This window comes from Pezoporus occidentalis, unplaced genomic scaffold (genome assembly GCF_034315485.1).
Source record: "Pezoporus occidentalis ecotype Australia unplaced genomic scaffold, CSIRO_AGI_Poc_V1 ctg4, whole genome shotgun sequence".
Taxonomy (NCBI): domain Eukaryota; kingdom Metazoa; phylum Chordata; class Aves; order Psittaciformes; family Psittacidae; genus Pezoporus; species Pezoporus occidentalis.
In genome coordinates this window covers 30,278,238-30,394,219 of record NW_026915724.1, presented here as the reverse complement: position 1 = coordinate 30,394,219, position 115,982 = coordinate 30,278,238, and the positions used below count along the sequence as shown (strand labels likewise).

At 38.3% G+C, this 115,982-nt stretch overlaps 2 protein-coding genes and 1 long non-coding RNA gene across 13 annotated transcripts; 2 read left to right on the top strand and 1 right to left on the bottom strand.

The window, feature by feature from the left end:
* Positions 1-15,843: 15,843 nt before the first annotated feature.
* On the top strand, positions 15,844-34,451 carry MBP (myelin basic protein; the record flags this gene model as incomplete). The annotated part of the gene is made up of 6 exons (XM_062633149.1): positions 15,844-16,361; positions 29,030-29,137; positions 29,639-29,674; positions 30,242-30,274; positions 31,245-31,370; positions 32,676-34,451. Coding segments are annotated over 6 exons (878 nt in total), but the record flags the coding sequence as incomplete, so codon positions are not given.
* A 1,912-nt stretch (positions 34,452-36,363) lies between these two features.
* ZNF236 (zinc finger protein 236) lies at positions 36,364-110,919 on the bottom strand. 11 transcript variants are annotated; one of them, XM_062633123.1, is made up of 33 exons: positions 110,898-110,919; positions 97,857-97,999; positions 96,435-96,599; positions 92,015-92,193; positions 88,242-88,366; positions 84,745-84,917; positions 82,345-82,491; positions 79,750-79,821; positions 75,925-76,128; positions 74,453-74,681; positions 72,468-72,740; positions 70,288-70,491; positions 67,047-67,191; positions 65,659-65,919; positions 65,168-65,418; positions 64,606-64,707; positions 59,413-59,564; positions 58,214-58,320; positions 57,968-58,119; positions 57,646-57,858; positions 56,869-57,145; positions 56,319-56,422; positions 53,719-54,084; positions 53,036-53,181; positions 51,843-52,086; positions 51,358-51,537; positions 49,976-50,128; positions 48,496-48,686; positions 46,728-46,859; positions 43,998-44,195; positions 40,846-40,975; positions 38,603-38,779; positions 36,364-38,165 (listed from the first exon to the last, which is right to left on the bottom strand). In XM_062633123.1, exons 2-33 carry the CDS (start codon positions 97,881-97,883, stop codon positions 38,038-38,040), a joined length of 5,607 nt encoding a protein of 1,868 aa, XP_062489107.1. In that variant the 5' UTR covers positions 97,884-97,999; positions 110,898-110,919; the 3' UTR covers positions 36,364-38,037. The 11 variants fall into 11 exon arrangements, 10 of the variants coding, with proteins under 10 accessions (XP_062489107.1, XP_062489101.1, XP_062489100.1 ...); XM_062633117.1 differs by lacking the exon at positions 110,898-110,919 and adding an exon at positions 110,681-110,852 and having other exon boundaries at positions 65,168-65,414; positions 65,655-65,919; XM_062633116.1 differs by lacking the exon at positions 110,898-110,919 and adding an exon at positions 110,681-110,852.
* A 95-nt stretch (positions 110,920-111,014) lies between these two features.
* LOC134171124 (uncharacterized) lies at positions 111,015-112,910 on the top strand. The gene is made up of 2 exons (XR_009967490.1): positions 111,015-111,073; positions 112,657-112,910. It is a non-coding gene; the product is annotated as an uncharacterized LOC134171124 (long non-coding RNA).
* Positions 112,911-115,982: the final 3,072 nt, after the last annotated feature.

Sequence of the window (115,982 nt, the reverse complement as noted above, 5' to 3'; positions counted from 1 at the left end):
AGAATTTCAAGTGTATCAATTACAGCATCCTCAGGTAATTAACAGCTACCAAATACCTAGCCTGCACTGTGTGCTGCTCTCTCTAGGCCTGCAACATTTGTGTAGTTTACTTTTTCCCTGGTCTATCACGGCTATCTTGGAAATCAAACTTTGATGTCCCCAAAGCATTGAATCAGTGCATTATTTTGGCATTCATACAGGCATTCATAGTCTCTCTTAACATAGGAAGGCATATACAGTACTTCAGTCTGTATTCGTTACTCTTAAGTGTTTTGTTAGGTGTAAGTGGTTACCTTGGGGAAAACTTAACACACATGAACAGTATTCTGTGGTCCTAAAATGAAGTTCATATAAATGGGGGTTTGCTGTAATGTAGCTTCCCTGTGGTCACAATATATGTTTCTTAAGGTTAGTGTATTTGGTTAACTGTATTTTACTCTGCAGCTTATACTTTGTAAATAATAAACTACCATCAGCCACTTAAACCCTGGTCAGGAAAAAACGGCACTGCTCTCAAGAACCCTTTTGGAGAGGCTAGTGATGGGTTTTAACAGAAAGTACCTTACAGTTGGGTTTTTTGTGCTCCTTATCATGCTCTTAGCAACTGCCTTTGGTTCAGTGTCGTGGTTTAAACCCAGTCAGGTAGCTTGTTCACTCACTCCCAGTGAGTGGTGCCGAGCTGACAACAATCGAGGTCCGTGTCCGTCTCCCCCCCTGCCTCCCCGCACCGGGGCTCTCCCCTTCCCCGCTCCCGGAGGAACGGGGAGGAGGATCGAGAGAGTGCAACTCCTACGGGTTGAGACAAAAACAGTCCAGCAACAAATCACCACCGCTACTATCAGCTACAACAATGATAAGGGAAAATAACAAGGGAAGAGAATACGATACCACCGGCCAAGAGAAACGAGCTCCACCCGGCAACCCCTGTCCTTCCGGGTCACTCCCAGTTACCCCTCACCCCGGGCATGACGTGCTGTGGTATGGAATACCTCCCCGGCTAGCCCGGGTCAGGCGCCCCGTCTCTGCTTCCTCACAGCCTCCCCTCCTCCCTGGCAGAGCATGAGCCTCACAGAGTCCTTGGTCAGGGTAAACATCACTTAGCAACAACCGAGAACATCGGCTTCACCAACACTGTTCTCAAACTGGAAGTCAAAACACAGCACTGTACCAGTTAACACAAAGGAAAAACATGACTGCTACTGCGGAACCCAGGACATTATCCACCCCTTATTCCATACCATTCACGTCGTGCTCAGATCCCACATTTTTCAATACACCATCGCTCTCCCACATATATACATCCATATACATACAGACCAAGAGGAAAAATCATTTTCTTAGTGCATGGACCAATCCCTATAATGCTGCCGAGTCCATTCGGTCCATGATGTTCAAAGTTCATTCTCTGTTGGGATGATGGCTGGAGGGAAGTCAGGGCCAGTCGCTTGTGACCTGGAGACATCTAGTTGATGGGCTATAAAAGCATTACACAGCAGGCAACAGCATACAATTGAGTTCACTGGCTGTTTTCCCCTAAAATCAAATCCCCTTGAGGTATACATCGGACTTCCCCATCTTCCCGCATTACCCACCAAGTATATCCAGGTCCCTGAGCAAAAGCAATCCCACGAGTGGGTTTGCCTTTACCTGAAGCAGGAATTACCCAGACTGTCTTTCCCAGCAAATTCTTCATATGCACCACGGGAACTTTGTCCCCCTCTACAATATGTAACAGTTCTGACTGGGCTGGGCCAGCCCTGTTGGCAGATCCTCTGGTGTTGACCAACCAGGTGGCCTTTGGTAAGTGTGTATCCCAATGCTTGAAAGTTCCCCCACCCATCGCTCTCAGTGTAGTTTTTAACAGCCCATTGTACCGTTCGATTTTCCCAGAGGCTGGTGCATGGTAGGGGATGTGATATACCCACTCAATGCCATGCTCTTTGGCCCAAATATCTATAAGGTTATTCCGGAAATGAGTCCCATTGTCTGACTCAATTCTCTCTGGGGTGCCGTGTCGCCACAAAATTTGTTTCTCAAGGCCCAGGATGGTGTTCCGGGCAGTGGCATGGGGCACGGCGTATGTTTCCAGCCACCCGGTGGTTGCTTCCACCATGGTAAGCACATGGCGCTTGCCTTGGCGGGTTGGTGGCAGTGTGATATAGTCAATCTGCCAGGCCTCCCCATATTTATACTTCAACCATCGTCCTCCATACCAAAGAGGCTTTAACCGCTTGGCTTGTTTAATTGCAGCACATGTTTCACACTCATGAATAACCTGGGCAATAGTGTCCATTGTTAAGTCCACCCCTCGGTCACGGGCCCATCTATATGTTGCATCTCTGCCCTGATGGCCTGAAGTGTCATGGGCCCACCGGGCCAAAAATAATTCACCTTTACGTTGCCAATCTAAGTCCATCTGAGCCACTTCAATCTTAGCCGCTTTATCCACTTGTTGGTTGTTCTGGTGTTCCTCAGTGGCCCGACTCTTGGGTACATGGGCATCTACATGACGTACCTTCACCACCAGGTTCTGCACCCTGGCAGCAATATCTTTCCACAGTGCAGCAGCCCAGATGGGTTTACCTCTGCGTTGCCAGTTGCTCTGCTTCCACTGCTTCAACCACCCCCACAGGGCATTTGCCACCATCCATGAGTCAGTATAGAGATAAAGTACTGGCCACTTTTCTCGTTCAGCAATGTCCAGGGCCAGCTGGATGGCTTTCACCTCGGCAAACTGACTCGATTCACCCTCTCCGTCAGCAGTTTCTGCAACTTGTCGTCCAGGACTCCATACAGCTGCCTTCCATCTCCGATGTTTTCCCACAATACGGCAAGAGCCATCAGTAAACAAGGCATACTGCTTTTCACTTTCTGACAGTTTATTATATGGTGGGGCCTCTTCAGCGCGCATCACCTCCTCCTCTGGTGACATTCCGAAATCTTTGCCCTCTGGCCAGTCCATGATGACTTCTAGAATGCCTGGACGACTGGGATTTCCTATTCGAGTTCGTTGTGTAATTAGTGCAGCCCATTTACTCCATGTAGCATCGGTTGCATGATGTGTAGAGGAGACCCTGCCTTTGAACATCCAGCCCAGCACGGGCAGCCGGGGTGCCAGAAGGAGCTGTGCTTCAGTGCCAATCACTTCCGAAGCAGCTCGAACCCCTTCATAGGCTGCCAGTATTTCTTTCTCAGTTGGGGTATAGCTGGCCTCAGATCCTTTATATCCCCGACTCCAAAAGCCGAGGGGTCGACCTCGAGTCTCCCCTGGAGCTTTCTGCCAGAGGCTCCAGGTAGGACCGTTCTCCCCAGCTGCAGTGTACAGTACATTTTTTACATCTGGTCCGGTCCGGACTGGTCCAAGGGCTACTGCATGAACTATCTCGCGTTTAATTTGCTCAAAGGCTTGTTGCTGCTCAGGGCCCCATTTAAAATCATTCTTCTTCCGGGTCACATGATAGAGAGGGCTTACAATCGAACTGTAATTTGGGATGTGCATTCTCCAGAACCCCACTGCACCCAAGAAAGCTTGCGTTTCTTTCTTATTAGTTGGCGGAGACATTGCTGTTATCTTGTTGATCACATCTGTGGGGATCTGTCTACGTCCATCTTGCCATTTTATTCCCAAAAATTGAATCTCCTGTGCAGGTCCCTTGACCTTACTCCGTTTTATGGCAAAACCGGCTTTCAGCAGGATTTGGATTATTTTCCTCCCTTTCTCAAAGACTTCTTCCGCTGTATCGCCCCACACAATAATGTCATCAATGTATTGCAGGTGTTCTGGAGCTTGCCCCTGTTCCAGTGCAGTCTGGATCAGTCCATGGCAGATGGTAGGGCTGTGTTTCCACCCCTGGGGCAGTCGGTTCCAAGTGAACTGGACACCCCTCCAAGTAAAAGCAAACTGTGGCCTGCACTCTGCTGCCAAAGGGATTGAGAAAAATGCATTGGCAATATCAATCGTGGCATACCACTTGGCTGCCTTTGACTCTAGTTCATACTGAAGTTCTAGCATGTCCGGTACGGCAGCACTCAATGGTGGTGTGACTTCATTCAGGCCACGATAGTCTACTGTTAGTCTCCATTCTCCATTAGACTTTCGCACTGGCCATATGGGGCTATTGAAGGGTGAGCGGATCCTGCTGATCACCCCCTGACTCTCCAGTCTACGGATCAGCTGATGGATGGGAATCAGGGAGTCTCGGTTGGTGCGATATTGCCGCCGGTGCACTGTTGTGGTCGCAATTGGCACTTGTTGTTCTTCAACTTTCAGCAACCCCACAGCAGAGGGATCTTCTGAGAGACCAGGCAAGGTGGACAGCTGCTCAATTTCCTCAGTCTCCAAAGCAGCAATACCAAAAGCCCACCGGTACCCTTTTGGGTCTTTGAAGTACCCTCTCTTGAGGTAGTCTATGCCGAGAATGCATGGAGCCTCTGGACCAGTCACAATAGGGTGCTTTTGCCATTCCCTCCCAGTCAGGCTGATTTCAGCCTCCAGCACAGTCAACTCTTGGGATCCTCCTGTTACTCCAGAAATATAGATGGGTTCCACCCCTTGACAGCTTGATGGCATCAGGGTACACTGTGCACCGGTATCTACTAGAGCCTTATACTTCTGTGGGACTGATGTGCCAGGCCATCTGATCCACACAGTCCAGTAAATCCGATTGTCCCCTACCTCCACCTGGCTGGAGGCAGGGCCCCTCTAACAGTCGTCACAGCATTGGACACTTAAGTCGTGTTGAAAGGGATTATTCTTCTTTATCACAGGAGCTGGAGTAAAATCAGCTCTTCCACTCCATCTGGGAAACTGATCACCAGAGACTGAAGCCGTAGCTCTCATGGGACGATCAGTCTTGGCCCTTGCTCCCCTCTTCAGTTCACTCACCCGTTCCTCCAAAGCTGAAGTAGGTTTTCCATCCCACTTTGTCATGTCTTCTCCGTGATCCAGCAGGTAAAACCATAGGGTACCCCGTGGCGTATACCTCCTGTATCTCCTCTCTTGAACAATAGGACGCCTTTTGTTAATAGCTGAGACGTGTGTTGGTACACGTGAGGAGCCGGATAAATCAGATAGATTGTCCTTCAATTGTTCGATGTCCTGGGACAGTTTTTTCACAGCTGAGATGATGGAAGGGGTGAGATTGTCTTCGAACTCTCGGAGTTTATGAACCATTTCATCCACTGTTAGTGGTACTATGTCATTCCAGGTTACTGTTGCCAATGAATGGGCATATGATGACGGTGCATTCCGTGTAAGTTTTCGCCACATGGGTCGTGTACATTCAACTTCATCTGGATCTATAGGTGTATCCCCGTTATTCGGCTTGATGTGATAGATCATCTCTACGATGGCCGATTCCCTCAGAGACTGGATGCCTTTGTCTATAGTATTCCACTTGGCCGAACGACTCGTAACATCATCCTTGTACGGAAACCTTTCTTTCACAGCTGCCAAGAGCCTCCTCCAAAGGCTGAGGGACTTTTTCTCTCTTGCAATTGCTTTGTCAATTCCCCCTTCTCTAGCAAGTGATCCCAGCTGCTTGGCTTCTGTACCTTCTAGTTCGTGACCATCAGCCCCATTGTCCCAGCATCGGAGTAACCAGGTGATGATGTGCTCCCCTGGTTGACGGGTAAAATCTTTTCGCATATTCCGTAGCTCGGTTGAGGTCCGAGGTCGAGAAGTTACCTCTTCTTCTTCTTCTTCGTCATGTGATGATGACTCCTGATCAGATTCTGGACCGGGTGGTGAATTCATTGGTTCTTCATCTCGCTTCACCCTTTTTGCCTCCTTTTTGCTTGTTCTCTTGCGTACAGGGGCAACTGATATTGGTACGAATTGGTCCTCTGGTTTGGCTGCAGTGATTATCACTGTGGTTTGAGTAGCAACTGTACTTGTTACTGGGGGTGGTGTAGCTACTGTGCTTGGAGCTGGGGTAACCGCGCTGTCTGTTGCAGTTGAAGTTTGAGCAGCTGCTGTACTTGCCACTGGGACAGCTGTGCTGTTCATTGCAGCCAAAGTTTGAGTAGCGACTGTTGCTTTGCCCTCAGATCCGCCGACATTCTTTTCCTTTTGAAGGTGCTGGATAGTGTTGAACAAGGCCCTGTAAGCATAGGCCAAGCCCCAGCACGTTGCCATGATTTGTCCATCTCTGGTATGGCCAGAATGACCACACACCTCATTTAAGTGTTTTACTAATTCTTCTGGATTTTGCAGTTGTTCAGTAGTGAAATTCCAAAGTACTGGAGGGGCCCACTGACCTAGATACTTGCCCATACTATCCCACACACCCTGCCACTCATGGCTGTCCAGCCTCAGGGAAAATCTCTCGGTCCTCCTACATCGTCGTTTGACCCCAGACAAGACCCAAACCTGAATCTGCTTAACTCTTGAAATCAGTAGTGGGTAAAACACACTCTGTATGCGTGTTAGCATGGTGATTCCCATCACCATCAGCAAACAAGTCTCAACAGCATTAAAAGGCCATTCAAAAAATTCAAAACTCTCAAATGTAAATGGTCTGGGGGGACGACTAGGAGGGTAAAAGGATGTCTCCTTCCCAGGTTGAGCACCTGAGAAGGAGAAAAAAGATGTGTAATTGCTAAGCACCTCCATCATATACCTCCCAAAGTATAAAGGTGGTGACCACACTGGGAACATAAGCCAGATCAATTTCATGATCAATGATTCTATTGTATTACAAGTCATTACCATAAAGTACAATGGGATAAAAACCTTAGCCCAAGCCCCATACTTGAAAAACACTAATACAGCAAGTACCGGATGGACGTAAGATATCATATACTGAAACTGTGAGATCAAGAGGAACAACCTTGAGAGCCAATAAATCAGCATTGTGACGAGTGACTATCAATCCAGTCAGATCTGTTCTTATCTCAACCCTTCGTGCCCCACGTTGGGCGCCAAAAAGAACTGTCGTGGTTTAAACCCAGTCAGGTAGCTTGTTCACTCACTCCCAGTGAGTGGTGCCGAGCTGACAACAATCGAGGTCCGTGTCCGTCTCCCCCCTGCCTCCCCGCACCGGGGCTCTCCCCTTCCCCGCTCCCGGAGGAACGGGGAGGAGGATCGAGAGAGTGCAACTCCTACGGGTTGAGACAAAAACAGTCCAGCAACAAATCACCACCGCTATCACTGTCTTCAGCTCAGTTACTTCACCATCATATTTTTTCTGCTGATTTTAAGGCCCTGTTTCTCTATGGTGTTATGAAAGAAATCTTAACTGTAATATGGCATATTCAGTTGCACTGACAGGAATAGATTATTTTTCAGGAAAACCTAACTGATGTGGAAAATACAAGATGGTGGAAGTAGTGAAAGCTGCTGTAAGTACTAGTCATTCTGTTGTGCCGTTACTTTGTGGGGGGGGGGGGCAGGATATGTACCAGTTTTGCAACCTGATGTAATTTGGGCTTAAATTTGGGAGAAAAGATGAATAATCAGGCACTGTTTGTTTAATAACAGTCAGTTGCGCTATTTTTAAAGGCAAATGGTGATGGATCAACCAGGTGATACAAATTTTCTTCTTTAAGTACATGAAATTGTTCGTTACAAACGATGCCCCAGCTCACTTTGCTGTGGGTGGATCCCTCGTGAGATACTCCAGATTAAAACAAACCTGTATGTTCTAGTCACACAAAAGAACGTTTTTCTTTGAAACTGGTGGGTGGATAAAATTCTTTGGTTGAGTTCTTAAAAAACTCTCTGCGGGCTGTATGGAGAGTTGCCACATGCTTCTCATAGATTCCAAATTTCTGCCATAGCAAGTCCCACTGGTTTTAACCACAGGCTTTTTTGTTTTCTGTACTCTCCTTTGTAACCCTCAGCAAATGGAGGCAATGCCAGAAGTTCTGGAAAACAAGAGGGAGAGGTTGTGAGCCAGGCCTACACTGCTGCATTCCTCTGCAATGGTAGGCCACCGTGTGGGCTCTGTTTCAGCTCTTCATTGTGAATCAGTAGCACGATAACCAAGTGGCCAGCTCTGTAAAACTGTGCAGAATGCAGGGCAGTTTGTGCAATCAGGTGGAATGGTTTCAGTTACAATCTTGAGAGTGAAAATTGTTTTCCCACAGGGGATATTTTTAACTTTTCTGCAGCCTCTTGCATATTTCTTTACCCCAGCATGCTCATAAGCATACAGCACTGTCACACAAACCCATGGAGCAAATAACAAAGTCCAGAGCTGTCTTCTTTTTGCCACGTTTTGGGCCATGTATTCCCAAATAGGTGGCTTTCTTTACATGTAGCTGGACAACGCAAAGGCAGCAGATGGCTCAGTAGAAGACTTTTCTGCAAGAGCTCAGAAGTTAGGAGTAACTGTTAATTTTTTATAAAGATGCATCAGTGAGTTGCAGAAATACATATACAGTCTGTGCTATAAAACCCCATTAGAACAGAGGAAAAGGAGGAAATTTAAACTTGGTGCAGTGACAGACAATGTGTTACTTGGGCCTCCCAGTACATTTCTTGCATGTTGAGTCTGGGGTGTCTTTCAGAGTAGGTTTAAGAAAAAAGTCTGTTGGACCTGTGGTTTTAAGCTGCAGCATCAAGTCTGGTACGCTGAGGGAACAGCAAACAAACTGTTAAGTTGGCTTGGAAGGTTTATTTATCGCAATGTCAGAGGAACAGCACTAGTGTTACAGTCACCTTTGGCAGACAGCAAGTTTTGCATTGACTGGTCCCTTAGCAAGTAGGGTGCTAGTCATTCTGAGAGATTTTACTGCGTCTCTTACCTAGTAAAACAGCTACGTGTAAATTGATGCCAAAGTATGTGAGGGTTTTTTTCCAGCAGATCTGGAATACATTTTAGCTTAGTATCAGAAATTAAGTGAGAAGAGTTGCACTGTAGTAATTAGTATCTGAAGGAATTGTCGTTTTCCTATGCAATTTTCATTTTTTCCTACAGCGTAGTTGTATGCTAAAAAGTACATATTCCTATTCTACCTGAGTGAATGCAGTATTTATTTACTTCAAAATACGAGCGTAAATAATGCAGACATGTGTCACTCCTCCTGCTAAACCTGCAAAGACAGGTATTTCTGTAGTAGGATGCACTTCCCTTCTCTCCATCGAAACCTTCTTGTGTTTTCATGACGGCTCTGCTGCAAGGCCAGGCTCTGCTTCCTCAGTGGGAGAGGGCCACGGAGGACTTGGAGAGATGACATCTTTCATGAGTCTGAATGGAATTGTGCCAAGACTTCGGCATTAGCCAAGGTCTAGTCATTCATAGATACTATTTGACCTGTTGGTTTTCAGTCCAGCAATAGCTCTCGGGAAAATGCTGCCTGCATCTAAGAACTGGTGTTCCACAAGGTATCAGGGGTCGAGGGAAAGCAGCATTTGTTGGGCTGGTTTTTTAAAATTTTAAGTGGAATTTGCATTCACCTGGCCACAGCAATGCAGTCTAAATGTCAGCTCTAAAAACCTGCTGTGGCATTGCCAGCAGTCCGTTTCAGCAGGCTTAACCAGTGATTATTACCAACCCAAGGTGTAGTACAGAACTAAATCTGGTCTTTTATTCAACTTAGTTCAATAGAAATAAATACAGCTCTGTAGTAAAAGGTATTTATGAGACTATACTCGGCCAGGTGGGGTTTTCCAATATTTGGTATTAAGGTTTATTTTAAAGAAAATCGTATTCTTACTGCTTCAGCTCAAAGTAGAAGTGCACTGAGCTCTTCAATGGAATGGAAGCACCCTCACAACCTTTCATTCTTTTCTGGTAAGAGCCACATATGCTCCATAATGTCGAATGTATGCAGTGAGGGAGGGAGAGTCAAAGGAGTGCATGTTATGCTTAGCAGATAGCTTCTCATTTTTGTGCAGGTTTGGTCTACAGCTTGATTAACCCATAGGAAAAAATGAATTTCTTGTACAGACAAATATTTTTCCTTCAGTTACTCTGAGAGCATAAAAAAGATCTGTGTTTGGGTGGATTTTTTTCCCTGAAAGTGATGAGCTTTGGTAAGGAGGGAGGGAGGAGAGTGAGCTGTAATGGAAGTGATCTCTGATAACTGCAGTAGGAGTGTTAAAAATGCACGTGAATCCATGTTATGAGACACAGCGGCCTTTCTCTCTGCATTCATTCTGCTAGCAAATGGGAAAAATGTTTGGGGAAAGGCTAAGTGTACCAGCAGATAGTTCTAGCTGTGTTCAGAGCTATGACCAACTGTTTGTTTCACAATTACGCTGCATGCTATCCATTGCAAACAGAAATATTTGTTCAAAATTGATTTCCAACAGTTTGACAAGCATCAGACAAATCCAGTAATTAGATTTGTGAAGTGAAATGCCTGATGGCATACTGCCTTCTAACCAGATTAGTGAAGTTAGGCTGAGAGCCATTTTTTGTCTGCAGCGTCTTAGCATAATGAGGTAATAACATCAAGCTTTGCAGTTCAGGTTTAACAATGCAAACACAGTTCTTTCCTTCCTCTCCCCAGATATTTCTGTAGCAAAGCCTAATGGCTGTAGACACCCCTTTCTACTGCAAGCTGTGCTGCAGTAAAAGTCCAAACCAGGAGTGTGGGCATACCCTCTCATTGGTGCCCAAGGGAGAGAGTGGAAACCACCTCAAGCATTTTGGTTGATAACCCCTTTACTTTCTAAAGCCACTCAGCAAATGACCAGAAGATCTTTAATCTTGTTTGCGGAATGTTTCTCCATGTCAGTTCACTGGTTTGCACCCATTCTGACCCCCTCTTCTCCTTTCGTTATGATTAGTTAGTGCTTCTGCTGCATGTTGAGCCATGCAGCAGTAGTGCTGCAGCTGGCAGGCTGGACTGGCCTTGCTGCTTCTGGCAGATGACCTGCACTGGTCTGCCAGATGAACAGGTTTTGCCACACTCTCCTTTGATACTCGATACAGCTGAGCACCAAATAGTGAGATCCTTTTTCCAAGGCAATAAAGTGTAAAATTGGCCTGATTTTCATTTGATCCTGGCTCCTGTAAGAGATCACAGTGTGCAATTACTGCTGTGTGTTCAGACTCCCCATCTATGCACATCCAAAGCTCCATTGTTCCTCTCTACTCAAGAATGTTTGTTGGAAGCAAGGTGTGATAGTGCAGGAAAAATTGTGAGTGTGACTTCATGACAGCATCCAAAGACAATTGAATTAGGGCTCCCAGCAGTGCCTCATGATATACTTCATAGACTTACAGAATCAGCTTGGTTGGAAAAGGCCTCTAAGATTGTCAGGTCCAACTGTTATCCCAGAACTGCCAAGTGCACCAATACACTATGTCACTAAAGGCCTCATATACATGTTTTTTTTAACGCTTCGGTTTTTGAATACTTCCTACGAGACAGTTCCTCAAGGTCCTCTTCCTGGAGAACTCTAACTGCATAAAAAAGTAAATCAAAATGTTGGGAAGCAGTTATCACACACTTGGAACCCGGACATCCTCAAGTGCAGCTCATGTGTAATGATGATGGATGTGCTTTTTCTTTTTCATTCTTTCAAATGTCCTGATATTACCACAAATGTTACTGAAAGCCATGCATGGCAGAACAGTGGTTTTCAGCCTCTTAAATAATGCAAGGCAGGCTATTACTAATACATTACACATCTGCCGTTCTGCTGTGGCTTACTGAAGATTTTGAAACCTTAGGTGTTGCAAAGCTGAGAATTTTTTTGGTGTAACCTTTTGTTGTTCGGGTGACGAAAACCAGGTAAGTCAGTACAAAATTCCAGATGTTTTACTTCATATTTTATTACCAACGTTGCAGTAAATACACTGAAATATCGTTGACTCAGAATTAAGAACTGTACTGCATTATATTTAACTACCCGGTTGTTGTCTTACAGAAGAGGTAGGACAAAAAAGTAGCAACGGACAAATACATATTTTATTTCATACACTGAAGGGCACCGCTTTATGAATATACATGACAGCTTTAGGGACCTTTGAATCAACTTTTCATTTTAGCTTAAGTGAGATAATTTTCATCTTCATACCCTGAGAGAAGAAGACTGGGAAAAAGGAAGTTAGTAATCAGCCACAGAAATGTGTAGTTATGATAAAATATATTAAATATTTGGTGTTATAAATGTGATTAATGTACTTTCCGGTGTTTGTAATGAGTAAATAATACTTAATCATTAAGATTTCTTACAAATACTTCAGCTGCTGTCATGTATTATTGCAATCAATATTTGCAATATGCTGTGGCTGTTGAACTAAGTCTCTCTTGGGAAGCCAAAGTAGGGGAATATGGTTCAGCTTTTATCAGCTTCATTTTATTCATTTATTTTACAGCATTTGCAGAGGGAGCAGCAGTAAGAATGTGAAAGGAATTACAAGTATTTGCAAGAAAGCATGACTGGAAAGGAGTGGGAGGAGATGAAAAACTTGTAATTCTTTTTTTAAACTTAACACATTAAAACTGTTTGCTTAACAGCCTCTTTCCAGGTTGTTCTCTATATGGAATAAGGCTACAGACTTCTCTATATACACAAGAAGGGACTGTCATAGAGCAGCTCTACCAAGTGACCCTCGAGAAGGGTATTTGTATCCAATACATCAGAGATTGTTCTTTGCATAGAACAGGTTTCCACGTTCTTGACAGTAGGTGCTGTTTGAACCACAGGGCTGAGAGGCCCCAGCTGATTAAAGGCTTACGCAAAAGTGTTAGTTTGATTCTCAAGAAATGGGCTAAACTGTTAATGTCAAACCAAGCATTACAGCACAGTGGGGTTGAAAATACTTGTATGTGGCCTAACTCCTGTTAAGAGGCAATGGGGGGTTGCATTTAATATTGTTTCATTGAAAGCACCTTTGGAATTTCAATTTTGTTCCATTTACAGATTGTTCCGAATTTTTTTGGTCCATCTGTATCCCTTCATTTTGGGAGTCACTGTGTGTACAAGGAACAAATGGCTTTGTTCACTCTGACCAACATTTAACAGGGAAAATCATGCCAGCAGCAGGCTCCAGAGCAAGGCACAGTAGAAAGGTGGCAACACTTCCCAGAGTGCACCTTGGCTGCTCCTGGAGTGTCAAATCCCTGGCATCTGATTCCCTCCTGCTGCTTTTGGGCTAATGCGAGGATGTGCTTTTCTCGTGCTCACACATGCACAGCTCGCAATGACTTTACTCAATGAAATATAAATAGTCAACACTTTAATAGCCTTCTGGTGATGCCTGTGGCAGTGCATTCTGCTATACTTGGTCTTTAAGCCATTTCACAATGATTTATATCCTGAAGACTTCTTTCTCTCTAGGCAGCTTTCTCTTGTACAAGTGATAGGGCACAGGAAGGGCACTCTGTTTTAATGAGAGCTTCATCTTTATTTTAATACATTTATAATACATTTATAATGTAGTAGAAGAATCATAGAATCACAGAATGGTTTGGGTTGGAAGGGACCTTAAAGATCACCTAGTTCTAACCACTGCCATGGGTAGGGACACCTTCCACTAGACCAGGTTGTTCAATGCCCCAGCCAACCTGGCCTTGAACACTGCCAGTCATGGGGTAGCCACACCTTCTCTGGGCAACCTGTGCCAGTGCCTCACCACCCTTACAGTAGAGAAATCTCTGTGTGTTTATGTGTGTATTTATATACATACATACATATATATATATAAAATACTTGGTTTTAAATGAACAAATAAGCCTATGTTTACATGCTGCATGAATCCTGGATATCCTTAAGACATTATTAAAGTGATCTGTCTTTCCAAATGCACTTGGAGACTTTGATTAGTTAGCTCAAACATTAACAATAGTTCTGTTACACATTTTTAAATATTGGAGAAGACTTAAGCAGGCAGAAAATCTATAGGAAAACTTAAATGTGTGCTTTCACTACTGAAATGAGGGATACAGAAAGATTTATACTTTATAGCTCACTGCGTTATGCATTGGGAGAAGCTACTTTTGTGGCACAAATACCCTTCTTTGTTGCTTACCAATACCCGTATTCAGTTACACAAAGATCAACTGTTGTAAAAAATATTAGTATGCAGATGCTCTGGTGTTTTGTTAATGCATTTAATTAAATACAATAGCTCTTTTGTTTGCTTTTCTTTTTCTGTCCTTGAATGGATTTGTATTATGGTATAGAATCTAGGCTTAGAGCTATTTAAAAGGTTTTGTAGTTTTAGGATGTGTCATGTATCCATGTTAGCTGCTTTCTCTTTCATTCAGTTAAGAAAATCATTTGGGGACTTTCAGTACTTTCTAATAGGTTTGAAAGTATCTCTTCAGGAAAACCCAAATCCCAAAGTTGCCAGCAAATATATTCCTTCCCCCCCCCAATAAGGTCTTCAGTGATAATTAGCATTGCTTAAAAAATTGTATTCCTGATAAATACTCTAAGATGTTTTAACCAGAGAAAATTTTCTTGAAGTTCCCCAGTATTTTCTAGGTAGTTGTCACAGAAGACACAAAAAGTTGCACAGTAAAACTGCCCATTTGTGTATGAAAAACTGTAGCAGAGTGATCACAACTAATTGTGACCTAATTCTAAGTACCGGTATCTCCAGCATTACTGTCTTGTGTCGTTATCCATGAAGTTATTTCAGAATTATTCTCAGCCTGAGAAAAGGTTTCTTTAGTGCCCTGTGGGTGGGTGAAATGCTATGGAATGACTGTGTCAAGTCTAAAATTGCTCTCGTGAATCAGCAAAGTACTTGAGCCCAGAGGACTTTGAAAACCTAACAATATCTGCCAGATCCTGACCCTCCCATGGCAACAAGGACCAAATCAAATGGGGATGAACTGAGGTAATTAGAAGACCCTGAAGGTAACCTCTAACTGTAACTTCCATATCAGATATTGAGCCCCGTTAAGCCCAAAAGCCCTTTTGACAGAGTGAGTGTGTGGGAGGTCTCTGCTGTGAAGGTTGCTTCTCAAGCAGTGACCTACTAATTTTCTGTTGGTGTGCCTTGGAGATCAGACATGCTCCTCAGTGGGCATAGGTCCCTGTAGGAATAATGGCATAGGCTATAAAACCCTCCATCAATCTTTCTGTCACTGATAGAAGCAGCTGCTACAGGTTAAGGGTTAAGTGTGCTGCAGCTGATTCTTTTCAGATGTTTTACTGCGTGCATCAGAACACGGCTGTGGAGGAGGCAGCAGGCATTTCACTCACACCACAGGGGTCTGTCCTGGCACTTCCTTGGCTGAAAGCTCACCAGTTTCTGCTGAATGTTTCTGTCACTTCTCAAGAGCACAGAATGCAAATTGGACAGTTTTGCTCTAGGCCTTCAGCATCAGCACAGGAACATTGTGTGCTGAGTGCCAGGGTCATACATGGAGAAAACCTGGCATGGGAGGCCAAGCAGAAATTGCAGCTTTGTGTTCTCTGCCTTTTTGAAGCGAGGACAATTTAAACAGAGGAAAAAACCTCCCTTCATTACGCTTGTGTCATCAGTATTGAAGTTACAGGGAGGGATTCTAAATGGGGAAAAAACCTTCAGGTACAAAAGCTCTGACATCATGGAGAAGGAATGTGCACTTGAGAAGGCACAGGCCATCCATGTCACTTGAAATTTTATTGTTTCCTGTTTGGAGGAAACCAGCACCTTTTAGAGTTGCAGCCCTCAAGGGAAAGTACGGGAATTCTTATTCACTGAAAGCCTCCTCCTTGGTGAGCTTTCCACATAAAGTCAGTCAGTTTCAGCTGTGCCTTAAATAACCTGTTGATCTATTTAACAGGATGTGTTCCGTTATTAAAAAAAACCCACCTAGAAGTACAGCAAATTTTGTGTGAGAACATCATCCTGATTTCAGTTCCAAGATAGCTTAATGTTCTAAAAGGCTGGTAGAGAACATAGTTTCATTACAACCGCACATATTACGGGTTTTGTATGAAATGAGCATCTCAAGGCAAGGCAAAGAAAGCAGCATTGTTCCAGGGCTGTTTTTCACAGGCCTGTATTCATATCTCATCCTTGTTGTTTGCAGGAGAGGCAGATGTGAACCAGAACAATGGGACCTCCACGAAGAGCCCAGCGGTGACAGACTCCAAAGGCACAGCAGACCCGAAGAATGCCTGGCCTGAGGCCAACCCAGCTGACACGACTGGTCGCCCCCATTTGATCCGCCTCTTTTCCCGAGATGCCCCAGGAAGAGAAGACAACACCTTCAAAGATCGGCCCTCGGAGTCAGACGAGCTACAGACCATCCAAGAGGACAGTGCAGCAGCTTCAGAGAATTCGGATTTGATGGCTTCGCAAAAACGCTCCTCTTTCCGACACGGATCAAAAATGGCATCTGCGAGCTTTACAGACCATGCTAGACATGGATCTCCAAGGCACAGAGACTCGGGTCTACTTGACTCGCTGGGCAGATTCTTTGGAGGTGAAAGACACGTTCCCCGGCGGGGCTCGGGCAAGGTGAGCTCTGAGGAATAGAGAACTCACAGCTACAGCAAAACAAAGTACAGTTAAACAGGAAGGGTGGGACTACAGGAAGGTGTAACTGCTATAATGCAAGAGTTGAGTTAGCCAGCAAGATGATACTTGCACATTTGTAATGTAATGCTTGGCTTTAAATTGAAAACAACAACAAAAAAGCATAGATCTGGGAAACAAGAGAAGATACTCTGTGTAGAACAAGGAGTATTAGAAATCCAGGTGGCTCTAGAAACATTACTGAGGGGCATTTTAATGAACACTTAATGTGGTGCATTGTATGCATTTGTATGCTGTGCCATTTAAAGAAACTTTCAGTCTGCTTTTATGTGTTGTTCTTATATATTTGCTGGGTGAGAGCACTAAATGCAACTAGACAATCTCTAGATAGCTTGGCACTAACTGAGGGACAGACTTGGAAATAGATGTTAGGAAACCAACAAGAACTGTGGCCAGATTCTCAGCCTGCTTGCTCAAGATCATGTTGTAAGGTCAGATGATAGCATTGCTGAGGAGGTGTCTTGGCAGGTAACTATCCTGAATCCTGGGTGTACAAAACAGTCCAGCTATGCTGCTGGACTGTTGAGCAGCTGTTCAGCTCTGTTCTGGTGAGAAGGGAAGGTTTATATTCCAAGCATTTCAGATTAGAAATTGTGCAACAAACCATTCCTTCATTAGGAGTTGATGAAAGGTTAATTCCTGAATTCTTCCCATTTCCAGGATTACATGCCTCCTCTGATCCGTTATGCAGATGTTGTGTTCACTGTTGTTTGAGCGGCAAAGTTTTAAGATAGTTTCACTGCACCCTTTGCCATGTAAATGATAAGTAAGTGGTGTCTCGTGTTTGTGTGCTCACACACTACATAAGCATTTGAATGGAGCTACTGTAGGGCTGTAAAACCTTTATTTTAGATGAATATATTGTTTGATGCAGTTGCTCAAGTTGTGTGTTGCAAAAAGCAATGCTCATAGTTGCTGGCTGGGCCCAATTTGACAACCTTTGCTGTCTGCTCAATAGTTGTAATCTGCGATACTTGCTGGGATGGGCAAGCACATGCAGCTGCGCTGGCTGTCTCAGAGTGTTGCACGGGGACATGGTACATACTACTCCGTGGTTTAAAACTGTCTTGTGATCATACAACAGCTGCAGACTGTCAGTGTTACTTCACAGCTCTGCACTTGGAAGCACCGTGTATAATAGCCGTTCCCCAAAGAGTTGGTGTAATGTATAGACCACTGGATGACAAATACTCTAGAAACTTCAAAACAGAAGCCTCTCGCATGGGCAGCCAGCACTAAGCAAGATGTGTGTTGGTCTTTTTGTTTCCTCACATCTACAAACTCATGACAAAGATTTAGCAGTTGGGCAGCTGTTCCTGTAGGTATGTAATGTTCATACGTGCAGCAAGCAGTTGCTGTGAGAAGGAAGAAAACCACTTTTCTTACTATAGTACAAATACCAGAGACTGTTCCCAGCACTGCTTTTTTCTGAAACCCGGTTGGCTAGCTCAGCTCTTGCTCTTTTATTCATATACTGTGTTACTCGATGAAAAATAGTACATGCAATGTAGAACAAAAGGGGAACAATACCAAAAACTTAGATTCTGCATACAGACTATACAGAGGTGTGTACATCCTTACTTAGCAATAAAACAAACCAACCAACTCCCTTTTTAGTAGTGAGGACTAGGAAACGGCTGCAAGTTGCACAGATTCTGTATTTTATCCTTTGGCATGAACAATTGCTGTGATTCTCTGCAGATCTCTATGTAGTTATGGATGGGAGCACAGGATATCATGTCTCGTATCTCTGTTGCTCTTCAGTAAACTGCTGTTTTGAAGCAGTTAAATGTCTGCAAAACAGTACAGAATTATGGACAGTTCCAACATTTTGTGCCTAGCAGAAGTATTTATAATGCTGGGGGCTTTTTGTAAGGACAGCTGCATGCAGTGTTAAAGTCCTGACTTGCAGATCTCAGCTGGAAGCACAGAGTTCTATTACCTTGGCAAAAGTCAGTCCCCTTCAGACTTCCAGTGCCAAAGCATCTCTGGCACTATTCACACAATGATAATATTGATAAAACCATGCCCAAGAAAGCTCAGTTGTAGGAGGTTTCAGTGCAGAAAATATTGAGCAAGTGGCATGGGCGGTTGTTTAGATGCTTATTTATTCAACCTTTGAATCGATGCCTTTTGGTTTCTTGTATCAAGGAAGGCTCACGGTGTCATTTATTTATGTGTGTGTGTACACAGAGGAAATGTAGATGGCTTACAGTCTTTATTTGTGCTTAAAGCTTAAGTAGTTGTCACTTGCTGAATTTTGTAGTGTCAGAGCACCAGCAAATGATGAAGGTGTGCTTGGATGAGCTGAAATAGAATCAAGTCCCTTGGCAGCTTTTCAGACTCCACTAGGTAAACATGTCTTTGGTAAATAAGATACCATGAAAAGCACCTTAAAGGATGAATTTCAAAGGCTTGAAATTGAAAAGTTGATAGAGCTGCACTGTTTATTTGCTTGCACTTGTTTCTGATTAATTTTTGAAGCTTTTCAAAGCAGTTCTGCAGCTGCCTTTCTTGCAGTCTCCCTTTCCCAGCCAGCCCATGCCCCAGTGGGAGCGTGTAGCTCAACTACCCACACCAGCAAGCACTGGAATGCAAAGACAACACTTGCTCTTTGTACAGATTTAGGGCTGACATTCAAGCAAAACACATTATAAATTCTTTGTGGAGGCATTTCCATCTTGCATCCAAACTGAAAAGCACATTTATGAATAATACTCACTGTTGTGTATAGAAAGGTGGGGTAGGAACAAAGCGGGGACTGTTTCATGGCCTCCTTTTCTCCCGTGGAGCAGGTTCTCCCTTACTCTGGAATTCTGAAGTTGAGTGCATGGGAGCAAATAAAAATAGAAAAACTGGAATGTAGAGAAATACTCCTTCTCCTCCTTTAAGGGGCAGCAGATACATTCACCATTGTTCCCCAACCCCGGCAAGATTTTAGATAACAAACTCAATCAAAAACTGCCTGAATTTTGTACTTGTAAGCAAGTTTTTTAAGGTAGACTATTCCAAACAAAACTTCTGTTGTGCACAGCCTAAATTTATTTGTATTAAGGAACTTAAAACAGGTGACGGAAAGAAACTGTGGTGCAGACATCTCAGCAAGCATGTGAGACAGACAGTCATGTAACTATAAATTATTACCTTTTTAATCCTTACAGAGTATTTATCTAAACGTTTGTAAAGCAAGTTTGTTAAAATGATTGAATCCTTCTTGTGCCTCTTCAATATTAGCCTGTATTCAACTTGAGTATGTAAAGAGCGCTGGTTTGGTTGACACAGTTGTTTATGCTTTTGGAATTATGATTTATTTCTGTTTTCTTTTCCTACTAAAGTTTGGATTGTGAAACAAGAACTTTTCTGTCCTGGTTTAACATTGTGTATTAACATACTAAACTTTAAACTCCATTTGTGGCCCCCTTGCAACAAACCAAAATATTGTGACTGTAAAACAGAGGCTCGGGACGGACTTAGCTGAAAAATTAAATCATTTTTTCTTTTACATTTTGCTTTGGTTTTGTATGCAATCTTGTAATGTTCTCCTGTTGCCTGTATGAAGCCTTGCTCCCATGTTTCCTTCCTGATACATGCATCTTCATCAGGGACTGTAGCGACAGGACAAGGGGTAATGGGTTCCGACTTAAAGAGGGGAGATGAGATCAGATATAAGGAAGAAGTTCTTCACTGTGATGGTGGTGAGGCACTGGAACAGGTTGCCCAAAGTGGTGAATACCCCATCCATAGCAGTGTTCAAGGCCAAGTTGGATGGGGCTTTGAGCAACGTGGTCTAGTGGAAGGTGTCCCTGCCCATGGCAGGGATGTTAGAACTAGATGATCTTAAGGTTGTTTCCGACCCTAGTCCTATATGTGTGGGGAGGCAAGGAATACAGAAGGCAGACATGGGGCTTCCCCTCTGTAAAGACAGATAGGAGGTACAAGGGGTACTGGGCTGATGTTCTTCTTGTGTTGAGCAGAACCAAGGTTTAGGATCAGCATCTGGGAAATGGCAGTTGCAAACCTGCCCCAGAGTTAAGCAGTTGTTGTAACAGGGATCCACAAAAAGGACTGAGATAAACATGCACAGGCAAAGAGCTTAGAACCATGGTTTTATATAATGACATGGACAGACACATTCGTCAGAATATCCAGGCATATTTTATATTTTTGCACTCCCTCTCTATTAACATTTCTTGTGGAGCTCTCATGTCTACTACAGCACCATGGAGACTGCAACATAGTGAAATCAGTGCTAGTCTGACTAGTGTATGATGCGATCCAAGTAAATAACTGTGATTCCTATTTCCAAGTCTTAGTTTCAGGGAATGGCAGTGCTCAAGATCTACTGTTCTGTAAAACCTGCTGTGCAAGCAAATGCTTGTAAAAAGATTTTTATAGAGTTCATGGTGGTTGTAACAATAATTCTGTTTTAATCTTTTGCTTTATGTGCTTCATGTATTCATTAAACTGTTTACATCACAAAACTGGTGTACTAATGATTTAATTTAAGTTTTTTTTTAATCCATTAACAGAACTGGCAACAAACTCTGCAGGTGACTAAAAGGGGCTGTATGTCCTACAAAGATTCATTTAAAACAGTGTGTTGGGCAGAAGTGAAGAAAGCTAAAGCTTGCCTTCCATAAGGAAATGAGTAGGTTCTAAAGAACTGAAGCTGCTAAATCCAGTGTTCTTGCTTTATGATAATGGGAACTGAATCTGGCCTCTTTCTTTTGTGGCAGGTAGTAATGAATGATGAATGACCTAGAAATGAATTTGGGTATCAGAACTGCCACTGTTCAGGCTAAAATAATCAACTGACTAATCAACTGAAGTAATTCAGAGATCATGCTAACCAGTCTAAGCAAAATATTTCCCCTTTTCATTACACTTCTAACAGTATCTATCTTCCAGTTCAGTCTTTGCTAGACTCTTTCTAGATCCTTCTATCTACCAGTAAGATACAGAAATAATAATACTCTGCTTAAGAGGGATCTAATTGTGTGCTGCTCTGAAGGACAGCTCCAAGGATTCTTCCAAGTGCCTGGGGAAGGTCCAGGCTTGCTTCTACACTTTGCTTGGGCCCCAGCATAGCAAGGCAGGGGGGAGTCATAGCTGTGGAAGTAGCCGTGGTGGCAGCTTTGAGGTCTCATGGGGGGAATGGGTCTTGGCCATTCTGCAGTGATTCCTGGTTTCTTTCAAGTGCACAGCCCCACAGCCTGGTTGAGGATAAGGCCTGGATCTGATTTTACTGTGATAGATATTTCAGTTTGTGTACTGATGCAAAAGCTTTCACTTTGTTCCCGAAATGGTCTCCAGTTGAACAGACACGTTCAGTTACTCAGTTCAGTCTAAAGTCACTTGGTTTCATTTCTCAGCTACACAAAACCAGTACCTGCTGCCATTTTCAGGTGCTTTTACTGAATTTCTTACAAAGCAATTTAAAAAGTGTTGGTAAAACACTGAATTACTGCTGCAGACCCAAGATGAGGCTTAGCTCTGTTTCACCTTTTGCCATCACCTTGGTTCATCTCCCCTCAACTTTTACACTGGCTACATTATTTGAAATAATAATTTTACCTTTGAGTATTCATTTCAAAGAAGGAAGCTATTAAACCATGCCATGTCTAAGTTTCGGAATAGTAAACTCTCCTTACTATTACACTTGCCACTTAAGTAAGTTGTGCTGATGTAGGCAATAGTAATTTTAACACCTGTACAAGAGTTTAGCCTGTCATTTTTTTACCTATTAAGGGCAGAAAAGAAACAGAATCGGGCCAGTCCCTTCATAAAATAGTTGTTTGTGCAACCAGAGAGAAGAAATGTGTATTTCAGGAAATTAAGGATGTAGTAACATTCTTCTCCTATTTCTGGTCAGCAGCTGTAAAGCCATAGTGTATCCTCGGTATTTATAGTTCTGTTCTCCAAATAATGATCATCTTGCTTACTCTGTGAGCTTCTTCAGTATACGAAAATACTGGGCAACAGTCCTTGTTAAAATTTCTGCAAGGTTCTGCTTTCTTACCAATAGCCATACCCACAATATTATGTTCTTTTGTTGTAGCAGCACCAACAGATGCATCTCCACCAAATCCAGTCTCACCAGTAGACATTTATCATTGTCAATACTGATCTCTGGTGTTTTCCCTATCTTGGCCACGTGAAGTCCCTAAAGGCTGTGAAGTTTGTTGGTAACAGAAGCAACCCTGGAAACTCCTGTGAAATACCTGCTAGCCAAAATCTCCTTTTTGCAGGAGTGATCATTGGCAAAACAAATTAAAAAAACCAGCCCTCAAAAACCAAAACCTTGCACTGAGTTTCTATGGTGGGATCACTTCAACAAGGTTTAATCCGTGTCACCGATACCAATTTGATAAACCAGCACAGAGGACAATACTGAATATGCATCAAAGACTGTGTCCAAGCGGACAGATAAAGAACATCTTATCATGAAGAATATTTGAATAAAATGACTAATGCTAGGCAAAAAAAAATGCTTCAGAAAAGTAAAGGTAAATAAAAGCATCAGGTTTTGTTTCTGAAACCATTTATCAAGTGTCACAACAGTGGAATAAATTGGACATGGAGAAAAACAGTACGATGGTATGATGCCACTAGTCTCTCACTCAGGACCCATCACAGAACTATTATTCTGAACCACTGTCCTGATTCTTCTTTTTTTCCCCTGTAATTCTTTCCTCCCACCTTGGAATTTGTGAACCATAATCACTGAGGCACTAAGGAGTAAGAGTATGATGGAGGAATGTGGTTCTGGATATCAATTAGCACCTCCCTCTCTTGATGGCCAGTGTTCTCCATTGTTTCCTTCATCAAGCCATCTGTTTGCTCATCTACACTGCATTTCTCACTTCTCAGTCAACTGTAGTCTTTCCCCAGTGCTTTTTATTCCCATCTTTCTGCTAAGATTTCTTCCTCTTCCTGTTCATCGCCTATTTCTAGACAAAGATTATATTAACGATCTCAGCACAACACGGAAAGGCAGAATCTCCTGGACTCTTCATCTCCCAACCAACTCTCTGTAACTGAGCAAGTAATTTAATGTCTGTCTCAATTTTCACATTAGTAAAAATTAATGATGCCATTACAAGGATGCGTGGTTCATCCTTTCTAAAGTGATTGGAAAAGCCTGCTGAATTAGCTAATTGATTGCAATGTCACCATCAGACTGGCATGCGGGCAGGATATCAGCATTCCTATCGCTTTTAATAACAGATCAGGAAGTTGTGGACAGCCTGGAGCAAACACCATCACGAAAAGCAAATCGGTACTTGGGTTGTATGTGAATGAGGATGGAAGCAATGACACCAGGATAATGCAGCCTGGTTTAACAGTGCATGTTCACAGTGGGTATTTTACTGCTAGAATAAGCATGGAAAAATATATCCTCACGTTACACATGCTCTATATTCTATCACCTCCTGATAAAAGACATCGGGTAATGGCACTGGGAGGCTCTAACGCAGCATCAGCTATGCCCGGGAGCACAACCCCCTGCGTACAAAACACCTTTGAAACCCAAGAGGAAGCAATTTCTGTATATAAGCACCTGGCATATTTCCTGCAAGTGCTTTAGGCAAACTGTACAGAGTAAATTTCCTCTTGTTTAACAAAACTAAGCTTAGATATTCACTGAAGGGATGAGTCTTCATTCCTGTTTGGAATACTGCTTTGAAATGGTGCTAACTACAGAAATTCAAAGCCAAGTAGGAATTTCCTTACGTGTAAGAGTTTGGATTCAGAGCCCATTTCAAGGACTAACACAAAATTACCTAAGTAAGTAAGTGGCTTAGAATTGCTTGGTGCTCTTTCATTCCCTCTTCCTACAAACCAGCATGAACAGCATTCATCACTTATTCATTATGCTCAACTAGCATTAAGGCTAATTTTAGTCTACCAGTACGGCTGCAAATTTTTTAGTGGGGGTTAAGCATCACATCCTGTAGGTTGGGGAACAGTTGGGTTTTCTAAGGCCGTATCTAAATATGGATACTGTCCGTATCTATATGAATCTGAAAGTTGTGGGGTTTGTAGGTTTTCTAAATTCACACATAGCGCCTCATTAGGTATCCTGTGACAACAACCCACTGATGAAGGCCATGAAACCCAGTGAGCCCAAGAAAACAGCAGTGGTTTTTGGTCTTACAAATATCAAAACCCCTTAGTTGGTTTGATTGCATTTTAGATCAGTGATTTCCAGATTCCATGTGTATTTGGATTTTGCTGTTACGTAAGAAAGGTCATTAAAAATGTCTATTACTGCTCAACCACCTATTTTTCATCAGAAAACAAAGTCAAGTGGGACATGAAGAATATGTAACCGCAATTGCATTTACATGAATATGAATTTAATCCCCCACATCCTACCACATCTCAAGTCACGTATGTGGATGATCACAAACCTGGATTAGCAAACCTGGTATCCAAATGTCCAACCCAGATGTGCCTGCTCCACTTACGAAAGCCCACGGGATCCTCTTCTCCAGCCTCCTGGGGAGTTGCAGTGCAGACAGTAATGACCCTTTACTGTGGTTCAGGGCCACAGAACCAACCAGGAGACATGGTCAGGCCTGCTGTGGTGGGACACTGGGGAGCACACATTCAGGCATCTTCACCTCGACTGGAGATGTAATAATCATCTTGCACAAACCCTAACATGGAGCACGTATCAAGTCACGTATGGATTCTTGTCACCGTGTTAGAGACGCGGCATCTTATTTTTCCGAACAGTTCTCTCAAGATATTAATACAGGTTGTGCCAGTAAATTGAATTAGTTTGATGTGAGAGTGTGTGGCTAACACAGGGAACGCACTGTCAATTTATAACTATGATAAAATACCTGTGTTTTGTACTACATTGACAGTTACTCTCTTCTTTTTCTTTTGTCTTAATCAATAAGGTAGGCGGCACGGTAAATAATGCAACTTCCCAGGAGCTGCAAAGCATTCCAGTATTGAATCACTCCCCATTACAGGATAACTGTGGGTGCTTTACATCCATTATTAAGAATGTTCTTATTTCCATTATTAATCCTTAAAACTGTAAGTGAAGTTGCAAACTGCACCTGTGTCATCAGATCTCACAGATACTGCTTAAAGTTCCAGCATTGGCAAACATTTTCTAATAATTACAATTATTCAGCTGGAGGGATCTTTCCTTTTTTTGGCTTTTCTGAATGTACAGTAGAGTTGACTTAGTAGGGAACCTCAGACATAGGGAACAGAAGGTGTTCTCTGGTTTTTATTCACTTACTCTAGAACTACTTCTTTAAGGGCACAAACAGGGGCACCACTGCTTTGAACTTCACAAACAGCACCCAAAATTCAGGATTCTACTCCGCAAGTACATTTCATAATACACAGATATTGACAGCAAGGTTGCTTTTTATTGGCAATGCTCTTAGGACTGAAATTCATGACAAGGTTGCAAGAGGTGTAGGAAAAACTCGCTGTAGCTTCTGGGCAGCAGGGACCAGGAACCCAAAGACGCAAGAAGTAAATCTCCCTGTTCCTAAAACATGCCTGCTCTGCTGTATTTCTATTGGGTTTTAATAAGGATATTATTGAAGACCCAGCATTTAAAGCATGTTTAAGGATAAATGGTGAACTTCTGACTGTATTAATGAAGCATGCTATGACAACTGGATGAGCTTAATCAAAAAAGTTCCATTACAAAACACCACCCCAGTAGCCCATCCCAGCAGGATAAATGAGATTTGTTTTCTCTTTCATTCCACAAAGAATTGCCTGACTCAAAGCCTTGGGAGACATGGTTTAGTGTGAGGTGTCCCTGCCCATGGCAGGGGCTTGGAACTAGATGATCTTAAGGTCCTTTCCAACCCTAACTATTCTATGCTTTGACTTATAACACCTACAGATATCAATTATTACCCTTCTGAGGGAAGTGATTCTCAGAAATCATGCATATGAGCACTCTCAGAAGAAACCCAGGGGATTTTGCTCGTTGCCCCTAGGAATCAAAGAATTGAAAGAACAAATTACAGGTGAGAGTGATTCCGACGATAAATTGAAGGAAAGCCTGGCAATGCCACAAATTGAGAATAACACTGAAGAGCTGACCATGGATAAAATTTGCTGATGATAATATGAAAGGAAAATGCTTTATTTGTAACACCAGGAAACACACACTATTGAACTCACACAGCACCTTCATTAAAAATGGCTTCAGACTTGCTGCTGCCTCAAATGCTTCCAGTGGGGACCCACTAAGAGACTATGCTGACATTTGGAAACCAGAGACAGAAGAAACTGTCTTCACTGCATGATAACCTTTTTGATAAGCAAAATCAGTAGCACTGGTAATTGATCAGAATGCTCGATTCAGGAAATCCATACTCACCTAGAGGGTAAAAAACTTACGGCAGCTTTTCCCTGTGCCTGCTGGCAATCCACGGCCCACCATGGAGCTGCAGCCTACCTGCAGTCAAAACTGATTGTGAAGTTTTCTGCTTTGCACCCATTAACAGTTTTACAATTAGATGGTGACCCAGTTCCTGCTGCTAGTAACAGACATTCAGATCTGCAACACCACCGTATTTATCATGTTGTTTATGCTAAAGACAAGGCAGTCCACTGCCTTTTTCAGAGGCAAAGCAATGCTGCATTTGAAGATTAAAAGACAAAGGCATGGCTGAAGTAACTTGCTCTGAATGTGTGCCGATACCTTCCTGGGTCCCTCTTAACAACAGCAGCAGAAACGACTTTGTCAACACTAGAACTAGTGACAAAGCAGAACCTGCTGCAGAGGTATAAGCAGGACTGGCTGCGTGACACTATGGAAATTTCACAGACCCAATAAAATTCATAAACTCCTGCTTTTTAAGTGGTAAATCTTTACGTATCAGCAGAATGCAAAATACTGATGCTGATACGTAGCAGCTGGTTTCAGTTGACAATACTCTACCTTTGAGGTCTGAGCCTCCTCCACCAGTGTAACAATCTGGGACAGAGTTGTATCAGCTCCAATATGGGTTGAACTTAGCTGCATTGGCTCAATTTTTTTCCTAAGGAAACTGATCTTGTAAGCAATATATCTGAACTTCATTTCTCTTCAGAATCATGTAACTTACAAGGCCACTCATGAAGATGGATACTTGTGACTCATTCTGGATTCAATATAATATAAATTCATTTAATTCATATAAAATCACAAGACCTGACTTCACGCACTTGAAAATAAAACTTCTGTGAAGCAGCTTTGAGCAGCTAACACTAGATTGTTTCATACAAGCTTTTATTTGAGAGACTTAAAAGATGTAGATCTCTGTACAGCCATTTTCAGTAGTAAGAGCTGGAGGCCATTGAGGTCATTTTGAAAGCTATTGCTGTCATGAGACTTGAGTGCAAAAAGACTCTTCAAATCTTTGAAAGCCTGTGCTATAGACATTAACTTGTCAAAAATCACCAAACTACTCAGGAGTCCAACAATAAGACCAAGCTTTTTCCCTGGCAAGTTGATCAATGTTTTTCTGTATGTGATGAAAGTGAAGTACGTTTTAGATAACTATTCATCCTGCTCTACAGTCAAACGTTCATTCAGTTTGTACTATTAGGAAAGTGCTTATGTGAGCTCCTGTCTCACTATGGATTTCCATCTCATCTTCAGAGGCCAATTAATTTAGTATCTATATAATGCTGACAACATCATTATACTCTCAGGGAGTTCATTACGCTAAGAGAACCACTGCAGCACTTTTGTTACTGCCATTCTCTTCTACATTCTCTCTTCTGCACTGAGTACTTCAAAAACGTGGCAGTGAACGTGAAGCCTTGTGCCTCTACATTCATAATGATGGGCAGATGTCTGTAACCGGGTCAGTAACACCTAACAGTTTTAAAATGAACTTTGTCAAAAATTCAGTGTAGTTACTGCTCTCTGGACGCTGTATGACACTCTTTTCACTGCAACAGGTACATCATGCTCTAAGTACCAGTCAAGGTATTCACTCCTTATAATTTTTGTTATTTATTTTACCTTCACTTACTGGACTTCTTTCTGTAGTGCTCAGGAAGCCCTACTGAAAACAGTATTGTCAGCCTTATTTAATTCCCTTATTCTAAAAATGACGTTGCTCTTGCAGTTCATCAGTGTTCTGTAGTCTTTGGGAACTGAGAAATGATACACGATCCATTTCTGCCCTTACATGGAGAATGACCCAATGTCATTTTTTCTCCATTTCAGGTTTCATTTCTAAAATTATATTCTATGATCCCACTTATGAAAGGAGGAAAACTACAAGGTTTCTGCTAGCAGAACTTTCCAGTAACAGGTTTCATTCCACACAGGGCTGTAACTTGAAAAACATGGTACACCCTCATACATATACATATACATATATATATACACACAACATATGTCCATATACATACTCTGCATTTACCATTGCATTAAAATACCGAGCACTGCTTCCTTCTGAGCACTGACAACTTTTAAGTTGCAATCTATCTCTGTAGCCTTTTTCTCTTCATTCCTGGTGAAAGTGACTCTTCTTTTTATATAGTCACCGATTATCCCTCCTTCCTAGCTGACCCAGCGATACGCTTATTGTGCTTTTCAGGATATACATGCAGCCAGGGCCAGCCACCATGTAGGGTCCATCCCCCAGAGATCTCAGCATGGCCGGCCTGGTGATGACAACCCTGTAGTCCACTTCTTCAAGAACATTGTAAGTCTTCTCTCTTCTTGTTATGCACTAAAATGAACTATATTCTTTAGGATCCATCACTAACCAAATACTCCCCAGTCATTAACCATTATTTTAGTCTTGTGAATTGTGCCTTTAAGCTCATCAGGCTGTTCTAACACAAAAAAATATTTTTTACCTGGAAACACAAACAATACTGGAAAGCTACAAGGCAGTGGGTGAACGCTCTCCAGCATAATCAAATTTCAACCACCATTACCATTATACAGCTTCACCATTAACAGGTTTTGTCCCTTTGTCTTCAGCGCTGGCTGCATTAAGAAATGCTTTCTGTTTAAAAATAATAGGCAAAAATCCAGTGTATTCTAAGCAAAGCCTAGGACAGCAGAGGAGCTTCTCAGTGCAATTACTTAGACAGCACTTAATCCTGCTAACTCACAGATAATAATTCAAAAGGCTCAATGATTCCCTACAATTATTTTTCCTTGGTTTTACAACATTTCTGTGTTTGTTGGTTTTTAGGTCTCACCCCGTACACCTCCCCCAATGCAAGCAAAGGTAAGCATTTTAAGGGGCTCATGCAATGTCCAAGGTCTTTAGTGGGCTAATGTATACCAATTCAGCTGCTAGCCTAATTAGTTTTCTTTGATGGTACTAAGGAAAAATCTGGAATTATTATTGGGAATATTTAAAGCAAGGGACTAAGACAGAAAAGCCACAGTTCTCTTCCTCATGCACTTCCTGACTTGCTACAAGACGAAGTCACTCTCAGTGAGTTTCATTTTGTTTATACTGTGGTTGCTTTATAATAAACTAGTAATAGGTAATGCTTTCAAACAAGCCTCACCCACCAGGAACTGTCCCTCTATTTACTAAGCTCAGCTGGCCTCTAAAGTACGTAACACTGACAAACCATGGCTAGTCAGTTCTTGTAATTATAACAAAGAATATTACCTTCTGTGTTTCATGGAATGACTGTACAGATTGTTGTTTTCAGCTCTTGCCTTTTTATATGGCCAGTACTTCATTATTTTTACTGCATTTTCATCATCTGTGTATGGTACACCCAGATGGTATGTTCCATAGTGATCATCATGTCATTGTTTCTATTTCTTGCATGTGCAGGGAAGAGGATTATCCCTCACCAGATTTAGCTGGGTAGGTGACAAACATGCTTTCAGTAACAGCCATTTTATTTACCAGGCCAAAGCATATCTTGCTCCATTGCCTCAAGCTGCTGCAGCAACGTGATAATTTTGTTTTGTCTCAATTTCGCTATTTTGCTTCTTCCCGTTCCACTTTCCTTCCTCCTCCCACAGCACTTTTATGATGGTAATTTTGTTGCTTGCTCTTACCCAGCAACTTGACAGCCTTGCAGCGATAATTTCTTTTGCTTTAGCACAAAGGGAGCAAAATCCACTGCATGGCAAAGCTCTCCTCCCTTAAAGACTCCTGGAAGACTCATCTGCTGCATTTTAATTTTCCTGGGAAGGACAAAAATGGGAGGGGAGGCTAGGATGAGATGGGCGCTTATTCCACAGATGGAATTGGCTCTTACACAGTAAAGTCGGCAAATCTAACACTGTCACTAATTCAAGTACTTTGTTCCACCCTTCCTTGCAACCACTTCCAGTAAGAAAGGATCAACCTGAACAGTTATTAGACAAGTTCTTCCCACAGTTATCTCACAACTAATGACATTCTACTTCTCTACCACAGGTTTGATTTCATATGGGATGGACATATAAATTACCTGCATTTTCAGACAAAACATTAAAGCCTTCAAGCCATTAAGCATTCCTTTATCAGAAGTGCACAAATTAGTTGACATGCTTATTACCTTAGAACTTGCAAAACTGAAACATTTTAAGTTTTGTCATGCAGGGTAACCTTCTGAGTATCCTTTTTTGATTATTGTCTTTTACAGATTGGTGCTTCCCTCAGATTTGAGTATATTCAAATAATTTCCTAATATTTTCCTTCAACCTTGCTCATTATATCGAAGATTACTTTGATCTAACATTAGATTTCTTGTTTAATTAATTTCAGTGATCAAAAAATATTACAGTGTACATAGGGTAACTGGAATGCAATAATTTGCAATATACATGAAAATCTTTCTTTGCAGGGCGGTGAAGGACACAAGCCAGGATATGGAGGAAGCGGAAAATTCTATGAGCATAAGTCTGCTCACAAGGGACATAAGGGATCCTATCATGAGGGCCAGGGCACTCTTTCCAGAATCTTTAAACTGGTAAAGTACAATTGAACTTACACTGAAGTACAAAAAATAGAGTCCAGGCCAAACCTTTCCAGAACCTGCCATGTTTGAAACCACCACATTTCCTTAAAGCTTCTGAAAGAACCAGATTTGCTTGGATAAATCTCATGGGTCTAGTAACTATTTACATGATAGGAAAAAAGGTAAAAGTACACAATCAGTTACCATCAGGAAAGAAGGTAAGTCAAGTCCACAAAGTCCCACAAAGACCTGTGCAAGGATCTGCGTTGTTACTCAACTCCCAGATGACCTGGAACACAGATGAATGAAGTGACACAGCTTGCTGCTGCTGTTAGATTATTCAGAATAGTGAAAATGAAAGCAAATTGATAAGCTGCAGAATGGTAGTATGTTGGACACGTGTTTGGTTGAGATGCAGTTTCAACTTGAACAGCCTCTGGTTGTTCCCACCCTAGTTGGGAGAACTCCTGTAATATGGCATTACAATGAGTTTTGACACCACATATGCAAGTCAGAAAACTGTCATGCAAAAAATAAACATTTGGCCAGTTCAGTTCAAGATTTTGAGTCACGGCACAGCCCCACCAGCACAGCTAATAAATCAAGAGATCAGGGAATTCAGTCATTTCAGCTTGGACCATCTTTGCTGTAAAACTGCTCTAGGGCTTTTCTCAGTTGCAGATACATGAATTGTCACAAGTTTGAGGTTTTTTTCTAGTTTGATGCTTTCTTATTGCTTGTAAAAATAGGCCAGGTTTCAGCTCTCTTTTCTAGTTTTTTTTCCTGTATTTGCATCCAAGCTTTCCATACAATACTCACGCTGATATAATCGCATTGACAATTTACCCTAATAAATATTACAGAATAAAATCGTTACATTTCAGTTTTTTCAGATGTGAGACTCTCATAACTCATATGCAGGGTCTGGAGGGTTTGGTTTTGGTGGTTTTTTTTATCAAGTATACACACAGTTCATGGGTACCCTTAAAAAAATAAACTTCCAAGATGCCTAAGCAAGTAAGTTGCTTTCATTAGGAAGGCCTGAATAAAAACATGCACCTACAAATAACTCATGAGAGACTGTCCAGCCCTGTATGAGACATTTAGTAAATTAATCCTAAGTGAAAGTATGCAAAACCCAATTATCTCTTTGAAGTGAAAATCCTAGCAATATTTAGCAATACACCAGAGGCCACTGCAAGCCATTTTCATTAGGTAATATTCAATATTTTTTCCTACTACAGATTCATGGGTGTTTTTAACTTATAGTCCCAAATACACAATACTTTTCAATTAACTCTGTTATTCCCTCCACAGGGAGGCTCTGGGTCCCGACCTGGATCCCGGTCTGGTTCACCAGTTGCTAGGCGCTGAAGCTCTAAGATGCCATCCAAGGATCATGTACTCTGCTTCATAATGTAACTGCCTTAAAATTAATAACTGCAACAATTACCTAGATAGATGCAATCCGTTACTTAATGTCAATTAGGTTCTGCATGCAGTAGATGATTATACAAACTTTTATTGGCAATCCCTGATCAACAGTTGAATGAAAGGAACACAAAGAGTAGCTTTACTAGATGTTTTCCTTATTTTATGTGAAGTAACAAGATCTCTGACTACTCATTCTTCTCCAGGATGCCCTAACTGTATGCTGGACTTCATTTATTTCTCCCAAGCACCTAATTTGAGCTCAAGTCTTCTGATTTCATTTTAGTGAACATCAGAATTACAAATAAAGAGTTAATGTCTTGAATATTGAGCACTGCTGTTAATGAATTTCTGAGACACTGCTGTTACAAAAATCCACCATGTGCAGAAGTTGTAAGGACTGTTTATCCAAACACTTTTTTTGATTTGGTTTTTGTTGTGTTTTAATCTTCCTTCTCTCACTCACAGAATAATTTATTTTTATAACAGGATTAGGCAGTCATGGAAAGGTTTACCAAACATTGGGAGTTCAAGGTATGTGAAGTGTGGGAGGGGGCAGATGTTGCAGAATCAATAAGATGCAGAGCAACAGTAATAAGGAAATTCTTTCCATACCATGAATTGCTCATTGCATCCAAACCATTAGAATTAAGAGCAGATGAGGGAGAGAAAGAGGATTTCAAATTTGAGTTAGACTAATGTTAAGAAATAAGGGATATTCCCAGAGAAGAAACACCTAAGATTGCGCAAGTGACCACTGGACGTCGCTGGTGCTTCAGACAAATGCTGCTGTAACAGCATAAACTTTGCAGCACAATAAATAAGTAAACATATAAACAAGTAGGTCTAATTTCTGAAAGAGAGCCCTTCAGTATTGGTATCTCAGATAGTCCTGCACATCTCATGTTAGAATTTCGTATCTTTCTCAGCAGTGTCATGTTTGCTTGGCTTACCTTTTGGCTGTGAACATCTGGATGCCTGTTAAGGGCAGTGCACCAAAGCAAACTCATAGTAAACTACTGTGAACATTTAACTGTGGTATTGTAGTTGCCTTATAGAAATAAATTATAGCTGAGTTAGATTTAGATATTACTTGTTCACAACTTACTAAAATGAATGTGTGGCAATGGTATTTCCAACCACACTTAGGGAAATAAAAGGCTCTTCTGAATTGCACTGTTTTATTACTTAAACTTATCACTTCTTCAAGCTGTCATCTAAGTGTCTGATTAATTATTTTATTTTTTTTAGTTTTAGCCTATGCATTGTAGACTACAGTTAACGCTTCCCAGGTTGAAACTGCATTCCTAATAGGTGCCCAGTAAAAGTTACCTATGAATGCGTACATTAATTACATTTCACATCTAAATCTATTGTAGGTTTAAATCAGTGTCCATTAATATGAAGCAATGGAAGACAAGAGGATAGAAAATACATAGAGACTAAAGAAAACAAAACCACCAAAATTATTAAGCATACACAGACTTATTACATCTTCTATTACCTACATTGGTTGCTATGTGTATTTTTCTATTGTAGCTTCATCCAGATGTATACTCTACAACGCAATAGTTGATTTAATTTGAATACGTATTGTTCTTATAGGAACACAGCTTTTAAAAATATTCATTATTGAAATAAAGTAATCAACTTGAAATGAAACTTGGACGAGTTCTATCTTTTGTAACGGGGGAGATCACATATATGAAATTCTGCAGTGTTTTGGGGTTTTTTATCCTCCATTGATGAAGTTCTGTAGCTGTTTTTTGTTGTTGGTTTTTTTTTTCCTCAATTTATGAATGATTTTCAGATACTAGAAAAGAACACTTTGGGACCCACAACCCAGTTGCCTGCACACAGGCGGCTAGTGACATTACTGGTGACTTAGCACGGCCCACAAGACAACTGACACAGGATTTATGGGAGGCCAGTGTCTGTGGAGTGGCAGCTAAAAACCAAACAAGGCATAAAATGCCTACGGTATACCAATCCCACCCTTTATAAACAAGTATAGCATGAAGCATCTTCATAGAACAGGGTATGTAAAAATCAAGTTGTTTTTTAAAGCAGCCATCAAAAATAGGAAAGAATACTTAAGATGAAAATATTGAGAAATACATCTTTCTAAATACCACACTGTAGAAGTACAGAACTTATCCAAGGCTTTTCCATGCCTTTATCATTCTGCTTTCCCTCAGTCATCTTTTCCAGAGGCTGGAATCAGCTTTTTAGGATTTACTTCCTATAGAAGAAAAGGTATGGTACTTTAAAGCATGATTTTACCAACATGCGCGTCTTAAAAGAGATTAAAACTTAGACTGAAATTTATTCTTACAATTACTCACCAGTGGTTTCACTGAAAAGCTGCTGAAAAGCAGCAGTTTAAATGGCTACTGGATTTGTAAGCAAAGGATCTTTCCTGAATGCACAACCGTTACTGGGAGTATGTCATTTCTTGTGAAGGAACAGACATAAACCAAAAGAAATGCTTGAGCAGACACAAGCCAAAAAGCCTGAGGCTAGAGTAAGTCTACTACTGCATCAAACCAGAAAGAGCAGAGGCATTCCTATGCATGATTCACTTACCCACTATACCACATGACTCTTCAAACATGCCTTAGCATAGGTCTTTCTGCACCTACTTCAACATTGCTTTTGAAAATATCAACATATTGGTTACAGTGTCTGCATTTGTACTGAACCATCAACAGATTAATACTGCTTTGAAAAACCCTGACTCAATCTTACCAAGATTGAAATCTCTCTGTCAGGATTCTCAAGAGTGAATTACTGATGTTCATGGGGTAGGAGGATGCAGAGAAGCAAACCAAACACCATGTAACAAAGAAGTTTTTAAAAAAGTCTATTTACTGTAACTGACAGGATGCCCAAGTGCTGGAGAATCAAACTGAACGAGAGAAACATGTTAGCTGACTCCATAACTCACACTGCTTACTTAATACTTCCAAGACCTAAACCACACAGTTGTTGCCTCCAACCAAGATATAGTACTTTGAGAAGTGACCATTTGAAAACAGCATCTTTTTACTCATGAGATCTGCTTTTAGCACACAGTCATCCACTACCAGCTTTTACCTGCTGGCAAAACAATTGCTGATAGAACAGACTGAGTGCTTTCAAGGATTCAGGAATCACATTCCCATTACAAAGGAAGACTTCCATCTGCATATGACCAGTTGGAAATAATCTTCTGTCAACCTCCTGAAAGTGTCATCCCCTATGCAGCAAATCAACTGCAACAAACTTTGCTGTGCATTTATACAGTTATATTCTAAAAGAACAGGGAAAAGCTTTTATACATGGTCCATGCAACACATTTACTGTATTATTACAGATAAACAGGGTGCTATGCCATGGGGCCAGTATGTGCTCAAGACAACTGTGAAATATTGCAAAATTTAAAATATTCAATTCTTAAGCTGCTAAAACACTAACAGGCTATCTGGAAGGAAAGGCACTGCTGGAAGTTGAGAGACGCACTTCTGGTGAATGGAATTTTTAGAATTTTGTAGAATCCAGAATCAAATGCTAAAAAACAACACACGAACCAGAATTTGGAAAAAAGTAGTATTATTTATCATGGTTTTGAATTAAATATTACACATAACAAAAGTGTTATTTCCATGTCACCAACTATATTACTTATATACATATGCCAAAAAGTTAACAAAAGAATTAAGAGACGCCTTATCAAAACCAACAGTGATTTCTTGCTTCAGCAATCTGAAATAAGTGGTTTATATCATAGACAAAGTATAGACAATATTTACAGCAAAGGGCTTTTTGGATCTGAGAACAATTATCTTTCATAAGGTAAATTAAAATCCAGCTCCGTATTATAGTACAACAAATCCACCACTGATATAGAAGTACTTGTGGCAAACTGAAAACATGAACTTCCTGCAACTGGGATTAGTATTTACAAAATATACTGATCAGCCACACAGAGGCTCATATAAATTTAAATATATATATACATATACAAGCACACATATATATATATATCTATATATATGTAACATATAAATAAAATTCAAAAGAACAAGGTAAAAATAAGAGAAGAGCTTCTGTCTTTGGAATGTCTAAAAGATGACTATGTTTTTTACTCCAGTGTTTCTTTGTTATGAATATACTTAACAAGTGGCACCTTTCAAAGCATGACTTAAGTCAGCTAGGTAGGTTTACTGAAACAATGACTTAAACAACAACAAAGTAACATATTTCTAAATTTCACAAAGAAATTAATGAGGAATTTACAGATTTAAAATTATAACTGTTTACGGCACCAGGGAATATTGTATAACACAGGTGACCTGGTGTGCATCTAACTTTCTCACTGCTAACACTAAACTGTATGTTTACTTCCCCGATTTAGTATATGGCTGTGTTTTCCACAGATACTGAGATATGTACCTGCTGATGCATTAGAGCAAACAAAAAGAGGCTTTCATTGGAACATCTTCTAGTTTGGATTCTCTTTAAATAAGTATTGCTGAGTTTTATGCCTCAGACTTTTCACATGAACACTAACAACTAACTGCCTTTCTGGTTGGAATGGAAATGAACATGCTCCCTTCTCGAGAGCTGAACTCAAGAAAAGCCGTAAGTTCATGGCATTTTATTTTCTTCAACAAATTCTCAAAACATACTAAAAAAAAAAAAGCCAACAAAAAACTTAAACCAGAAGTACAGCATTTTCTTGTGCCTAAAAAAAAAAAACCCAAAACACAAACCATCCTATTTTATACTGCATGCATTTTCTCTGTAACACTTTGTCTCCAACCTCAATTATTTCTTCAAGCACATAAAAAATAAGAAAGCTGACCAACAGTTTCATGGTTTTCCCACAAAGTTGTTCTTCACCTCCTTTAAAAAAGGGAGTAATTCTATTCTGATATGAAGTTCCAGTTTATTTTTCAAATAGTTATACTGGCTGTGAATTAGAAGATGAAACTGTATACAGTATTACCTGAGTTCACTGATTCACAGACGACTTAGCACAGATTAAATGATGTTTTCCCGGTATTCATCTACAAGCTTAAAAAAAAGAATGATTCTTTAAAGTATTTTTTTTTGTAAATAATTACAAAAACCTAATATATTATTCTATTGTTAACATTTTCAATGTTTGAAGTTTTAACTGTAAAATCCGCCTTTGACTTTTCTGAAAACTTGTTCAGAGAAATTCGAGTCCCAGAAACATTTTTAGCTGTCAAATTTTAAGGTGTCATCGAAAAACATTGCCTATACTCTGCCATTCATTTGAAGATTCTGGTACCACCTCTTCTAAATTCAAAGCATGACTAATATCTTCTCCTTCTTGTTCTGGATGACTAGCAGGCTCTTGTACAGGACCTACCAAAGTACAAGATGAAAAGACAAGTCGGTTTGATTCGATGTATAGTATAAGGATATTACAAATACAGCACTTGGGAACAAAGGAATCATGCTGGGAAAGGTGTTCCACAACTACTTCAGATTCTATAAATTCATTAGAGGCTCTCTGAAAAATAATTTAAAACCCCTTAATATAATTGGCTGTTTTTCTATAATAGTGTCTGAACTTTGTATTTCTGCACTACAGAACTCCACATATAAAACAACAAACCATAAGCAGTAACCAATCTCTATTTCAACCTGCTTTTGGGTTGCATGTGCCACTATCAGCTTACCAATTCTGGTCTCTGGCTATTAATGCCCAGTTCCTCAGTAACTTACAGGAAGTGTTTTGTGCTTTCCTAGGAAAGCACATGGCTTTCTGAATTCACCATTACTATCATTGTGCTACATACCAGTGTAACCATGAGCCCGTTTCATATGTAGTTTCATATTGCTTTTCTGTGTAAATCCCATTGCACAGTAATCACATTTATAAGGCCTCTCTCCTGTGTGCTTTTTCATGTGGACCTGAAGAGCACTCTTCTGGTTAAAAGCCTTTTCACATAGCGTACACTGAAATGGCCGCTCCCCTGATAAGAAAGAAAAACTTCTTTAATGATTTCTCATTTCAACATAAAAATACAGTTCAGAATTCAGTAAAAACTATCAAGATGACCTAGAAATTAAGTAGACATGATCCTTCTCCTTGATACTTTTTCAAAGTACTATGGCTTCATACTGTCAGCAAGACAACCCAAATTAAGTGTCAGAATATTTACGTAAATCCTAAACCACTGATATGGTTATCTTTCCTACCCAATTTATTATCCAAGTCAATTATTTAATAGATGAGAAAAAAAAAAATCAGTTTACCAGTCTGACTTTTCTGTACTCAATGGAACCATCACCTTTTTACATAATTTAGAATAATGTAAATAAAGCCATATTATAGAATTAACAAAGCTGATGCTTGTAAGAAACCAGAAAGTCAAATGTGTTAAAAAAAGTTCCGGTATTTCTATATGGGACCTACTATGCCAATAGCTACTAGTGATTCCCACACCTTACCACAGCAGGTATATTACTCCAAACCTGTCAAGCACACTGTTTTTAAACAGAAATTCAAGAACATATTAATTATAAAAATATTTAAAAGACCTACTTGGCAAAACCAGACCTTTGCTTTAACACTCAACACCACAACCTCTGACATCAACAGAAGACACATTGGTGTATGTCATTAAGGACTTCTAAAAGCACTTTCAGAACTTACAAATACACTGTAGTTCCCATGTTAAATCCAGCTTCTCAGAAAAAGGCCCTTAGAAGCACAAAAGTGTTCTTTCTGTTTTTGTTAACAATGATTTCACAAGTTTGAAGTGAAATCTAATTTTCCTCAGATATTTCTGACTTCAGGTTTTCCTGTTAAGATGAACAGCCCTTCTGCTGTTGTGTAATGGATTACCACGTGTCTTTCCGGTAGAACTGGAAGCACCTACTTCCATCTAATTTTGGCAATACTTCTCCAAACTGCTCTTCACTGATAAACCCAAATGTACAAGATATTTAAAGCTATTCAGAAAAATAACGTGTTTTCCTTCTGGCCGCTGATTCAGTAGGTACTGCCCATTAGAAGTCATTCAAAAGGTTTAATCAAGAAAGAAATCACAAGTACTTTCTCCTACACAAGAATCATACCTTCAGGAAAGCACATCAGCTTAGGTTTACATTAGCCTTTCCAATCATAGTTTATGTAAGAGCACCCCTCCAAAAACATCTGTACACCACATTTTCACTCTTTTGGTCTTAAGAGACTTTTAGAAGAACATTCTCTTCTGGAAGAATAACTATCATGTGGATTGACTTGCTGTTTCAACAACATCAGGCAACAGTAATATAAAACTGGATTTAGCAAGGATTGTAACAGTTTTTGGGCATCTTTCCTTAAGATACAGAAGGTGAACACAGTTGGACCATCCTATGTCCAGCTTTCAGCTTATAGCAGGGCAGAAGCTGCAACGTGAAAAGCACTTCTATCAAAAATGTGTGCTCCCTAGACATCTGTCTATTTTATAGAGTAACAGTTTAAAATAATTAAGCAGAAAAGAACACAACAAATTAAAAGCACTGTCATTAGAAACAGATGAACTAAGTAGTTCAATGACAATGAAGCACTGCCTACAGCAGTCGGCATTGGTAGTCAAGACTGTCACTGATTTAACATCATTGAGCACACCCACTCATTTGCACATTTCACGATGCTTGAAGATGATCATATCCAGAGTCTTTACACCACTTTAAATAATACATTAAAATATGCTTTTATTTATCTGTTTCAAAGATTGACAAACTTTTAGATACAAGCTTATGCATTCACATCACCACTGCAGTACTGCTAGTCCCAGAGTATGAAGAAGCTTAGTGAAGCATAAAGTTCTGGCTCTGAACAAAACATCAGTCTCTGAGATTTCAAATCTGCTGTTCCTTATTTTAGTTTCTAAACTCTTTGGGATAGAAATTCACTTTTTTTTTTTAAGCTTAATCTAAATACTGGTATCTGAATGCAGTTACGTGAAACCAAGTGCAAGGACTCCAAACATAATGCCCACATGTTCATGAGAACATCTTGTGAGATAAAAATAATTTTTGGCATTACCTGTGTGAATGCGACTATGTCTCTCCAGCTGACTTGGCTTAGCAAAAGCTTTTTCACAAGTATCACACTTAAACACTCTAGGCTTCTGGGAACTCAGTGAAGGTCCAGCCTGATGGGTTTGCATGTGTTCCTAAGCCAGTACAGAAAAAAAATACATTTCAGACCGTTTTAGAAAGCTGGAAGAAGATGGAACCCTACTTTTTTTTTATTTTTCTTTTAAGTAAGAGATTGGTTTTTGTGTATCAACTCTTTGTAATGCTGATGCATCAGTATCTTTTCATTTCTGAAAATCCCTGTCAATAACTGTACGCATTGCTTGTTTTGCATACATTAGTCCCTTTCACTAGTTATCTGAAGCAAAAAAAAACCAGCACAACCAACCCAGAGCTCTTGAAATACTTTGTGGATAACCCTTTCCATAAATAATTTTTTCCTAATAGCCAAACTAAACCTCCTCTGGTGCTACTTGAGGCCATTTCCTCTTGTCCTATTGCTTGCTACCTAGGAGAAGAGACCAACACCCATCTCATTACCTCTTTTCAGGTAGCTCTAGAGAGCCATAAGGTCTTCCCTTAGCCTCCTCTCCAGGTAAACAACCCCAGTTTCCTTGCTGGTCCTCATAAGACTTGTACTCTAGACCCTTCAACAGCTTCGTTGCCCTTCTCTGGACCTGCTCTAGCACTTCAGTGTCCTTCTTGTAACAAGGGGCCCAGAACTGAACACAGGATTCAAGGTGTGGCCTCACCAGTGCTGAGTACAGTGGGTGATCACTCCCCTAGTCCTGCTGGCCACACTATTTCTCATACAAGCCAGGATGCTGTTGGCCTTCTTGGCCACCTGGCACACTGCTGCTCATGTTCAGCTGCTGTCGACCAACAGGTTCTTTTCTGTAGGCAGCTTTCCAGCCACTTCTCCCCAAGCCTGTAGCATTGCATGGGGTTGCTGTGGCCCAAGTGCAGAACCCAGCACTGAGCCTTGCTGAACCTCATACAATTGGCCTCCGCCCATGGATTTAGCCTGTTCAAATCCCTCTTAAGAGTCTTCCTATAAGCAAACTCCCACTCAACTTGGTGTCATCTGCAAACTTGCTGAGGGTGGACTCAATCCCCTCACTCCGATCACTGACAAAGATATTAAACAGAACTGGCCCCAATACAGAGCAATGGGGAACACCACTTGTGACTGGCCACCAACTGGACTTAGCTCCATTCACCACATTTTGGACACAACCACACAACCAATTTGTTACCCAGAGAACAGTACCCCCGTCCAAGCCATGAGCAGCCAGTTTCTCCAGGAGAATGTTGTGGGGAACTGTGTCAAAGGCATCATTTTGTTCCCCAATCCTGTCTTCGCAATAGCCTTGCAGTCCTCCTGAGTTGCCTGCCCCTTCATCCAAAGGTCATACGCTCTTTTTTCTTTTCTCCTGAGTTCTAGCCAAAGCTCTCTGTTCCCAAGAATCAAAACTTCTATCATTTCATGCTCACTATGCCCAAGACAGCCTCGAATGATCACATCACCCACAACTCCTTCTCTGTTTGCAAAGAACATGTCCAACGGGCACCTTCCCTAGCTGGCTCACTCACCAGCCATGTCAGGAAGTTATGTTTCACCCACTCCAGGAGCCTCCTTAGACTGTTTTCTCTGCTGTATTGTACCCAGCAGACATCTGGCAAGTTGAAGCCCCCCACGAGAATAAGGGCTAGTGACTGTAAGACTACTCTCAGCCTCTTACAGCATATTTTGTCTGCCTCTTCATCCTGGTTGGGTTGGGAATCTGCATTGTTGGCCTTACCCCTGATTCCTACCAATAAACACTCAACCCTTTCATTACCACCATCAAGCTCTGGAGAATCAAAACTCTCCCTATTAACCCTTGACCAGTCGTCCCAAGGTTTCTTTTGATTGCCCATGGACATCTTATTGCAACTTCACCACTGTCTACATGACAAAACAACAATAATAACCCAAGGGCAATACCAAAGTAGGAATTTACCTTGTCATATCTTTAACCTGGGACCAGTACGTAACAGAAGGTTTAAATATGAAAAAAATATAACACCAGCAAGTTCTAAGGAAACAAATGGAAGAGAGATTGATTTTGGTTTTGTTTTCATTACTTAAGGAAAACAAGTATCAATACTGGATTTTTTTTTAATTTTTATTTTTTGTTGTTTCCATGTTGGTTTGGTATTTTTGTTGTTGTTTTGTGTTTTTTTTTTTTCTGGAAAATTAGCCTAAACCATAGGCTAACAGTTTCACAGCACCACATTTTATGAGTTTCCCCAAAGGACCAACAGTCTGGTTGACACACATAATCACTCCAAGGGGGTGAACTTCACAAAGTATATTTCCTTAAAATATGAGACTAAAGTGAAAGGAAATCTATTGAAAAGCTCTCCTAAGAGCTACTTAATACTAAGACATTACCTCTGTCTCCAGAAATTTCCTGCTATAAATTCTGGGAAGCTGGCAAAATTTTGGGGAAGTTATGTTTCCTCTTTTCGTAAAGCACTTCTTCAAATCACTGCCTTTTAGAATCTCTCAGAGATAGGACACTGGCCTGGACATAGCACTTGTCTAGTAGAGCTGAATATTCCTAACAGGAGCATTCCATAACCTAATTAAAAATTTAAAGACACCACTAATTTTTTTTTTTAAAACTTGCAAGGATCAGGTTGTTCAGAATCTAAAGTAAACTACATATAAAATATCAGCAGACAACAGCAATAACATAAGGATCTTTTAAAACAAATGCTCCCTTTGCAGACATCCAAGAGAGCATCTAAAAATCAAATGATATAGCGCAAAGTGTATAACTTCCTATGATTCCAACAGCTTATCTGGAAATCACGATTAGCATTGATGAGATACATATGCAAATAAAGTAAGTGGAAATTTTTCAGGCACTATTACTTCCACAACAGGCATTCACATTTTTCATTCTGTAATCAATATACGCATTCAAATCCTCTCCGCACTCCAAGAGAGAGTTCTCTGTGTATACGTTACTACTTAAGACTTCCTCTCTCAGATGCACATCTCTCACACGGTAAAAGGAAAGGTAAAGGGAAACAGGTACCTTTCATTAATATCACAAAAAGTCCAAAACAAAGGATTTAACAGAACAATTAACTGTTATTGCCAAATACCTTGAGATGTGTTGCCCGCTTAAAGGCTTTATTGCAGACATGGCAAACATGTATCCTTTCCTTGCCATGAACCTCTTTACTATGCTGCATCAACATGGTGGCTGAAGAAAAAGTTTGACTACACTCAAAACACTGGTGCACACGACCTTCTTTTTCCGTTTGGCTGCTTTTAGTCACATTAGGAGAAACCTCTGTCACCTGTAACAATTCACAAACACACTATCAAATAATTTCATAGGCATACCCACAATAGTGGTTTATTTTTCAAAATCCACCTCAACAAGACCTGTTTTTGTAAAGTACTTAAAGCAACTTAGCAACACAAATTAAATAAAGTGTATGCAAATATGAACTTGTATTTCACTGCTCTTAAGAATGACACATACATATATTAAGAAAACAAAGATTATACCAACTACAGTCAAATTAATTTATGCATTATAAATACAATGTGCTCATATCAGTATTTCCCTATATTGTTTCATTTTCTGGATGATTCCAGATAATTCTCACATCTCTCGCCAAAAAAAAAGCCTAAGACAAAAATATCTCAGGAAAGAAAAAAAAAGAATGTATGTCTGATTTTACAAAGAAGAGTATTTTCTATTCATTTACTTTCTTCATTAGGGACTTAAGAAAGTAAAACTCTGAGTTACCAACCTAAAGCTCCAGAAGTACTGAAACACAACAAAAAGTTGATATAATTTGGATGGGGTTGTGCTGTATTTTTATAAATGAGGTGCATTTGGAGAAATTTCACTTTCTTCAAATAAAATAACAGTAAATTCCTTGAATTTTATAGATACAAAAGAATCCCAGCTTGCCTACAAGAAGATTATGGGAGACAAAATCAAAAGCCTTTTTGAAGTAAAGACAAACCACACTAACTGCTCTCCTTCTCCACCAAGCCAGTCATCTCATCATGGAAGGCTCTCAGGTCAGTTAAACCCAATTTCCCTCCAGAAATCTCTGCTGAATACTCCTAATCACCTTCTTGTTCCTCATGTTTGGAAATGAATTCCAGGATTATTTGCTCTATTGCCTTCCCATGGCCTCTGCCCTGTCCTTACCTCAACCCAGAAACAACTTGCTTTATTTTGTCTCCCCTGTCCAGCTGAAGAGGGGAGTGACAGAGCATTTTGGGCAACTATCTGGTGTTCAGCCAAAGTCAACCCATACCAGCAGCTCCCTGAACACACTGCAGTCTGCTCTCCTGATGCCCAGGGCTGTCATCCTGCTATTTGCCTTATTTCCTTCCCTCAGGATGCTGAACTCCAGAGAGAAAGGACATCTCTGATGTTCACATTTCCAATCAGTTCTTCCTTGCTTGCAATTATCAAGTCCAGAATACTACTTCTATTTCTTGGCTTCTCAGTCATCTGTATCAGGAAGTTATCATCTATACAGTCTAGAAATCTAGATTCCTTGTGCCTTGCTTGTTGCCCTTCCAGCAGATCTTAGGCAGGTTGAAGTAACCCATTAGGACCAGGGACTACAAATCACAGGTTTCTGTAGGTTGGAGGGATCTCCTGAGATCATCTAGTTCAACTCTTCTACTCAAAAACAGTCAGCCAGGGCAGGTTGCCCAAGACCAAGATGAAAGCCTCATCTTTTACTTCCTCCTGATCAGGCAATCTGTAGCAGTTAGTAAGTGTTCAAGGCAGTGTCATCCACACTGGTCTGCTTGCCAATCCTTACCCATAAGGTCTCAGTTGATTCACCATCCAGGCAGAACTCCTGTTATTCCCACTGCCATGTTGCCACTCTGTCCTTCCTAAAGATCTTGAATCTAGCCATGGCAGCACTTCAGTTGTATGAGCTGTAGGACCTTCTCTCTCTGATTCCAATGACATTACAGCCCTGCAGCTGCATGCAGGTATCTAATTCCTCCAGTCTGTTCTCCATGCTGCATGCAGCAGCGTATTAGCACTTCAGAGGCACACACGGCTGTAACAATTTTTCCAAGAGTGTTTCTTCTAGCATGTTCTTGTCTCAGCAGCTTTATTTACATACATACACCTGAGGCATGCTGCCTTCCTTCAGTCCTTATCATTTTTGAGGTTTCTAGTGCCCATATCAGCACAACTTGCCCACATTTTGCCCTCTGCTTGCCAGTCCAGTCCACCACCTCTTCACTTAGTCATGGGTTCACCATGCGCCTCTCGCATTTTTCCGATTTTAGAGCTTGCATTACCAGGTTGGTTGAAAAACACTCATTTTGCCTTCAAGAAGAGAAGTCTGAACTACTTTTTCTAATATTAATACCATATGACATATGTCAAAGTTCCTACTGAAATTCAAATATGTAAGAAGTTGAAAAGACTTTATACTGCACCACTATTAAAACAAATTGGTTACAAAAAAATAGAACGGAAAAGGTGTGGCAATAGGTGCTATTTTTCCTACAGCTCTCAACTTTGTCAATTTTTTGTTACCCAACTACAAACTTACCTGGAAATTTCTGGAGCAGTCTGTGTTGAGAGCATGGTCATATAATTTGTAGGAAGAAACACATTATATGAATTGCATTTCTTTTTGGTATGTGAAAACGTGTTTTCAACTCAAAACTTAGAAACTGGGTGACTAGGAAGTCACAATGAACCTCTTCCTAATACTCCTTCTGGGGAATGATATCAACCTTCCTGCTTCAGAATATAGAGGAATCATTACAATATTTTGATTAAATAATGCCCTTTACCCACAAAATGTACAGAAATATGTTTTATCTACCTGATACGTTATTTCATCAGAGTTTGCAGATGTTGAATGGGATGTATGGCTCACCAGTATGACTTGCTGTGAGCCTGACCCACTTTGGCTAGCGAGACTGGAATCTGTGAGTATAGCAGGGAACTGTTGACCCTGTCAAAGAGGGCAGGGAAAAAAAAAACAAAGAAAGTAGAATAACTATGCTTAAACAGCTAACTGTAGTCATGTAAATTATTTTTATACCTCAAAAGTACTTTATTTTTTTGAACAAGACCATTCCAGAACCCTATCTGAATAAATGCTAGTTTTCTCTCCTTTTCTCCTTTCAAGTCTAGCAATTTAGAGCACAACAACTGCTGCAAGTACATAAGAGCAGACACTCAGCCATGCATAAACGTGCATAAATGTTTCAGCATTCCCTTGTCTTTGTCTCTTCAACTGACACCCTCTTTCCCGAGTGATCTTCCCACAATATTTTCCTTTTAAAAAATCTCTTAATTATACCTACTTCAAAACCACATGAAAGTAAGATAGAAAATTACTACTTTAAATGTACCATACTACTACTTCTATCTCTGCATTACTGTTGAAGACTCTTCAATTTCCACAGTACCTTTATGTGCCACCGAATTTCCTGCAACAGACTGTGTTTGCGTAGTGCCCAAAACGTTTAATTTTTATTTATGCATGCTTTAACATTAGGCATAGTGTCTTATTAATAAACATCAACACTGCCAAATGTAATCGCTTAAATTATTACAAAGTCCAAAATGAAACCACATGTTGCTTTGTTACTTTGTGATGCCAGAAATCACAGATGTGTCATAAGAACATTTAAGAAGTCTTTCCTTCCCTTCCCCAGAGCAAAATTGCAGAAGGAAGCATATAACCATCCTCACTGACTTTGCTTCTCAAGGTTTAATCACACCCTATGCCTGACAAATAGTCCTTTATTTACATACATTTACACATTTTAATTCAGGTCAAAAAGTAAGTAAAAATCAAGCTACATCTAGTTAAGCCAAGAAAGTAGAAGAAACCGCCCAAGTTTTCAGATGTAAAATCTACACCAAAATGCCAAACACACAACGACCTAAATTTTCACTTTCTAGTCTTTAAATATTATTTACTGTTTGGATCTGTTTGGGTTTTTTTCCTCCCCATTCTATACATTCTATTTACCAACATGCCTTTGGCTCTTGATGACACCAAAAACAATCTTTAATTATGGCAAAAATAAAACCAACGCTAAAGCTAGTGGGGAGATGACAGTCCATACAGCACTATTCTCATAAAATTTCCTGCAACACTGCCTTTTTTTAAAGACAGTCGATTCAATTTAGATTCTGTCCTGTTATTTGTTTTGAAAGGAACTGTTGCACCTGCTCTTCAACTATCATGTTCACAAGAAGGAAAACAAAAATTTACCATATTAAACAATAAAAAGATTAGGAATATTTAGCTGTATTTCTGAATAGCAATGATGAAGTACAACACAGTTTAGTTTATCACTAAAACTGATCTCAAACAACGTCTGAAACAGTAGAACCTACCTGATCACTGTAAAAAGAGAAACCTCCTAAATTTACCTGTATTTCTGTTTAAATAGTTTATGCTTGTATACGCCAGTGTGCACACACTGTTGGCAGAAAGAAGGAAAGTTAAACTGAATCTTCAAACAGTATGTGTTTACAACAAAATTATGTTCTAAGCAAAATCTCTGATTCCTGCCCTGTAAGCCAAGCCAGTGACATTAGTTTATCTGTCAAGTCAGAAAAACTTTTCTTACCTGTGAAGTGATATTAAGTGTAACTGCATCAAGACCACCTGACAACATTCCCTGAGTGTCAGCAAGAGTTAAGGTAACACTACCATCTCCTCCAACTCCTGATGAAGACATTACCAAATTCTGAGTAGAAACCGTAGACTGAGATATGGGTGTTGCTGAAGGAAGGTTTGCTCCACCTGTTGTATTAAGCTCTGGAATATATGCAAAGTAGTAAAATAAGAAAAAAAGTAGGATCTATTATGTACCTAAAGTCTTAGCTGCAAGCTTACTTTAATTGAAGTTAATTTCTATTTCTCATTTGCTAGGCCTTTCTTTTTTTAGAAGCAAATCAGTTAAATAGCTAATCATGCATTAAAAATTGTGAGATGATAAAATCAGAAAAATTACATCTAAATGTAGCTTGATGGACATCATACTGCAAAACAGTAACTTTGTAACATGGCACATGGAAAATTGTTCATTGCTGAAAAGACACCCAAAGAAGTCTGAGGTTACAAATTTCTGTAGTCTGAACACTTGCAGAATCCTCACACTTGCAGAAACACACTTTTACTCATGGTAGTAAACCCAAAATTTGGTAACTGTAACCCAACAGTCACACCCCTACCCTTGCAACATGGTTGATAACCCATAAGAGCAAAAAAAGCCAGTTTATTATCAATAGGTATTTCATAACAGTGTGATTATAACAAGTGTATAATAGTTTATTACAGATTCTCCAACACATGACTAGAGGCCTCATGGCTCTCAAATCTAAAATAAGCCTGATAAGAAAATAATACAGAGGCACGATACCACTGTCAGTTTTTACTAATTCATTACACAAGAGCATGCTTTAACCTTCAGATCTTACAGGATACTCTGGCATCGGCTTCCCCCAGTATGACATTAAAGCAGATTTGTTTTATAGAGGTATATGAGCGCTAAAGCAAGCTATGAAAGGAGACAGACTAAGGAAAAGTAAGACAGGGAAAATATATTCCCGTATCAGTAATAAGATCGTATTAGTGCAACCTGCTGCAACCAATCAGTGTAACCAATGCAATCTGCTGCACTGGGTGGAAGTATGAACAATTATGTATGTACACACGTGTCTGTGTGCATATTCAGCAGATATAGGTAGAATTTCATATTTAAAATCTTAAAATTTTATTACCAGAGGAAATTTGATATAAAGGACATTTTATCATCTGTCTGCAACAAATGTATGATTTCTTCATCCTCCGATTTACAGAAATAGTCCTTCAATATTTCTGTAACTGCCTCAAAGTACGGATTTTTAGACACGCCTTCTTATTTTCATCTTCTTCTTATGTGGAGTAAAGTTCATTTAAATTGGCATAACAAGTTAAAACTAGTAAGAAAATACACAAAACCATGCAATTCCTGAACTGTAATATGCAAGATTATACCATGTACTTACCTGGTCTAGTATTTTTTTTTTAGTTATTATTAATTAGAAAAATCACTGTATGCATACCTGGAGTATTTAGTGACGTGCCCTGAGAAAGAAGCTGGTCATTGCTTATAGTTAATGTAGCACCTGTTGTCTGGCTGTTGATGGTTGGCGCTGTCAGCCTTAAGCCACTATTCAGATCACTGCTTCCAGAATTATGCTGAATAAGATCTTGGCCTGAATACAAATTAGTCCTATTATAACTGGAAATGTCTCAATGTTATCCTGCTACTGTACTGAGAATTATAAAGCAAATGATCATAAAATAATAAAAGTACAAAACATGCAGATTTTTATGCAGAGGTTCATATTTTTAATACAGATGTGATTATGCATATCTAGATACTAGCATGTAGAGAAATACCTGAAATTATTAATATTTAGACAAATACTGACCTTACTTATCTAGTTTCAAGGCACCAACTTCATGAAACCATAAAACTCTAGCAAAATAAAAGCTAATGGCTGAAATACAGGAGGGCTTTTTAACTAATATATGGATAATTAATTGCATTGAACATGTCCTGTTTTGTAAAAACATCACTTTACATATGGTGTTAATTTTGTGGGACAGTCAACAAGCACAGAACATACAGAAACTGAAACCTATACTCCATTTTTCTTAGAATAGTGAGCATCTATTAGCAAGCACAAAAACCTAAGTGGGAGACCCTGCACCTTAACACTGACATTATTGTCATTACACTTAAAAACACTAAATGCATTACAGAAAACAGAAAAAGAGAAAAGAGAAGAAAAAAAGGAAAAGAAATTTAAAAAAAGTAAAACACAGATGAAATTGTTAAATATTATACTGGATCTATTAAAGAAGTGTTATGATACAAAATACAAACCGTCTTTAGGAGAAATAGGTATTTATAGTATATAGAGGCTCAGTGTCTTGGAGGCAGGAAGAAAGTCAGAACTCATTCAGAGACACCTGAAATATTAGCTACATATTATAAGGTGTGAACTACACTTCAAAGAAAGATCAGAACATCTGAAAGATCAGAACACGGTTCCACAGCATTTAAAGAAAACTGATTAAACTCATCCCCAGTGCCTGCCTGGTTGTTCGTGCCCTAGTACCACTCAGGAATTGCACTACTCCAGTCGAGCACAGCAGTGAGGTAAGAACTGGTTATATGGGCTTTGCCATTAAGATAAGTATCTGTTGGCACTAAGCCATGAATAAATAGGGAACCAATCAAACATATCCTCAAAGCAAATATATTTGGTTTTCAAGAACAAATTTAAGGAGTACCTTTTAAAGCTGATGAATTTAAAAAAAAAAAATCCCACACCATGAGAAAGCTGTGGACTGTGAAAATATGCTCAAATACTACTGTATAGCTACCTTATAAAATACAGATCTAGTACCATTAAAGATACCTTAAAATACCAACCAGATATTGTAAGAGTGATTTCTTGAGGACTTCCTGATGAGCTTGTAGTAGTAGAACCTGAAGCATGAGCTAGAACTTGACTCAAACTGGAATTATTTATGGTCAACATTATCTCATGCTGTCCATTTGAAGATGATACCATACCCTGTGAAGTCATGACTTGAGAGATGTCTTGTGCACCTAAGTGTAAGTGGGTAGAAGAAAACAAAACAACAAAAACAGACCATGAAGATTCTGTCATCACAATAAACATGATTTTTTAAAGCAATTCATGCATTATTTTCTAAACCACAATGAAACACAAAAGAAGCCAAGGAAAGATGCTAGGACTTGTACTCTAAAGAATAACCTGCAAAGGAACAAATTCGATATGAAAACAATTTAAGATCTTCAGAAAAAAGATTGTGTTGAATTTCTCACTGTGGGTAATACCATAAGTAAAACTAAGAAATCCAAAGCCCAGTACAGTTAGTGACACTGCTTACCACTAGCACTGGTTGTCAGCACAGACTCTTGCTCAGATAGGGATCCTATTGTCATGTTAGCAGATGATGTTACCGTGGGCTGCAAAGACAGGCCTGATAAAGGCTGAATAACCACGTTAGCCGGCACTGTATTCTCTGCTGCCTGGAGAGAGGAATTCTGCGGAGCCATATTGGGATCTCCAGTTAGCTGTTGAGCAAGTAAATTACTCTGCTGTAACGTCTGCTGTAGAATACTTGGATCGATCTGGAAAGCAAGTTTTCAATCTGATCAATCTGAAGTTAAAAGATACTACAGATTAAGGGAATATCCTTAACATAAATCCAGAACTCATATTTATTGCATATAGAGTACCTGTAATATTTAGAGTTTTTATTTAGCTATTTTAAACTTAAATTATTTTTCAAGAGTCCATATATAGCCACTCTCCAAAGTCACTATGTAAGCACCTTAGATTCTTCCCTCCCTTCCCTCAGCAAAATGTTTGGAAAACCATAATCCCAGTTACATGTGAGCATGCTTGGCACCAGGTACACTGCTGACATTCTGTACTTTTTTATTTCTGCACGCAATGCTTATCACTGTCTTCAGGTCTTTGGAAGTGAAAAGACATGGAGCACAACCAACTCACTGAAAATCATTCTTTCATATCATTTCAAATACAAGATTTTAGGTGCAATTATCTCACCTTTTTCTGTCATTCATTTTACAAGCTCAATAGGAATTTAAATTGTAAATCCAAATATTAAAAGCTTATAAGCGCTTGCCAAATAAAGCAGGTGTCTGATGCTAAGAAAAAGAACATTCCATGCAATAATTTGGGTTTGATTGTTTTCAGGGGAGGTTTCTTTTGGGGGCGTGGTGGGGAGCCTAAACTGCTTTTGAAGTGAAAAGACAAAATGCAATTAGAATAAAAAAAATAGATTTTTAAAGCAATCTGCCAAAATCCCAGAGGGGTATGAAAAAAAAAAAAAAAGAACCTGAAAAAATGAAAAAGAAAGAAACCAAACAGAAAAAAAACCCACTTGTGCAGCTATTCTTTAGGTCTTCTAACATGGTACAACTGATATAGCATGGTATTCCTGCACACCCCACTCAAAGAGAGTCTTCCAGAATTATGTATGCTCTTTAAGATTTCCTTCAACCCTCAAGGTGATTCTATAAAATTAAAAGCAAGAAACTGTGAGCAACCTACCTGTAATGTTATGTTGTTAATACTGGTGGCATCTATTCCAGAAATTTGCACATTTTGTCCAACCAGATTAGCAGCAAGTTGTAACTGTATTCCTTCAAGAGTGGCCAAGCTACCATCTGTCAAGGACACAGTTAAGTCACCTCCAGCTACCAAAGAAAACAGTTACATTATAATGTTTTTCTATATCATTACTAACTGCCTCTTTTAACTTGTTTATTTTTACAAGTTAAATCAATATAAAAGCTATACACACACATATTTATTTATGCCAAGAAAAATACTCTGAAGTAGATGATTGCCTATTTTAAAGCTTCATAAATTCTAAGTAATTTAAGAATTACTATTTAAGCGTTTACAAAACAAGAACCACTCCAGAGTAGCTGAATTCCAGAGCAGCGCAACACCAGTACTCCAGCTACTTATTATCTGTATTTTCTTCCCTTCCACAGTGTTAACATTACTGCAGAACTGAAGAGATCTTTTCAAGTGAACTGCACACATTTTTCCTTCATTCTTAAATGAATACATTTCTGTTTGTGTCACCACCATGCATCAAATCATGAATTCAGTGTATATCTTACCTGTTTGACAAGCAGCGTTTGGCATAATTTTCTGAACTCTAATTAAAAGCAACGTTCAGTACTTGATCTCAACACCACCAACAAAAAGTCATCCATTTTTACCTGACACTGAAGCAGGCAAAATAGCCTGGCCCACAAGTCCTTGCTGAAGCAAATTTTGATCAAACTGATTGGTCAAAACGGAGTTATTCATGATGAAAACGTTAGGGTCTGTTGATGATGAATTAAGAAGATTGACTGGTTGTAGTCCCTCAGCTGAAGTACGTGCAACAGGCTTCCTAACTTTCTTTGCCTCTGGTTTATAATGGCACTGTATGTGGGTTTTTCTGCGCCCTGAAGTACGAAACCGTAAATCACAGTGGGGACATTTGAAGGGCTTTGCTCCTGTATGCAGACGCATGTGTACTTTTAGACTCCCTTTTGTAGAAAAAGAATTACTGCATACATGACAACTGAAGAGCTTCTGGCCTGGAAAAGTTTCAAAAACAGAAAGGTAAGTGATAAAATCTCTAAAAATCAATAGCATTGTACCAACAGTTTCAAAAAATACAGATTCTGAACTAATTTGAACGGAAGAAATTTGAAGTAACTTGCCTTTTCCTTAATAATTTAGATTGCCTTTCAAATTAAGGATCTCAATTAAGAGTATCTTAATTTCTTCCTATGTCTAAAAATCAAAATGCTGTTAAAACTTTCATGCAGAATCTTATTTGGTCACCTGCCCTCCTCATCACCTCAGCTTCCTGACTAATCAAGTTGTTCCAAGTACACAGCTCAGGAAACTGGAGAATTAAATTTTTATCTTGACCTCTTCAGCATTTGGTTTCTCCTTAGCTTTTCCTTTTTAATTGTAGCAGCAATGTACTTCTGCTTCAACCTTTACCTCAATACTGACTAGTATTAATGGATTACAGGTAGAAAATGAGTAAAATTTGTAACTGAGATAATTAGTTGTAGGTGTTGCCCACAGATTAAAACACCCTTCTGGAAAGCAATACAGGCTCAAATGGAGAAATTGAAACCAGTTAAACTTCATGTTCATCCGACATAAGATGGCCCAATTATGAAAGAAAATGGGAAAAAAAAACAACCCAAAAAAAAAACAAAACCCCCACACAATCAAATGTAGCTTTGTAGTGAAAATTAACCTTCACAAATGCATGACAGCTCTTTGAAGGAGAGCAGATTTTCACTGACAAGACTTTTTGGAGCTTTATACCGGTTTTATGTGAAAAACTGCTGTTACAGGATGAAACAAACGAGTCCTTTAATGATATAAAGAAAAATAGTTACAAGACTGAAAACAAAAAGTAGGATTATATGGACAATTTTCACAAGGCTGGAAGTCAGCAAGGGAGTTCTTTAAGCACTTGAGTGAAGACCCAACCTAGTCAAAATTGTAATACACAATGTGGAAGAGAGGCTTTACAACAGGTTGGAAAAAAAAATGTTAAAGACATTGAAATATTAATTTACAAAGCTCTGTTTTATATTATTAAAAAGTTTGCAAAATTGTAAAAAGCTTGAAAACCTGGGAACAATTTCCCATTATTTCTCAAACGAACTTAGGAACAAACTCATCAAACGGCACACTGAAAAGTAAATTTGAACCAAGGAATTTGTTACCGCTGGATCTGCTGGAAGCCACTTAGTTTTACTTTGTTTTTCTAGGTTCAGAAAATGACTGGGTAGAAGTAATATAAAATATTCCATTAAAGGTAGTAAGCAAAAATGTACAATTTCTAGTTGAGAGTCCCACAACTTGCAAGCTGCTTGAACGTGGCGGAACATGATCAAATCCCTGCTGTGTTCAATGAATTATCCTTACCATCAACTACTGTTTAAGACAAGATATTAAATTACACAGACAATTGGTATAAATCACAAGAGTAGCATTTCTTACTAAACAACAGTAGAAAGCACAAAACTACTGAATTGGAGAGGAAGCTTCCATGCGCAAAATAATTACAAATTACAGCATTAAAAACTAACACTTTTGCATTTTTTAAAAAACCTTATAATGCACCACAGCAAAACTGTAGGCTGTTCTAGAAACTAATTAGTTCAGGATTGGTTTACTGAAATTTATTACAGAAGTTCAATGGTAAGAAGAAAACAAGTATTAAAGATTTAAAGAGTTTGTTTTCAATTTACAGAAAATTGGGCTTGAAAAATACTACTACTATAATTGGACCTTTCTCAACAATACAAAGAAACTACTGTAAAAACTTAAGTATTACAGAAACTTGGCTTATATTCAGCTTGCATGATTCAAATAGCCAGATACTTTCATTTTTGTACACTCATTTTTCAATTTACTTAGCAGCACAAACAGTAATATTTAAAAATTTTTAAATTCCTCCAACTCCACCCTCTTGTTCAGGAAAATCACCACTGAAGTGCTACAGCAGATCTGAAATTAAAATATTAGATAGATACACAAGCAGTTTTTCCATGACCTAAGACTATGACTGCTTTGTAACCCTACCAATGCAGAAGGCTGTAATAATATGGTTTATTCAATATCGTAAGACAATTCATTTAATGACAACAAAAGTACTGAATTCCACCTAGCATTGCCATTCATAGTGCCATTTCCCAGATCACAGTGAAACATAGCATTCCTTGAAAAACTTCAGTTAAAAACAGCTGGTCAAGAAAGTAACCAGTTCCTAAGCAAAGACATCCAAAATCTTACTGACCTGTGTGCGTCTTAACATGACAATCCAGAGTGGATTTTACAGTGAAACTCTTCCCACATTCTTCACACTTATATGGCTTCTCTCCAGTATGGATACGAACATGCCTAATAATTCCAGAATACATGTATATGTGAATTTCTACTTTTATGTCAGCTTGTAGAAAATTGATTTTGTATCTTACTAATTTTAGAATTGAATACTTATATTACATTACATTCAGCAGAACTAATAAAGATGATAGCTCAGGCATTTGCCTTTTTTCAAACTCATTCTTACATGTTTTTGCATGCAAGTCCTATAGCAAGAAAAAATAATTGATCTTCATAATAATCATTTTAATACTGCACGAAAAGAAACATGAAAAGACTGGTTTAGTCATATCCAGAATATGTAATATTTTGACAATGGTATGACACATTCTGAAAAAGTGTATTTAGATAAAAGTCAAACTTAAGCTTAAGCATAAAAAAGTCACATGAAACTGTTACTGCTAAGTTACTAGTAAACGATTTAGAAAACTGAAAACACACCAAACTTCTCCATTGCTTACCTGACTAAATCACTGGGTTTTTTAAAGCTCTTCGGGCAATAACTACAACAGTTGGCGTATTTGGGCTCGGCTTCCAGTTCTGCTTGCTTATCTTTGATCTCACTAATTCTGTCTTTCTCTGCAGCAGACTGGACAAGAACTTTTTCTGAGACAGTGGCAGTTTCTCGAGGCCTAATCTTCGCCAGTTCTGCTGTTTCTTCTTCTGTGAAAGTTATGACACCAGGACGAGATTTTCTGGACGTTCTTTCAGAGTTTTCATCATCATCTTCACATGCAACTATTGAAAAAAAAAATCAAATCTAAAACAAAACAGCACATGTCCGTTTAGTTTAATCTGTCAGCTGAAATGACAAAAATAGAAGGGTTTAATAATAAACATGTGGCCACAACATTACGTGCTTGGGCTCAAATCTCTTTCAGAGGTCTAACTCCTCATGTCTGCACTTCTTTTAAAAAAAGCTGGATTTATCATTCTTATTAATTACAGTAATTAAACACAGGTGTAAGTAACTGAGGACAAAAAATGCTCTACTTTCATGACACACTAAAATAATAATTTAACGTACAATACCTTGAATACACTGGACAGACTCCTGGAAAACTGATTTCTTTAAACAATTTAGATAACTGAACAATTTCAGTGGCTCTGGATATTAGACATTACCCATGCTGGAAGGCTAATTTTTAACATTACTGTTACAGCATTCACATAATCCACTGAAACATCTGTACTTGTTATGTAGTAAGGACTGTAAAAGTAAAAATGAAATAATTTACCTCCCCCTCCTGTTTCTGTAGCTGCTGCTACAGCTGAGGAGACTGCCTGATGTTTTTTCATATGTTTTTTGCAGTGAACAGTTGTTCGAAAGCTTTCATCACAGAATGGGCACTTGTAAGGCTTCATGCTCATGTGAGTTGCCATGTGCCTGGTAAGGCTGCCATTAGTTGTGAAGGAGGTATTGCAAATGCTACAGCTGAATGCTTTAACTCCTTGAAGTAACAGAAACAAATAAGTAGCATGCCATTTAAGTTTACTTATACAGGACATACACAAAACCCAAATGTGAAAGGCTAATATGGAGCTGGTATACTCTGTTACCTGTATGGGTCTTCTCATGTGACTTAAGAACTCCTGAGGACACAAAGCCACGGCCACAGAGTTGGCATTTATAAGGTTTCTCACCAGTATGTGATCGTACATGTTGTTTCAAATGGCTGGATTTCTTAAAACCCTTGTTGCAATACTCACATCTATTAGAAGAAAATTGTTTTCATTAGTTGCATATAATTACTACCCATAAAATATTCAAGAAATTCTGTGACAGAACCTAAAAGTGTAACAAACCTATATGAACGCTTGCTTTGATCCTCATTATCCTCAAGAAAATGGGGCCTTTGGGTGTGCAAATCGAGTTCTTCTTGTGATGCCTGATCTTGTATCAAGCGGGTAGTCTAGAAAGCAAAGCCTCAAGTAAATTGCAGTAACACAATACTAAAAGTCAAATAAATAAAAATTGTAGCACTTACAGTCAACACAAGTAATCAAATTTATGCTTTAATACTTTTCTGTAAAAAAAATGAAGAGTGTGATACGGTATCTCACTCCTTCACAGTGAGAAGGAAAGCAGCAAAATGTGCATCTGCTGAATTGGAAGACACAGACAAAATGCCACACTTACACCTCACTGTGAATCTAGACAAAATCATGTCTCAAGTCTTGCAGATTTTCTAGTGGTTGAGGGGTTAAATTTAACATCAAAGCAGTCATTTTAAATGGTACAGAGCCCCTTACTATATATAAAAATGCATAGTGTTGCTGACAGACTTCACTATTTTTTTAAGATTCTTCTTTTAAGCAAAAAACATGACAGAACAATCCTTCCAAATGACAGCATGTTTTAAGATTTGAAGAAAACCCCAAAGCCTGTAGGCTCTTCCAGATCCTAAAATCCACCTCAGTTCTCTCACTGACATCTGCCCTTTACAAGCAAGCATGAAGGTAGAGTAATTCATTCAGATCATTACTACAGATGTTCATCATGCTAGGTACTGCTACCATCATAAAAAGTTGTATTTAACCTGTATTTTTAGCAATTAAGCTCTTCTACAAATTTAACCAGGTGAGAATGACAACAGAATACCATAAACTGCAATATGCAAGCTCTATGATTGATCCCTACATGTTTTCATGTTTATTGCATGATCATATCTATATCCATAGGAATTCAATAATTAGGACAGAATATAGTGCAATAATGTAAAATTCTTTTATAACATTAGGTCCTTCTCTTAGTTTTAGACTTCCATTCCAACTTCATAGCGCTATATCCTTTTTTGAGGCTAGAGCATCAAAATATACAGCTCATTTTTTCAGAAACAAGTAGCAAGGTCACTTTTCCTCCACCCACCCTATGATTTTCCAGTTGTTAAGCAACCTAGAAAAGAAATCACAAAACTTTTCTTTTAAGTTTGCCTAATTACTAATGAAATAGTTCAAAGAAACTCATCACTGAACACAGAATTCTGCCTTCTAGCAGTACTTACTACGTTAATAGTGTCTGTATTTGGAACCTGAAGAAGGGCTGGTGGATGATAACTCGTTGAAAGAGCCTGAGATTCAAGTGTGCTTGAATCCTGCAGCTGCTGTACAGCTGGAAATTGAGTCTGTTGATTGTAGCTATCATTCACTGTAAAACCTGCCAGAAATTAAACAGTTAGAAACCTGGAAAACATACTGAATTGGACTTTGAATAGCACCACATATTTTTGAAGACTACCTTAGAAACAGATTTTGTAGTATTACCACACAGTAATACTTATTTTATACTCTTCACTGTTGAGTGTCAAAATATGCAAATGTTTCTGGCATCTACATAATATGCATAATAGGGTTACTTACCATTAGCTGGAATTCTATTGGAAAATCTCCTCCACAGAAAAACACTGTTTGAAGTTTCTTCGGGGTGCCACAATTACCTTAGAGCCATTGAAATTTTGAATTTCTTGTACGTAAGCATGCATGTGTCAAACAGGTTGACCCATCTCCCTTTATCCACGTTGGTACCACGCTCCCTTAACTACACTGAAAGCCGATCACATGGATGCAAAGCTCAGTGGGGAGGATGGCGGGTGAGTGGAGGAGATGACCCAATAGGAGAACTCCAGTTTCTGATAAAGTAACCCCATTTTCTCCTACTTTGGATCTCCTCCACAAATTCCCACTCTTTAGATAACAGTAAAGTAGATCCTCTCAAAGGCAAACTGCAAAGTAAAAAATAATCATATTTTTATTCATATTTCCAGTACTAAGACCTGAAATGTTTATTTGGTTTTGTTCTTCTAAAATATCAGATCTTAATCACCTCTTTTTCTAAATGAATGAATGAATGAAATGATAGTATTAATGATTCAGAGCCACAAAAGTATAGCTCAAATTGCAGGGGTTTTTAATGCTATCAGAGATGCCCTTTTATCAACCCCTCTAAGACCTAATACTTCTATTTAAAAAAAAAAAAATAAAGAAATAAGCCAATGTTATTTAAAAAAAAAAAAAATAACCCATGAGTAATTAAGGTAAGGGCAGCAATTTTACTATTTCTGTGCAGTTTGCCTTTAGTGGACAAAAAGGGTGAAGATTATGAAATCAGGGTAGAAACAAACCCACATCAGATGATCACAGCATCAAAGGCCAAAAAACAATGCTTAAAGAGTATTCTGAATTACAGTATATAAAAAACTGGGATGCGTTAAGTTTAAGCACAAATTTTCCCAAAAGACACTTTCTACAGCAGAAAAATACTGTTACTGATACAGGAAAAACCCTACTTGTATGCTCTTGCTTACACCACAGAATGAAAACCAACAAACGTAAATAAATTTTGAAAGCACTATGAGTCAGGTTGTAATTTACCCTAATGCTGCAACTTATGTATCATTTTGTCTCCTAGAACTACCAAGATTACAAGAAGTTTCAACAAATTAAACCTTGCACCTCAATTACTCTTAGCGAAATGACAAAATCAAAAAAGTAGCCTGAAGAATAGTGATGCAAAGCTTTACTGTGTAAGAGGGCTGCTAATTTCTGTTTCCAAATGTATTTTTAAAGCATCTTTATGGAATAATGGTATTTCCACTACACTTGATGAGAATACAAAAAAACAAGCCTCAAGAAACTAAAGCAGGAAGTGATACTGCTTCTATGCCTTACGTAAAAAAAGGGTCATAACCATTAAATGCACAAAGAAACAGCTATCTAAAAAATAGACATTTTTCAACTCTTAAGGATTTTTTACTAGCTAAGGAGGAAAAACAAAGTTACTGTACCATGACCTGTTTCACTTCACTGTGTTTCAATAAAATCAATTATTGACATCCTGAAAAATTTCCCAGGTTCATGAAACAAAAAGCTTGGAAGAAAAATTCTGAATTTAGAGGTATTTGGGATAAATTGAAAAAAGAAATACTACTTCTAAAAGTAGTTCTGGAATAAATATAAACCAACACTGTCAGAAGCATGTACACAATGCTCCCCCATTTTGCTCAATACCTAGTATGAAGGTCAATTTCCACTCAAATTTTAAAATGATCTGACAATTTTGAGTATGCTAAAAGCATTTAGTACCAGCATGCTATTTCTGCAGTACAGCATTGAAAAAACCCAAACCAAACACCAAAAAACAGACATTTAGTCTGAGAGAGATGAAAATAAATTTCAGTACCTTTATTTTCTGCTTGTTTTCATAGAATCATAGAATAGTTGGGGTTGGAAAGGACCTTTAGATCACCTAGTTCCAATCTCCCTGCCATGGGCAGGGACACTTCACACTAAACTGTATCACCCAAGCCTCTGTCCAACCTGGCCTCGACCACATTATATACTGTTTCTCAGAAGCTCTTGGTTAACTTTCAAAGAACAGAGAGCATCTTAAACTCTGTAGGGGAGTCTTTTACTACAAAGTCCCATAAACTTGGAACTGGATTTTGTGTTATTTCAGTACAGTTATTGCATTGCTTGTTTTTCCTTGCCTTTAGGACAACACCCAACCTATTCTCTTCTACATTAACAAAGCATAATAAAAAAAATTAGATTACTCTGCAGATCAGTTTACTAGTGGAAAGATATGTCTTGGAACATGAGAATGAGAAAACAGTATGGCTGCTCATAGCAAATGCTGTATCATAGTTTGGACAAACTTGGAAGTCTACTGACATATCAATGAATTCTAACATTAGAAACGTATCCACACGCATCCCAGTGAAGGTCAGTCACTAGCAGTTCAACTTTCTGCAGGTTTGCTTCCTAGGTAACTTTTAGACACAGCTGAATCAATGCGTTAATAGTCACTGAAAGAACTGGAATTTCAAGTCCTCAGATTGCAGATCAACTTCTTAGGAGAAAAAAAAACCATCAGTCTGATGGCAAGGGTATATTTGTATGGGCTAGAGAATAACAGTATTTGGATTTCTTACAGTTTTTCAAGATCATTTTCCTATCAATACTAATTATTAACATTCAACCACGCTTTCAGGGAGACTCTAGAAGGAAGACAATCTATATAAAAACATATTTGTTGACAGATGATATTCAATAATCCAAAGACATTTTCTGATAAAAGGCCCATTTGTTCGTTCTGACTTCACTAAAAGGTCTCCAAATGAAGACACCTGAATATGTAAACTACAAAGAACACAAGTTCCCTCTTTCACTTTTCAAATCTAGCTCAAATGAGTAATAGATTATGATACAGCAGCACCTCCACAATATCTGTACTTCTTTACAAGTCTGGACATATTGAGAAGAAAATCTATCTTAACAAACCAGAAATCCTGTAGAAGTACTACAAAAAACCTGAAAGAATAAACAAAATTCTGACAGGTCTGTGCAGATCTAGAGGTCAGCCTCCCCTGTCAGAAATCAAAAGACTTTTTTTTTTCTTCTTAAAAAAAGAAGAAAAATAAAAAAAACCTACTGAAGATTTTTTTAAAACTCCTACATTGTTTTATTAATAAACACTGAGTCAAAATATTTTAACAAGAATACAGCCTAAAAATATCAAGGATAAAAAAGACAGTGTTTTAAGCTTCAATGTTCTGCCTAGCTGATAGGAAAAAGAAATAAGGAGCATGAAGCACAGATGCAGACATAGGGAGAGGGTCGACCAATTTAACGCATGCATCCGCGCAAATGCTTACCTACCTGAAATTCAAAAATTTTGAAGGGCTCCAGGATCTTCAAGGAAACTTCAAAGAGTTGGGAATCTGTGGATGAGATTCCAAGTAGAACAGGAGACATCTTATACAAATGAGACTTTAAAAGACAAAACCACACACCGCAAATGCTCTGATTCTCTGTACCGATTTTAGAATGTATCGACAATCAGCCTAGATTCTGATGATGAAAGAATTGTTTAGTGAGATCTAGAAGAGTCTCCTCCCTTCCCAAGAAATCAACCAGTATTCAATAATTACTTAATGGAGAAATACCCATACATAGAAACTGAAGTCTAAATAAGATAACAAAACAAGGTTTACATACCAGATTTTCAAATTCAAAGGACCATAAAAATCCAACAAAACCCACAACCCACCCTTAAGAGAAACAGAGTGAAAAACTGCACTTCCTTTTTTCCTGTACTCTCTTCTGATTCATTTGGAAAACTGTAAAAGCTAACCAATTAAAGCAATCCATAGGGATTTAACAGGATCAGGTTCAGTCTTGTTTAATATAGGCACAGACTTTTATTTTTTCTAGCTCAGTTACATAAAAAGCAACACAACTTAGAGAATTAGAATCAGCAGCAAATTATACCATTCCTTCAGTGTCTTGCAACTTACCACAGTCAATTATGTTTTTACAAAAAACCCAACACATATAAAAAGGGAATGAAATTAAGAACAGAGAAGTTTAAGTAGATGGAACACCAGTTACTGGTTAATCAGTTACACAAACATGGAGCTATTTGCTTGAGTCAGAAACAAGGAGAAAGCCATTCAACTAGTCAGACAGTGAGAAACAGAAACGCCCTTGAACAAAGCCCCCTTCCTTGCCTTGTTGTCATCCCCAAGCCCCCAGAAACCCAACAACAAACCACACTACTAGCTTCATATCAAACAACTCAAGAAAGCCATCTCTGAAAAGCAAAAGAAACAGTCATTTCTTCATTCTCTGCAAGCTACATAAGCCTTACATGTTTTTCAGTATTTTGCAGGGGAGACAAATTTCCAAATGTTTACAACATCGTAATTCCTTACTCATGTAGCGTTACAAAACACAAAAGGAAACTGCTGCACCTAGGTGAAAGTATGTTTTTTTTTACGTAACTCTACGCGATTATACTTTTTTTTCCATAATGAATCCCAACAGCTACTCAATCAAATCTTGAGACTGTGTTTCTGATCATCTCAGATTATAAGCATGTATACTTAGGTGGAAAGTTGTGCAAACTGCCTACTGCCACAGAAATTTCAAACACAGTTAAGGAAAGAATATGAAATGCCTACATCAGATAACTGTAAACCCTATTTTGTAATGACTAAACAATCTCATAAGAGCAAAATCTATTTAAGTATTCAAGATATTCTACAAAATATAGTTTAAAAACTAATTTAAGGAACAGTTTTTGCAAGTTCTCTGCATTGCAGTTAGACTGTGGATGCCCACTTTCCAAATGTTTTGATAGCTATGCTGTAAAGTCTAATTTACAAAAATCACTTTAAAAACCTTTATTTATTACTAACCTTGTGATAAGCCCTGTTGATCAAATGGCTGCTGTGTTATAGCTTGCTGTTCAAACTGAGTGATGTTTTCCTGTAAAGCATGCTGGGATGTCACAAATCTATCTGAAATGGGGAAACGAAGAGGAGGAAAGAAGAAAAAAAAAGAAGGAAAAATTATCACAAAAAAAAATATGTCATTAACTGCACAATTCAGTTGTTCTCAAAAAAACCTACATTTTAGAGTCATTTGAATTTTACTGCATTAAAAAATAATCTTAAATTAGCTGAATAGGTATTTAAATCTTTGCTTATTGTAGGCTTTATTTCTATTCCTCTGTAGTAATTATTAACTCATTACACGCTAAATGGTGCAAAACTTCAACAGTCTTAACAATTCTTAAGAGTAAACAAACACCAATGAAAGAAATTGTACAATATAGTTTACGTAGGTAGTTTTTACTCATTTTCCCAACTGTTTCCTTGCACTGTATTGAAACTTACGAAGTGAGGTTAATCTGAGAACTTGTTTTTTGAGAACTTGTAAACTACCTCATTATAAACCTTTAGCATTTCAAATACTCACCCTCATCTTGTCCTAAAGGCTGATCAGCCAATTGCTGCTCTAGTGCTGTTTCTTCAGTGCCTACTACTGGCTGTTGGTCTAACTCTAAAATAGCCTGCTGATCTGTTGCAACAGCTTCTGACTGCTGTAGCTCATCACTTTCAATCTCCACTTGCATCTGTGTAGAAACATGAATGCTCTGCTGATCTACTGTAGAATCATCTATAGAGGCAGACTGCTCCTGTTGCTGAAGTTGCTGTGCAAGTTCGTATCTGCAAAAAAAATAAAAGGTCTTTTTATGGCTTCAGTTAAGACAGTTATCCTAACTATTTACATGAATAAATTTCTATTTTACACCATAATTTACTCCACATTCAGAGCTACCTAAGTGTTTGGTACCCATAAACATCCTCACTCAATTATCAGCACTTGCTACAGAGGAATTCCAAGTCTTTTTAAGGAAGGAGTGCTGAAATACACTGAAGGATTTCCCATAAAAATTGTAAACATACCTATGAGTCTTCATGTGTTTTTTACAGTTCAGTGATGTTTTGAATGTTTTTTGACAATATGGACACATGTATGGTCGAAGGTCATTATGGATCCCCATATGTCGCCTGAGGCTACCACCAGTAGTGAAGGCCCCGTTGCATATAAGACACTTAAAAGCTTTCAATCCAGTGTGTGTTCTAATATGTGCTTTCAGAACTCCAGCTGATACAAAACCTCTTCCACACTGAGAGCACTTAAATGGCTTTTCACCAGTATGTGACCTTATTAAGAGAAAGCAGAAGTTAAAGTAGATTTAATGGTTTGAATTATGAAGTTATTAAAAGACTATTTTACTGACTTTAAAATGAGCAAAATAAACCAAATTAAGATGACTGCTGTACAGACAGAAAAATCCTCAGTTAAGAAAATTCAGAAATTAAAGCTTTAATAAATTATAAACAACCTGCATATCACCACTAGCAGGGCTGTGATGCTAGTCAGAAGCATGTTCAAAGCAATGCTGTCTGACAGTTTTAATTATGTTCTGCAGTCCAATCTCCTTTTCTGATCCTACTCTGCCCTAATTAAAACATTTGGGGTGTTTTTTTTCACGCCAGATAATATACTATGTCTTCAGGCTAGTATATTATCATTCACATGTATTTTCTTCAGTTTAGCTAAAAGAATGTCCACAAAATTTTGAGGAAAAAAAAAATACAGTCCTCCTCATATTATCTACTACTACTACTACTACAGTTAGTAGCAAAGTTTTTGGGAAAACATCCTGAACACCCCCTGAACAAGGCACAGTACAACCAGTCTTTCAGACCATGAAAGCAATATTAAAGTGGGTAAACTCTTTATCAACATGTCCCACTCACTATACCCTTCCTTCCAGAGGTGCTAATTTCCTTTTCGGACTATAGAGAGATATAAAACAGACTCAAGGACAGGTCAGAAAATTGTGCACTGTGCAATGAGAATTTTAAGGGTTACAACTGTAGCATCCCAGACATGAGAGCTCAGAGGAAGGCAATGTGAAATGGAAGATAAAGGAAACAAGTTCTAATAAAATTGGGAAAAATTAGGGGTGGTTTACGATTACAGTGGCCTTAGAAGTCTATGACCACCACATCAAACGCCATAATAAAGAAGTATGACAGATATCTGTTTTGCTACCAATATACATCTACGGAAGTAAGCACTTGTACTGCTAGGACTGCACATCAAAATGAATTAATCCAAAGTCTCCTCCAATTTTACCAGAAAAATCAATTATCACTGATTCACTATTTAAACAATGGTAAAAAAAAAAAAAAAAAAGTCTTTTCAGTGGAAACTATACAAATTTCATACATTTCCATAAATCTATTACATACATTTCCTTTGTTCTTTGTATTTATTTTACCTGATGTGTTGTTTAAGATGGCAAGATTTTTTATAGGCTCGTTGGCAATAAAAACATTTGTATGGTCTGTCTCCATCATTCACAAAATTATTGTTAAAATAATTTTGGAAGAACTGGCTATTCCTTGGGATTGGCTGGATAAGACCTGCACACAAAAACACACACAAAAAGGAAAAATTGGTAAATTTATTCCACACACACACGTTTTCAGCACTTAAAATTATGCGTGGACCTATTTAGTATTCTATATATTCTATTGTATTGTACATGGTATCTGTTTTAGTGATAGCTCTTTCATCCGCAGGTCCACCTCATTACATTAAGTCTCACATATGTCCAAAACCGGCATTAACTTTTTTTAACGCTGACAGTTACAAATTCATTGCTAACCAAATAGCTTTTCACGCTATCAACTTCCACCTGAACTAAACAACATTTGGTCAACGTATCATTGATATACATTATAATTTGACAAATATTTAATATACATTTTGTGATAAGTACAAAATACCATGACACATATATCTGCCTTTAAGGCTAAAAAAATAAAATAAAATCAATGAAAATTTATTGTATTTGTACATAATCAACTTTGGCTAATCAGTCAGTCTTGCTAATTCTCTGGGCACCTCCAAAAACTCATTATTATTATATCCTGAAGTCATTCAAGTGTAGATGTGGAAAATCAGTTAAAAGTTCCTGCTACTAAACACTTCACTGCTAATGCAAGAGTATGCTGTCTCAGAAGCAGCAGAAGGGCATCATCTCAAGCACCATGACAGAATGGGAACAGGAACAGATTTCTCAAGTAAACAAACTCATCATTCATACATCTGTGAACTAAAAACTACTCATCTCAATACTAATACACAAGGCTAAAGGAGTGATGCAAAATCTCAACAAACACGCAAAAGATCCCTTATGGCCCTAAGTTTTTCCTTTTATGCTCTCTCTCCCTTTCTCAGGCCACTTCATCTAGCATGCTAGGTTTCATATCCAGAAAGGAATGCCCAAAGCATTTCTACTGACTTCCAAGTGTAACTGAAAAAAGCAGAAGACAAGAAGAGAAAATTCTCTCAATTTTGAGAAGAGATGGCAACAATGAAAAAAGAACAAGTTTATCTGTCCCAGACTTTAAAAGGTTTATGTGTATATATGTACTTTTTACATATATATAAAAACACATATATGCCAAAACTTCCTTCATCTTCCCCAACTTCTGTTGGTCTAGTAAAAATATTTGCTCTTAAAACAAATAAAAAAAAAAAACAAAACAAAACACCCCCCCAAAAAAAAAAACAAAAACACCAACACCAAAAAAAAACCAACAACAACAACAACAAAAAAAAACAAACAACAAACCACTACCAAACCCACAACCCTACTTTCTGAATTCCTTCTGGCACTCTTCTGTGATGATAATTAGTAGAGGCATACAGGAGATGACACAAAGCCTCCAAATCAGAAGACAAGATACTCCATATGACAAATATTTGCTATCAAGTTATTTTTGATCATCTAAAAGCAGAGTAATTCAGTTAACTTTTAGAATACATGACAGCTAACTTGTGAGCATATCCCAGGTTACAGTGGCTCTGGTCTGCAAAAGCACTGCAGAAATCCTGCACAACATACACAATGGAACAGAAATAAAAAAATCCTAATAAAACACTTCCAATTTATTTACTCAACCTGCTCAACTCGGATAAATGAAACATTTTTCCGAACTGTTAGAATAGTTAAAGGTGGCTCTACACTTGATATAGCAAATCGGTAAAACAGTTCCAAGCGGAACATTCAACAAAAAGGTAGTCTTCCTCCTATCAGTTCCATCTTTAGAACCACAGGATGCTAGAAAAATTACAATAAAATTTTGCATTTTCTAGTCAATGAATAACATCAACTAATGCAAATAAAATGAAACAAACATTGTACCATTCTGCAGACTTTTTAATAGGCTTTTAGAATAATTTCAACTTTTTTTTAAAAGCCAAATACGTATCAACTTGTTTTCCTCAAAGCTGACATTCAAAGATTAACACTATAATAGAGCAAAAATGCTAGTTTCTAGCACTAGCCTAAGATAAACAAGATTTCTTTCCTGGGAACCATGGAAATATTGTCTGTGGGTTGGAAAAACATGACACCTTCTAGGCAAATGGTGGAACTTCTTATTTTCACATTGAACATTCCAGTATCAGCAGAGTTCATGTGCTATCAGTACCTGCAGGAAACAACTTTTACAGTATTTCTTTTTAAATTTTTGTTGTTTTTTTTTCCCAAAACCCAGAAATTCACTGCACAGATTTCAATTGTATTGGAACGCCTTTTCTTTAAAATCAGGAAACAGGACTGTTTCCAGGGTTTACTCAAGAAAGAAACATTGTGTGATCCAAATATCTGAAGCTTTTGGCTAAGTTTTGTTGCTATTCTGAAAATTCAAGTTTCATATACCTGATACCAAAATAACCACTTCTCTTGCATACAGTAATTCTTGGAAGCAGTGAAAGAAAAGGGATCTTTAAGGAGTGAAAGCTTTCATCAATATAACATAAAGATATTACCAATATAATATTCTACTATATTAAGATGACTACACAAAACAGAAGGCAGGGTCAAATTATAATGAAGAGGAAATGCCTTGCCCACTACGCTGACCTCTACTGGACAAGAATGCATATTGTCTTGATTAGGCTGTACAACTCACCTTCTTCAAAACATGATTTTATGTAATGTTATAACAATTACTCTACAACAGAATTAAAATAACTGCATGACTTTTCTATAGCATATTCCAGAATTACTCTGCTCTCTTTTGAACTATTACCACTAATCCAGTTGAAGTCAATTGTAACAAATACACTAAAATCATATAATGCACTGACTCATTAATATATGTAATCTGAATAAACGATAATCTTAAGAACAATCTAGGTCATGAACTGGCATCTCTTCTGTAACAACAGTCCAATTCAACTCCTCTCCTAATGGAATGTAAAAATGCACTCTTTTCTTCTGGTAAGGATTATACAATTTCTCTGTAAATAAAAAAAGACTCTTCTCAATAATACTAGTGCAAGCAAACTATAAAATATGGCAGTTTTATGAAGCCTGATTTTTTTTCCAATGACTTATTTCAAAGTGCATCTTTCTGAGTAAGCTCTGATTAAACTGATAATTAACCCTGTATTTTCCAGTTAAATCTAAATTTCAAGAGAGCATGGATTTAATCGCTCTTTACCTAAATCAGTTATGAGTATGGGCTCTTGTAAAGGTATGTCTGGTACTGGAGCATTCGTCTTTCCTACTCGAACTTTTGCCGGTTTACGTTGATGTCGCAGCTTTCTTAGTTCAGTATGTTTAAAATGTGAAGCAATGTGAGTTTTCCGGTGGCCTGATGTTCTAAACTTTTTGTCACAGTGAGGACAAGCAAAAGGCCTAACACCTGCAAAAGATTAAAAAAAAATTAGTTTGTGACTTTATTTCCGCTGTCATAGAAATGTCATTTTGGAATACGTATTATCTAGCCTGCATTTTCTTCGTTTTCTGTCAGGGTGCTTATTGTTAAACAGATTTTCAAAATAGATCTATAAAATCCAACCAAAATTAAGTATGGAATTGCTGAAGTACTAACTGGTTGTAACACATCACTTTAAGCAAGCCTGCTATCAGGAAACTGGATGATGCAAAAGTGACAGCAATTTTCAAAGGGATCCAAAAGCTAACCTAAGAATTGCAGATAGCAGAGCAAATGTCCTTCCAAAACAGACCGTTAAAAAAACTGTGAGAAAAAAGCATCAAACACATAGACAAATGATACATAATAGAAAGCATGCCAATAGGAATTATTTATGAAATACTTTTGCAATGCAAAACCCAGTAGAAATTTCTCCGTGGCAAGGATACTGAAGAACTTGTTACAGAGAGAGGCAAAGCTGACAAACTTTCAGCTTCTGCTGAAGGGGAAATCTTGGACTTATAAGGCTAGGAAACACGACTGAGTGTTATGAAGAAAGTGCTATAAAATCACAGGTGGAAAAAACGCACAAGAAATAAAAATGAACCAGTCTTCACAGTACAGTAGCTAAAACACCATATGATACTTTACTCAACACGTAGCTCAACATTTCAATTCATTATGTCAGGTTCACATGGGTTCAAATCCAATTAGCTATGGTCTTCGGAACAAAAATCTACAACGTGCTGCCTACTGCAGAGGTACAACCTGCTTCACAAAGCCCTCAACCCAAAGATTAGCATACACTGCTAAGAAGCATTACTGTAGGCATCCCCTTTTCCACATGCTGCCATCAGAGAGAGCACAGTGGGCTACATGAATTTCGAATCTGACCCAGTAAATCTAATCTTCCAGACAGAGAAAGAAGCAAACATCTCTGACAGCAAGAACAATTGCGCTGAATGATGCCTAACTACATGGTAGAGTTCTGTAAACACACTGTTTTCAAGGCACCTAGTGCTTTTGCCACTTTGTACGAGTCTGGCTTCTTAAATAGAGTAAGGGTGACTCTGAAGTAACTGAAAAAAAAAAATTGTTTTACAAAAAAAAAAAAAAAGTGAAAAACTTTCTGCAGATGAATCAAATACTATTTCATGGATTAAAGGCATCTGACTTTAAACCATAAAGGCACACAGCCAGTGAATGACACTTCTGCAGAACATATAAATACATAAACAGGAATGAAAGGAAAGAGAAGCACATTTACAAGCTTATCTTGCTGAAAGCTCACTGACCTCCAAGAACAAAGAATGAGAAGTGGAAAACAACTGGGTAGTCCACCAAGAGAGGAAAATTCATTTTTCTCTATGTAGAGGAGAGAAGTTCAGCCACAGAAAGACAGATATGGAAGATATCATATATGATGCAATAAAGGACAAACCAAACAAAGGCGTTTTACAAAATGCAGTGTAAGATACTGAAAACAGGTAAGCTGGCAAAACCATGAAGCAACAGCTTATTATTGAAGGCAAAACAGGAGGTAAACAAATAGTCCCAAGTGCTACAGTGAAATTATCAAAAAGTCTGGGAGAGGGGCAGGAAGAAATGATGCAGAGTAAATACAAAAGATGACTGGGGGTCAGTAAAATCAGAATTCAAATTCTGAGAGTACGACTCTTTAGAAAGCACACTCAGAATAGTGATATTCAAAAGGAGCAACAGCTGACTCATAATCAGAGAACTAAATGTCCATGGCTTTTTTAAGAGCCCAAAGTTCCAAAGCCATGAAAAACTAGAAAGATATAACAAAAATTAAGTTCATTATGTAAGAAATTAAAACAGGTTAATTCCCTGACAGATATGACAGGGTAGACATCTCTACAATTTAAGCACTTCAATTATCTTTTTCCATTCAAGGTTTCACTCACATTACAGAAAATACAAATGCAATTTTGAGGCCTTACCTGTGTGTAGACGAATGTGAACTTTTAAACTCCCTGAGGTGGAAAAGCATTTCATACAAAATTGGCACTTGAAAGCCTTAATGCCAGTATGTGTTTTTATATGTGCTGTGAGAGTACTCTTAACAGCAAAGGCGCGGAAACACTGGGGACACTTGAAAGGCTTCTCATGGGTATGAATGCGAATGTGGCGCACTAGATCACTTGGTTTTTTAAATTCTTTAGAGCAATATGGACAAACATGCCACCTTACTCCATTTTCTTCACGTATAGAACCTAAAATAAGGAACATCAAAATAAATGTGGTTTAAGCATTTCAGCAGTTCCCCAGAAATTCCACCACACTGGTATTATGCAAACCAATCAAATCACAAAAACATTTTGTGAAATAGATGCCATTACAACACACTTTGTCAAAAATTAACTTCTCTATCAGATACTTCACAAAAATAGGGATGGACTGGAATGACAACAATAAAGCCCAAGAGAACACTGTTGAAATTGAAACATTTTCATACTACAGAATAGAAAGAAGGAAAAAAGGAAATAAAGCTAAGAAATGTCTGACTCCACAGAACGTAATTTTTACGCCACTTAGAAATACAGAATGTAGTTGCAATGCAATATACTAGATATCTTATAAATACAGTATTAACACACAATTATGCAACAATGAATCTAAATCCCTAATCATAACCACACTGAATTACTTTAAGTGCTAAACACTTATTTAAATTAGGCAGATAGTTTATATGGGCCTTTCTTCTGCAAATTCAGACTTTAATTACATTTTCTAAATTTTTATAGGAGAAATTTTTTTTCAGAAAGATTTACAATTTAAGGCTACTTTCTCACAGAAGTTATGATCCAAAGGTTTTATTCTGGGCAAAAATGACAAAAGAATCTTCTAAATCCTATCAGGGATTTTTATTTATGTATGTTGGTCAATATCATCTATTCATTCATTTAGATAGGTTCATATAGTGTTTTTTTTCTGTAAACTATATCAATATGCTGATTAAGTTATTTTATCAAAAAATAAAGGTGGTTGTGTTTCACTGTACTGTAGAAATCTTCTATTTTCATTTGCAGTCAGAATTAAACAGTTGTTATTGTTACACACATGGAACAAAGTAGTTACTATTACCAGAGGAAAAAGTTAATGTTGAGTTTTAGCACAGTTATGCTGGATGAGTTTTCAATTTTGGATCAATTTCTGCCTCCCTTGCACAGAAAAAAAGTAACAACAGTGTAGCTATGAAGATACTACCAACAGAGCTCAACGACTGCTTATTTTAGCACTGTCTCCACCAGGCCAGCCATTAAGGTATGATGGCTATGTTTGGAACAAACCTTCTAGCAACCTTAATGCTAACTAAAGTTGCATTTAAGCACATGGAGACAAAATCCAGGCTTGCATACCCACAAGAGAGTATGGAGGTGCAATATTTATACGTAATAAATCAGCACTGTGATTCCCAACGTAGGTGACATGAAGTACTATACATAATGCCAACCTTCATCCTTCCTGACATGGCCTAGTTCAGTGACAATCTGCATGATTGCAGCAGTACTGCACTTCTGCCTCTGTAAAGCCTCACTTCCAAAGAGGAAGAGTAGTGCTTCCAAGAACTCTGCTATGGGACACACCATAAAAACCCAATCCTCAGAGAAGGATGATGGGAAAAAAAGCAAAAAGATTAATATTCTTTTTTGTCCTTTTCCATAAATTCCACTGGTTTAAATCTAGAAGATTTGACAGCATAACTTCACTTAATGCCATTCTGACATGGTTTTGCACCAGTACAGTGAAAATTATAAATACTATTGATCACAACTTCCACAAATACGATGGTTTAGACAAGAGTAAATGAAATTTATAACTCATCCACAATACGTTTTGGGAAATTCCTTTATAAAGCCATCAACACACCCACACATACTACAGACCTTACAGCACAAAGAGCAGCAGGCAGTGGCAACATTACCAGGTAAAAATGATGACTTCTTCTTAATAAACTTTTTCTCTTTTTTATCCAATTTATCTGTACTCTCTTGCTCCTTATCTTGTTCTGCATTATTAGAGTCAGCCTGATGATTTGAAAGTGTCTGGACATCTGGGTTCTGATCCTGTGCCCCAGGAGTCTTAGTTTGGCTGCAGTCAGTAGAATGTGCAGAGACGGGAATTGAAGACAACCCACTGTTTTCTAAAGCTTGCTAAAAGAACAAAATACTTCTAGGTTAAGAAAGAAACATTTCACTATTGTCACAACATTTCTCAAGCAAATATTTATAAGATATATCACAACTATAAATGAAGAATTAAATGTCTCAACCTCTCAAAATATCAGCTGATTTCAAAATTGCAAAAACATTCCTACACAACACTGACTTCCGATTGTGAGATTTTAACTTGGATTTCCTGCACTAGTACATGTTCCAACATCTGCCTTTCAGAAAAATGCCAATTATTTCTATAGAATCAAGAATTTCCCAGGAACATACAGCTATCTCTTATGCCTACTAGATGACAGAACAGTTCTGCACAAATGTCAAATTTGAAGCCCATCCATACGATCAGTGATTAAATGCTTATACAAAAACTTCAAGAACCAACCTCAAAGGCCAATTAAAAAAAAAAAAAAAAAAAAAATCTACCAAGATAATAGTTACATTTCATGTTGCAATTCGCTGCAACCACACATTACTTTCCTGACATTAGAGAACTCATACGCATAGTTACATGTAACTTTCAGGTCTTCCAAAAAGAAATTTAAATGGTACTTAGAAGACCAGAGATGAAGAAATTGCTTAAAGTTAGCTGGCTACCACCAATACTAAAGAAGTTTTTGTTCTATCCTATGCCTCTATGGAGGCTGCCCTACAAGCACAGGCAGTTGCACCTCTTCTGTTACAAAGCATCTCCTACTGCCAGTATCTAGAACAGCATAATGGTTACAAGAACGTTGGTCAAGCCGGGAAGTAATTTTCTTGCACAAATAGGAAATATTCAAATAACCCTTATTAATTAGAACAGGATAAAGGCCCCGTATACATTCTCATTTTTTAACCAGATAAAAATATTTATTTTTCCCCTTTTAAACGTCATCAAGTTTTAAGCATGGCCTAATCTAAGGACAAGCCAGAAAATGCTTCTAGGCAACAAAAAAAGAAAGCCAAAGGAATCAATGAAATGTCCATGTATGGGTATGTACACTTAAAGCTTTCTTCTGGGACATATGATCAGTATTTATAACCTTGCTTCTGTAATATTGTACAAAGATACCTTGGTGTGTTCCATACCCTTTCAGTAGATCTTTACAAGTCTTTCTTGACTGATAAACCATTTAAAAATGTAGAAGGAATGCTATAATTGAACATGCTGAGAACAAATATGACTAAAACAAAAACAAGAAGGAATCCACTGAAATGGAAAGCTGTTCTCACACAGAGCTCTTACCTGCAAAATATCTCTATTGATTCCCACTGCAATGTTGAGCTGCTGACCAGGTTGTTGAGGTTGGTTATTTTCTACAGGACCTGGTTCTGATAACTCAAGGAGCTGCTGGATGACATCAGTTACAGCCTGCTGACCCTGGTGAGCAGTAGCTGAAGAAACCTGGTTTTCTGGCTGTTGAAGAAGTGGAGACCGAAAATGTGTGGCCTGTAATATACAGTGGTACATTTGTAAAGGAAGATGAAAAGGATGTAAGAACTGTTCAGCTTCCTCATCTCAAATGTTTGTTAACTGTCCACTACAAGGATGTCCACTTGACTAAGACATAAGAATTATACAGAGCTGTTTACTTACTTACTCAAGAACTGCTTCTGTATATCCCTTTTCTGGAGTTCTTCCCAAGCTACAAAACTGTAAACTTACAGCTTGAATTACATTTATCGTAACTACTGAACCTTCAATCAGTTTAGAAAATACAGGGAATACTCAATTCCACATGTAGAGGTCACATGAAAAGTAATTACAAAACAAATAAATGGCACTGGCATAGTTGTCCTTTTAAAGTTCACATTTCACTAAAGCAAGTCATTTACGAAAATAACCTTCTATTAGTTGAGATTTTTTTGTATTGTTCTTGTCTTGTTACATCAAAAATTTTCAGAACAAACCATTAACTTTTTCCCATCAACTTTCAGCCCTCTAAATCTCTTAGCTTTGGAAGAATTTCTTTATACTCTAAAACTTTAAATATACATGGAGCTGTGTCAAAATACTAAAACCACCTTGAAGTCTAACAGTCAAATTTCGTAATCTTTGATTTGATAATTTTATCTGAGGCTACCTTAGTAACAATTATGAACAAACGAAAAAGTGACAAAAAACCTTGGTACTTCTTTTTAAAAGCAAACATACAGACTCTTTCTGTTCTCCGTCATTCATAAATTTCTTTTTCTTATAACAAATAGACTGCATAAGTATGCCATTACTGAAACAAATACTTTCAATAATTTATTTTACTGCACAAAACAAAAATATGCAATGGCTAGCCCCATAATTCTTTTCCTTAGAGCACACTGTATATTTGCTTCTAATATTCACTTCTCTCTTCCAAAAATAATCACTTCCCAGCATGCACATATATATATAAAACACTATCTTCTTTCAGATAGTTTTTAACTAGGAATACTCTTAGACTTCATGTACATGATATTTCTTCCAATCTGAAAACTCCCCTGAGATTGTCCTATACTGGTAAATTACACTGGACAGTTAAAAATGACACTGTCACCATATTCGAGATGGTTAAGAAAAATTAGCTTAACTTAGTTAGGTCCTGCAAATTTGATGAAATAGTGTTAATGCCTTCTCCTGAGATGATATAAAACAAACCCTTATCTCATTTCTCTTGCACACACGTGAAATAGCACTTGCTATTTTGCCAATTTAACCATTACTTCATCTTTTTTCACCTCACCAGCATGACAGATGGAAAGACTCCACTTCTTCAGAATCCAATTTTGCAAAAGTGCTATAAACATTTCAATATGTGGTTTACAAAATAAAATACACTATATGGCATTTTCATTGCAGTAAACAGGAAATGAAGCAAAGGGTTTTGCTAAAGAGTGTAACAGCTCTTGATAGAGATCATTCATTTTCCTGATACAGAAGCTCTTTAGTAGAGTGAGAAGCCTACACTAGAAATCTGCAAAATTCTTCCAGCATTTAGCAGGAGGAAAAAACCTGTTAATTAAGGAACTGCTCAACAGACAAACAGCAACTCCACATCAACAAGCAGGCTGTGCATCTGAAGGCATGGAAACAAGCAGACAGTACATCAAAGGAGGAATATCTGAAAACATGTAACAAAATTGCTGCTGATTCACCTTAGCATGGAGGCCTGTCTGCATTAGTTTTGATGTGATGCCATATTTCCTTTTCCACTAGATTCCCATATGGGTTACAGTATATAGTTACTATTGTAAAAATAGAAGGTACCCTAGCAAGTGGAAGGAGAGTTCAGGTTTCTGCTCTAAGTGCTAGACTAGCAAACCATGGTTGGTTTCTTAAATCCACCACACCTAAGCTGACACTGACTCTGTAAAGGGTCAGACTTAAACTGCTTGGTGGCTTAGCAGTTACTAAGTCATGCTCTGGAGAAGAAACATTTTTGAAGACACTACTACTACAGATGGAACTACAGCATTTCTCTCAATTGGTCAGCAAGAATGCAGGAACAGTGGGTAATGGGATCTGTTGCTCCAAATTGGAGCCACACAACATGACACACTGATGCAGGAGACTCATTTCAGTACTCAGATTCAACGAAACAAAACAAAAAAAAACCAAAACAAATAAACAAAACAAAACAAGCACCTACCAACCAACCAACCAACCCCAAAGAAACAAAAAAACCCATCCTCTTGACTCCTGAGAAACAAGTAGGTCATCAGTTCCTCTATGAAACTCGATTTACTGGACAGCTTTTGAATACAAACTACCACACACAAAACAAAGTCAAATGAGAAATGCAAAACTTGAACTTAAATAATATTCAATATACTTAAGTAGTGATTTCTAAGAGATCAATATGAATTGGCAGACTGTATTCTAGGCAAGCTCCTCTCCTTCTAGAACATGAACTTGGCACAAGTATATGAAGATCGTAATTTTCTAAAGCTTCATTATTTAGGAATATATGTTACACTTACTCCAGTATACTTTCAATAAAGTACATCCTAAGTTAATGATTAACTTCTTTTCAGACCTGTGCTTTCACAGACACACACACAGCTCCCCCCCCAAAAGAAATAGGCATCACTTCTCATAGCACTCTTTAGCAACAGAAAACTATTTCAACTTGTTAAAAAAATGAAAAAATGAAAACCTGCTTAAAATAAACTGCTTCTGAAGAACGGCTGGTTTTAGTATTTTTAAAAATTTAATAAGCAACATAGTATAACTATTTATTTATATAATACAGAAAATATTAGCAATTAATTAGGTCATATCAGTTCTGTCTATCTCTAAGTTAACTGGTCCTTGAACAATGAATTCAGAGTCAAGATATAAAGAAAATGGATAGACTGGTTATGGTGACTTTAAGGCAACACTGCCAGATTTCTGAGTCCTTGGTTTTGTGAATTCTAGTACACAAGAAGAGTATCAGTGGCTGATGTTGTGAAAGGTGGAATGCAGGTGAAGTTAGACTGTCACTAATATACCATGCTCCAACCTGCAGCTAACAAACAACATGCTACATAGCTGCAACAAAACACACTACTGCTCTCACTGTGACTGGCACATAAAGACCTGCCTGTACATCAAGACTGCTTGCTACAGGGTCCCAGGAAGTAACCCCTGCATCGTACTTCCCTGGCTCCAGGGTTCTTCCTGAGCCCCACGATTCCAGTGCTGCCTCAATTCCAACCAACTCAAGCAGCATGAAAACAGCTCTTTCACTCTCCACCCAAACTATGCTACCAATGTGAATTGAAGTCAGAGCAGAATAATCCAGTATTTTTAAGAGTGCTACTCTCCTGTGGTCTTTTTACACAGGAAGGCATTTGACTCCACTTTCAAGAGCTAATGAACAGAATTATATGCAAAAGCATGAGTGTATAACAAAAGAGGGAATACAATCTATTCAAGATCTGTTCCATTGCTAAATAACCAGCTGCCTTCACCAAGAAGCTTGCCTTCCATGTACCAGCTGATCAACTTATCACAAAAGACTGTTGCATATACTTTTTCACCATGTTAAATCAAAGTTTAAAAAGTTTCTCCCACTTTAGGCTTGACAAAATATGACAAAACCTCTACACTTACATTCTTCCATTTGTTATCAACAGGTTGCAAAAGATTAGCGGGGGATGTTGCTAAAGATTGGGTGACAGAGTCCTACAAAGAAATGAAAAGAAAGTTTTCTTTTTTCCGCACACACACAAAAAAAAATAAAAAAGAAAATCATGGCTAATATCACACAAAAAAGTAGCACAGTTTATTTTCCCACAGTATGGAGACTAGGGAGAGAAAGATGTATTCATGTATAACAAAAGAATACATTCTTTGGTAGCACAGCACTTCAGGAGACTTCAGCCTTTGCAAAGTATATTTATTAAGGGCATACTCATTGTTTATCCGCAGGTACATAGCAAGGAACAGCAGAGTCTGACCTTAAACTTCAGAAGAGAATTATCATACTGATATTTGTTGTTAAAGCAGATCTGCAAGTTTTGAGCAGAATGAAGAAGTCAGTTCTCATCTGAGAACACCAGTGCTAATCTAAAAATGCACCATCTTTCTATAGCAATAAAAATCACTAAATACCTGCAGTTTCAGGTATAAAATTAAAAATGAAAAGCATAATACCCTTAATAGTCCAACAACTGGGTCGTAGCAATCCCAGGCACAGCTACAGGTTGGGCAGAGAAGAGATTCAGAGCAGCCCTGCGGAGAAGGACCTGGGGGTGCTGGTCGATGAGAAACTGAACATGAGCAGGCAGTGTGCGCTTGCAGCTCAGAAAGCCAACCGTATCCTGGGCTGCATCAAAAGGAGCGTGACCAGCAGGTCGAAGGAGGTGATCCTGCCCCTCTACTCTGCTCTCGTGAGACCTCACTTGGAGTATTGTGTGCAGTTCTGGTGTCCTCAACATAAAAAGGACATGGAACTGTTGGAACAAGTCCAGAGGAGGGCCACGAGGATGATCAGGGACTGGAGCACCTCCCATATGAAGATTGGCTGAGAAAGTTGGGGCTGTTCAGCCTGGAGAAGAGAAGGCTGCGTGGAGACCTCATAGCAGCCTTCCAGTATCTGAAGGGGGCCTATAGGGATGCTGGGGAGGGACTCTTCATTAGGGACTGCAGTGATAGGACAAGGGGTAACGGGTTAAAACTTAAACAGGGGAAGTTTAGATTGGATATAAGGAGGAAATTCTTTACCGTGAGGGTGATGAGGCAGTGGAGTGGGTTGCTCAGGGAAGTTGTGAATGCTCCATCCCTGGTGGTATTCAAGGCCAGGCTGGACAGAGCCTTTGGTGAGATGGTTTAGTGTGAGGTGTTCCTGCCCATGGCAGGGGGGTTGGAACTAGATGATCTTAAGGTCCTTTCCAACCCTAACTATTCTGTGATTCTATGATTCTAACAGGCAATTGGCATGCCAGTTATTATCTTTGTTCTTCCTTGTTCAACTTCTTAGCCTATGTTTTTAGAAAGATTATTTTTTCCTTCCATTTTGCTTATACTAGTATAGGGAGGTATTCTTTACTTTTCCCCTCTGATGCAAGTAGAGAAGTATGCATGCAGCGAAGTTCATAACAAGTCACCGCTGTAATGCCAATAAACAATGCAAATGCCAAATATTTAAACAAAACAATCCAAGAAAAATAGAGCTGGCCAGGGTAAGCAAACATGAAGTAGTATGAAGGAATTCTTTTCCATCCTGCTTTTAAGATTAGGCTTGGGAATGTAGAAATGCACAAAAAGATGCAGACTGTATGCTCCTGCAAGCACACAGGACACATTAGTGTTTTTTTTTTAATTAACCAGAAGAAACAAACAGCATCTGCCTTATAAAAAAACAGACACTTGTTTTTACCATAATACAGCTGAAAAATGAAGTTGAAACTTTAAATTTTAACCCTCCTCTTCAAAGCCTGATATTACTTGTAATCCACTGAACATTATTAAAGCACAGAAACTGGAAATTTTGCAAAATGGAGTTGAATAAAGATAGAAAAGGTAGCTCTATTCAAAGAAAAGGAACTAGTATGATATATTAATTATGCACTGGCTCAAAAAATAAATCAGTCTTATGAAACCAGAAGTGTTTTCTGAATTTTAGCTCCTTCTGTTATCTTGGTAAAGAAAGAAAAACATTCAGTGTTTCCAAGAAAGCTTTTTCCTTTATGATCTGTCAAATAAGAAGCTAACGTTTAAAACAAGTTATCAGAAATAGTCAGAAGAAGAAACCATTATGTGTTTCCATTGACTAGAATTGCATAAACAACTGATTTCTAAAAATTAGTTCATTTGCGTAGTTCTAAATCTGAATTTGAATAAGTTCTAAATTTAATTGTTCAGTAAAACTTCCCAATCATTTCTGTTATCTGAGGAAGAAACCTTTCCTCCCTACACAGCCTGTAAGCACCAGAATTATATTTCACTTAGTCACAGAATTAATTTTTTATTTTTTTAACCAAACTCTCAAACAGCAAATCCTTTCTTGCATATGCTTAGCCAATTTACATTCTGCCAATATTTAATCACACCCATCAATTCCAGAAATTACACAAAACTTTAAAAAGATGAAAGACAGCGACAGGTCTTTCAGTTTTAACCTATCAGAAGAATTGCTGGAATTGAGATATAGACCTAATTAAAAACTCTTAAAGGCATTTTCACACTATAGCAAGCAATGCTTACCGCTGTAACATGAGATACATCTGTTGAAGCACTCACAGAATTCTGTGGACCACCCATGTGCATCTTGCTGATATGTGTATTTAAACTACCCAAGCTTTTGAAGATACAGCTGCATTCTGTACAGTTGTACGTAGGCCCATTCTTCACCTTCAATAAAACAAACAAAAAAATCAAGTAAACTTTCCCTACACCTACCAAATATTATGGTTTTATTTATCCATATAATAAATATATTATGGGATTATAAGAGCTAAAATAGTTTCTGATATCCAGTTATGGAATTAGTTTGCTATCTCTCATGCATCAATTCCACTGTAATCTACGTGCATGACCGTCATTTTCTATTACCACTTCTCAACATTAGGAAGCACCAGAGAACAAAACAAGCCACCTGGCAAATGAGGCCTCAAACTTTTCCCTCCTTACAATTTCCTGTTGTTACACACTTCGAAACAAAACTGAAATGCAACTTTATCATTTAAGATGTGCCTGAAAGCAAAGCATCATACATAATAAAAATGGAAGTCTGGAAATAGGAAGATGAAAAGTGCAGAGAGTTGCTCTTCAAAGTTTGGCTTTCTCTTGTTTGCTTTTGCAAAAGTATTTTTCTACAAATTTCCAATTAAAAAATAAAATCAATTTCTTGGGTCAAAAAAGACAACACAGAGAACTGAATTTGAACACACAGCAATTGGCAGCAACCTGGTTTGGACTTCTGAGACAACCTGTTGAGACAGCTAAAGCAGCTAAATTTGCAGATTCCAACCATCCTCACTTGCCTCTCATCCTCAGTCTATCACATAGCAATAAGATCCATCGCAGTACTTTCAATACACAGAAAATACAAAGCTAAGGAAAACATGCTGCATTGTTTGCAGTATGGTACAGAATTTTTTATTTTCTGACAGCAGTTTAAACTGGTAACAAGACTTACAGAAAAAGGTATCAGCTAATAAAAAACTGGTACAGCTAAACAGTAATACACAAAGTGAGAATCAACCTACTTCATCATCACCTGTAATGTTATTTTGTGACTGCCTCAGGAAAAAATGAAGAATTAAGAGTTGTCCATGCAGTCTTGAAGGAAACAGTAACACAGCAAGAAAGAAATAAAAAATAAATACATTTAAGAAAAAAAAATAATTAAAAAAAAAATCAACAAATGACCCAAAGCAGTAACTAAAATGCAGGCTTAGGAACATAAAACACAGCACAGGATGTGATCAAGAAGCAGCATTTATTTAAGGCCCCCTATCCCACGGCGTTTTGTTTTTAGTAACAGTAACAGAGAAAAAAGTGAAAATATTTTTTGCTTGCTCTCCAACAATCTTATAATATTGAAAAAAATCAATGCAAATCATTAATGTTGGTTAATTTATGTAGCAAAAGCTACTACACATTGTGATAGAAGACTAGTCTCACAAAGCTATATGAAATGCAAACATATGACTTAATAGAACTGAGCATAATGCAAACCACTAAGACATACTAATAAGACATGTCCTAAAATTAAGGAACTAACACACTAGAAGGATCCTTAATAAAAAAATCCAATAAATAAGACTTATTGGCATAACACAAAAATGGAAAACAAGAAAGCAAATTTCAGACTTAGGGGAAAAAGCGAGAGCAGCGATGATATTCTGCATGCAGGTAAAAAAAAAAAAAAAAACACAACCACTGCCTCTATCACTTCAAACCTTCCAAATCAAAACTAGGTCTCTTTCTATGGTTATTTCCAAGCACAGATCACTGAAGTCATCAAGGAAATTAATGAACAAAGTTACATAGCCACTGTTGCTCAGAAGATTGTACTACATTATCACAGCAGCACCTTTTGAATCTTAAAAACTGTCTCTCACAAAGAAGAAAAAAACAGCATAAAGAGGTCTGAGACAACAATGTTTTTTATCTTACTTTGTAATTTTCTTCCTGTAACTGAAAAACCTCTGAAAAAGGCTGCAAGATATGTACTTCAAAGACAAATTGCAAGGGTGCTCTATGATGGAGTTACTGGTTTGCTGTTTGGCCTTGAAATTTTTCATCATTTGCTGCTTTGCTGCTTTTGCCTTACTTTCATCTGATTCTAGCCCTCATTCTCCCAAGACTGACACATATGTTTTTATATACCTACACCCACTAATCATTTCTTAATCTATCAATGTACTGAAAAGACAATGGCAAATTAGCTATCCTAAATACACATTTATTCAGATTGAGCTATTTTAGGAAAGCTTGCAGGTAAAACCAACAAACTAGAATCTATACTATAGCAGTAAATCCATACTGGCTACAGAAAGCACCAGAGAGCAATAGGAACAGAAAATAGGACAATTTAAATACTGAAAATGACATAAGAAGTATATTAGCACCAACCACTTTATGAATAATTGTATTTACCTCTGAATGAACTCTCTGTATGTGTGACTGAAGATTGCCTTTCTGAGAAAAGGCTGCAGGACAAAAGGCACAAGCATGGGGTTTTTCGCCAGTGTGCTTGATCATATGGGTCTGCAATGCCCCCTTCTGGTTAAAGGCTTTTCCACATTCACAGCATTTGAAAGGTCTTTCACCTGAGAGGAAAAAGGATGTGAGGTAAGGTGATTTAAGTAAATGTCAGCAGTCACCTGTATCTAAATGAAAAATTGTATCAGCTAGAATATTTCATACAGTTACCTGCAAGAACACACATACAAACTCAGAAACATATGTTATTGGGTGTTTTGTACCTCAACCACCAATGTCAGCATCTACTCTGATGAAGCTTTGCGAAACAGTCTTATGACTTAGCTGACAATTATCTGTTAAAATTGATGAAACAAATTAAATCTGTATGAAACGATTATTTAGGATTGCTTCAGTCAACTTGTGGTTTGGAAGATCTCAGAAGTTGCTATCCAAAACCACTGGAGGAAAAGGGAAACAGAGAAGAAAAAACAAACCCACATACATCATTCTTTTACATCAAATCTCATCAAATTGCTTGGAAACATGGAGGACCAGCGGGTGGAATGGACAGTACTAAATAACTGTCAAAAATTTAACATTTTATTTAGTCTAAAATTAAAAAGTCTTACAGCAACACTGGAAAAGATGGCCTATGGTTCCCACTCCCCAGTAAACAGCCATTCATTCTTTACAACTTCCTATGGAAAATATGCAATAATTTTTTTTCTTATAAAAAACCACTGTACAGCCCTACTCAGAAAATAACTTTAAAACTCTGAATGTTCATATTGCTACTAAACATTAAAGAACAACTAGGCTATATTGTTACAGGAATGCTGCCACTATTTCCTGATTTGGTGTTCTCAGTGCTCTGCACACTTATGACTTCTCTGTACATTAACAGACTAAGTATGAAAAATTCCACAAAGAAATTTTAGGTTATAAAACATAATAGAACTGCATAAATATATTACAAAAATATATTTTAAGCACACAAAGAACGAAGCTCAGTTTCTCACAACCATGTGTTAATTTACTACTGTGAACTCAGTAGTCCTTCTTTTTTCCTTAGTGAAATAGTTTAGGTGTGATTAACTCCAGGACCTGGAAAACACTTGCTTTTGCACATTTCTGTAGCAAAACCACTATCAGCATGCTGTACATTATGTCTGCTATACCAGTAAGTACTAGCATGTGGTAAATATTATGCACACTAAAGCACTTTTAATGAATATTTTTATGACATCTAATTACATAGCTGTAATTACATCAAGTATAAGATTATTAATTCTTAATTAAATTCACATTGTTTTAAATAAAAGCAGCTGCTTTTTGAAACAGATAACAAGCATATAGTGTCAACTGTGATTTTCTGTTCTGTTGCTTATGGCTTTTGAAGATGCTTTAAGGTCTGCAGGCATGAACAGTATATTTTTAATTACAGATTTAAATACAAAACACTGATTCAAACCTTCTTGAAATAAAGTGTCAAAATCCCTACTGGGCTTTCACAGGTAAAAAGCTTAGCTTCCACTAATAGCTTCTGGTGGACACATAGAAGAATTGCTTCAGGTAAAGTTTGCCTAAGTAAATGTCATTATAAAATTATAATTCTACTGTGGAAATGTGGAATTTCTCTAGTTCTCAAGTATAACTTTATAACATACAGATTTGGGAGGGGAAAGGGGAGTTCATTTCTTAATTATTAATAAAGGATTTGCAATCCCTGAGACTTAATTTTTCCCCAAAGGGTGTAAGTGCTTGAAATTAATAGCTATGTGCAAAAAGTATGGCAATTAAGACACTAATGTAATGTACGTGTAGCACTGACATGCTCTTTTAACAATTACAGACTTAAGTATTCTAAATTCTTTAAAGCAGAGTTCTTCATTCCTACATATTTTACAGTACCTCAAGCAATTAGATGCCAGACATATTGTCTGCAGATACAGAGTAATAACATGCCTCACAAATTAAATGAGTATTCAGTAGCTACTTAGAACTTAAAATGACCTACCATCATGTGCAGATAGAGACTACATTTTCTGTCTCTGGTTTCCAATAGACAGATGTCTTTTTATTCTTCAAAATAATTATAAATGCCCTTGAACTTTTTGAGCTTTAGAAAAGTGTCCTCAAGCAACCATGATCTGTTTCTTTAATCCTGACTAGAACAAGCTAAAACAATGTATCAAATAGCAACAAGACTCTAAAATAAGAAACTTAAGTGTCAATTACTTCTTTGAGATTTTACTTTGAGGCAAGTTTTAAAGCAGGTACAATGGTGACCTCTTGTGTTACTGTTCTATAACTGGATCTATAAAACTTAAGATTCTTAAAAAACAGTCATGCAATGGAATTTTTTTTTCCTCCTTGGCAAACAAAGTCATTCTTGGCAATTCATCACACTACTACCCATGGCAGGGGGGTTGGAACTAGATGATCTTAAGGTCCTTTCCAACAGTAACTATTCTACGATTCTATTCTATGATTCCCTGAACAACAGACTGCTAACACAAACAATATTGCACATTTACAAAACTGACTACTTGAAATAGCTAAAAACTACACAACAATTTATTCACAAGATGGAAAACACATACACACTGCACATCACTGGAGCATCTCCAAAGAAGGTTTTGTTCTGTTTAAAGCCAAAATCCTGCTACACTATGTATAGCTGGTTGCAACATGAGAACTATTCTCACAGTCCTCTGTACACTTCAAAGACTTTTATATTATTTTATGGCTGGCATTTTTCAGTTATTTCAATGGCTTTAGGGTTAAACATGCGTATTTTTATTACAGTAATTTAGCAAAATCCATTTGCTATTCATTCTACAAATTTGAACAGTCATCTGAACTTCTTCAAATACCAAAATTACCATCTAGGCTTACCACCTCCCATGCTCACATCGGACATCCTGAAAATGGCAGTTAAGGTACACAATATATATATATGGTAGTAACTTTAAATAAAATAAATCAATCAAGAAACAAAAACAAGGCTACTATGTTAAAAGTATTGTTCATGCTCATGTACTTCTGCTCTTTTGTGAACTGTAAATTTTAGAACCTGTTCTCTTAAAGTACGTAAGACCTTATTTAGAGTAGCTGACAGGCCCTTATCTAGAGATTCTAATTTCAGAGCCCATTGAAACTTTAAGTACCAAAACTGCCATTCTGTAACAACTGAAACCTATAAAGTACTTAATTTTTTTTCAACTGCTTCTAATGATATTTATTTGGAAATTTTAAGAGCATGTATATTTCCTAAGCAAAGGAATTACACAGAAGTTGTTTTTAACCAACAGGTAACAGCACATAATGAGCCAAATGTATTAATACTATTTCAAGCCCAGATAGGGAGAAAAATACTTAGCATTTCACAGATTAACTGAATTTGGTAAAACAAATGCAAACTAAAATAATTCCTTCCACAGTCTTACCTGTGTGTATCCTAACATGACGTGTTAACTGACTCGGTTTCTGGAACGTCTTTCCACAGTGAGGACAGGAATAGGTAAACCCACTTCTGTCAATGTTTCTGTTATAAGATCTGGTATTTGATACCCTGTCATTTTAAAGCAATAACAAAAAAGGGAATTTACATAAAATAATCTTAAACACTATTCTGAAAAGATTATTTTACCCCATCATTTTTTAACATACAGTGTAAATTTGATGACAATATACAGTAAAAATCTGCAACAGTTAAAAACCACGCCCTTTAATGATACCAAAACAACAGAAAGAACTTTTCTAAGTAACTGTGAGCACCAAGAATTTGTTATTTCTGTAATAAAAATCAATATATCTTAGAGATTCTCTAGAGACATTTTCACTGTGAATTCTGCTAAATAGAATACAGTGACTTTATAACTATTATTCTGGTGAGAACTTAACTCTGTGAAACTCCATTTCTTTTGCCTGAACATCGCAAGAATTTCATAGACTCATACAATGGTTTAGGTTAGAAGGAAGGAACCTTAAAGATCATCTAGTTTCGACACCCCTGCCATAAGCACGGAAACCTCCCACTAGACCAGGCTGCTCAAAGCCTCATCCAACCTGGCCTTAGAATATGAAGACAACGTGTTCTTCTTAGTCCATGACAAGAATTTAACAACCCAAATACAAGAGGTAACGGCCTCGGGCTAGGGGATGCTTAGACTGGATATTAGGAAAAATATCTTCACCAAAAGGGTGATCAGCCATTAGAACAAGCTTCCCAGGGAAGTGGTGGAATCACTGTCCCTGGAAGTGTTCAAAGACCATGCAGATGAGGCCCTCAGTGACAGGGCTTAATGGTGGACTTGCAGGTCCTGGGATAATGGTTGGACTTGATTATCTTAAAAGGTCTTTTCTAACCTAGCTGATTCTGTGATTCTGTGATTCACAACTACCCCTCAAATATAAATCAACCTCCACATAAAACCAGATTACATCTATTCTAAAAATTAATTTCTCTACAGATCAAACTAATTAGTTTAAATGCCTGATGAAAAACATCAACAGCTATGGGGAAAAACAACAACTGATTTGATGCCTGAAAAAAAGGATTAAAAAAAAAGCTGCAAATCATCACAACTCAGCTAAACAAGCAGAAACCAGAAGGCAGTGGGCAAGCCAATATGGTATCTAGAGCACACCACATTTTCCACAGTGCCCAAGTATTTACACCTACACAGTAATCCGGCTTGTCAGTACTGCTTAAAACTAACTGAAATTACACAAATTTAATACTTGGTGTTTTTCTGAACAACTGAAAGAATTAGCTAATGTTGAGCAGATGCACAAACTACATCACCACCTTGAAACACAAGTTGGTATAACAGCATAAAAAACAACAGCGAAGCATCAGTCTGCGCATAACAGTAAATCATTAAACTTCTGCTCAAATGCAGCATATTTCTATACTAACAGAATATCAATATTCAGTATATATTTAAAGGAAAGCACATTTTCCCTTCAAATTACTTCAAATAATACATGAATTCTTAAACTTCGTTATACTCTAACAGAGTGAGCATCGAGTGCAATTAATGTATTTTACTTTTACATATTAATTGTAACTACTAAAATTGACGGAAGTATACAGACTAAAGTCAACTGAACGTTGAAGAAAAGGAGATATAGAACAGCACAGATGTTACAACCTATTCTTGCCACCTCAGGACAGATCTAGATCAGCCTGATTGTCAGAACACAGCCTTTGATGAGCAACAACATGTTTCAACTATAGCTGAGGCACTTTATTAAAGGAAATAATACCCAGTTTAGGCCATTGTAGAGACAGCCCTTGAAGATCAGATCACCTTCTCAAGTATTTCATCACTTAGAGTTATAATGACCATTTTCTTTTTAGCAAAACGTAGATATTAAATTTAAACTTCATAATAGTTTTCCATTCAAATGATTCAGAGACAGAAAAAATACCTTTTTAGGACGGGCAACCACTCTGCCAAAAACACTCAAGGGAACAACATTCTTTGTAATTTGAAATACCAAAAAGTTTCTAAAGCTGATTGTACACCGAAAAGCAGGAATCAAGTTGATTTATGTCTCTGAACTTTAAACATACTATATACAGTCAAACAAGTTAGAGCAAACATTAACTTTTCATAATTCATCAATTAATCTTTTCACATTCAGCCGTAACAAAAGACTGTGTAAAAAAATTAATAAAAAAAACAGAATTTCCATATTTTTCCTTTCAAAATAATTTCTGCTGAAACACAGAAGGCCTGAGCTACTTCGTGATGAAGTGGAGCAGGAACACTCGCACAATTCATTAACTTGGGTCACATACATGGGTTGTACTGGTATTGCTGGCAAATGGACAGCAAAGCACCAGTAAGGACAATAGTTTATTGAATACAAATGCAACATGTTTTTACATCTGAACTGATGAATAAGGTGAAACTCATATAAGGAAGCTCTGAATCCAGAAATAATCCATGTTTAGAAAAATAAACAAATGATCATGGAGCACACAGATCACATTTATGTCAGAATGTGGAATGCGGAATGCATGCAAGGCCAGGTTGGATGGAGCTTTGAGCAAGCCGGTCTAGTGGGAGCTGTCCCTGTCCATGGCAGAGGGTTGGAACTAGATGAGCTTTAAGGTCCCTTTCAACTCAAACCATTCTACGATTCTGTGATCATACTCTCTCAAAATCACAGCCATCATATTATATTATAGTCACTCCTCCATTCTTTATCTGTTCATTCTAGCTTACACAGATGTCCACAACATGAATGTTTTTTGTGTATAATATTACACATTTATATAACTCAATACAAATGTAACTCGGTACTTCAAACCCTCAGTGTCTGGTTTGTAAATGGAAATCTACACCAATGTATTTTTAAACCTTCTGGAACACAATTATTAAGACTTACAACCTGTATCATCTGCTAATGAAAGGAATTGGGAACAGCCAACACTTTTCACATCTGTTTTTACAGAAACAGATTAAAAGAGAGATCACCTGTCAAAACTTTAGCCTTTCTTAATGTATAAACTCAACCAATAGCAATAGAAGTTCTTTTTTTCTTTAACTTTCTTTCTTTTAACTTAAAGTAAATTTCACCTTCCTAAAAGTAAACTAGAAAGCTGAAAGGACACAACAAATATTCACAAAAAATAAGAACAATTTATTAGGCCTCTTTTTTTCCCCTCCATTTTGTGCTTTTTCAGGTTTACAAGAAACTCATGGCACGTTGTGATGAGTACCACTTGCAAAAGATGATTAAACTGCACGGAATGACTTATTTCTCTGCAGAAGGTAAGCAAGGACTTTTGCAATTACAATAAGTGGTATGCAAAATTAATATACATTTGCTTCAACATACTGCCAAGAGCCTTTAAAATCACAAATAAACATACTTAGATATCATTTTGGATCAGAAAAACTTAACCTGTGATTACAGATAGGTAGCAGATGGAATTATGCTTAGTATGGGTACCTAAATACAAAAGCAGAAGGGAAGAAAAACAAACAAAAAAGATCTCTAAAAATAGCACCTACTGTTAGCAAGGTTTTGAAAAACAAATGCCATTTCATAACAGCACACCAAAGAAAAGAAGCAATCTGCATAGATCATGGCACTTGGCTGACTGGAAATGCTGCTCCAGCCTTTCCCAGCTATCATCATAAAAAAAAACCAACCAAACAAAAAACATCTGCTCATTTTATTACAATCCCATGATTGTCACCTGATTTTATAGTGAGTTTTCATATGCTCCTTTAACTGTGAGGAGGTTTCAAATTCCTTTTTGCAAGACTTGCAGCTGTGGATCCTACTGCCTGCCAATTCTTGACGATGTTCTTCCATGTGTATGGAAAGCTGACTCTGTAAAGTAAATTCATCTCCACACTCTGAACAGATCAGGTTCTAAAATATAAGAGAGACAGATTTTTTGAAAGATTCTCAAATAGCAGTATGCACACACAAGCTTTGTTCAAGTAGGTGAATGTATCCTTCTATGGACACTGGCAGCTGGAAGCAAGCAGCAACAGAAGTATACAAGAAAAAGAAAACTTTCAAGCCCCATAATATAAATCATGAACAATAATCATTACAAGCTTAAGGTAATATTTCATGTTTTAAGAAACTCCACAGAAACTGAATTCTGAAGGAGCTCAGCAACGAGTAGTTCACTACCATAATCGCTATTCCCTATTTCTTTGGAAGGCTAGTTCAAGATACTCACACTAAATTATCTCAATGCCATTACACTATGGTCTACAAACATTTGTAAAAAATACTATTTTCTAACCAAAACTAGCTTAACTATAGATTCAGGCATTTCACACTTTCCTGGTTAAATTATACAGATTGTCACTTTTTAACAGTAATCCCACCAGAGTTAATACTGAGTATTCTTGAACTACCTTCACAGAAAAGATGACAGAAACAAATAGGGACACATAATGTTTTTGACAGATATCTCTTCAACCCATTAATTTTACAGAAGCGTTAAATATATCCCTTTCCAGTTACATTAGTATTCCATGCCATTTAGAATGGAAGCTATACTTAAAATGTTTGATGCAAAAGCATTTCCATTCCTCTAGAGGAAGAATCAAAGTCAAATATTGTTCCAATGAAAACAAAGTTCTGCAATTATTCTACTTCACTTGCTTTTCATAACCATTAGCTTTATTTCTCAGTGTATCTTTATTTTACAAAATCTAAACAAAAAAGTTAAGATTAAATGTCTAAAAATATTCACCATCTCTTTGGGAATGCATTTGTTACATGTTCCTTACTGGTGTAAGTTACTTCAGACACTTTTCGTTTCTGTTCATTTTACAGTAACTGTGATTATCACTGCAAAGTTTTTATCCTCCCCCCATTTTTTTCCTCCTTGATAAGAGGAAAAAAAATGCCAAAGTGTTCACTGAAATAAAGATATTGACAAGAATATTTTAATCAAGAGAACCAAAGATATGTGGTACTATTGTTGAAATGCTTTGACAATGATTTTGTTCCACAAGTCTGAAAGAAACAAAAATTCTGCAATATCACCAGAAAAAACATCTGAGGTACTCCAATGAAATGAAACAGTACCCCAAAAATTGCTTGCTTGATCTAACCTAGAGATCATTATTACTGGACTCATTACAGTGTGGGACTATAAATGAATATTACTTTCTTCTCAGGGATCTACATTTAAATCTGAGTAAGAATACTTCTGATTGAAAAATATTGTTCTTGTACAACAAATCTGGTTTATGACAATCTTTTCATGCAAGTGGTGAAAAAGTTATCAACACAGACTATACCAAGCTCATGGACAACAAAACTGAGAGTTTGTCAATCGCTTCTCAGCATTTTTCAGACACACGTATCTATGGCATTAAGGTTCTATTCCATTCTACTAAGCTACTTCCACAAAGGAAGAATAGCCCAAGAGGTATTTCAGCCAACGGAAGTCTATGTATTTTTATTTGGTACTGTGGAATTTGCTGTGGGAAAGCAGGGTCATAATAAAACAGAAAAACTGTACCAAAACACAGCAATATATAAAGCACAATAGCTGCTCTCTAGAATAGGCAGTATCAGATTATTTTTGCCTCAAGCAAGCAAATAAAATATCCACCGCCACACAGAGAACAAGTAACTGCACACTGTTAACCTCACTATAGTTAAACCCACATTCCAACATTAAACAAAATGGGCTGATATATTGTTGTATAATACTTAAAATTCCCAAACTCAGAAATACTAATTCTGCCTGTATTAACTATTTTTATCTTATTAAATGCAGTATCTAAAAGAACACTTTAGAACCCACTATCTTCACCTGTTTAGTATCAATGATTCCTACCATCTGTGAAAGATTTTAATTTGCACTTTAAGACCATTGCTCCTGAATTATAAGACAGCAGAAATCATACACAGCAAACATTCTAAAAAAAGCAAACAACAAAACAAAAAGCAACACACACCCCACCCCCCCACCCCAGATTTTATAGTAATGGAATTTTCGCTTTATATCAACCAAACACCAGTTTTATCTTCTTCAAGATAAAAAAAGCCCAAAGCCCAAAAAAACCTCATGCTCATGGCGGAAGAAGACATATTAGCTGTTTCAGTGCAATCAATTTTTTTTTCAATTTTATTTAGCATTCCTGCCTCACTAGGCCAAAAAGCAGCAGCAGATACCACTGTCTGTTTTCATGGAGGAAATGGACAAAATCAAGAATCATCTACAAGGTTGGGCATATTTAAACAAGGTATGGTTTTCATGACTTTTTAAAGTTAGGAGTTTCAAATGTGGTATTTTTTTGTTACAGCAGTTTATCACGAATTACCAAAGAACATGAGGAGAAGAGTCTCTTGCAAGCTTGATTTCAATTGCCCAGAAAAATTCCTTCTAGAACCTCTCACAGAAGTAATCAATCACGCAAATCTGCATTTCAGCAGATGGGCATACTTTTCCAAATCTAACTGGATAGCTCTAAGAAGCCAATCCACCTAGTTTATTGTTATTGCCCTTCTGCAATCATCTGTACAGAAACCTGGCTGATGCAGCACAAAACAAGTCTAAAGTTATCTAAACATCAGTTTTGTGCAGCAATCTCCTCAACCGCTACATATGTTCCCCAAGTGAGTATGTATCTTTACTCTATTTTCAGATTTTTATCCTTCTAACAGCAAAAGTAAGAACAGTGAACAGGAGAGAATTATGCTCCATTGATAACTAACTATTTATCCTGCACATTATAAAAAAAAATCCTAATGACAGCAACTGCTGTTGTAAAGACACTCTCCTTCAAGTTCAAATTCCAGTTCTCCTGGTGCCTATGTATGGGGAAAGTCATCTCTGCAGTTCACTGTGAATTGCTACATTCATCTCTGGTTTATCACAGAAATACAGGGCATTATAAGAACAGGTTCGTTAGCAGTTGAAAGTGTTCATATTTTTATAAATTACACTTTAAAGCTGCAGACTCAATTTTATACTGGAATGCATCATACAACCTAGCCTTGACATCAGCACTGAGTATCAAAATCATACATGCTGAAGTGGGTGAAAAAAAAAACACTTGGTCATAGAAATGTATACTAAAAAAATCACTCTTGGGCATCCTTCTTGATGGTGTTTCCTTATTATCATGGTTTTAGCAACTCATAAATCAAATTTCCTCAATAAACACCCATTGAGCTATGTATCATTATAAATAAATTAAAATGCAACAAAACTGTACTCAAGTCCTCCTCTCATCTCACCTTGGTTATTATGTGATAGAAGGTAAACTCTTAGCAAGACAAAAGATGGAATATATTCTCTACAAATGGCATTTCCTGCCTGGTTCAGGGAAAAACGCAAGCAGGCCTATCATCCCAAACCTAATGGTCAAAATTGCTGCAAGCTCTCTCCAGTTGGGATGGAGAAACATAAAATTGTTATGATTAAAGTCTGGCAATGAAAGTGCATACTTGACTTGGCTCCAGTTCACCAGCACAAAGTGCAATTTTAAGAAAGCTTTCACAGGAGAAGAGGTAATTACCTGATTGAAAGCCTGGTATTTTTGGTGGTACTATCAACTCTGGCAACTACAGTAATGCAGTAATGAATATAAAGTGTGCAAAATACTAGTACGCATTAACGGCTAAGAATTTAACCAATGCCTTGTAAAAACTGAAAATGAATCATGAGAGGGAAAGGAACAAGAAGTCTTCTCAAGCAAAATAACCACTCAAAAAAAGGGGTAGGAGTTCTAGATAAGGGAACCAGCTTCATGATGCAAGAAATAGATGGTGAGAGTGCCTCACCATGAAATCTGCCATTAAAAATAATTACCCAGACTACTACATGCAGTACATCATGTCACAGAAATTGCTTTAAAAGTATCTGTAATTAATTAGTTAACGTTCATGTGTGATACATCTATCACATGTGCACAGAATCTCTTTCTTAGTAAAAACTGGATGGGAACACTTGCTTATATTCAGTATATTAATTTATGCTACTATTATTAAAACAGACTTCCCACTAAGTTTTTATTTTTTCTAAATAAGACCATTTATTCAATCCTCCAATCTAAAGCATAACGGTTGTACTTTATCCTTTACCTATATGACATGTCTTTTCAAAATTTAAATTATGAGCTTTAATGAATTACCTCTTCTTTCTCATGCAGCATTATATGAGCTTTCAGACTGGCTACTCTGGAGAATTTCTTGTTGCATACAGGACACGTAGGATCTTCACCATTGTGAGTACATTTATGAAGTGTCAAGTTGAATTCAACATTAAATGACATTGGACATTGGTCACATCGGTGAGGCTGTTAAAACCACAAAAATAAAAAATTAATATTCCCATAAGTTACATATACTCTAGATGACACATAAAACCACAGAAATCAAAATATTTAAAATAAAAGAAGAGCAAAATCAAGTATCTGCATATGATTATGAACCCTTATAATAGCAGAATTAGTTTATCTTCTTTGCTTCTGTACTGGAAGTGCAAACACAGCATTTCAAGAGCATATGGGGAAGGAAGGCAGAGGTATTAAAGAAAGCAGAGACTCAAAACTGAGACTGTCTGAGGAGACTGCAGTTAGCAAAAGAATGAGCAAGAGACAGAAATACATTTTCCTATTTTAACTGAGATCATGAACCCTGCTTAAGCAAAATTAATAATCAAACCAGCGAAGAGCTTAGTTTATGCTAGGATTGACTGCTCTTCAGTTGCTATCTGCACGATCAGTTTTCATTCTTTAAGAGCTCCTTTGCTTTTAGATATGAAGGCTCTTAGACAAGTGTGCAACAGCATGGTTTTAACAATATCAACTTCCATTGTTTGTGTATCAACTTTACAACACTGAAACTTGTGTAACTAGTTCTTTGTATATATAAACTATCATCTCAAAGTCCTACACCTAGGAAAAATTAATCTGTATCTACAGCTACCTCAAACAGCAATAAAATCGTTTTTTCTTCACATGTAGTTATAGATTTGTGAAATAGGAAGCAAAGAACAGAAATTAAATGCTTCTGATTACAGACGAAACCTGTGGCAAAAAGTTTCATTTACAAAGTCAGTCTAGTCTTTCCCAAATTTGATTTTTAAGCAACTAAACTTATGACATTAATCTACTAATTCATATACCCTAAATTAGGTTGCTTGACATAACTGAGAACATCTGTAAGAGACTAACAGGGTCCACCTAACCAATATAAGCATTATTTTCTTTCTATTGCTAATGTGTAGAATCAGTTTGCAAATTCAATAAAGAAACTCATGCATTTTCCCATCTACCTGAATATTTTATAAATCAAAGAAAACTGCTATAATTAAAAATTACTGAACAGGAAACAACAGTATAACTAAATGGTATCATAGTAAGGTCCTGTCTCAAAGGAAACATGAAAAAGAAACTTCATAAAATGTAAAACTCTGAGGTCCCCAAGTAATAATTATCAGTGACTGTGATTAAAAACAACTGAAAATAACATCTTGTGTTAGCTTTACTTGTCAGTATACAAGAATACCAATATATACTATTTTCTATGTTAGCATCTACTAAAATTCATACCTTGTCATTTTGCTCATGATCCCTCATATGGCGCTGGAACTGGGTCTCTTTTTGAAAAGACAACAAACAAATCTCACACTTATGGAAGTTAGATACTTGGTAGGGAAAATTACTGTTATCTGTATTCGGTGTCAAAACATCATCTACAAAACAAGCACCAAAGCATTTGCATTAACTCACATTTCATTTACGTATAATTTACTGCAAAAAAAAATGGAATTCTTTGAAGCAGAAACTATTCAAACTCCTGTAAGATTCTGACTTACACAAGAGTCTAACTTCAAGGGACCTTGAAAATCTCAAACATAAACAATACTGCTTCCACTGACACAGAATCAACAGAATATAACTAACTGCCAGTCACTAAGATGATAATCACCTTTTCCTAGTAATTTGAAAGTAATTCTTGTGCTTCATAAACACCCATCAAGTCTTTATGCAACAAAATAAAATGCTGCCAAATACACTAGGTATGAGTAAGATACTGCCAGTGGTTTTCTGCCCTCTCCTGCTCCTTTCTCTCTTTTTCTTCAAGAAAAATATTGGCATCTTTTCTTTCTTCTACTTCTGGCAACATAAAAATTTGTAAGTTGCCTTTACAGTTGTAAAACCAACACCAACGTTTCAAATAACTGAGATGCAATAAACTGCAAGTCAAAACTGCATAAACACGAATTCAGTGGAGAAAAAGTTTTTTTTTTTAATAGGCCCAGTCTAAGCCCATATAGTTTTCTTGCTCTGAATTCCTACAGTATCATACAACTTCTGATATACAAGTTGCAAGCTTCTATATCCTCTTGCTCAAATGGCTGAACTCAGTCCTATAAATATTTAGGATATTAGGAAAACATTAATAAAAATAAGTTAAACAGATTTTACACTTGGAGAAGATACTGTATTACTACGGTAGGACAAACCTTAAGAAAAGCAGTTGGCAGGAGGGGTTAAAATAGGTAAGATCATTCAAAGCAGTATCAACAGAATGAAAACAAAAAATGATTGACTTGTGCTTCACATTAAAGACACTAAAGAGAATATGCACAGCATTCAAACACTCCCACAACTCAACAAGTGCATCAACAGAATGCGAAAGGATTCAAAAAAAGGGAATGCTGATTTTAGTATCTAGAAACCTGGTTTCCAGATAGGCCTGATGTTTCCCTTTAAGAAAGTCAGCACTCCTCAGCATATATGTAAGAATTAGGCATAGGAAGTAACAACACAAGTTCACAGCATCCTGTTTACATTTCCTCAAGAGAAACCAAAGATTATGATTCATATTTCTGTTCAGTACTGCACCTACCTCAAAGTCCTGTTTCATTAAATACACCATTTACAAAGAAAAAAAAAAAGTCAGTACATTGTGTCCTGACCACAACTTCTGCTTTGCAGAGTGTAGTTACACATCTTTCTGTTAGATCAAAATACTTTGCATAAATATCACAGATCTTTAATATGTATAAACTGAACCTACTCCATCCTTTAGGATGCATTACAGGACTCTCAGTTGTAAATTGACAATATATGCAGACGCTAACATCACATCCCTGAAGTGGTCACATCTCTTCCAAAGCTGAGAAGCACAGCTTTAATTACAAGACACTGTCCTTTAAGCATCCTTATGACAAATATACCCAAATAAAGGGTGTAAGATCAGTTTCTGTAAATACTGGCATGACAAGAAAAAGAGAAACAATTCACCCCAGTACTCAGGCTATATGAAAATGTACTGCAAGGAGCTTTCCTATCCCCTAGTAAAAGGAGTAATTGTTGAATGCCTGACCTCTCACTTTAAACTGACAACTGAAGAATGATCCAACCCATGACTTTAGAATGGTCTTTAAGCTTTCTCCATGCACCAAAGAGATTATCATCTTTAAATATTCACTCTTGAGATCAAAGACACCAGACAATCTAAAAAAACAAAAACTAAGCAACTGAAGTAGCAGAAGAGTAACTTTGAAACAATCAAAGGTGTTAACTTTTCTACAAATGGAAACAAAAAGCCACATGCTCACTAGTGTCTGAATAATATTACCAAATTATTTGCTTTTTAGTTCAATAACATTTCTATATATATCATTTTTATTAAAATGTGTATCATATCTGCATCAACTGCAATACTAATTAACCTACAGGCTATGATTTTTCTTCTGCAATTCAAAAAGGAGTTTAAATTACCAATATGTTAATGAAAAAACAAACATCCTTGTGATGTTAAACAGAACTTGTTGACTCTTAAGTGAATGAAATCATACCACCTGATGCAGAGATACGCAGCAAGAAGGTATTTCAGTTTTTCTTTAAATAGAAGGAAATGATCACCACTAAAATAAACAGAAAGGGGTAACAAAAGCATAATCTTAAAATATCTCATTGGAAAGAACATAAAAATTAGCCTAAACTTTCAGCAATGAGGAGCTGAGCACATCACATCCCATACTGAAGTGTCAGGAGTTTCTCAAGACTAGTTCATATGTGATCATAATCCCTGAGCTGCCTGCAAGACTTTCCACCTCCCTGAAGGCCTCTGAAGAAGGCACACACTCATAAAATTGTTTACATCTGTAACATCTTAAGCATTATTCTTTCAAAGAAAAGTCTTTGTAACTATCTCCAAAGCCAAAACTTACGCTTTTCTGGTCTTTCGTATTGTTTAAGAGCAAAAGATAGATGTGTGGGAGTTGCGACTAGACCCTAGAATCAGCAACTCTTAAGGTCCAGCTTGACCTGGCAGAGGACTCCTACTATAGAAAGCCTTCAGGATAAAGCACAACAAATCGGTTTAGGTTAATTCCAGAAATCTTCAAAAACTCAAGTATTGAAAGACCAGGCTGAAGACTGTTCCAAGTAGTTACAGCCAGTATGAATAGAAAACCACATCCATTTTGGATTTTTAACAATTCTGAAAGTTAAACTGTTTCATTCAGAGAATAGGATTGCGATCTAATGCAGATTAAAATAAAACACAAATTAATTTACTCATTAACACTGTGTCTGAAATAGCTTAAGGGAAAGATGAGACTATAATCTTTTTTCACTTGTATTCTCACTAAAATACTCTGATCCTCTATTAGCAGCCAAATACTGGGTATTTCTGAGTTGCACAGCTCCTTTTTATTAGAAAGATACAGGAAATGACTTACTATTTTATTCTTCTAGTAACAAGGAAAGTATTCAGAATTTCCTGTGTAACATTATCTAGGTGTTCCTGCTCCGGCAGGGGGATTGGACTAGATGATCTTTCGAGGCCCCTTCCAATCTCTAGCATACTGTGATACTGTAATAATATCCCTACTGAAATCAAGCAATTGAATACCAGCAAGGACTAAACTGTTACCTTGTGTTTGGAACTGGGAGGACAGAAAAACAGGAAAGACATTGTCAATTAAAAAAGTAGAAAGTGAGCTGTATTTTGACTTCAAACAGATGTCACAAACTCATGAAGTTTGCCCGGGGTCTATCTTCATTTTAATGTAAAGATGAAATATCGGTTTGACAAAGCTTTTTGTTAGAAGACTTAATAACCAGATGAAGATATTATTTACACTGATACTTCTATAACATAACAAGTCAGGGTAATAACGTGCATTACCCTATTTCAGGGAAATCAGCAATAAAACGCAGTTGTACAATCATCTTTTATCAGAGAAAAAAAATGTTTTTAGATGCATCGGCTTGGATCATGAAACAAGCCAAACACTGCAAAATGCTGAACCTATCTTAAAGGCCAATATTTTTAAATCCCCAAAAGCATTAAGATGATGCCAGTTCAAGAGGTTGGCAGTGGGCTATGGATCATGCACTTTTAAATGCACTGAAAAATTTGTTAATTAAGAAATTAACTCTAAACATACCTAAAGGAAACAAAATAAAAATACTGACGTATGTGACATTGCTTTCAATGGTCACAATTCATCATTTATCAGACTAGCAACACTACCATAAATAGCTAACATGGTGCCTATACTCTCACAAAAATATAAATACTAGATATTTATTAGGTACACAGATTAAGCAATCTATTGTCAGATATACGCTGGCCAAATGAAAACACAAGTTTACTGTCATTTACTGTTAATAAACTAACAGAACGCCATTCAAGTCAACAACAGAAAATTAGAAGCTAAGGTTTTAGTTAGAGATTACATTAAATTATTAATTGATAAAATGTTAACAAAAACACCTGGAAAAACTGGCAAGCTCTTATTAGAGAAAAGCTACTTACTGACATCCATAAACAAACATACACACAGAAACACAAAATTAGTATCAGAGTAACTGACATAAATCCCCTGAAATATAAGTGATTCTTTCAGGTCTGCATATTAAAACAAATTATAAACCTCACTGAACGGCTGCAAAGTTTAAAACACTGCCATTTATTAACTCCATGCAAAGGCTGCTGTATCCTTTTTTTAATGCTATTTTTGTTTATGTTGCAACCAGCCATGTGTGGCTAGTTGCAACATAGATCAACCCTAATCTATCACAGTTTGAGAGAGATGGTCCAGTATCAATACAATCAAACTAAACAGGGAGCACTTAGCTCATTATGCACCATCAAATATACATTTTGTCTGTATTCTTAAGAGTTTGTCCAAAGTGCCAAAAACCAGATTTGCAAAGTAACTATCAATGATAATAAATTTTCAGTTTAAAGGTGGACTTATTTAAATATTCTTAATGTTACAACCTTCAACGTCTTTTCAAATCAACTGTCCCTCACAGAGCAGCAGCAATCAAGCTTCAGGTCAGCTACAGATTTGTGTGACAGAACCTCCATGAAAACTCAACCTCAGGCCTTCAGCCAGCAAGCAGGTGCTCTCTGCTATAAGCCACTGATGACAACCCAATGTGGAAGGAGAAAGACAGAATTAGAGCACTCCCAAACCATTCCTTCCTTACATAAGCAGCATTATGCCTTGCAGCAGCCTGCAGTTCTCTCTACAAGGCACAGATGGAGTCATCCAGCTGTAAATGCAGGACAGCCTTATTAGATCTCTAATAGCCTACACACATTGCAGGGCACTGAAAATACAACAGTCAAGCTTGCAGAATGCATGGATGAAAACTTGTCACTGAAGTTAAAAGGCAGCTGTCAAGTCTACAGATGAAAGGGTCTGACCCTATCAAAACCTATTTACTAATTATGAGCGGAAAGAAAGCGGTAGGACATAGAATTGTTAGGGTTGGAAAGGACCTTAAGATCACCAAGTTCCAACCCCCCTGACATCTTCCCACTAAACCATGTCACCTAAGGCTCTGTCCAACCTGGCCTTGAACACCACCAGGGATGGAGCATTCACAACCTCCCTGGGCAACCCATTCCAGTGCCTCACCACCCTCACGGTAAAGAACTTCCTCTGTTTAAGTTTTAACCCATTACCCCTTGTCCTATCGCTACAGTCCCTAATGAAGAGTCCTTCCCCAGAATCCTTGTAGCCCCCCTTCAGATACCGGAAGGCTGCTCTGAGGTCTCCCTGCAGCCTTCTCTTCTCCAGGATGAACAGCCCCAACTTGCTCAGCCTATCTTCATATGGGAGGTGCTCCAGCCCCCTGATCATCCTTGTGGCCCTTCTCTGGACTTGTTCCAACAGTCCCATGTCCTTTATATGTTGAGAACACCAGAACTGTACACAATGAGAACAAAACAGGGATAGCAATATTGATGTTTCCTCATACTACACTTGAAGTCATAGAACACAAATGATAACAAATCATTAAAAATTTTTTTTAGCTCTGCAATCATAAAGCATCAGCTTAGTTTAAACCTCGGTCATCACACTTAAAAACAGCTAACAGTCATTCCTCATAACTTCTAATGGGAAGGGCAGGGGACTCAACTCTCAGTCCATGTATCAGACAAAAAAAAAAGAAAAACAACCCAAAAACCAGAAAACAATCAAGATTTGCTCTTGTAACACGAGGTAGTTTTATTACATTTTGGTCAATACTCAATCTGGAATTTACAGCAGTACCAGTCCAGACATTTAACTTCAAGGAACACACTGCTGAAATGGACATCCAGGTGCCAATTGCTCAGCATTTGCCAACACAAAGCAGCTGCATTCTTTTCAGGACCACAGAAGAGTTCAGAAACTGCATAGCCACCCTGATGCACTGTGGGCAGCAGAGAACCTTGACATGACACAGAATGAATGGCTAATTAGATGCTGAGCAGATGTACCGGGTCTGGCTCAGATGAAGTTAACTTGCTTCATAGCAGCCCGTATTGGTGCTGTGTTAAGCTTGAGACTAAACCAATGCTGATGATACAGCAGTGTTTTAGCTGCTGCTGAACAGGGCTTGTACAGCGTGAAGGCCGCCTCTGTTTCTCACTCTGCCACCACAGTAAGTTGGCTGAGGGTGGGAGAGAGGTTGGAGGGACAGCTGACAAATTAACCACAGTGATAATCCATGCCACACAACATCATGCTGAGCAATACAAACTTTGGGGTTAGTCTTTGCTCAGAGCCTGACTGTGCATCAGTCTGCTTGCAAGGGGTGATGTATGTTGCCTTTGCACCACTTGGTTGGGGCTGTGTTGGTTGGTTTTCGTTTGATTGGGTTTTTTTATCAACTCTCCCGCCCTACTGCAGGAGGAAGCAAGCAAGTAGCTGTAGAGTGCTTAATTGCTGGCCAGGGTCAACCTACTACATAGGCACACCATCCACATCATCCTGAACTATTACAGATAACTGAGAATTGGTATTTCCTTAACCAACTCTGATACAGCTTCATCTCACATTCAGGTAAATACTACTATATTTATTAAATATTCTAAAACAGGAGTTACACTTTTTTGACAGCTACATAGAATATACCAAGCTAGTGTTTTCCAGCTGTTTCTACATGATTTGAATGTCTCATGCTTGAGACCTTGACCCTTACCTGCACCCAGACACTACACCGTTAACAGAAACTTCAGAATTACCTAATCAAATTGCTAGATGATCACAGAATGGTTTGGGCTCGAAGGGACCTTAAGGATCACATAGCTACAACCCCCCTGCCATGTCTCCAGGAAAACCTTATAGCAGCCTTCCAATACCTAAAGAGGGCCTACCAAAAAGCTGGAGAGGAACTTTTTCACACTTTTTACAAGTGATAGGATAAGGGAGAATGGCTTTAAACTGATAGAGGGTAGATTTAGATTAGATCTTAGGAAAAAAAATTATGCACTATAAGGGTGGTGAGGCACTGGAACAGGCTGTCCAGAGAAGTTGTGGCTGCCGCATTCCTGGAAGTGTTCAAGGCCAGGTTGGATGGGACTTTTGAGCAACCTGGTCTAGTGGAAGGTATCCCTGCCTCTCCCCAAGAGTGAACACAACCCAACTACAGCAGAAAAGCTCAAAAGACAAAAGAGGACTCAAACAGAAGTTTAGTTATATTTGGAAACACTTAATGCATAGAAATGAGGTATGAAGGTATCAGCACAACTGCAATAGAGAATAAAATCATGATGACCCGCCATTGCAATTGACAGAAAGCGGTGGAGAAAGTACAGAACAAGGGCTTAAGTTATCACACTTCAACCCAACTTACTTAACTGCAGAGATTACTGGGGAAAAGGCATATTTCCAGCATAGTGAGGAAATAATGTAAATTAAAATACACCAATGTAATCTAAATCTATCTTCTCACTAAGACCCACCACACCCCTCATATATGAACCTTGATTTTTTTACTGCAGAACAGTGAGATGACCAAACAAAAGTATCACTGTTAAAACCTAATGATTATCTTTTCTAAGCCAAAAGTTTAAGTAGTTGCTCCTCTGGTGCGTTTTAAAAAGGAATTACCCAAACCTATCATATTTAGAAAATTTAGCCTACATCACAGAAGCAGTACCACAACCTCTTCATTCTTGCCTGTACATCACTCACCTAATTCTGATCAGTCAGAGGTCATCACCTAAAATCCTTGTGCACAACTACATAATAATAATAATCTATATAATATAAATCCAGGGAAGACTTATCCAGGGAATTCAAGTTGCACTTTTCCTCAATAACACAAAATTCGAATGTAAAGCCTCAGAACTGACTTCCCCTGATTCAATAGGCCTACAACCTAAGTGATACTAGAGGGCTGATAGCACACAAAATGCTGCCAGCTCTGCAGAGGCAGACTTAAAGCTACATCTCCTTCTCTGTGTTTCTTACCTTTGTGTATTTAGTATTTACCACTCTTCATATGTAAATTCCATTAAAATTCACACCCTCTGAAGGCACAAAATATTCAGTTTAAACTCCACTCATATGTCACTTTACTTTCAAAGAATTCCTTGTCTGTTATTTGAAAGTGATAAAACAGTTGTAAAAGTCAAAACTTATTGTCAAAAGTCAAAAGCTTATTTCATGTTGCTGCCATTCAGTGACATGTAGCACTGGTAGACATAGAAAGGACATTCTCTGTGGGGAAGAAAAGACAGCCAAGGGTGCAGGGAAAATCCTTCTTGCACATCTGAAATAACAACAGTAATAAAGGACTGACTACCAACTCATGGTAACAACTACGCATTCACAGGGACAAAATTAGCAGAAAGAAGCAGTGATGAAGTCTCAAGTTTTCACCTAAGCTTTCACAGCACCTACAGAAAACCCTTGTAGAGTAGCTAATAACTGTAAGCATCCAAAATATTACTCTGGATCTACAAGATGTATGTCTTCAAACACTAATTTTGTTAGCTATCTAAGTGAACAGTAAAAGTCTGGTATTTATTTCAATTCCAGCTAAACAGCAGCTCTTCATTGCTAAATTCTAATTAAAGCAAAGCACTGAGTAAGATTTTCCAAAATAACATCCTCACAATATGAGGCCTACCATATTCTTAAAAACTTATGTCAAAGCAAAATTATATCTTGCGCCTTCCAAAACGCTTGTGTGTTTCAAGGCTTTTTCTTTTCAATTTTCAGCCACTTCTCCCAAGTTCCAAAAATAATTAAAATTAGCATCTGCCACTATGCTAATATCTTAAAAAAAAGGATAGAAAGAATATTTTATGAAAAGTCAGTTAGTAAAACTAAAAGCAAAGGTAACAGTTTGAGGGATTATTACTAAGAAAGTATTGCTAAGATATCCAAACTTAAATCAGAAAAATAATTATATTTAGAAAGACACATGATAAAACTTATATCAATACAAATAAAACACAATAAAACTTCCCTTTGTGTTTTCTTTGTGCTACCTGAGTAGCACAATAGCATTAGGAATCACTTTCTAGTGTCTAATAGAGATTCCTAAGGGAACAGAGTACACAGAACTGCCTCTCAGCCAGTGGTTCTCGAATGTTGGCAACGATGCAGAACAAACCACAGAAAATTCACATGGCCTAAAACTCTTGATAGTTCAAACACTGCAATGTGGGTTACTTAGAATCGCAGCAGTCACACTGGAAACTAGAGGCCATACACATGAATAATTCTTTTTTAAATTCCTTCTCATGTTAGAGGCTATGTCGCCAGAACCTAAATGCTACTACCATGTTAAAACCTATTAAATGTTAAAAGGTGCTTGTCCCTTTCCTTCTTCAAAAACATCTGCACAGAGCAGCAGCTTTCCTAATGCATTCTTGCTTCATATATACTCAAGCTCTCACCCTGAAATTTTCAGAAAGGCAAGAGCCAACACCACATCTCTGTAAAAAGATCTGCTATACAATCACTGCTAAGCAGCCAGAGCAAGAATCAAGGAGCAGCAAAACCCCAAATAACAGAACATTAGCTCTTTTAAGTTTGAGAATTATACCCTATACTTCATCCCCCTCAAAGAGAATGGTTAAGGTTGGAAAAGACCTCTGGAAGTCATCTTGTCTAATCCCTGCACTCAAGGATGGCACCTAAAGCCAGTTTCGTAGACTTCACGTAGATGGTGTTTGAATAACTCTATGGAAGAAGATTCCACATTTTGTGTTACCAACACCAGTGCTCAGTCACCCTCGCAGTAAAAAGCTCTTCCTCATGCTCAGCTATAACCTCCTGTGCTTCAGTTTGTGCCTAACAGAGAGGTCGACAGTTCAATTAAGTTAAGAAAGAGGTAACTGCAAGATGGTTTTGGGGAAACACTCCAATACAGTAAAAACACTCTTTGAATAAGCAGCCACTGAGGCCAAGATACTGTTTTAACTATTGCTGCCTAGAGTTCATTTATTTTATTTAACATAGTTAATTTTCCTAGAACAAAGAATATGCTCTAGTATTTGACATGCAGGGTGGTTAAAGCAGTCTGAAGAGGCTGCACAACACATTACTTACACACCTTTATTTTCTTCCAAACAAAGCTGTATTATCATAAATATACAGACTGTACAACTACAGAGAGCAACGCTTCTCTTCCATTAGAGTACCAGGGTTGTAGGAATTCTGAGCACCACACTAAAAACAACAAAACCTAAAAATGTGGTATTTCCTGAGCAAGAGATACGAAATCTGTTTTTGTAAAAAGCAATTTGCTAAATAAAATTCCTCCTGCTTAAAAGTGAAACTTACGGAATTCACAACCAGTTTTCTAAGCCTGTCAGCCTGCATGTGAATGGGATGAACAGCCAAATATCCTGAGAACACAAATCTCCCAGACTCAAGCTGTCCTGCGCAGCCAGAGCTTCTTCATTCATGACCTTCCCTTAGCCACATGTAAGCGTGGAAAAATACTAGATGCTTGCCAACAATGACTTGTCTGTTTTCCCAAACTGCTGAAATCTCACCAACCACAAGACTCCAGAATCCACAATATTTGCCTACACAGGGCAGAGCACTTGCAGTTGCACTGCTGGAGTCTCTGAATACCTGTGGTAGCCCAGACCCTGTAATCCTAAACTGTTGTCAACAGTCAAACTACCTCTATGAAACAATTTAATTAATAAATTACCAACTGATTTTTAAATAAATCAATATGTAAAAAATACAATCTATGATCAAACTCAAACTAAGACCTGTCAGCCTCTTACCATAGAAAGGATCTAAGACCAAGGTCCAGCTACAAGCCAAAGGAATATAGCTGCTAGGCAGTTTTTCTGGACAGCTTGCCTCAGTTTTGATCTTTTTCTCAACCATACATCATGCTTTTATTGCAGGAGCTTACATGCATATGACACACATGTACCCTTGCAAGAGCTATTAGAGAATTCAGGAGACATTTTAGTTAAAATAAGCTTAAAAAAAAAACACACTCAGCTTTCAAAACTGGTGATAGTCAAAGCTCTTTGGGTCCTTCTTTATGTATTTAGTGTTCCATAGCTGAGATCAATGGCTTCAACAAAAAAATAAAACATAATCAAAACCTGTGGTAAAAAACTGTGGCCCATCTGGCTTTCCCTACTGGAGAAAATATTTTACCCAACTTCCCAATACTCATGTAACAGTACAGCACCTTTTTTTTCCTTTTTGCCTGCCAGCACATTTCAAGTCTACAAAAAGTATTCCACAGGATCACCTACACATTCCTCTCAAAGAGCCAGAGCTCATCTGTAAGCATTCAGAAAACCAGACAGTCTAAATGTGTACAAAAAATATTCATCAGTTGACTTTTCACGACTGAAATAACCATAGCATTTGAATGGTTTATGAATTCCCTCCCCATTCTGTGTGGTAGGAAAAAAAAAAATCTACTGCTATGTGCTCCCACTAAAGAGAAGTCACTGATGAGCATTCAATCCACCTGAAGCACAGGATGTTAAACGTTTGTGGGCTTTACTCAGATACTGCTCACAGATCTCTGATAACATCGGCAGCAACGAACTACACAAAAGAGCCACGAAGATACAAACGTCTAACAAAAAAATAAAAAACACCCAAAACAAGCCCATCAAACAAATCGTGCCCTCAAGTATTCTCATCCACGACACTTATATGCAGGCAGAAATTTGAAACTGGAGTGCGATACAGACCACGTTTGGGGAAGAAAAACAGTTCTTTTTTTATACATATACTCACAAAAAACACGACTACAAAGACGAGTTTTAAAGCTTAAAACTGAAAAAAAAAAACAACACCTCCTCTTGAAAGCAAGAGAGACAGAAGCGTTCCACTTTATTTTCACTGGTTTATCACCCTTTATTCGAAGCTCTTATTAATCTGGCCCGCGGGGAAGGGAAGCAGTGGGAAGGGAAGAGCAGCGGAAGGACTTGGAGCCTTCCTGTTCTGTTCTGCCTGCCGCCGGCCAGCCAGGGCTCTTCCTCCGGCCCTCCCCAGCTCCAGCCAGCCCAGCACCGGGACCCGCTCCCGCAGCCGTGAGGAACAGGAAGGCAAGGCCGCTGACCTAGGCCGAGCAGCCCCTCCAGCGCCAGCGTTGCCGCCGCCCTACGGCGAGTCAAACAACGAAGGCAGCGACCGCGCCGCCAGCAGCTGCTCCCGCGCCCTCTGCGGGTGAGAGGCCATTACAGATACCGCCGCTGCCCGAGAAGGCTGCGGTTCGGCCGCGAAGCTTAGCTGTCCGAGCAGCCCCGGCGCCAGCGCGCCGTCTGGGGCGACGGCATCTGCACGCTCGGTATCATTCCGCAGGGCCGGACCCGGCCGCTTCCCCTTCCCTCCGCCCTCTCGCCTATACCCTCGCACAATAGACCCGGCCTTCCTCCCCCATATCCGGGGACTATATGCGGAACCCGCGGAGGCTTCTCGCCTTCTCGCAGCGCCCGCGCTTTCACCACCGCCGCCCCCCGCCCCGGGCGCGTATCGCGCTAGCCCGGCCGCGCTGCTTTACCTGACTCGCTGCCGGCCTTGCTAGTCTCCCTGCTGGGTTTGGGAGGCCGCCCCCTCGGCATGGCTGCCCCCTCCCTCCTTCCCCCCACCCCCCTGGCCCTCCCCCCCTTTTTCAGCACACACACTTGGCAACGACGGAGGAAGCGGCGGTTGGTGAAGGGGGACGAAGGGGGCGGGGACGACAGCGCGAACCCGGCCCCATACACGGGCCGCCGGGGGCCCGGCGTTGTGGGATCGCGCCCGGCGGGGGGCTGGCGCAGGCGCACACGGGTTCACCGTGGCGGCGGAGAGGTGTATGGGGGGGGGGGGGGGGAGAAGAGCGAGCAGGAAGAGCACTCACGGGCAGACAAGAACGGGCGGCGCAGGCGCAGTCACCGCGCCTCCACGCCGGGGAATGGGGGGGGGGGGGGGAGCGCGGCAGCGCCTAAGACGTCGTTGAGGGGTGGTAGGGAGAGTGGTGCGCATGCGCTGTGAGCGGGGTTTCGAGAAGCTGAGGTCGGCGATTGGCACATTTGGGTGTGTTGGTGCATGCGCGGAGGGGCAGCAGTGAGTGGGTGTGGATGGCGCCGCTAGGCCCCATGGGGTCCTGGTGGAGTGTGCGTGTGTGTGGAAGGGGCTGTGGGGTCTCCGGGGCAGGTTCAGCGGGAGGGGTGAGGCTTGCCTTCCCGGGCACAGCAGCGGGGGGACGGTGCCGGACAAAGCTGTGGCGGCTTCCCTGTGGGCGGTGGTTCGCTGCCTGTTTCTTTGCACCCTCAAGTTTGGTGTTAGCTTGAGAGGTGCGTAACGTGGGCACGGGGCTCAGCCTGCCCCCGGAAACGCGTTATCGGCTAGAACGCGTACCCCCAGGGCCTGGTGGGGTTTTCTGCTTGAACACCGTTCGGTTTGCAGCCTGTGCTGAGCTCTGCTGCCTGAACTGAGTGCTGCGTGGGGAGATACTGGGGGAGGAAGGATCTTTAAATCTCACTGGATTATTTAATAGCAATTTTGGGGTATCGTAAGTCCTAATACTTATTTTTGTCACCTGTAATGCGTGCAGTGGTGGTGTGCCCTCTGGAAAGTGGGCATGTGAAGGTGGGGATGTTTTATTCATAGCTTTTTTCCAGCTCTTCGTGGCTTTTGTTGCCTCCAAAGACACTGCTGTATGTTACTTCTAAATTCATAGGGCTTCAACTTCTAAATGAGAGTTTTGTTACACTTCTTTCTTGCTAAATAAAACTTTTCATATAAAATTCTAGCTTTTGGTGGGTAATTTTTTTTTCATTATCTCAATAGTTTGACCTAGTTAAGATTCTAAAGCTTTCTGAGTTACATATTCTTTCGGTACCTTTAATTTTTTTAATTTAATTTTTAAATACCTTTTTTGAAAGGCTGTATTTCTGTGCAAAGGGAACTGCTATGAGAATGCTGCCTAAGTCTGCTTTTCATTTTTTGGCTGCTTAGTTTTTCACCAAAGATTGATTCAAAACTCACTTCCCACTGAAACAGATTGCTGGTGCTCACGTTCTCACTGCTTTCCAGGATACTCCTTTTTTCCTTCCCCCCCCCATCCCATATGGCCAGCACCTGGCCAGTTTCTTTATTTCAAACTGCTGTGTTTCAGTAGCCTGTATTAAAACACATTTAATATGATGTGGGTGTAGTTAAGCCAGCTGGATGACCCTGTCCTCGTTTACTACATGTATTACTTTAATGTCCCTTTCTGTAGCCTCTGCAAATAGTATTAATCACGTACTTCTGATCAGTGACTGAAAAATAGGGCAGGCTGGGCACTGATACCTGTGAGCACTAATAGCAAAGCACTGCTTACTAGTTTTCTCATTGTTGAATGTTAATTATTACTTTGTTAATTCATTTATTCTGTTGCAAATGTGTGGAGCTATTTTTGTCATCAGTTGTAAGTTAAATGCCTTTCAGATACCTAATTACATCTAAAAACTTGCCTTTAGCTACCAAATTTAATCATATCAAAGAATGAAATCGTTTTTTTGGAATGCAAGGTTTCATTTCTTCCTGAAGGCTAAGGTTGGGTAAGCAATATTTAGATAATTTCTTGTTCTGTCTTCTAGTGGAGAGTGTACCGTATTTAATTTTCTTTGCAGAAGTGCAGTGCTGGAGCATAAATACGGAAGGAACTGAAGCTTGCCGTGACCTTTGCTTGGGGCTGCTGTGTGCTGACTACTCGCTCCAGCCCAGCTACAGGCAGGGAAAAGCCAAAGAACAGCAGTGGCCTCTGGTGGTTATGGCTAGTTCTGTGCTGAAAATTAATTTTCAGCAGTGAACTGCAGCCAAGTACATGAGAGAAGGTGACAGCTGTTCATGTGATTTCAGTTAGACCCTAGGGAAAGGACTCAAAGAACCTCGACCAAATTGGTGTCTAGAAGAACTTTGCACAAGCTCATTATTTCAACTACTTTGTTTGTATGTGCAGGCAACTTCTGTCTGTACTGACTGAAATTGTTCTTCATTTTTCAAGTCTAATGCAAAAGTCAACTTTAATTTCTGGTTTAGCTTTTCAGGGTTATTGTTTCCTGCATGTCTTTCAGTGTTTAGCAGCAGCATGCACAATCATGGTTAATTTTGTGCTGCAAAAGTCTATGTTTCATCTGTTCCAATTTAGTTTGTTGTTGCCTATCAGTGTTCAAATGCTTCTGCATCGCTCTCATTCTGTACAACACTAGATCTACATAAAAGTAGAAAAGATACCACCTTTACTTTGGATCCTCAAGGAGCCTTTACTCATGGGAGACAAATAACAGTTTATGAAGATTATAGGGAATAGATTGTTGAACATATGAAAGTAACTTTTTATTAATAAGGAAATCCAGTGATAAATCATGTGCTTACAATACTGGCTTTAATTTTACAGCCATTTTCAGTTTGTTGAAACTGTTTAATCTTTGTATAATTTTCTTTCTTTGTCTATGCAATTTACTTAATATTTTCCACCTGCACTTTGCAACTCATGGAGGAAAGGCAGCACACATATAGCTAAAACTGTTGCTCTACTTATTTGTGAATTTATTGTATACATTTGCAGAGATGCCAATATTTTAAAATATTTTAAATATGTTGTGTTTTGTACATAATAAAATAACCTTTTCCAGTCTTTTTCTGAAGTCTCTGGCATTACTCTAGAGGTTCTACGCAGGAAAATTCTCAGTTTTGGGATGTGACCTAGCATTTTAACCCAGTGCCTTCTCAGGTGAGAGCCTAGCAGGCCATTACTTATGCTCTGCTGCCCATGCAAAGGAAACACGGGTCTGTTCCCGAGATAGAATCTGTAAGGTAATACAGAGACTGCTAGACGTTTGGCCTTTAGCTCTTTCTATCGTTAATTTTATCTGATATTAGTAATTTCTAGGAAGAAAAGCAGCTATGGTGTCAGCCCATAAAATATGCAACATTAGAAGTTATAGTTGGGTTTTATCTACAGAAGAATAATATAGCATCATAGAGAGTAAGGTTAGCACAAGGCCCCAGAACAAATTGAATTCTAGGTTTTACTACCAACTAGTAGTACTAGATCTGCTACTAAATATTAAGGCAAACTAATGAAATCCAGTGAACCATTTCAGAAGAGCTGCTTACTAAGTAGGGTACTATTTACTGTTACAGTTGTCAGACCCTTAGTGTTGTAAGATAACTATTTTCAGTTACTTATGGCTTTGCCACTCTTGAACTGTTCGGACTAAAGTTCCCATGCCAGCTGTCTAACTTCAGTTTAGGTTTGCTTGATTTGAGCAGACTGCATCTGCTTCAACCTGGGTTATTTTTCCTTTTAAAGGGGCATATAAAATTATTTACTGCACTCACCAGTGAGACTAGTGATTGAAAATTTTGATGCTAGCATGAAATATAAGTCAATATGAGTCCATTACTCTCTCTCCAATAATGATTCAATTTTATCCTTTTTATATATGTTTTAATTTTTTTTATTTTAAGGAACTGGGTCATGTAACAGCTCTTTGTCCATTTTTTCCAAGCTGGGGCAGGATGTTGCTTTCCCTCAGTTAAAGCTGTAGGTGTGTAGTACTTCAGGTTAGATAAATCCCCCCACAATTTGCTTAAAATTACGACATTTAAGTACAGCACCTTTTGAATTCTCATGCTTTAGCTTTTGCATGTCTGAGTGCTTGTGAACTGGAAAGAAACATGCTTCTAATGAGCGTAATTTTGTGTTGTGGTTTGACTTTAGGCAATGACATTTTAAGAAAAAACATCACAATTTTCTCAGGATGATGGAAATCGTGATACACTGAAGTAGTTACATGTTGAGCCAGAGGTGAGAGAAATAAAGGCCATCGCAATAGCTGAAGTGCGCAGTATAGCTGGGCCTCTGTAGGAGGGTGTTTCAAATAGCTATACCAGCACATTTGCCTATTGTAGACCCAAACCAGTAAATACACTTAGGACTGATTTACACCTGTTGCCAAACAGAAACAAGCTTTACCAGGAAGAGCAACTGCATGCTCATAGGACATAATGTGAACTAGAACCTGCAGTAATGTGGAAATGTCAATAAAAGCAGCAGTCATGTCTCATATTACTGTAAGAGCAAAAGCTAAAATAGATTTGGTGTATATTTAGCATGTAAGTAATTGTTAAAATTATACACTGGAGGAACTGCAGTATACATTTTGCATGAAGGATTTTGCTAAAGGATTTCCAATGTTAACATATTAATTTCCAAGGAAATAAAAATATTTTCTGTTTTGCCCTGTTGGTTTTTTTATTTATTAAAGAAAGGGTGCTTCCTACTCTTTCTTCATTTGCTTTTGTGTGGCTGAAGGACTTGGGTTTCCATCACAGTCAACTAACTTGCTTCTTAAAGTGCTCTACCAGTGGAAAATAGTATTTTGATGAAAAACTAATATTTTGTAAAAATCTAATATCTAGACTTACTACAAAAAAAAAAATGGTTAATGAAGACTGAAAAGGTAAATGAATACACTGTTAGCCACTTGAATAGTATCCATAAAATTCTCATTGGCAGCCATAAGGCTGCATATACAGTTCAGTATTTGAAGAGAAGGTTCAGCATAGTGAGTACTATATTGAGATAGTGCAGCTGTGTTAAAGGTGAAATCAACGTATCTTGACACCATGACTGCTAATCCAATAAGAACAATACTGAGTCTTAACAGCTTCTTTTAATACATGCTGCTAAATTTAGATATCTCACATCTGTGTGACTTTCACCTGCTGCCACCTTGTCACTAACTCAGCCTGATCTTCTGAAGGATAGAAATTGTATTTGTTATTGGTGTTGGAGTTCTAATTGGACTGCTATGGTTTCCTACAAAACCGTGTTATCTAGGTTGGCTCATACACTAGGATTTAAAGGCTCATTCTACATTGAAAACTGACCGCAGACATCACAATTTTCTAGTGCAGCTTTCCTAAACGTACAGTTATTACTATCACA

What these genes read in the sequence shown, in the direction of transcription:
- ZNF236 (XM_062633117.1), bottom strand. Translation starts at nt 110,759, where the DNA reads ATGGGGCCGGGTTCGCGCTGTCGTCCCCGCCCCCTTCGTCCCCCTTCA. An exon ending in CTGATGAAATAACGTATCAG is followed by an intron (nt 44,196 to 46,727) that starts GTAGATAAAACA and finishes GAATTGTTACAG; the next exon opens with GTGACAGAGGTTTCTCCTAA. An exon ending in AGCGGGCAACACATCTCAAG is followed by an intron (nt 40,976 to 43,997) that starts GTATTTGGCAAT and finishes GTACTGGCTTAG; the next exon opens with GAACACATGCAAACCCATCA.